This window comes from Lagenorhynchus albirostris, chromosome 11 (assembly GCF_949774975.1).
Source record: "Lagenorhynchus albirostris chromosome 11, mLagAlb1.1, whole genome shotgun sequence".
Lineage (NCBI taxonomy): Eukaryota > Metazoa > Chordata > Mammalia > Artiodactyla > Delphinidae > Lagenorhynchus > Lagenorhynchus albirostris.
The window spans coordinates 41,703,118-41,847,296 of NC_083105.1; the positions used below are offsets into that span (position 1 = coordinate 41,703,118).

General features: G+C 36.4%; 2 protein-coding genes and 1 pseudogene across 6 annotated transcripts in view; 2 read left to right on the forward strand and 1 right to left on the reverse strand.

Moving 5' to 3' along the window:
* Positions 1 to 6,341, forward strand: part of CSRP2 (cysteine and glycine rich protein 2) — an 18,338-nt gene extending 11,997 nt beyond the window's left edge. For all 4 annotated transcript variants that reach the window (XM_060165240.1, XM_060165239.1, XM_060165241.1 and 1 more), the window contains exons 3-6: positions 891 to 1,059; positions 4,546 to 4,675; positions 5,352 to 5,445; positions 6,035 to 6,341. In XM_060165240.1, coding sequence (XP_060021223.1) covers positions 891 to 1,059; positions 4,546 to 4,675; positions 5,352 to 5,445; positions 6,035 to 6,111 — 470 coding nt within the window. In that variant the 3' untranslated portion in view covers positions 6,112 to 6,341. The remainder of the gene's footprint in view (positions 1 to 890; positions 1,060 to 4,545; positions 4,676 to 5,351; positions 5,446 to 6,034) is intronic.
* Positions 6,342 to 11,218: 4,877 nt separating this feature from the next.
* ZDHHC17 (zinc finger DHHC-type palmitoyltransferase 17) lies at positions 11,219 to 110,367 on the reverse strand. Of its 2 annotated transcripts, XM_060165237.1 has the most exons (17): positions 110,195 to 110,367; positions 80,601 to 80,704; positions 74,905 to 75,027; positions 67,367 to 67,444; positions 66,639 to 66,783; positions 61,516 to 61,580; positions 60,705 to 60,867; positions 52,946 to 53,071; positions 33,526 to 33,668; positions 32,042 to 32,144; positions 24,865 to 24,987; positions 23,564 to 23,626; positions 19,860 to 19,953; positions 18,889 to 18,972; positions 17,511 to 17,668; positions 16,759 to 16,853; positions 11,219 to 14,069 (listed from the first exon to the last, which is right to left on the reverse strand). In XM_060165237.1, the coding sequence occupies exons 1-17, from the start codon at positions 110,285 to 110,287 to the stop codon at positions 13,931 to 13,933; spliced, it is 1,899 nt and encodes a 632-aa protein (XP_060021220.1). In that variant the 5' UTR covers positions 110,288 to 110,367; the 3' UTR covers positions 11,219 to 13,930. The 2 variants fall into 2 exon arrangements, with proteins under 2 accessions (XP_060021220.1, XP_060021221.1); XM_060165238.1 differs by lacking the exons at positions 11,219 to 14,069; positions 16,759 to 16,853 and having other exon boundaries at positions 17,530 to 17,668; positions 19,864 to 19,953.
* Positions 89,632 to 89,992, forward strand: LOC132529049 (small ribosomal subunit protein uS10-like; annotated as a pseudogene).
* Positions 110,368 to 144,179: the final 33,812 nt, after the last annotated feature.

Consider the following 144,179-nt stretch of genomic DNA (forward strand, 5'->3'; position numbering starts at 1 on the left):
TCTCCCTCTCTTTTAAATAAGGGGCGGGGGGAATCCCCTTTTCTATTGCACTAATCTTGGGTTTCCTGCTGCCCGATTGTGCTTCCAGTGAGCTCTCTCACAAGTCTTTTTTTTTCTCAAGCTTAATTGAAGTCTTAGAAAGTGAAATAATGTCTGGATAAAACATGATGACATTTGGCAGTTTTATGAAGTGGGATACGTGGAAATGTGGTAAGAAATCCATCAAGAAAGAATGTGCTCTCCTTTGGGACTGAAGGGAAAACAAATGCAGACTTTAAACCACTTGACGATTTTCAGACATACTTATCACTGCTGGAGAAGCCGGTGGCGAGATGAAAGAAGACTGCTTTTTCCCTTCTGGGCTAGTTATGAAGACTAGAATTCTGGATTTAAAACCGTTTTTATCCCTGGGGGTGCTTTTGGGGGAGGAGGGGCTGCAGAGGCAGCTTGCCCAAAGCGCTTCTACCCTTTTGTTCTTTAATACTTGGATGAAGGGGATGAAAAAGATTGAGCGTTGAAGGTTGGGAGCAAGGGTCTTGGGCGCAAAGTGCTAGTTTTGTTCTTTTGTTCGTGTAATTATAGACATCTTGGAAACTGCTCTCCCTCTTCTCTGGGGGGCAGATCCTACTAAAAAGTTTGAGGCTTCAGGATGTTAAAATTCTAACGTATTTCTGAAATGACCATCGTATCCATGGAGGAACGCAAATCGTCCTCACAGGTAGCGAGCCGTCCAGGTGCTCTCCAGTGGCTTTTGGGAACCAGAGAATAAACTAGGAATGTGAGAGCGCCTGTGCCTTTACCTTTTCTAGGCCCTGTGTCAGCGCCACCATTGTTCTAAGGAAAAAGGCAATCTTTGGCATATTTTTAAAGTCTAACTTTTTCCCCCTCAGTGGTTTGCAGGAAAAATTTAGATAGTACAACAGTGGCAATTCACGATGACGAGATCTACTGCAAATCCTGCTATGGAAAGAAGTACGGGCCGAAAGGCTACGGGTACGGCCAGGGCGCGGGCACACTCAACATGGACCGGGGTGAGAGGCTGGGCATCAAGCCCGAGAGGTGAGTCAAGACCACGTAACCTTCAGGAAGGCATGGTGGCAATTCATGTTGCTTGGTGAATGGGAATCTGGGAGTTTCCAGATTTTTAGCTTGAAAGAATCAAAGACAATGACTCAGATTTTCTAGTGTAAACTAATGACCCTTCTTTAAGCTTGAAATAATGGACAGTTTGGGACCTGGCAAAGTTCTTACTGATTATTCCAGTGATTTCCAGTCCCGATTTTTGGCATTATGAGGTGTATCAAGGAGTTGTGATGTTCTCAAAAGCAAGTGGTTTAAATTTACTTCTGTTTCACAGCACTTCAAAGACCAGACATCATGAAATCAAATGATGGAGAAATGTAGTATCGGAATCATGAGATGCATTTCTCATGTGTATTTAAGCAGTCAATGAAAATTCCTCAGTCAGCCCCTCCATGTAAGAATGTTTCCTCACCAAGAAATTACTTTTCTCTAGCTTACAATTCTTACTTAAAAATGGAAATTATTTCCTGTATTTGATTCTATGAGGTTAGTGTTACTAAATTTTAAAGGTTTCGGTACCAAAGTAAAGTGCTAAATCTGCCAAACTTCACTTAGTAATTCATGTTGAGACATAATTTCTTCATGTGGAATTTAATTCCTGTTCTTGACTAATTCCCTCATCTGAATTTCACATTTTCCACATCCATTTTATATTGAAGAGGCCAAAACTGTGTAATACTCCAATAAGATGGCCTTTCCTTGGACAAGGCCATTAATTGTGCCCTTATTGTAGACTGGACACCATGCAATAATATATGGTAACTCATGTAATCCTCACAACCCTATAAGGTAGGATTTCCTATCTTAATCAAGAACAAAGTGAGACAGTGAGAATTAAGTGATTTGCCTAAAGTCACACTGCTAGTTAATTGTAGAGCCTGGAACTTAACCCAGTGTAACTCCAAAGCTTATGATCTTAAGCACAGTGCATTATGGTATGCCTGAAATAACGTCTGCTGAACATTTATGTTCATTCTATATAATCCTCACAGTAACTCTGAGTTGAGTTACTTTGTCCCTACCTTATAGATAGGACACTAAGGCTCAGCTCACACAGGTAAGTGGCAGAGCCAGGATTTGAACTTTTGTCCTTTTGGCCCGCATACTTGTGCGCTGTCCTGCATCGAGGCCCACCTCTCTGTTCTCCTGTTTCTTCCACACTCACTTTCTGAGCTGTGGTGCCTTGCTGGGCATCGGTTGTATGAGGGCTGACGCATTCATTGCTGCATGCCATCACTTGCAGGACCCCAGCTTACCTCTGACTTTGTTAAAGTTCATTGTTCTTGTTCTGCTCTCCCTTTCCAACTTGTTAAAATCTATTCTTGTTTCCCAAGATTTTATTTCAAACACATAAACCTGTACACATTCCCCCCAAACAAAACTCATCCATGACCCCAAAAGTAAGTCAGCAATTGTGGCCATGGGTTAAAGTCACAAAGACCAATGGCCCCTTCTCTTTATCTACTCCTGCTTCTCCATATTCTCCAATAATTAGCCAACCTTCTATGCTGGCCTGTGTTGATCTGTGTCCTTGCCTCTTCCCCTTCTTAGCCTGGCCACATGTTACTCATCCTGCAGGACCAGGTGTAGGGATTTCCTTTTCCAGAAGCCCCTCTTAAAGACAACTCTGGGAGTACCTGCAGTCTGGACTGCCCTTATGGCACGTGGTCATTGTGAAAGTTACAGGGACCAAACAGCTTCGGGGGGATCTCTTGAAGAGGCACCACTGAGTGGGCAGAAACATCTTCATTGAGGCAGACCTGCATTTTTTAGTTCAGGCTCACCAATTTACTAATTCTCTAGGCCTTCAGCAAGTTATTTAAATGTAAGCCCCTATTTCCTCATCTGTCATATGAGGTAGCAATTAACCATGGCTTCTGAGGTTGCTGGAGATAATCCATATAAAGTTCTTCTTAATATGATTGGCAGATTTGGAAATTTTTCTTGGAAAACTCCTAACTGCAAGTGTTGGATATCATTGTGAATAGCTTTTAAAGATCACTTTTAAAAGTAAGTACAGGTGTCCCTTGGTATCCATGCGGGATTGGTTCCAGGACACCCCACGGATATAAAATCTGAGCATGCAAATGCTATGTAAATAGTTGCTGGCGTGTGGCAAATGCAGGTTTTGCTCTTTGGAACTTACCAGAATTTTTTTCTCGAATATTTTTGATCCGAGGTCGGGTGAATCTGTGGATGCACAACTTGTGGATAAAGAGGGCTGACTATATATACAGTGGGTTGTGGAGATTTTTAAAAAAATATGCCCATATTAGGGACAATGGAAAATTCGGTCCTGTGAATTAGTACTGGGAATTGGTATTTGTTGCTTAGAATAAAATTTCCAGTGGACACATCAAACATGATTCAAGAAATGCTGTATATTAAACAACTTAGGTAGAAGTGTAGAAAACCATTAAATGACTAAAAAATGGATATAGTGGAGATGAAGATATTAAAGATACAGGTAAAGTCTGAATAAACTGTTTTATGAAAAGGCAGTATTCCTAAATTAACACTTTATTTTAAATATGTATGTAACCTATTTAATAAAATATAACTAGGATAAAATTGTTTTCCTAGTAGGAAAAATTGACACTTAGCTACCCTTTGCAGAGTGCTAACTCTTGTTGTCACATCTTATCTGCTCAACCTACTTGTAAGGCTTTAGGAAAGCCTTTAAATCTTTTCAGAGCCCAGAATGGTGTTCTGCATGGTAGGTACATCTACATACTGAATGGAAAAAAATTACAGGAAGTGAGAGGAAAACAAGGTTTACCTAGTGACCTGTAAATACTGACAAAAACAGTATATTATACAGAGAAAAAGTAAAGATAAACAGATCACAGAGTAATAGGCAAACTTTCTAAAATATTTTCCCATGAAAAATGTAATTTATTCATACTTTCCCCTAATATATTGGGGAATTAAGTAATCTGTAAAACATACTTAATTTTCCTAGTTACTGCCTAAGTCAGCTGACCTATGTGCAGAACTTAACTGCTTAAGTTACTACTGATTTTTCCTATCTTCTGTGAAGTAAAAAGCTAGCTGTGATTCCAGTGGTAATATGAATAATAATAATGATGATATGAATGTGGGGTGAAAATATGTGCTATGGCAGGTTTTCATAAAACACAGCATAATTGTTTAGTGGAGAGGTTAGCACTGGGGATTCAATGAATTCTGATGAGTTTAGATTCAGAGGAACAGACATTTAAGTTTGGAGCCTTGTCTGTCTTTTTGTAACAATAATGAGCCCATAAATAGGTTAAAATAATAACTGGCCAGCCCCTGAGATTTATTTCTTCCTCCTTCTTTCCCCTGTACTGGCCTGTGGAGGCCTCCAGCCAAGGGACAGTATAGCAATTAAGTCCCAGAGTGCCATTGTGTCTGCCTTGTAAGGCTTATAAGGGCCCTTTGGAAAATCTTGCCTAATTCCTTTTCTCCCCTTTCCACAAGTGTTCAACCTCACAGGCCTACGACAAATCCAAACACTTCTAAATTTGCTCAGAAATACGGAGGTGCTGAGAAGTGTTCCAGATGTGGGGATTCTGTGTATGCTGCCGAGAAGATCATTGGAGCTGGAAAGGTAAAGTGCCGTCTTGAGCTAAGAGCAGCAGATGACTACTCTCCACTACCTTTCTCCCACAGGCCCCTCTGCAGCCCACTCAGGTGCTCTGCCTTATAAATAAATGCTTGAATTAAACTTTTTCTTAATCGAATTTCCATCTGAATCATTAATTTTTTGAAGTGATGCCGTTATTTGACGAATCACATGTGTTTAAAAGAACCTTGTTTTCATAGGGGGCGCTCCTGAAGGTGTTAACTAACAAGGGCAGACTTAACAAACCTGGATTCTGCAGGTTCTTCAGTGTAGTGAAAGGGAAAAAAACCCCAAAAAAGCAGTGACTTAGAGCACCTGATGCTAATTTGGTTTGAAGAAGTTGCTTAACCACTTCACCTCTTTGAGCTGCAGTGTTCTCAACCGTAAAGGAGGCGGTCTTCAAAGGAGCACACAGGGCTTGCGGCGAGGTTTCAGACAGCTCTTAGGGAAACGGCCCTTCCGTGGCACAGCTGCCGGTCCAGTCCGTGTCTTCTGTGGATGAAGTCTGAACTCAGCCCTTTTGCAGGCAACCAAGAATGTAGAGGGTGCAGTTTCAGCCTTCTGGTTGGGGCTGACCCACAGTAGTCAGGACCCTGTTTTGGGTTGATCTTCCTGAGCCACTGTGCCACAGCATCTAAACTTACTCATTCCTCTCTTCCAGCCCTGGCACAAAAACTGCTTCCGATGTGCCAAGTGTGGGAAGAGTCTTGAGTCAACGACTCTGACTGAGAAAGAAGGTGAAATCTATTGTAAAGGTAAAATTAACTTCAGTTATTGGTGTCCATATGGGTATCTCACACTGGCTGTTAGTGAAGGAAATGTCACTAGCAGGGGAAAAAAAAAAAAAGGACAAAAAGCACTCTGAAAATGGGGAAAAGCTGGGATAGTGCCACTGGGTATCTGAAAATAAAAGATCTAGAGATGCTTACAGATGACAGAAAAACCACAGAACATTTTTGATGATACAGTAAGTTAAGTTCCTGGTCATTTAAAACTCCCCTACAAATAAAAACAAACAATAGTCTTCTTTCGGCTTAATGTTTTAAGCAAAGCATATGAATATATGAAGGTCACAGACAAATATATAACTTGTCTGGCCCAATTTGCATACTTGTAACTCAGCTGGGACCACGAGCTGAACACCAGGGAACCAGAAGACTCGGACTCACCTTTGCAGCTTTAACGTAGTTACTACGTGGCACACTTTACACCTTAAATAAGTTGAACTCTTCTTGGCATAGCCAACAGCTTTTTCAATTTACAGATGTCTGTTGATACATCAGTCTTAAGCAATGCTAGCAAAGCTTAATGGACTTGCACTAACTCTTCCCTTTTCTTTTGTAGGATGCTATGCGAAAAACTTTGGGCCCAAGGGATTTGGCTATGGCCAAGGGGCAGGAGCCCTTGTTCATGCTCAGTAGAGGCGCAAACCCAGAACCCAGATCACACATTGAGAAACTCCACATAATCTAGGCACAGATAATCTAACACTAAACTGCTGTGAAATTCTACCGGTACTTAAGTACTGTATGTTGCCCTGTACTTGGCTAGGCCAGCTGACTAGGAGGAAGAGAGCACTATATCTTTTCACTTTATTCATCAGCATTTCAAGAACCATTTCTTTTACGTTTTAAATAAAACTTCAGCTTAATTTAGTGTTCAGTGTCTTTCAATTAACCTTTTGGAGGAGTGCTGTGATGTCGGTTAGTGGTAAATCATCTGGGTCCCCACCTTCATTTTTATTGGTTAAAGAGAGTCCGCCCCATTAAGCGGTTGACTCACCAGGTTAATGTTTGCATTACAGCTGTTGCAAAAGGTGGCTCTCTCTAAGCTGGCAAGTGTGCCTCCAGAGTGAGGGTTGCTAGGCAACAGGCCCCGCCATTCCAGCTCTTCAGAGCTGGCAATTAATTCAGCAGTGCAGAACTCCTGCCTGCCTGCCCCACTCTAGCTCAGTGGTTGCTCTTCTCTTGCTGGGAGCAGTTTCCTAAAGCATGGCTCCTGGACAACCTGCACTAGTCACCTGGGAGTATTACAAAGCAGATTCCTAGGCCCTAAAGAAGCAGAATCTCTAAGGGTGGAGCCATCGAAGCCTTCCTAACAAGCTTCTCAGAAAGGTACGCTGACCCAGGGTAGGCACACTGTTAAAACACTTAAAAATTCTTTTGATTTATCTCGATCTAAAGATCATTATAAACAGCTACCTACAGACAACTACAGAATCTGAGGCTCAGTGTGACTTTTTAAAGACTCCCCACTCTCATCTGATAGTGAATTACTAATCCTAGAAACTGGGTTGAGGATTTGTGTTTTTCTCACAAATCTCAATTCTGCAAAATTAGCAAATGCTGCATTGTCCTGGCATATTCAGCTGGCTCAGGGAGAAAAGGAATATCAGACTATATAAGGTATATTTTCATTATTTCTCCAGAAACTTTTAGTTCATTACCAGACTCAATCCAACCCTTTATTTTTCAGCGGCAGGGTGTGATATTAGTCTGTAATGTGTATATGTAAAGTTGAACCAGCCTAATCTGTGAATACATCTTAATCTTATATATATGACCTCAAAAGAAAAAAAAAAAAAAAGCAGAAACGTGGTAGGAAAAGGTCAGTTGAGGGTGTACCGGGTGAAAGAATTCATGGTTATTTATATCATAGCCTTGAACACTTCACATATTCCATAAGGCAAGTTTCACCGTGGGAGAGGGGAGGGTCTTTTTGGTAAGCAGGCTGGGGAAGTTAACAATAAAGGGACTGGGCTGAACTGAAGAAGATTTACGGAGTAACTTCTGATTTTTTTCTGTGGTTGTTTTAAACACATGCACAAATTATTTGACATTCCAACAAAAGATGGAGTCTAATTCCCCTTTCTCTGAATAAGGGTCAACCTTAGTGACTCATTTTCAACTAACAGAGTATAATGGACCAGGCTAGGTTAGAAAAGACAACACAGCTCTTGCCTGCCTCTTTCTCTTGAGATGCTTACTCTTGGAACTCAGCCACCATGTTTTGAGGAAGCCCAGACTACATGGGGAGGCCACATGTAAGTATTAGAGCCATAACCTCAGCTAAGATCTTCCCCATCAGCCAATATCAACTAACAGACATGTGAGTGAGTAAGCTTTCAGGCTATTCCAGTCCCCAGTTTTTGAACCATCCCAGCTGACACCCAGTGGAGCAAAGTGAGTTATGTTGAGTCCTAAATTGCAAATCTGTGAACAAAAATGCCTTTTTAACCACTAAATTTTTCAGTGCTGTAGATAACCAGAATGTTGTAACTGTTCCCACACAGAGCCAACATTTCCCATCCAACTATGTTTCCCAAATTGTACTGGAGATGCTAATAGATATCTGATAGGAAAATACTCTACATGAAGTTGCCAGGTACCTGGTAATTTGAAATTTCTGCCTGATAAAGTTTAGACCCCCCCTTTCAGAATTAAATTTATTCTTAAATTGGGAGCCATGGCAAAACAGCTACTCCAAAACTATAAAATTAGCTTCCAGTGGTTCTAGGAGTGGAAAAGGGAATTTGGCTTTGGGCAGGCTCTGTTCTCGGAGGAATCACTTTCATCATTTGGAGGTAAGTCAATAAGAGTAGCCCCAAAGTAATCCAAATGTGATATTAAAGTGCTGCATGCTGCATTTGTTTTAAAAATGACCCACTTGGGATATTTTCAGCCCCTTGTGGTGGTTTGGTATATTTAGGGAGGACTCCTGGCAACTCTAGTTCTAAAAAGTCTTCATGATCAATTAAGTTCAGGGAGCATTACAGCCATCTATCTATGTTCCTGTAGATTCACACTGCATGCTAGCAGATTGAAGGCCTTGAGATCTTGTAGTTGAGGAGTCTGTTTTAACTTGAAGAAAGGCTTGCACTGAATTAGTTGTCCATGGAACCACTAACATCTCAAGGAGCACTGGGAAATGATGGCCTGGACCACTGGTTCTCAAACTTTTTGATCTCGGGAACTCTTTACATTCTTCAAATTACTGAGGACCCCCAAAGAGCTTTTGTTTATGACAGTTACATCTATCATTACTCTCCATATTAGAAATTAAACAAAATTTTAAAAAAATGTATTAACTCAGACTTCCACTTACAGTCAAGTTGAAATAACAGGAACCCGATTTACCCTCTCACTTGAAACAATCAAAAACACAGACTAATTACATGAAAAAATATGGTTTTGAGAACGAATGACAATAGGCAACAAAGGAAAGTTATGGAGAAAATGAGGTCAGTCTTGGGATTTTCAGAGTTTCCAGGCTATAGTCTAAGGAGAGAGAATACAGAGGGAGCTGTAAGGCACCCCAAGTTGAGGAAACAGAGCTGAGGGTCCAGAGAAACCAGAGTAGCTAGCTTTGGAGGGACTGGAGAGAGCTGCACAGAGAAAGAATCCCAGGAATTCGTAGAGTGCCATCCAACCCCCCCCCCCCCCCGCAAATCTTCAGCTGTGTTCTGATTGCACATGCATGCGGGGTAACTACCCAAGATCCAAGACTATGGAAAAAAACACCTGAAAGATTTAGAGAGAATGGTGTCTGGTGCTCATATGGAGCTGGGGATAGTGCCTATTCTCACCAGTGAGATTGAGAAGTGTGACTCTTGGAGCTTTGGATGGAGACCTCAGTACATTACTGAGGTCTTGCCTCAGTAATGGGGAATAATTAACCCTGAACTGAACACTGCTCTGGTCCTGCCTAACAAATCTTGCTTAACAGCAAAACCTGAAAGGATCAAAGTTTCCAAATAATTGCATCCCAGAACAAAGCTCTGGAATTTTTATAAGAATAACAAAATACCCAGCACTCAATTCATAGTGTCTGGCATCTAATCAAAAATTACCAGGCATGCAAAGAAATAGGAAAATACAGTCCATAATGATGAATAAAAATCTATCAAAACCAACCCAGACTTGACATACATATGAAAATTAACAGGTAAGAATATTAAAACAGTCAATTATAACTGTACTCTCTATTTTCAGAGTTAAGTAGCGATACAGAAGATGTAAAAATGGTTCAAATAAAACATTGTAGGTGAAAACTATAATGTGGCAGATAAAAAATACTGAATAGTACTGATGACAGACAGCCTAGACAGTGCAGAAAAAAATGTAAGTGAACTTAAAGACATTAAAAACTATCCAAGATAAACACTGGGGAAAAAAAGAGAATTTTAAAAAATGAATTATCACTGAGCTATAGGACAATCTCAAGTGGCCTAATATACGTATAACTGGAGTTTGCTGAAAGGGGGGGAAGAAAAAAATTTGAAGAAACAATGACTGAAAAATTTCCAAATTTGATGACAACTGTAAACCTACAGATCCAAGAAACAGCAGCAGCAGCAATGAGGCTTTCTAATGCTTTGGATGGAAATAATCCCTCTTTCTTACTTAGTACTAGAAACACTGCTGTCTATTAAAAAGTATTTTCCAATCCAAGTAAATATCTGATGACAGAGATATTCTGGTAAAATTTATCTGAGCAAAACATTCATACTCCAATTCAAAGGCAAAAAGAGTTTTCTAAGAGGCACATTTGGTTTCCTTGAGTTTATGACTTAGCTGACCTAGATCAAGGGACATTCTGAAGTTTCCACTTGGAATTACAGATTTTTCTATTTTAACAGTCACAGAAAGATATTTAATAGAAAACTCTAATACCAAGAACTTTATGAAATTGAAGGTTTACTTTCTGACCTGAAGCTAATATTCCTTGTCCTGGTATGTACCACTTGTTTCCAATTATCTCTGTAAACTCTTAGAACCAGAAATCTACATCATAGGTACAATCTACCAATCTGGGAAGGACTGGGGAATCCAGACAAGACAAAGAGGAGAAAAGTACCTAAATGGAATGAAAAGGGAGGGCTTACAGTAGAATTTCCTTTATTATTTATATTTGTTCAAAATATTGTTACTTGAGGTCTACACAGCTCTGGAGGCATTACTTTCAATACTGTAAAATAATTATGAAATGAAAATTAGTCCAATCTGAAAATATTTAATACCACTGCATTCTCAATTAAACCATAAACAATCATGTGAACAACAGGAAAGGGTTCCTCCATAATTTTTGCTTTTTGAAGTCCCAAATAAAGCTTTCTTAGTCATTCAGGGTTTCTCAAGTAACTGAGATCAATGCTTGGTAGGTTTCCTTTTCCACTATTTTACTACAGAGTCTTTAGACATACTTACATTTAAATCTTACAGATTCATACAGTCCTTGAGGATCCTAAGTAACTCCATGGAATACAAAATTCTTAAAGAAAAACATATTCTCTTATTTAAAAAAAATGCATTACAAACACAAACATACACACACAGAATTAGAGGTTGCTGGTTTTTGTTTTTTTTAAAGAATACTACCACCACCTTCTATTTTTTGCCAATTTCTAGTCTTGCCACCTGATTCCTAGTTGACCCAGATATAAACATATAGAATAATCTTTTCATATCACAGGTACCACTACCCGTGTTTCATCAATTTCTTGAAGAGAACTGAGCAAAAAACCAAACACACATTTAAGAGTCAATATTTATTCTGATTAATATTTTACAAAATTTTGACAGATTTAATTTATGTAAGGAGAGCTAATTTATTAAACACTTTACAGGTTTTTCTTTCCACAGAGTAACACGTTAAGTAGCAAAATAATACTTGGCACAGTTATAAATAAAGAAAATATAAAATAAAAATATCCATAGCTTAAGTATAATAATGATGCTGTTTTATGCCTATTAATATTTCAAATAAATTCCTGGGAACAACAAAATACGGAAAAAATTCCAAAGAAGTAATTCATGTTTAGAGCTGAGAAATAAGTTCCTATTTGCTAAAAGTATGCAATGAAGCTGATACGAACTATTCCCCAAAGGGTCACCTTCATACACAACTTTAGAACGGGGTTAAACTGGTTCCACACACAGACCTACAAAATAATTAGACGGTACACAGAGGCATGGTTGGCTCCTGACCATCAGACCATTTCTGAGTTATAAATTTCACTGGTACTATGAGATGGCTAGTACTAAAGCATTAACATTGCTAATATTTTCCATGTATACATCTAGAGTTTTGTTTTTTTCTGTCTAACTGAAAGACATCTCCTTTGCACTGGAAAGAATATTGTACCATAAAGAAAGGACATGGTAACAACACTCTCATCCAAACTCTGAGAAAACCACCATTGTATTTGACTGTTAATAAAAATGTATTCGATAAAAACTGCAACTGAGTCTTCACGTGAAGTGGCTCAAAATACAAAAAATTAAAATGAATTCTAGCCTTTTATAAATAACTTTGAATTTAAAAATTATCTAAAATTTCCCCCAATTAGTAGTCAAAACTAGCAGAGACATTTGTAAAGTTAACCAATTTTGTACATTCTATGACAAAATGGCACAATGCTATTGCCACCCCACACCCATCTCTTCCCTTTTCAAAAATAAAGTACGTATGCCAATTTTCTAATATTAAAACACTCAAGTACACTAAGAGTAATTTTTTTGATGTATGACTTATGCTCAAAGAAACTACTATATAAAAATGGTACTTGGAAATACTGAACATCAACTATATACATTTTCACTGCTCCTCTTACTAAGGCAAGGGGCGGGTATACCACTAGACTGCTTTAATACCTGTAATCTGCATTTTACAGAGAATACTAATTTTACCAAGCATCAGACATGCAGTGAACTTGCAGGGTATAATGCTTATTAACAGCGATATTGAACATCACTAGAAGCTCATTAATTATCTCCCTTTTCTTTTTGGTTGGATAAAATGAAATGAGCAGCTTTAAATACACTAACACATAGAGACACAAAGAGAAAACTATTTGATAAATTATTTATATGCAGATACGCAATCTTTACACTGGTCTAGGATCTGTCATTGGTCGGACCACCATTTTCCCACCCTCCCCCAGCCCATTCCCTCTCACAGGTTTCCCACAGGTTGCTCGAACCACAGTTTGCTTCAGCGCTTAAGAGGACTAAACCTGTAAACAACAGTTATGGAAGCAGTGACCAACAGTTCACCATGAGAGTATGGAAATGCTGCAACAAAAATTGATCAGTGCATCATGTTTGACAATTCGAAAATCTGAAATTGTTTCAGACAGCATTAACAAATTTCAAAACATTCAATATTGGGAAAATTGAAACAATCTTAGGGATAAAATTCTTTCTGATAGGTCATTCTTTAAAAACCAGAATACACCATTAGCTTTTCTTTTATTCACATGTGCTATATGTACAGAGATCATGCTCCATCTTTAGCTAGACTCCATTATTTTGTCTACACTTTATTTTGCAGTATAGCCATTTATTTCTATTATTGAGAATTTTGCATTAACTTATTTGTTCTGCCTTTTCTTGAAAATAGCTCAACCCTTAAAAAACTGGACTATGTGCACATCAAATTAAATTCTAATTTATGCTTTACTGGATAGTGTGTGCCAGTATACATACTATGAGGTGTATCATGCACTTAGTAGGGCTTTTAAGTTGAACAAAATAACATGACTTACTATACTCATGCAAGTGCTTTATTATCAGACCATAAAACCTTAGAGCAAGGTTACTAAAAATTATTTCACTGAACTAGAAATATATCAGCATTGCCAACAGCTGATAGCAATAAAATATTGTTAGCACATTTTTTGGTGAACATTATTTTCTTGTGTCTTTGAAGACACATTACAGTAGATCCCTAATAAAACAACATGATTTTCATCACAGTATTTACATGTACATTCTAACACGTACATAATACTAGTCTGAAGCAATTTAAGACAACTTTCTTGGAATTAAATGCAATACTAGATTGCATCATAAAATTTAGCTGTATACCATAAATTTAGTTTTAGCTAGGATCAAGCATTTCTGATCAGTATACCATGTCTGTCAACAGAATAAGTTCACTCTTTTTTCATGAAAAATGTTATGAGAACAAAACCAAAAAGTTGAGTATTTTGTGAATTCCCATATTAAGAACCATTAACATTCATTTTAAGACCTTTATTCTTCCCAGAAGTGGCAGTGTGTTCTGTCCATGTTTACTTTTGTTAATAAAAGTGTTGGAAAAAAAGACTAAAATTCACAGTTAGCCCTACATATAGCATGCTGTTTGTTCAAAGGATGTGGATTCGAGTGTGAGAGAGACACGGACAGACACAATTTTCAGGCACCACTCAGCAATATGCTTCATAGGATAAAGATGCTGCTACACGAGCTGGTACCCAGATCCTGATATTTGGTCATATTCTATGGTATACTGCCTGGTCCAGTCCACAATAACAGGACGAAAGAGGCCACAGCATCGAAATTCAAAGAAGTCTATAATATTCCTTACACATCCATGGCTAAACACCACCCCCACCAAAAAAGAAAAAGAAAAAGAAAAAAAAGTCTATTAGTACAATAATTTAATATGAGTTTAATATCATTTTAATGTTAAATATATTTTTTTCGAAACTTAAGAACTCAGGCTTCCTGCCAGAAAGAACCTGCTTATAACTCTACAAAATATGTATGCATTCATGTTTCTTCACGGCTCTGATTTTTCTCTTTTGCTAATACAATGGGTTATACAATTATATATTAAAGTTATTCAAATTTGCATTTCTTTCATTCCTGTGTAATACGCAATTTTTGATAAAACCTTTCCTTGACTGGTGGCTCTTTGGCAAGGAGACAAACTATATCCAAAATTGAGAGAGTAAAAGACAAAATAATATCAATAGCATAAACTTGACAGTGTACCTAAGAATAGCAATTTAAAAAAAGAAATATCAAGGAAAGTTCCCCAAATTTTATAACTTCAAGAATACCTTTGGAAAAGCAGTCAGTTTTACACCTTATACAATTATTGTGCCTATGGGAGAATTCTCAAAACTACTCAACCGACTCTATTATTTTTGCTTTTATTTAAAGGTTTACATGCTTTCCACAAACATGCAACAATTAATAGCACCACAAAAGCTTGATGGCAGTAGACAAGCAGCTTGAGTAAAACTCAAAGTTTTAAATATTTCTATTATTAGGAAACTACTGTTTCTTAACTTTGAAGTGAATGCAAATTAAAAAATATATATATATAAATAAAAGAATAGAACAGTCTCTTCAATAAATGGGAAAACTCGACAGCCGCATGCGAAAGAATTAAACTGGACCACTATCTTACACCATACACAAAAATTAACTCAAAATGGATTAGACTTGAATGTAAGAACTGAAACCAGAAAACACAAGTGGTAAGCTCCTTGACCTCAGTCTTGGTGATGAATTTGTGAATCTGACACCAAAAGCAAAGGCAACAAAAGCAAAAATAAATAAATGAGACTACATTAGACTAAAAAGGTTCTGAACAGCAAAGGAAACCCATCAACAAAATGAAAAGGCAACCTACCGAATGGGAGAAAATATTTGCAAATCATACATCTGATAAGGGGTTAATATCCAAAATCTATAAAGAACTCACACAACTCAATAGCAAAAAAGCAAACAATCCAACTAAAAAATAGGCAGACGATCTGAATAGACATTTTTCTAAGGAAGCCATACAGATGGCCAACAGACACGAGAAGATGCTCAACGTCACTAATTTTTAGGTAAATGCAAATCAAAACCACAATGAGATATCACCTCATACCTGTTTGAATGGCTATTATCAAAAAGACAAGAAAAGCAAGTGTTGGTGAGGATGTGTAGAAAAGGGAATTCTTGTGCACTGTTGGTGGGAATGTAAATTGGTGCAGCCACTGTGGAAAACAGTATGGAGGTTCCTCAAAACATTAAAAATAGAACTACCATATGACCCAGCAATTCCACTTTTGGGTATTTATCCAAAGAAAATGAAAACACTAACTTGAAAAGATATCTGCACCCCATGTTCATTACCGCATTATTTACAACAGGCAAGATATGGAAACAACCTAAGTGTCCATCGACAGATGAATAGATTGAAATAATGCAACACACACACACACACACACAATGAAATAAAATTCAGCCATTGTAAAGAAGAAGGAAATATAGCCACTTGTGATGGATCGACCGTGAGGGCATTATAAGTGAAATAAGTCAGACAAAGAAAGACAAATACCACATAATCTCACTTACATGGAATCTGAACAACCAAACCCAAGCTCACAGATACAGAGAACAGACTGGTGGAGGGCAGAGGCTGGGGGTGGGGCTGGGCGAAATAGTCGAAGGGGGTTCAAAATGTACAAACTTCCGGTTCTAAAATAAGTAAGCCCTGGGGATGCAGTGTACAGCATGGTGACTATAGTTAATATTGTACTTCATATTTGAAAATGGCTAAGAGAATAGATCTTAAAAGTTCTCATGACAAGAAAAAAAAATTTGCAATTATGTATGGTGACAGACATTAACTAGATTTTAGCGGTGATCATTTTGCAGTGTATACAAGTATCAAACCATTATGTTGTATACCTGAGACTAATATAATGTCATATGTCAATTATACTTCAATTAAAAAAAAAAAAGAAAAGAAAACTAGGTGTGTGGAAATTTTTGTGTCATTCAGAGGGCAAATAAGGTAAGTAATTTGCACCAAAAAGTAGTTGCCCTAGAGTCTGGGAAATTTCCCTAAATAATGAATTTTAATCAACTCTATTTTTTAAAATCTTATTTCAATTTTCTGGATACATTCATTTTTGAATGAAAATTTATAAATTGATGGAAAGGTTAAAGAACAAATACTAAACGTTAGTAGGTCAATAAAGTTTGAATTGTATAATTAAGGAAAAAATGAATATCACAAATTTATATACAGTTAATGTGATAAATACTAAAGTTATGGTGAACTAACCAATGTTTCATCTGGCAGAAATCTTGGTATTTGGTATGTTTTATAAGCTATTTTACACATTGTTAAGTAAATTAAATATTCCCTGTTTCATATATTATTGCCATTCTTAAAGAAAATACTTCTCTTTGATGTACTCACTAGATATTTGCTGAGTTTAGTTAGTAAGGAACTTTATATGTCAAGAGAAAATATTAAATTCATAGATATGTACGTACTTGAATGGGCTTTCAATAGATGTTGTTGTGACTTTAAAGTGCTTGTATCTTCTGGCATTCATTCTTTCATTTGTAGTAATACCTAAACATGATATCTAAGAGGCAAGAGAAAGAAAACCATTAACTCTCTGAATATTTAATATAAAACAAGTTAATTCTCAAGAGGATCAGGATGGAGTCTGTTTCTGGCTTTCCATCAGGAGATCATCAAGCGGGTTTACACAGTACCATCTGACTCTGTGGGAAGTAGCTGGTTAAACAGGGAAAATATTAAAAAACAGGTCACCTGGCACTGTGTATGTGTAGGCATGGACATTATGTACATACTACCTCTCCATCAGCCCCTTTAAGAAGGAGCTTTTTTAAAAATCCTAATTAAAAAAACTCTTGAATAAATACTGATATTTGTAGGTAATAAAATATTAAAACACACACAAAATTAATGGAACCATCAGTCTAAGCTCACACTTATATCCAACTGGATGTATGTAAACCAGGAAAGAGAAATAAAAAGTTTTGATGACAGTAGTACTGAAAGTTAAAAGTTCATAATATAAGAAGAGGGAGGAGAGGTGGAGAGAAAGAGTGAAGAAGAAAGGAACAGCAAACTGAAAATTTTAACTCTTGAAAAAATTTTAATTACTGAAAAGTAGGAATGGTTATAAAGAGAATACATTGTTATTTTTTAAGCTAGGAGTGAATTTTTAAGAGTTCTCTGCACACTAAAGAACAAATAATGCACTTGCACATACCTGATACATCTGACACATGAGTAATACAGCCACCCACATGAAATGAAAAACACTGTTCAGAAACATCCAAAACATCCAGGGTGAACATGTGGCAATTTGAGTAATATATGTCCAAAATCCATCCTTGGTATAACTGGTCTCACAGTGGAGTCCCCAGTCTAAAATCAGAGCAGAAGAACGCAAATTTACTCATAACCATCCAAGCACCTCGTGTGGACATTTGTGGTAGGCACCACTTAGAAAACACGATCCAAGAATTTAACTGATGACTTTCAATGCAAGTATTTTCATACTCTTAAATAATCCCCTTGTACATTAGTGAAAAAACATATCAAAAGCAGAAATAGAAAAAGCAGCAGGCAATCCTAAAAACAAACAAACCTGTACTGTAACAATATACAGTTTTTATTTGATTGGTATTGCATACATACAATATGTAAAAAAACAATTCCTTTATACAAAGATAAGATGATACAGATATGTGAGACTTCTTTGGAGGGGAGGAACATAACACAAGATCACCTTGGTGAGGGGGACTTTTTCCAAAACAAAATCTACTCTTTGAGAGCTGCTGCCATAAAGAACTGATGTTATTAGTAGGACTATGCTCTCTCTCTCAGGTGTGTTGGGCTGCCAGAAATTAGGTAAAGATCTCTGACAAAATCGTTCTCTCTGTTAAGCCCTATTTGAGGAAGTAACCTCCTTTTTCATTAGGGCAATAACAGAGATTATTCTTAATATCTGTGGGAGTAGGAGGACTAGGAAATCATCCAAGACTTATTTTTATGTCAGTATCTAATACATCTTTGTGCTAAATACCACCAAGCCCTGAAGGACAGTAACTAATATTTTCATTTAAATTCTTTCCAAATTATGTTCTCAGTGCAATAAAACCCCATCATTTCTTCTAAGATACTATACCCATATGATCACTGAATGACAACTTATTCTTAACCTTTTAAATATTCTCTAATAGGCAATAATTATACCTTACTCTTCAAAACATTTCAAGTTCTGTGCAAACTTAACTATATTTTCCCAGCTGTTTGGTAAGAAAGAGCAACTAGCACAATCACAAAATCTATAAACTACTAGAGTAAAGCAAGCATGTGCTGTGAAAAATGTTGGTGTTTTTTACCCAGAAGCTTTTCAAAGCCTATTAAAAGATAATTAACTGATAATTCTGTTTCTTATACTCTATGTTGAACATGTTTGACAGTTCTATATCTATTTTTCTTTATGCTTCATTGTAATGAGGTGCCCCAAACCATGATTTTTAGTTAAAACACATTTGTCATTATCATATTTTTTGTTAATATGGTAAAGCATGAGTACGCAAACACGTGTTTTAAGAAGATAAAAAACTAATTGTACTCACAAGAAATACAACCATAAATCATCCAGCAGATCATAAAAAGCAAGAAGAATAGGTAGCCCATAAAGTATCTATGGTTGCCTGCACCTAAAGAACAAAACAGAAGCAATTTTTTTTAGCTAAGAAAAAACAACTGGAAATACACCTAGGGGTGAGGTAGGGGTGGCGAAATTCCATGAAAAGTGAGATACACCTTGGACAATAATCACATACATTATTTATTTTACAAAATGTTCTTCAAGAAAATAAATGTTTTAATAAAATTGTTAAAATAAAAGAATGCTTATAATGACACACAAAGATGTAGTGACTGCAGTGATATTCATTCAAAAGAGTCTTAATGAACCAAATAAATCACAAGTTTGAGCTTTAATTCTACTATTTGCCTTGAGGTTTAAATAATCCTATTTTATCTTTAGTTTTATAAACTTTAAAATCCTACTTTTTAAAGGCTTCTCCCCAACATAGTCATACAATCTTTGTAATGTTTCCCTGCTGTCCTCTCATAAAATCTCCAGGGCCACGTCTCAGACCACTTAGTTCATTTCCTCAGACTATGCCATTCTTGAACACTGAGATATGTAGAGTTCTTATCTGTCATTCTTCTCTGCCTCTGTACATAACAACCTTTAAATATTTTTTATTGCCTTACTTTAGTTTAACTAAAAAACAACACAATCTGCCCCCTTATTGATTTCACTGTTATCCAATGGAGAAAATAGGAAAGAGTAGGCACCAGAGAGAATTGATAGAGAAATTATATCAATCTTTTCTAGACACTGATTTTATGATGTCTTTTCCCCTCTCTCTTACAACTAAGTTGATGTTTTGGCACTCAGAAAATAATTGGGGGAACGAGGGGTATTGTAGGGTGCTAGAATGAACCTTCTACACCTACTTTAATATTGTACTTCATTAGTTACCTAGAGTAATTTAAATGAACAATATATTTAGAAATTACTCATAAAACTTACCTACACAATTGCCCACCCATGGGCAATGATGGTCGAATTTTGCAATACAGCGGTTGCACACACCACAATGTTTGGACCTCACTGGTTTCCGTATCTGTTAACAGGCATGTTAAAAGATTATGAAAGGCACTATACCTAAGAGAGGAAAGCCGAACATTTTATTTTCTCAAAATACAATATGAAAAAAACCCGGTATTTTTTGAAAAGGATTATACCAAGGTTTCCAAAGGAATAGAACCAAACAAAAATCACTTTTGTTTAATAAAATTTCAACTGCAACAACAAAGATGAAGAGGATAAGTCTACTCTAAAATATAAATTCCTAAGACGGGGCAGAACCATCAATTCACAAAAATAATTAAGAATCAAAGATCAATTTGCTGTTGCAATGAATGGTACTATATTTAATTCACAGCCCTCAAATTCCTCAAATATCACTCTTCAGGCTTCTTAATGAAAATGTATTGCAATTAATGGTCATAATACTGGTTGTTGCTTAATAAAATGCAATTGGTTCCTTAGTAAAAGGAAGGTCAATTTAGAAGTGAATAAAAGAGAGCTTTTAAAATTCGCATCATTAATAAAATGTCTTCCCAAAGTTTACAAATCCAGCAAAAAATCCCAGTAAGTGTACACGTCTTTCTTTTAGTGAAAGAAATGTGAGATCTCAGATTAAGGTACAGCACTTCCTCTGCTGAACTGCACGACCTTATCTAAGAAAGTACAACATGCTTAAGAAGTTTAGGCAGTCCCTGTTTGTTTTAAAAAACATAAAATACATTCTTCAGGTCTTCACAGGCAATAAAAAACTCATGTTTATGATGTTTTAAGTGTTATGAAATGTTTTTCTCTACATTACTCTAAAGCAACCAAGTGAATACAAGAACTCATTGGCGACCTTCAAAGAGCTGCTAGTCCCAATGCTGGATACATGACAAGAGCTACAGTTATTAACCCTTGCTAGAAACAAATTTTGTAATATCCTTTATTGGTGTTTCAATAAAAGCACTAACATTTCCCCAACAGTTTGCATAAATTACACACTATTCTGAGGTACTAAGAAAAAGGCATAGGTGCACTATGCGGTTCTTACATGTATTAAAAAATCTGTGGACCCAAGAAAAGGCTAAGTAATTTTCACCACAGATATGAGACTAAACCTATTAGCAGAAAGAAGTAGGATATATCAAACAAATTTTATCCTTACTTCCAACTCTCAGCTAAGTCTCCCCTCTGGGCAACAGCTGTCAATGAATTCTGCACAAAAACTGACACAAGGTTCCTAAACACAACAGTTGCCGTAGTTCACTTACAGAGCAATTCATTTTTAGAAAATTCTGATCTACATGTGTCTGTGTATTTTTCAAAGTAAAGATACCCATATAATGACAAATACCTCTGTCAATTTGAATCATTTTATAATAGAACAAGCTCTTTATTTTACAATAACAAATTATCTATCCAGAATTATGCAGCTTATGATAACATAATATATAATAAAATGTTTATGCTATGATGAGAGAAAGTCTTGTTCTTACCATCAGATATTTACTTAATAATGAAACTGTATTGAGCACCTCTATATAAAGAAACTGTTTGCTGACTGCAAGACTGATGCCCTCACAATGAGAAAAGAAATGGTTAGAAAATGTGTTTTCCACTTGGGATATTCTTTCTACAATCATAATTTGGCTATATCTGATAAAAATGGGGGTACTTTTAGACAGAAAAGATTATGTTTCAATAGATGTTAAATTCTAGTTTTGTTAATTGAGGTCAGTATTTACTGTCTAAAACTCTCTTCCCAAATGGCTCTTTGTTACTGTGTTATGTTATTGTAAAGCTTAACTGAGTTATTAAGAAGATATCCTAAGCTTGTTTCTGAAGCTGATCACTGTAATCTATCTTTGGATGAAGATCAGGTGCCCCATGATCTATAACCAAGGGGTTATGCATACTGGAATAAGTACCATTTAAAGGACTGTCTCCAACCTAGATGAAAGGCTTCTTATCAGGTATTCTCAAGTACCTCATGCACAAGGAAACTGAAGAGAATCAACTCTTAAATTCATATTTCCCAATTAAGAAGGGCCTCTGCATTGAACTGTCTATAGAAAAGACTGCTGACCCCAAATGACAACCACACCAGGATAAGAAAACAACAGCAGTGGTAGGCAGCTGACCCAAGAATCTGTATCAGTCCTGAAGAACCATCCAACTAATTTAATTGAACTGTTTACCAAATGTTTGTCTTCTTATCAAAATGGAAAGTTATTGTTTTACTTCTGACCATACTTTTAACCCCAATGTTCAGGATGGAAAGAAAATTCTCTAGTGAAGTTGTCTAACTATTCATGACATGTAACACTGCTTGCTTTGAGTGTACTGCTAAAAGCACATATACAATGTTTGAATGACAATTTGATATAATTGATTAAATGCATAGCCTATAAAGTGTTAAAAAAAAAAACAACCTGTTTACTATATGGCAAGGATATCAGCAATGTATACCTGACTTTGTGGAACAGAATTATATTTTCACAGAATAGTAGAGTATAAAAATGTCCTAAATGTTAAGAATACAATTCTGTAAATTACCTATTGTAAAGCACAGAAACAAAAGCCTTTTTAAAGCATGCTTGAAAATACAAAAGAATCAGTCAGTACCCTAAAGTTGTTACCAAGAGTAAAGCAGTATATATTTTGAACATCCAAAATCATAACTGTTAGGTCAAAGAAACAAACAGCCAAACAACTGTTTGGTTAAGTGAAACAACTTAAAAGAATCTGTAGAAGTAGAGCTTAGTTTCAAAAACTCATTCCAGAATCCTAAACTAAGTCAATTATTTTATTATTATTCAACTGTTAAGATATTAGTTCAGTTGTAGTGTATAACTTAAAAGTATAAAAGGGCATTTAGTTTCAAGCATGATTTGGGGATATTTCCATTTCCATGTAGAGAAATATGGTTTAACCACTGCGGCAGTCTGTATATTTTCCACAAGAACTAATTATAAAAATTAAGCAGAAAATCATTAAAACACAAAACAGTATTATTCTATAGAAATTAGATGTCTATAGTAATAAAACAATGTCAGTATCACTATATCTGATTCCATAAGTAAATGCCATTTAATTTCATATATAGCTTTATCTATGACCTGGTTGAATATGACAATGTTTAATATCAATGATAAAATAGTGCTCTAAGTTGAATAAACACTCTAATACAGATGGATAACTGCTCTAATTGAACCAGTTTAGAGGCCATGTTGTCTTAAAAGTTATCTAATAATTTCCCACTGTGACCTTTAAATATAAGAATAAATTTTCTTAAAATGTAATTAGGATAACAGTATATTAGGGAATCACAGTAAACTTTTGATTTTAAATACTTTTATTACTTAGTTTTTTATTTGTTGAATTACATTTTAAGAGAGAAAAAGAGAATAAGAATGAATACAAATGAATGGCACCACTGAATCAGAAGTGTAGTTAAGGTCTACCATCGGGGGAATAAGCACATTGGAAAGGAGACATCTTTTCACCATCTTTCCTCCTGTACCATGATCTAAAAGGCATTTTGCAGGGGTGGGTCAAGAAATGTGCTCAGTGAAAGAAACTGTCCTGGTTTCCCAAACTCTCTATGCTATGCCACTGGTAGGGGAAGAGGAGAGAGGGAAGAATAAAGAAAAAAATATTACCAAACAGGTACTGCAGAATATACTGAGGTCCAGACTTCCTGTCTCTGCAAGTTCAACTATTGTCTGTGAATTAAAAAAAAAAAAATTATTCAAAACAGAACAATACCAACTATTGTGCCATCAATATGAGTATCAATACACACTACTAAATATAAAATAGATAACCAACAAGGACCAGCTGAATAGCACAGGGAAACTATACTCAATATTTTGTAATAACCTATAAGGGAAAACAATATGAAACAGAAAAAAAATATATATGTATAACTGAATCACTGTGCTGTACACCTGAAACTAACACGACACTGAAAATCAACTATACTTCAATAAAAATAAATATATGAGTATCAGCAAACACAATGCTCATTTTTAATTAACCAATGTTTTCAGCTAAAGATAATAAAATCTCTTCGCTTACTTCTGCTATTCCATTATAATATGAATACAGGAATTTTATTTCTTGGATATATGAAAAAACAACCCTAAATTTAGTTATGGGAATATTTCTCTGAGAATAAAACTAAATGACCTATCCTAAGAACTAGTCTCTATAAGGTTTTGATGATTAAGGGATGAATGTAAACCTAAGTCCAATAAAGAACTGAATCTTCAGAACTGGATTATGACTAAGAAAACCTGGCAAATCAATAACCAGTAATGTCTAAAGAATACTGGAACATAAGGGTAGCACTCTTTATGCAGCCTAGAAAGGGGAAGATTAGACCGTAAGAAACTACTAGTGTTTTAATCCATGTGGATAGGAAATAATTCATCAGGATTTGTTCTGTTTTCAGAGACTGGATTAAACAGCTCTTAAAATGATCTAATTGCTTCTAATCCAATTCTCTACTTACCGTGACATCTTTGGATTATAAATTCAGTTTCCTACGTACCTCAGCTATAGATGAGGGGTGCCCTGGATCATATATACAAACATTTCAGTTATTAGAACAATATATCTACACTATCAACCAGTTTAGTGGCCTTCTAATTTACAGTCATTTAACAAACATTTACTGAATGCATATTTATTTGCTGAAGGTTTACAGAGATGTGTAAACTACTGTTATTTGTCCCTCAAAACAATCATAATCCTTATAAAGGAGAGAAAGATGAAATTTTAAAATGTCATGGAACTGTAAGGACTGGCATCACAAGAACACCAAAGGTGAGCGCCAACTACACATAATCTCAGTTTGGTTTGAAATTTCTAGTTTCCTTTTTTGTACTCTATTATCTGCTAAAAATACTGATAATCTGGCAATAAAACACAAGTGACTAGTTAGATTGTATCTTGCTACCTTTTTCTTTTGTTCCTCTGTAGCTTTAATAATCCCTGGATCTGATTTCCAAGATTTTCCAAAATTGTAGAAAAGTGCAATACTATTGACAAGGAATGGAAGATGGATAAATAAAAAGTTGAGATGTACCTAAAGTTAAGGAATCTAAAGAAGCAATGAAAACTAGTTATCATTATAGGTAAACTTATAATCTGTAAAATTTTATCACACATACACACAAAAACCTCCAAAAAAAATACAAGATGGTTTATTTATTACATCAAAATAGATTACATCTATACATGTTAGTCTATCTATTACATCAAAATAAATACATTTCCCATTCTGCTCATAAATAAGTATAAAAAAAATGTGAATTTTTTATAAACTTTAAATCATGTAGGGTTATCTGACACTTTTGAAAAGTCATATTTTTAAATATTTAAAATATGACTTTGAAAAGTCATATTTTTAAATGATCATTATTTCTTTTGACAAAAATGAAGGGACTTCTCATGTTCAAAGTAATTAGCATATTATCAATATTTTATCTATATGCATTAAAATCTACCAAACACTTAGATATCATACCCATATATTTAAAAGATTGTTTTTACATTCTCTCCGTTGCCATTTTTGCCCACATTCAAGGTGGCCTTAATTTTAGAAAAGGTACTTATAAACCTGCTGAAAACAGAAACAGTTTCTATGTTTACATTTTTCTACCTAATGAAAATATAAGAAATGTACTAGGCACTTATAAGTGAAGAATCAAAGACTATTTTCAATAACACTGAGAGAAATAAAGCAATGTTGCTAGAGCAACACATTTTTGGGACACAAAACATACCATTTTCAAGATTTTACGTAGGTACAAAAGCTATCCACAAAATTTCCCACGAGAATGGTGCCTTCCCTGTACCAGAGAAGAAAGGAAAGGCCTCATCACCAAAGCCTGGGAAGGACACTGACAGACAGGGACCTGTGTTCACATACTGACTGCACTAACCCTTCTCTTCCACTAGTCTCCCCACACAGCTCCTAGTCACATCCCCATAACTGACTGCCCCTAGCTCAAAACCTCTGGCTTGTCATTTCTTCACAAATGTATCGTTTCTTTGCTAAAAGGCATGAAGATTCCTACTCTGGTCACTTCTTCATTATTTATGAAGGCCCCCATGTACATGTAAAAAAAAAAAAAACCAAAAGATTTAATAAAATGTTAGGCTGGGAATTCCCTGGTGGTCCAGTGGTTAGGACTCCTCACTCTCACTGCCAAGGGCCTGGGTTCGATCCCTGGTCAGGAAACTAAGATCCCACAAGCCACAGGGTGCGGCCAAAAAAAAAAAAAAAAAAAAAGATTTTATGTAGTACAAGTATCATACAAACATTCTGTAAGACATTTGGACATTATCATATATACACACTCTACATTTCTTATGAAGCACAGGTAAGAAAGAACAGCTTCGGGCTTCCCTGATGGCGCAGTGGTTGAGAGTCTGCCTGCCAATGCAGGGGACACGAGTTCGTGCCCCGGTCCAGGAAGATCCCACATGCCGCAGAGCGGCTAGGCCCGTGAGCCATGGCCGCTGGGCCTGTGCGTCCCGAGCCTGTGCTCCGCAACGGGAGAGGCCACAACAGTGAAAGGCCCACGTACCGGAAAAAAAAAAAAAAAAGAAAGAAAGAAAGAACAGCTTCATGAATGAAACAATCCTATATTTGTTTGGTAAATATGAAAACACTAAACAACTACTTAAAATACAAGAGGAAAAAAAGGAAGAAGAAAGAGTAGTTAATATCACCTGCCATATATAAAAGTGATTTCTCTTTCTCCAGTCCCCTATTTATTCCCAACTTTCACCATCCTTATTCCCCAAAATCCATGGGTACAGCCAGAAGAGAATAAACAGAAAGTCAAATTTTCAGCTCTTCCAACAGCAAAATTCGCTTAAGAATAAAGCTGGATAAATGTATGTGCAACGAATGCTGAACCGTGGCATTTTTCAGGGCAGTATCTTATTGTAACAGTTTCAAAAAGTGCTAACATATAAGTATATATAGGTCAGGTTCTAACAGCCTGGATTAAATTTGCAGGGAGCTAACTAGCAGCTCAGTAAATGACTACAGGTTTGAAAGGGGTATTCAGGAATTAAATATCAGATGAACTTAAAGAATTTCTTTGCTTTTTTAAAGGGAAAGAGATTAGATATCTTCAAATGGTAGTTTAAACTTAGCTTTAGCAATAGATCAGTGCAGTTAATTTAAAACATTTAACAGAAATAATTTTTTGGTATGGCTGTTTTTTGTAAACCTTTTTTCCTAATGAAAGTTAGAAAACACTAAAAAGCATAAAGACAAAAACAATAACTCCACAACCCAGAGATAACTCCTTTTATTTTTGGTATTCTGCACTTTTAATCATAATTGAGATCATTGTGTATTTATTAACATTAATAAAATTTATCACTGACTACAAGCCATTTATTTAGGCTGCACAAAAACCCTATGATAAAGCCTGCTGCTATCCCCATGATAAAACTGAGGCAGAGGTTAATTAAGCAGTCTAAGATTAAAGAATGGATTAGAGGTGGAGCTGGCATTACAAGCTAGGCTCTTACTAGCTATGCTATTCTGCCTCTCCAAAGTGCTCTGCAGTATACCCTGGGTCATTAAATATTATGGGAACAATATCTTTGGGTATGAACATTTTTATTGCTTGATATATATTTTTATACCATCAGATTATTTACAGAAAGATACACCAATTTACAACCCCACTAGCAATACATATTTGTTGATCACTATGTTTGCACTAGCATTGAGTAAAGGAAAAGAGCTGCGAATTTAGAAGCAAGAGAAGCACTATTTTATACTTAATTTGTATTTGTTTTTATGCTTAAACATTCCTCCAATTAGAAATAAAACAAATACTTGTCATCAACGTTTTCATTTAAATGTTTATGGAATCTTCTTTTTCCATTTAACTCTTTAATCTACTTGGATGTTATTTTGATGCCTGCTGTGAACTACAGCTCTAACTTACCATAATACCCCCAAAATGAACCAAAAACAGTCAATCAAACCAACCAAGTGATCCACAAAATGCAAGCAACAACTTTGGAAAGAGGACAAGCCACACTATACCATAAAGTTCAAACTGGAGATCAAGGAAAGAAGATGATTCTGGTGAGACAGGCCGCCTGGGGTAGTTCTTAATCCCACCTCCATCTGTATTAGTAGTATGGGAAATGTGGATGAAAAGACAAAGTCAGAATTCTTATCAATCCCACCCTGGACTTCTGCTATGGACTGAATCATGTCTCCCCTCTTCCAAATTCATATGTTGAAGCCCAAACTTATAATGTGACTGTATCTGGAGATAGGCTCTTTAGGAGATAATTAGGTTAAATGAGGTCATAAGGGTGGGGCCCTAACCCAACAGGACTGTGGCTGTATAAGAAGAGGAAACAAGAGATCTCTCTCACTCTCTTCCTGCCATGTGAGGACACAGGGAGAAGGTGACTGTCTGTAAGTTGGGAAGAGAGCCCTCACCTGAACACAACTGTGCAGGCATCCTGATCCAGAACTGTGAGAAAATTAATTTTTGTTGTTTAAGCCACCCACTCTAGGATATTCTGAAATAGCAAAGATCTAAATATCAGAAAGAAGTCATTTTTCTCTAAATTATTCTATAGCTTAAATAGAATTTCAATCAAAATTGCATTAGGCTTCCCATGGAACTTAAGGAGCTGATTTTTAAAAATTTAAGTAGAAGTGCGAAGGGCTAAAAAGAGGTAAGATATTCCTGAGAAACAAAAAGTTGGGAAACTTGGCCTACCAGATATCATGAGTTAAGAATAAAGCTACAGTAATATGATAATACAGTACTGGTAAAGCACACAGATCAATAAACCAAATAGAGTACAGGAAACTTGATAAATATCGAGGTTGATACTGCAACTGAGTGAGGAAAGAGTGTGTTGGAGCAATGAGTTCTCTAAGGAGCAAAAAGGAAGACACTGACCTCTCCCGTCACATCATTCGTTATACACAGTAGTCAAACACATGTGAACTAAGAACTTTTGTAAGAGTATCTTTAATGACTTCACAGAAACCTGCACATGTGCACAAAAAAAAGATATACAAGAATACTTATAGCAGTATTATTGGAATTCACAGGTGATGACTGGATACCTAAAGATAGGGATTAAAAAGCTTAGAAAATATGAGAAGGAAACTAGCAGAGATACATGTAAAACTGAAGAAGTCCTAAGAGCAAACTACAGGAAAAAATGCTCAAGAGGAAAATGCATAGGAAAGAATGGTGAAAATGATAATTCTGCACTGTTTTCATTTTTACATATGTAATGATCCAGGTTCCATAAGTTTCTCACATCCACCTTTGGTTTAAGAAGCTTAAGACCTGATTGAAAAATAATTATTTTTAGATATAAAATTCCTAATAAGTTATTTCAAAAGTGTTGCCAACACAATAAACAGTAGACTCTACTGTTTGCCACAGTGAATTTTAGAGTTGTTTGATTATTATAAAAGAAGTATGGTCAATGAACAAAATTTTCAAATAAATAAAAGCACAAGAAAATCACTCACAAATCTCACACCCAGAAATAACCACAGCTAAAATTACGTGTACTCACTTCCGGCTCTTATCTTTTGCACGTTTTAAAATTAGAATCTCTCTGTAAATACAATTTAGTATTTTTTCATTTGTTATATTCTAAGTATGAGCCCATATCACTAAGTCTTAGAAAAGCATTTTAATGGCTATTTTATCCTGTACCATATGTCACATAACTGAAAAATCTTTCCTCCTATTCAGGTTGGACATTTAGGTTATTTCCATTTTTTCCCTATTATATTGTAAATGGTACTACGATAAATATCCTTGTAAATAAATCTTTGATCTTATCTCTTATTATTTACTTATAAATAATTAACAGATCAAAGGCCCTTTCTACAGGTTGCTAAATTGCTTTCTAAGAAGGTTTAGGAACTTAAAAATTATGTTCAGAGTAGAAAATAGGGCATTTGAAGACATACTGTATCAGGTCAAAGAGCTGGGTTCTATATCAGACTCTCGATAATTACCTAGCTATGTAATTCTGAGCAAGAGATACAACTTCTCTGAACCTCAATTTTTCCATCAGTTAGAAAATAGCATTACGATTTGTGTGATTTATTTTTTTAATCTCAAAGGATTGTTCTGAGAACCAAGTAAAACAACATATCTGAAAGAACTATAAACCAGAAAGTCACTAAACAAATATAACATGTATATGGGGTAATACTTATCTAATGAATAGTAAAAAAGAAAAATAATTTATTATAACAAATGGTTTACATCAATATAATACTCATTACCACCACAAAAACACTTAAGTTGGGTAACATATTATGAGAACTAAAATAACTTCTATACAGTTGATCCTCATGCCTACGAGCTAGAATTTATTTGTAACTCCAAAATCAATATTGACAGTGCTTTTGCAGTCATTTGTATGTGCAAAGCAGCAAGAAATATGAGTGGCCCTATGCACACATTCCCCGCTGAGTTACATGAGGCAATACTCTGCCTTCTTGTTTAGCATTTGTGTGCTTCTTTTGGTGATTTTGCTGTTTAAAATGGTCTCCAAGCGCTTAAGTGCCATCTGATGTTCCTAGGCACAAGTCTTTATACACAGACTATATAAAACTCTCTGGCATAAAGTTTTCATTATTTGGTACTTTACTAATTATCCTGTTTTTCTCTACTTACATCCAAACAGATTAATAAGAGTACAGCAACAGTCTAAAATTATTTTGAGATGTGAATCTGACTTTTTTTCTTGAACATAAAATTTACTGTCCAATTTAGGAAGCAAAGTTAGAAAATATGTCTGGAATACTGAAGTCATTTCAGAGGTCAGTGCTTTTTTATAAATTTAAAATAATGAGGTACTGAAAATGAGCAGATATGTTTTACGCATTAAATGTTCCAATAAGATAGTTCTAATGCTTAATAAATCCCTGAAGAACAATTTTTATATCAAAGTATAATACAAGCCTAGAATAAGCTAGTGAAAACTGCCACATGGAAAAATTTCAGTAGACACTATGCTAAGAAAGTATTTAAAGGTACTATACTTTCTAAAAGTAGTCCTACAATGCTGTGAAAATATAAGAATTAGAAGTGTAGTTACAATTCTGAGGCTCCATTTCACAAAGAAAATTAGCATATTTTGCTTTTGTCTAATACACAAGACAACTTAAAAAGAATGCAATATTAAAACATGTAACACTGTGAAGTGAAACCAGCTATTTATTAATATTGTTCAGAACAGTTAAAAGTCACTGAATAATTCATACCATTTAAAATCTTATATACTTTTTATAGCAATGTCTTGAAAAATGATTAAGACATTTATGAAACATGTACCTTTATTATAATAAAACAGACTGTCTTACTGGTTGATTTTTTCTATTAAAAATATCAAAAATTGACATTGTCCTTATTTCTTGAGATGTGAATCTGACTTCTTGAGATGTGAGATCTGAATCTCACACATACACACACATTTACAATTTCAAATTACATTACTTTTAAAAAGTATAGTACATTGAAATAATATGCTGAAGTTAGCAACATTTGAAGATACAGCATTACATGTTTTTCATGAAGCAAAAGAAAACTGTTACCTATCACAGCAAAATAGTAAGTTGTGATAATAAGAAAATATTTAGAGAAAATAATTTGACACTAAAACATGGAAATCACAGTTCAGTAGAAAGGTTCAGAGTAAGTGTTATAGAATAAGACAAATATGTGTTTCTACCCTGCTTTATTAGAGACTAGCTGTGTGACCTTGGGCAAGAATAACAGCTTACCCTATTTAAGCCTAAATTGTCTCATCTATAAAATGGAGACAACAGTACTAACGTATAGGATGTATACTAAATGGAGCACAAAGTATTTAAGAAAATGCCCTTTAAAAAAATCAATAAATGGTCACTATTATTATTATTACTGATGTTATTAAAAGCAGCTTTGAAAAGCAATTTATTAAATATGAAACATTTAAAAACAATACATTAGTTCATACTTATTTTTCTAGGAATACTGTTTTACTGTAGCACGTCGTGAGTAGTTCAGCTCTTATGTTAAATTATTATTAAACTAAGACCTCTATAACCAAAGGATATCATTCCAAAACCAGAAGAACCACGTCACATACATCCAGAATTTGGTTGCCAAATATATTCCAAGGGGCAATGCACTATGCATCGAATGATCAAAAAAGGATCTGTAAAACACAAGAAGTTTTATCGAATTTGAACTCCATATTTCATTGTAAAAAAGAATATTTATTTATTTAAATGAAAATCACATATATTCTGTATAGTATACTCTTAACAAAACCCAGAAATCCAGGATACTTAAGTATCCATACTGTTTTCATAATATTCAATAAGAAGTGAGTGCATAGCTGAATGACTCAGCAAGAGTCTTAAGCTACTTTTAATTCATCAGAATTAAAATTATATTCTATGTACTTTTCAACTTTAGAATTTCACTGTATTCCTATTCTCTTAAATCAATAACTCACTTTAGTATATATAGTAACTCTATCACCCAGCATATTACCCACCAAAGACATAATTTGAACAAATGAGCACAAAGCAATCCCCAAGTTTTTCTCTATGTTTCATCATTACTTCTCCTTACCTACACATTCCCACTAAGCTTTCAGCACATCTTCTCAAAGAGAATGAACTGGCTAACTTGGAGGAATTAAAGGTCATTGTTTACAGAATTCAGGAAAAATAAATACTGATAAATTTTATTAAACATAAGCAGGATCAACCATCCATGTACACTAAGTAGGGAGTATTGGTGAATTCCTACCTACACTACCCCTTGGAGTGCCTAGAAACACTAAAATGAGATTAATTACCTAGAATTAAGCCTCTTCCTGAGAGTTACCACATTAGTGCATTACCAGCCATTCTCATCTCTCTCTGAATTATTTTCAGAACTCTCTTTTGAAATTCTGGTGAAAACAAGGTACTAAAGGAATAGAAATTAGGTGGGAAGTTCTGGATCATAAATGCCTGCCTAGTTTGCTGGATGGGCCACTTTAGGGGAATAGGATCTAGGGATAAGAAGAAAAGGGCATGATCACAATGTTTAAATAAAAAAGGAGAAAGAGAAAATTTTAAAACAAAACAAAACTGAGCGTTACTTCATATGCTTAGACTCTACCTTGTGCTAAAATCAAACCTCTTTCTTGCACACTGCCTATGATCAAAGAAAATATAATTCCTATGGAAAGGTAAGCTCAAGCATTATAGTTACCCAGAAATAAGCAATGTATATTACATTTAGAGTTCAACAAACTTGAGTCTACTTCTATTGAAATGTCTTAAAGCTGCATTTTAGCCTTAAAAATTATATGTTAGACCTTGTCACTGGAAGTACCTTTAGAGTCATTTTTAACAACAATGTTAAAAATGTTAAAGATTTCAGATATAAATCTGCCAAAAATTCTTTAACATTAAATTAAGATCAAACAAGTTATATAAAGGCAGTGTTCTAAATATACAAAACATTAATTTTATATAGCCAGGTCCAAACTATATTCTTACATGTCCAGTTAAAAATATAGCTAAAAACAACACACTTACTTTGAAAGAAACTGTACTGTAGCCCAAACGCCACCATACATTAGCCCTTTAATGAGCCAAGAATCAATATTTAGGTCTGCTATAAACCCAACCAGCCAAATAACTAGGAAAGGAGTTCCCAGCATTACTTTCTGCCGAAATTCCTGTACAGAAAAAAAAAGAGAAACTTTTGCATGTTTCAAGTAACCTCAATGTGAATCACTGTTACCTGTGTGAAAACACAGAACAGGGGTGAAATTATTCATTCAAATGTATCTACTATGTACAGATACTATTTAAGGTGCTAGTCTCTGTTTTCTAGAAAGAGGTATTAAATAAACAATTTAAAAGTTCTTGGTTAAAACTGTAGAAAATGAGAATAGAAGTTATAGGACTGGGTCTAGATAGTCAGATACAGAAGACAGCAGTACCACCTGCCAACACGTGGACAGGCTAGAAAACAGTTCATGAAAATACCACCCCATTTTAACAAAAGCATTGATAACTAAGGAGACAAGGGCAACCAGAATGACTGAAGGTCCAACAGCTATATCAGATAAGGAAACCTGAGTATGCTTAGCCTGGAGAAGATATTAATAATACATATAAACAGTATATTAAAACCTTAAAGTAAAATAAAGAATAAAATCAATCTACAGGGTCCCAGAGACCACAGAATGGAGACGATGTGCCTCTGAACACATATCAAAGCAGAGTGCTTAATATTTCAGACATAGTACCATTTCACTTTTGTACTGGTCTGTTAGAAATACTCATAAGTATAAAACCTGCCTGCTTCCCTGGTATCTTCACAGCAACACAAAGTCTACTGCCACTCCTACATAACAGTCCTTCACAAACTTACAAGCAGCTGTTAAGTCTCTCGAGTTACCTTAAGTGACAAAACTATATAAGATATTCCAGCTGTGATCCAACAAAGTTCAGAGTGTAAATATTACTCTCATCGTTGAATATTTACCTTTCTGAAAGCCAAGAATATATTATATTATGCCTCTTTTATTTTTAGCACACCTTCCATACCATTGGCTTCTACTGAAATAAATACTTTTTCATATAAATGACCATGTCTTCCCCAATTCAGCCACTGTAATTCATTTTCTGAACTAATTGTGTAATTTTAACTTAGACTTATAATTAAACATATTGACTTCAGAGTTTAATTTTATGCTGTAGTGAAATAACACCCTTCCAGTTTGTTTCTTCATCTCTATTATGTGTGAATTCCATATCAAGACATTAGATAAAGTTTACAACTGGGAGGAGAGAGTGTATGACTAAGGGTGGGTATTGGTGGGAGAGAAGGTGGACATGTGTCATTTGAAAAAGTATTTTCTAAAATTATCTTCCACTTGGTTTGTTTTTAGTCAAGACACTTGTTCTCCCTTAGCGATGGACACATTTTTTCATTATTAATGGCCGCACTTTTTCATTATTAAAAATTAAGACAATTTACATACAGTGAAATTCACCCTGTTTTGTGTACAGTTCTCTGAGTTTTGATGAATATACACAGTTGTGTAACAAGCATGAATATCAAGACAGAACAGTCCCATCAAGCCCTGAAATACCCTCTGCCACCAGGCCCAAGCCCTGGCAACCACTAGTCTGATATCTGTCTTTTTACTTTTTCCTTTGCAGGAATGTCACATAAAAGGAGTCATACTGAATGCAGTCTTTTAAATCTGGCTTCTTTCACTTAGCAAATGCATTTGACATTCATCCATATTGTTACGTGTATTAGTAGTAAGTTCCTTTTTAATGCTGAGTAGTATTCCATTACAGGATGTGTCACAGTCTGGTTATCCATTCCCCAGCTGAGGGATTAAGCTTGTTTCCAGTTTCTGACTGTAAATAAAGACATCATAAGCTCTCACATATAATTTTTTGTGTGAATATAGGCTCATTTCACCCGGTTAAATACTGATGTGTGTGATTTCTGGATTTATTTCAAGCTGTCATTTAATATACGCACTATAATACTGTAAAGATGTAATGGTGATGCGCTGCATTTGTAGACATGAAAAATCTATTTTCTTGTATATTTCATTATAGAACGTTTCTAATATATAGTAAATTTGAAAGCATTTTATAGTGAATATCTGTATATCCACCACCCAGATTCTACAATTCAGTAATCTATTTTTTAATTAAACTTTTTATTTTGAAATAATTGTAGATTCACATGCAGTTTTTTTTTTGTTGGTTTTTTTTTGCGGTACGTGGGCTTCTCACTGTTGTGGCCTCTCCCGTTGCGGAGCACAGGCTCCGGACGCGCAGGCTCAGCGGCCATGGCTCACAGGCCTAGCCCCTCCACGGCATGTGGGATCTTCCCAGACCGGGGCACGAACCCGTGTCCCCTGCATCGGCAGGTGGACTCTCAACCACTGAGCCACCAGGGAGGCCCCACGTGCAGTTTTTAAATCCATTTTTTAAACTGATGTACAGTTAATTTACAATGTTGTGTTAGCTTCAGGTGTACAGCAAAGTGACTCAGTCATACATATAAAAGAATATATATACATATTCTTTTACAGATTCTTTTCAATTATAGGCTATTACAAGACATTGAATACAGTTCCCTGTGCTATATAGTAGGCCCTTGCTGTTTATCTGTTTTATACTTAGTAGTGTGTATATGTTAATCCCAAACTCCTAATTTATCTCCCCCTACCCCCTGTTATCCCTTCTGGTAACCATAAGTTTGTTTTCTATGTCTGTGAGTCTATTTCTGTTTTGCAAATACGTTCATTTATATCATTTTTTAAGATTCCACATATAAGTGATATCATATGATATTTGTCTCTGACTTACTTCACTTAATATGATTTCTAGGTCCATCCATGTTGCAGTAAATGGCATTATTTCATTCTTTTTTATGGCTGAGTAATATTCCATTGTGTATATATACCACATCTTCTTTAGGTTGCTTCCATGTCTTGGCTATTGTAAACAGTGCTGCTATGAAAATTGGGGTGCATGTATCTTTTCAGATTAGAGTTTTATCCAGATATATGTCCAGGAGTGGGCTTCTTGGATCATATGGTAATTCTATTTTCAGTTTTGTAAGGAACCTCCATACTGTTCTCCACAGTAGCTGCACCAATTTACATTCTCACCAACAGTGTAGGAGGGTTCCTTTTTCTCCATACCCTCTCCAGCATTTATTGTTTGTAGACTTTTTATGGATGGCCATTCTGGTGTGAGGTGATACCGCATTGTAGTTTTGATTTGCATTTCTCTAATAATTAGCTATGTTGAGCATCTTTTCACGTGCCTGATGGCCATGTGTATGTCTTATTTGGAGAAATGTCTATTTAGGTCTCTGCCCATATTTTCATTGGGTTGTTTGTTTTTTTGATATTAAGCTGTATGAGTTGTTTGTGTATTTTGGAAATTAATCGCTTGTCGGTAGCATCACTTGCAAATATTTTCTCCAATTCTGCAGGTTGTATTTTTTTGTTTATGGTTTCCTTTGCAAAAGCTTTTAAGCTTAATTAGGTCTCAATTGTTTATTTTTGTATTTCCACTACTCTAGGAGACAGAGCCAAAAAAATATTGCTATGATTTATGTCAAAGAGTGTTCGGCTTATGTTCTCCTCTAGGAGTACTATAGTATCCAGTTTTACATTTAGGTCTTTAATCCATTTTGAGTTTATTTTTTGATATGGTGTTAGAGAATGTTTGTTCTTTTTACCTGTAGGTATCCAGTTTTCCCAGCACCACTTACTGAAGAGACTGTCCTTTCTCCATTGTATATTCTTGCCTCCTTTGTCGTAGATTAATTGACCATAAGTGCATGGGTTTATTTCTGAGCTTTCTATCTTGTTCCATTGATCTATACAATCTGCTTTTGTGCCAATACCATACTGTTTTGATTACTGTAGCTGTTTTTCTTTTTTATACAGCAGGTTCTTATTAGTTATCCATATTTACATATTAGTGTATATATGTCAATCCCAATCTCCCAATTCATCACAGCACCAGCACCACCCGCCTCTGCCACTTTCCCCCTTGGTGTCCATACGTTTGTTCCCTACATGTGTGTCTCAATTTCTACCCTGCAAATCAGTTCATCCGTACTATTTCTCTAGGTTCCACATATATGTATTAATATACAATATCTGTTTTTCTCTTTCTGACTTACTTCACCCTGTATGACAGTCCCTAGATTCATGCATGTCTCTACAAATGACCCAATTCGTTCTTTTTTATGGCTGAGTAATATTCAATTGTATATATTTACCACATCTTCTTTATCCATTCGTCTCTTGTTGGGCATTTAGGTTGCTTCCACGAACTGGCTGCTGTAAATAGTGCTGCAATGAACAATGGGGTGCACGTGTCTTTTTGAATTATGGTTTTCTCTGGGTATACACTCAGTAGTGGGATTGCTGGGTCATATGGTAATTCTATTTTTAGTTTTTGAAGGAACCTCCATACTGTTCTCTATAGTGGTTCATCAATTTACATTCCCACCAACAGTGCAAGAGGGTTCCCTTTTCTCCACACCCTCTCCAGCATTTGTTGTTTGTAGATTTTCTGATGATGGCCATTCTAACTGGGGTGAGGTGATACCTCATTGTAGTTTTGATTTGCATTTCTCTAATAATTAGTAATGTTGAGCAGTTTTTCATGTGCTTCTTGGCCATCTGTATGTCTTCTTTGGAGAAATGTCTATTTAGTTCTTCTGCCCTTTTCTGATTGGGTTGTTTTTTAATATTGAGCTGCATGAGCTGTTTATATATTTTGGAGATTAATGCTTTGTCCGTTTGCAAATATTTTCTCCCATTCTGAGGGATTTTTCGTCTTGCTTGTAGTCTCCGTTGCTTTGCCAAAGCTTTTAAGTTTCATTAGGGCCCATTTGTTTATTTTTCTTTTTATTTCCATTACTCTAAGAGGTGGATCAACAAAGATCTTGCTGTGATTTATGTCAAAGAGTGTTCTTCCTATATTTTCCTCTAAGAGTTTTATAGTGTCCAGTCTTACATTTAGGTCTCTAATACATTTTGAGTTTATTTTTGTGTATGGTGTTAGAGAGTGTTCTAATTTCTTTCTTTTACATGTAGCTGTCCAGTTTTCCAAGTACCACTTCTTGAAGAGACTGTCTTTTCTCCATTGTATATCCTTGCCTCCTTTGTCATAGATTAGTTGACCATAGGTGTGTGGGTTTATCTCTGGGCTTTCTATCCTGTTCCATTGATCTATGTTTCTGTTTTTGTGCCAGTACCATACTGTCTTGATTACTGCAGCTTTGTAGTATAGTCTGAAGTCAGGGAGTCTGATTCCTCCAGCTCCGTTTTTTTCCCTCACGACTGCTTTCAGGGCCTTTTGTGTCTCCATACAAATTTTAAGATTTTTTCCTTCTAGTTCTGTAAAAGTGCCATTGGTAATCTGATAGGGATTGCATTGAATCTGTAGATTGCTTTGGGTAGTAGAGTCATTTTCACAATATTGATTCTTCCAATCCAAGAACACGGTATATCTGTCCATCTGTTTGTATCATCTTTAATTTCTTTCATAAGTGTCTTATAGTTTTCTGCATACAGGTCTTCTGTCTCCCTAGGTAGATTTATTCCTAGGTATTTTATTCTTTTTGTTGCAGTGGTAAATGGGAGCGTTTCCTTAATTTCTCTTTCAGATTTTCAACATTAGTGTATAGGAATGCAAGAGATTTCTGTGCATTAATTTTGTATCCTGCACCTTTACCTGATTCATTAATTAGCTCTAGTAGTTTTCTGGTGGCATCTTTAGGATTCTCTATTTATAGTATCATGTCATCTGCAAACAGTGACAGTTTTACTTCTTTTCCAATTTGGATTCCTTTTATTTCTTTTTCTTCTCTGATTGCCATGGCTAGGACTTCCAAAACTATGCTGAATAATAGCCGTGAGAGCAGACATCCTTGTCTTGTTCCTGATCTCAAAGGAAATGCTTACAGTTTTTCACCATTGAGACAGGTGTTTGATGTGGGTTTGTTGTATATGGCCTTTATTATGTTGAGGTTGTCTCCCTGTATGCCCACTTTCTGGAGAGTTTTTATCATAAATCGGTGTTGAATTTTGTCAAAAGCTTTTTCTGCATCTAGTGGGATAATCATATGGTTTTTATTCTTCAGTTTCTTAATATGGTGTGTCACATTGATTGATTTGCATATACTGAAGATTCCTTGCAATCCTGGGATAAACCCCACTTGATCATGGTGTATGATCCTTTTAATGTGTTGCTGGATTCTGTTTGCTAGTATTTTGTTGAGGACTTTTGCATCTATATTCATCAATGATATTGGTCTGTAATTTTCTTTTTTTGTAGTATCTTTATCTGGTCTTGGTATCAGGGTGATGATGGCCTCACAGAATGAGTTTGGGAGTGTTTCTTACTCTGCAAATTTTTGGAAGAGTTTGGGAAGGATGGATGTTAGCTCTTCTCTAAATGTTTCACAGAATTAACCTGTGAAGCCATCTGGTCCGGGCTTTTGTTTGTTGTAAGATTTTTAATCACAGTTTCAATTTCATTACTTGTGTTTGGTCTGTTCATATTTGTTTTTTCTTCCTGGTTCAGTCTTGGAAGGTTATACCTTTCTAAGAATTTGTCCATTTCTTCCAAGCTGTCCATTTTGTTGGCATAGAGCTCCTTGTAGTAGTCTCTTAGGATGCTTTGTATTTCTGTGGTGTCTGTTGTAAGTTCTCCTTTTTCCTTTCTAATTTTATTGATTTGAGTCCTCTCCCTCTTTTTCTTGATGAGTGTGGCTAATGGTTTATCAATTTTGCTTATCTTCTCAAAGAACAAGCTTTTAGTTTTATTGATCTTTGCTATTGTTTTCTTTGTTTCTATTCCATTTATTTCTGCTCTGATCTTTATGAATTCTTTCCTTCTGCTAACTTTGGGTTTTGTTTGTTCTTCTTTCTCTAGTTCCTTTAGGTGTAAGGTTAGATTGTTTATTTGAGATGTTTCTTGTTTCTTGAGTTAGGCTTGTATTGCTATTAACTTCCCTCTTAGAACTGCTTTTGCTGCATCCCAAGGGCTTTGGATCATCGTGTTTTCATTGTCATTTGTCTCTAGGTATTTTTTGATTTCCTCTTTGATTTCTTCAGTGATCTCTTGGTTATTTAGTAATGTATTGTTTAGCCTCCATGTGTTTGTGTTTTTTACGGTTTTTTTCCCCTCTAATTGACTTCTAATCTCATAGTGTTGTGGTCAGAAAAGATGCTTGATATGATTTCAATTTTCTTAAATTTACTGAGGCTTGATTTGTGACCCAAGATGTGATCTATCCTGGAGAATGTTCCGTGTGCACTTCAGAAGAAAGTGTAATCTGCTGTTTTTGAATGGAATGTCCTATAAATATCAATTAAATCTATCTGGTCTATTGTGTCATTTAAAGCTTCTATTTCCTTATTAATTTTCTGTTTGGATGATATGTCCATTGGTGTGAGGTGTTAAAGTCCCCCACTAGTGTTGTGTTACTGTTGATTCCCTCTTTTAGAGCTGTTAGTTACCTTATGTATTGAGGTGCTCCTATGTTGGGTGCATATAATTGTTATATCTTCTTCTTGGATTGATCCCTTGATCATTATGTAGTGTCCTTCTTTCCCTCTTGTAACATTCTTTATTTTAAAGTTTATTTTACCTGATATGAGTACTGGCACTCCAGCTTTCTTTTGATTTCCATTTGCATGGAGTAGCTTTTTCCATCCCCTCACTTTCAGTCTGTATGTGTCCCTAGGTCTGAAGTGGGTCTCTTGTAGACAGCATATATATGCGTCTTGTTTTTATATCCATTCAGTGACCCTGTGTCTTTTGGTTGGAGCATTTAATCCATTCATGTTTAAGGTAATTATCGATATTTATGTTCCTATGACCATATTCTTAATTGTTTTGGGTTTGTTTTTGTAGGTCCTTTTCTTCTCTTGTGTTTCCCACTTAGAGAAGTTCCTTTAACATTTGTTGTAGAGCTGGTTTGGTGGTGCTGAATTCTCTCAGCTTTTGCTTGTCTGTAAAGCTTTTGACTTCTCCATCGAATCTGAATGAGATCCTTGCCGGGTACAGTAATCTTGCTTGTAGGTTCTTCCCTTTCATCACTTTAAATATGTCATGCCACTCCCTTCTGGCTTGGAGAGTTTCTGCTGAGAAATCAGCTGTTAATCTTATGGGCCTTCCCTTGTATGTTATTTGCCATTTTTCCCTTGCTGCTTTCAATAATTTTTCTTTGTCTTTAATTTTTGCAAATTTGGTTACTATGTGTCTCAGCGTGTTTCTCCTTGGGTTTATCCTGTATGGGACTCTCTGTGCCTCCTGGACTTGGGTGGCTATTTCCTTTCTTATGTTAGGAAAGTTTTTGACTATAATCTTTTCAAATATTTTCTCCGGTCCTTTCTCTCTCTTCTCCTTCTGAGACCCCCATAATGTGAATTTGTTATGTTTAATGTTGTCCCAGAGGTCTGTTAGGCTGTCTTCGTTTCTTTTCATTCTTTGTTCTTTATTCTCTTCTGCAGCAGTGAATTCCACCATTCTGTCTTCCAGTTCACTTATCCGTTCTTCTGCCTCAGTTATTCTGCTATTGATTCCTTCTAGTGTAGTTTTCATTTCAGTTATTGTATTGTTCATCTCTGTTTGTTTGTTCTTTAATTCTTCTAGATCTTTGTTAAACATTTCTTGCATCTTCTCAATCTTTGCCTCCATTCTTTTTCCGAGGTCCTGGATCATCTTCACTATCATTATTCTGAATTTTTTTTCTGGAAGGTTGCCTATCTCCAATTTATTTAGTTTTTTTTCTGGGGTTTTATCTTGTTCCTTCAACTGGTACATAGCCCTCTGCCTTTTCATCTTGTCTCTCTTTCTGTGAATGTGGTTTTCCTTCCACAGGCTGCAGGATTGTAGTTCTTCTTGCTTCTGCTGTCTGTCCTCTAAGGCTTCTTGACTGGAATTTTCTTCTTTTGATTGTAATGGTGTAGTCATTGGAGAAAGGCAGAAGGCAGACTGGAACATCTAAGGCAGCAACACTAACATTTTTCTGGCCTTTTAAAAGTATTTACAAAGAGGTTTTCAGAAGATGCTTAGAACACATAACTGCAGTGCTGAAAAGACGAAGAAATCACAAAATTTTCTCTGCTTTTGCATCTGTTTTCTTAACTCCTGGGAATCACCAACGTTTGTCCAGTGTATTTCAGCTGTGATTTACTGAAGCCTCTCACCACAGCAATGGGTTAACCCCAAACTTTGTCTCAGAAGCTCTCTCTTTTCCCTTGTTGACGTTCCTGGCTTGGTTGGAATCTCCGATTACTGTAGCTTTGCAGTATAGTCTGAAGTCAGGGAGCATGATTCCTCCAGCTCCGTTTTTCTTTCTGAAGATTGTTTTGGCTATTCTGGGTCTTTTGTGGCTCCATACAAATTTAAAAATCTTTTGTTCTAGTTCTGTGAAAAATGCCATTGGTAATTTGATAGAGATTGTGTTGAAACTGTAAACTGCCTTGGATAGTATGGTCATTTTAACAATATTGTTTCTTCCAATCCAAGAACATGGTATACCTTTCCATCTGTTTGTGACGTCTTCAATTTCTTTCATTAGCATCTTATAGTTTTTAGAGTACAGGTGTTTTGCCTCCTTAGGTAGGTTTACTCCTAGGTATTTTATTCTTTTTTGATGTGATGGTAAATGCGATTGTTCCTTTAATTTCTCTTTTTGATATTTCGTTGATAGTGCATAGAAATGAAATAGATTTCTGTATATTAATTTTGTATCCAGTAATCTTATTGAATTCACTGATGAGTGCTAGTAGTTCTCTGGTAACGTCTTTAGGGTTTTCTATGTATAGCATAATGTCATCTGAAAACAGTGACAATTTTACTTCTTCTTTTCCAATTTGGGTTCATTTGATTTCTTCTTCTTCTCTGATTGCTGTGGCTAGGAATTCCAAAACCATGTTGAATTAAAGTGGCAAGAGTGGGCATCCTTGTCTTGTTCCCAACCTTAGAAGGTATGCTTTCAGCTTTTCACCATTGAGTATGATGTTAGCTGTGGGTCACGCAGTTTTAATAAAAAATGTGGACAGATCCCAAGTACTCATTACCCAAAGTTCCCAAAAGGCTAATATCTTGCAAAAGCATAGTATAATATCACAACCAGGATATTGACACTGACACAATTAAGATACAGAATATTTCCATCACTACAAGGAATATTTCCATCCTTTTATAGCAATTTCCCTCATACCCTGCTCCTCACTGCCATATTAACCTCTGCCAACTACTAATGTGTTCTACATTTCCATAATTTTGTCATTTCAAGAATTTTATATAAATGGAATTATACAGTATGTAACCTAATAGGATTGGCTTTTCACTCATAATAGAATTCTCCAAATATTCATTGGGTTATTGTACGTACCATTAGTTCATTCCTTTTTATTGCTGAGGAATACTCCACGGTATGAATGTGTCAGTTTGTTTAATCATTCACCCACTGAAGGACGTTGGGGTTGCTTCTATTTTGGGTTATTATGAACAAAGCTGCTATAAACATTCACATACAAATTTTTGTGTGAATATAAGGTTCCATTTCTCTGGGATAAATGCTTAAGAGTACAGTTTCTGGGTTGTATGGTATTGCATGTTAAGCTTTTTAAAAGAAAATTCCAAACTGTTCTCCAGGTTGCTGTACTTTTTTACATATCCTTCAGCAACAGATGAGTTTCTCGGCATCCTCATCAGCATTTGGTGTTGTTGCAACTTTTTATTTAGTTATTCTGACAGGTATAAAATAGTAAGTCACTGTGGTTTCAATTTGCATTTCCCTAATGACTAAAATGATGTTGAAGATCTTTTCACCTGCTTATCTGCCATTTTTATATCTTTTTTGGTGAAAATATCTCTTGTTTAGCCTATTTACTAATTGTATTGATTTTGCACTGCTGAGTTTTGAAAGTTCTTAATACATTTTGGAAACTAGTCCTTTGTTGGAAATGTGGCTTGTAAATACTTTCTCCCAGTCTGTAGTATGCCTTTTCATTCTAATCACAGGGTCATTCATAGAATGTAAGTTTAAAATTTTGATCCAAATCCAAATGATCAATTTTTACCTTTATGGATCATACTTTTTGTGTCAAATCTCTTTGCCTAGCCCTAGATTTTTACAGTTTTACATTTAAGTCTTGAACAGTTTTGAGTTAATTTTTTAATACAGTGTGAGGTTTGAGCAGAGGTTTATTTTTTTGCCTATGCATGTCCAAATGCTCCAATATCAATTGGTGAAAAGGCTGTCTTTCCTCCATTGAATTGCTTTTACACATCTGTCAAATGTCAGTGGGCATACCTCTGTGGTTCTACTTCTGGGCTATTTTGTTCCACTGATCACTTTATTCCTCCAGCAATACTACACAGTCTTGATTACTGAAGCTATATAGTAGGTCTTAAAACTGCAAAGAGTGATTCCTCTTTTTCAAAATAGTTTTAGCTATTCTAAGTCTACTGCCTTTCCATATAAATTTTGGAATAATCTTGTATATACTAATAAAAAATTTTGCTGGAATTATTTAACTACATTAAACCTGTATATTAATTTGGGGACAACTGACATATTTACTAAGTTGTCTTCCAGTTCATGAACACTGTATGTCTCTCCACTTATTTAGGTCATCCTTGATTTCCTTCATTGGCATTTAAAATGTTTCAGCATACAAGTACTTTACAACTATTTACAGAGCAACTCTCTAGGAAAATGACCTTTAGACTAGCAGAAAGGATTTTCCATAACTAAAGAAATAAAGATGGAACCACAATGAGATGGGTAGGAGGGGTGGAGACATGGTATAATCAGGGCTCACACCCCCAGGATCAGTGACCCACAAATGGAAGGAATATCACAATTGTGGAGGTCTTTCCTCTATGAGGGAGAAGGGGTCTGAGCCCCGTGTGGGACTCCTCAGTCAACGGGTCCTGCACCAGGAAGTAAAGCTCCCAGAATTCCTGGCTTTGGAAACCAGCAGCGCCCATGTTCAGGAGAGCTGGAGGGCTACAGGAAACAGAGACTCTGCTCTTAAAGGACCCTGGAAAAATCTGAGATGCTCCAAGTCTCAGCACAAAGAGGCAGCAGTTAGAAGCCTGGAACAGATCCACTTGCTGATCTTGGAGAGTCCTCTGGAGAGGCAGGAGGCAAATGAGAGACCCCTGCTGATACAAAAGCTGGTAGCAGCCATTCTGGGGAACTTCTTCTACCCTAATAACACTAGGGTGGGCAAGCACCCTTTTAGAATCCTCCCTCTAGCCTATTAGTACCCAGAAACTGGCCCACCCTCCAGCTGGGTGGCACCATCTCTGAGCACTGCCCCCCCCCATCTGGGGCCACCCAAACAGCCAATCAAGCAGCATGCTATACTACAGTAACAAACTGAAGAATAAAAACCATATGATTATCTCAGTAGATACATAAAAAGCTTTTGACAAAATTCAACATCCATTTATGATAAAAACTCTCAACAAAGTGGGTATAAAGGAAACATACCTCAACATAAAAAAGGCCATATATGACAAACCCACAGCTAACATCATACTCAGTGGTGAAAAGCTGAAAGCATTTCCTTTAAGATCAGGAACAAGACAAGGATGCACACTCTTCTACTTTTATTCAACACAGTATTAGAAGTCCTAGCCGCAGCAATGAGATAAGAAAAAGAAATAAAGGGAATCCAAATTGGAAAGGAAGAAGTAAAACTGTCACTGTTTGCAGATGACATGACACTAGATACAGAAAACCCAGAAGACACCACCAAAAAACTACTAGAACTAATAAGTGAATTCAGTAAAGTTGCAGGATACAAAATTAATAAACTAAACTCTGTTGTAATAACAAACCATTAAAAAGAGAAATTAAGAAAACAATCCCATTTACAAGTGCATCAAAAAAAATACAATACCTAGGAATAAATCTAACCAAAGAGGTAAAAGATTTGTACTCTGAAAACTATAAGACATTGATGAAAGAAACTGAAGACGACACAACAAATGGTAAAACATACCATTCTCAAAGACTGGAAGAATTAATATTGTTAAAATGACCACACTACCCAAGGCAATCTACAGATTCAGTGTGGTCCCTATCAAAATACCAATGGCATTTTTCACAGAACTAAAACAAGTAATTCTACAATTTGTATGGAAACACGAAAGACCCTGAATAGCCAAAGCAATCTTGAGAAAGAACAAACTGAAGTATCACAATCTGTGATTTCAAACTATACTGCAAAGTTAACAGTAATCAAAACAGTATGACACTGGCACAAAAACAGACACACAGATCAATGGAACAGAATGGAGAGCCCAAAAATAAACCCATGCTTATATGATCAATTAATCTACAACAAAGGAAGCAAGAATATAAAATGAGGGGAAAAAAACCTTTTCATTAAATAGTGTTGGGAAAACTGGACAGCTACATGTAAAAGAATCACACTGGACTAGTTTCTCATATCACACACAAAAATAAACTCAAAATGGATTAAAGACTTAAATGTAAAACCTGAAACATAAAACTCCTAGAAGAAAACAGGCAGCATGCTCTTTGACATCAGTCTCAGCAATATTTTTTTGGCTCTGTCTCCTCAATCAAGGGAAACAAAGCCAAAAGTAAACAAATGGGATTGCATGAAACTAAAAAGTTTTTCCACAGTAAAGGAAACTAACAACAACAACAAACCAAAAGGGCAGCTCACTGAATGGGAGAAGATATCTGCATATGATGCACCTGATAAGGGGTTAATATCCAAAATATACAAAGAACTCATATAACTCAACATCAAAAAAACAACTCAATTATAAAGTGGGCAGAGGACCTGGAATAGACATTTTTTCAAAGAAGATAACAAATAGCCAACAGACACATGAAAAAAAGATGCTCAACATCACTAATCAGGGAAATGCAAATCAAAACCAAAACAGGATACCACCTCAGACCTGTGAGAATGGCTATCATCGAAAAAGACAAGAAATAACAAATGTTGGCAAGGATGTGAAGAAAAGGGAATCCTTGTGCACTATTGGTAGAACTGTAAATTGGTACAGGCACTCTGGAAAACAGTATGGAGGGTCTTCAAAAAATTAAAAATAGAACTGACACATGACCCGGCAATTTCACTTCTGGGTATTTACCCAAAGAAACAAAAAGACTAATTAGAAAATATATATACACCTCAATGTTCACTGCAGTATCATTTACAATAACCATGATATGGTAGCAACTTAAATGCCCATTGATAGAGATGAATAGATACAGAAAATGTGATCTATATATATAATGGAATATTACTCAGCCATAAAAAAGAATGAAATCTTGCCATTTGTGACAACATGAATGGATTGAGAGGTATTATGCTAGATGAAATAAGTCAGAGAAAGACAAATACCATATGGTCTCACTTATATGGGGAATAAAAAAACAAACAAACAAACCAAAAACAGACTCAGAGATACAAAGAACAGGTGGTTGCCAGAGGGGAGGGGGTTGGGGGTGAAAGAGACGAAGGGGATTAAGAGGTATAAACCTCCAGTTATAAAATAAATAAGCCATGGGATGTAATATATAGCATAAGGAATATGGTCAATAATATTGTAATAAATTTGTATAGGGAAAAACGGTTACTAGACTCAATGTGGTGATCATTTCATAACGTATACAAATGTGAAATCACTGTATAGTACATCTGAAACTGACATAATATTGGACATCAACTACATTTCAATTTTAAAAAGTTATGTTTACACTATACTGTAGTCTATTAAGCATGCAATAGCATTATGTCTAAAAAATCACTGTACACACTTTAAGTAAAAAATACTTTATTGCTAAAAAATGCTAACCATCATCTGAGCATTCATCAAGTCATAATCTTTTTGCTGGTGGAGGGTTTGAAATATTGGGAGAATTACCAAAATGTGACATGGAGATACGAAGTAAGCAAATGCTGTTGGAAAGATGGCACCAACAAGACTTACTAGATGCAGATTGCCACAAACCTTCACTTTGCAAAAACAAACAAACAAAAACAAAATATCTGTGAAATGCAATAAAATGAGGTACGCCTATAGTTTTCCTTTTTGTACTGTCTTCACCTGCTTTTGGCATCATATGTCATTTCCATTCTGCTACTTGCCCATATAAGTAACTTGCCAATATTCTTGTATGTGAAGTGAGTTTCTTACAGACAGTATATAGTTGAGCCACACTTTGTAATCCACCCTGCCAATATCTGTCTTTTAATTGGTATATTTAGACCATTTACAGTTACTCTAATTATTGATATGTTAGGGTTGAAATCTATAATTTTATTTTTTGTTTTTTTGTTTGTTCTATGTCTTTGTTTCTGGTTTCTTTTTCCTGACTTCTTGTGGGTTACTGAAAAGCTTTTTAGAATTTTATTTTATCTATGGTGTTTTTGAGTATATCTCTCTGAATAGCTTTTTTAGTGGGTACTCTAAGTATTATATAAATATAACTTATCACAGTATACTGGTGTCATCATTTTACCAATTCAAGTGAGATGTGGAAATCTTACCTCCATTAATGTCCCTCTACCCTCCCCTGTTTACATTATAAATTGTCTCAAATATGTTTTCTACATACATTTAGATCCACATCAAACAGTATTATAATTTTGCTTCAACTGTCAAACATAATTTGGAAGACGTAGGATAAGAAGGAAAGTCTACTGTATTTACCCATAATTTTGCTTACCATGATCTTATGTTCCAAGGTTCTTTCTTTTATCATTTTCCTTCTCTCAGCCATTTTTTTAGGGCAGGTCTGCTGGCCACAAATTCTCTTACTCTTCCTTTATCTGAAAATGTGTTGACTTCTCCTTCATTGCTGAAAGATATTTTCACCGGATAAAGGATTCTGGATTGAAAGTTCTTTCCATCCAGCACGTGAAAAATGTGGCAGCTCCTTCTGCCTCTATGGTTTCTGATGAGAAATCCAGTGTTCTTGAATAGTTTTACCCCTACTGGTAAGGGGACTTCAAGATTTTTATTTTGTAGTCTTTAGTTTCCAGAAGTTTGACTATGAGTGTTTGGTTTGGATTTGAGTTTATTCTGTTTAGGGTTTGCTCCACTTTAAATCTGCAGGTCTGTCTTTTGCCAAATTTGGGGGGTTTTTGGCCATCATATGTTTGAGTACTTTTTCAGCTCCACCCGCTTTTCTGCTTCTGGTACTCCAATCATATCAGTGTTAGATATTCTGTTATAACCACAGGTCCCTAAAGTTTTGTTCTGTTTTGCTTGTTTTTCTCAGTTTATTTCCTTTTGTTGTTGAAAACAGGTAATTTTTATCGTCTATCTTCAAGGTCATTGATTCTTTCCTCTGTCTCCTCTCTTCTGCTGTTGAGCTCATCCACTGACTCTTTTTTATTTTGGCTATTATAATTTTCCGTTTTAAAATTTCCATTTGGTTCTTCTTTATTCTCTTTCTATAGTTCTATTTCTTTGCTGAGACTCTATTTTTCAGTTGTTTCAAGCATGTTCGTAAGTATTCACTAAAGGCTTTTTATGATGATTGTTAAATTCTTTTGTCAGATAATTCCAACATCTCTGTCATCACACTGGCATTTACTGATCCTCTTTTCATTCAGTTAGATCTTCTCGATTCTTGGTTTGATATGTGATTTTTGTTTGAAACCTAGACATTTTGGGTATTATGAGACACTGGATCTTATTTAAACCTTTTCTTTTATGTGGATTCCTCTGATGTAGGCAGGGGGAGGGAAGTGAGACACCTTCTCATTACTGGCAGGTGAGGTGAAAGTCCAGGATTCCAAGGGGGCCTTCACTGACACCTAAGGAGGGGTTTCCTCATTATGGACAGGCAAAGGTGGGACTTTCAGCTCTCCACTATACCTCTACTGGTATCTCCTTGACTGGGAGGGTTACAAGTGCCTCATTACTGTTTCCTATGTGGTCTCTACTGATAACAGCAGGGGATGGGACCTCATTAACAGCCAGTGGGGATGAAAGTCCCAACTCTCCACTCCACCTTCCCTGACACCACCCCAGGAGAGAAGTTGGGGCACATCATTATAGCCTGGTAAGGGCAAAGTCTAGGCCTTTGCTGTTGCGAGTCAGGGTGGAGCCATGTTTTTTCTGTTGTGTTTGGCTGTAGTAGAAAGTTATTTTCTAAAAGTTTCTATCGTGCTAAATAAGCTGCCTCTTTGGTGGTCCTGTGGCTAAAAAGCAGGTTTTTGGGGAGCATTTTTTTGTCTGTCCCATTCATGATTCTGGGTTGTTGGCTTTGTCAGTTCCTCTTCTGGGAAATATGAGGCAAAAAAAGAAAATGCAGGGAACTCACCACCATGTCATTCTTTGGATCCTTAGCTCCCTACCTGCTCTGCCACCTTGTCTCCATCTTCAGTCTTCCTATATTTGTTTTGTACATAATGTCCAGGTTTTTTAGTTGCACTTGGCAGGAAGGAATAGGGAAAAAATATATCTACTCCATCTTCCCAGATTTATTCTCACATAATCAATAAACAACATTAAAAAGTAATACATGTGAGATTTCCACTGTTAACAAAAGGGATCGTGGGTTTCTAAATTCTGAGAAACACTGATTTAGAGATTTCCTTCTAACTCATTAATAAGCAAGTAACACTTATTTAACCATAAATCTGCCTAAAATCTTCTAATCTTAAAAATCAAACAGCTTTTAAAATAGTTTTCTAAAATCAAGACTCCTTTCATATCTGTCTACTATCACTGTCCAAAAATATCTTTTTTTTCCTTTTGGGATGACTTATTTTTAGTAAAAAGCTATTGAGTCCTGAGTGTTTTCTTGTTTAGTTTTAAATACGGAACATACTTCACACATTAGCAAACCAAGTCATGTTCATAATTTAAATTTTTCTAATGTGAGATGGAAAGAGAACAGTCTACACAAATACTTAATTACACAAAGCCCCAATCCATCATATATTTTTATCTAGTGACCTTTTTAGAATGCATAATATATTTAAAGCTACTAATGCAAAAAAACAAAACCCAAAAAACCAGGAATACGCAATTTCTGATCACAATAATATACACAAATGTTAATAAAATTGTGCTAAACTTTTAATGAGGCAATCTTTTTAAAAGAAACCATATCCAAACACATAAGCCTGATATATAATTCATTACTGCTATAATAAATAACTTTATATATTAATAAACATCTTGAATTTACAAAGTCATTTTCATCTGACAATACATTAAAAAAATACCCTTTAGCATATTTACACTAAGCAAAATGAACATATAAAGACAATGGGATTTTCCAGAGTAATAAAAGACATTTTTACTAGTAGCCTAGTTATTATGAGAAATTAGCCACTTTTTACTCTGTTGAGCAAAACTGCTCTAAATTCTAGAGGACAGAGCAACATCAAAGTAAATAAATAACTATTTTTAATATATCTAATAGTGAAATGAAAAGTTGACATGACATGCAAAAACTGCTCCTTAGTCTCAAATATGGGACTGAAAATAGACATGTTTATAAACTATAAATATAATTCTTCTGAAGTCTAAGTAATGGACCAGTGAACTTTTCAGCTCATTAAGGAAGTCTGAACTCCTACAAATAAATGAGACATGCTTTCAATTCTATTTCCCTTTACCCAAAACTTATTTTGTTCCAGTAACAGATAGATCAATGTTAACTTTATACAAACAGTATTACCACTAGAGCAGCCTAAATAGGACATATATGATATCTAAGGCTTAATGCCATTCAAGTTGTGATTACTGACAAGTTAGCAAATACCTTGTCAATTATTTTGGTATACAAAAAAACTGTCAGCTAATTTTTCCTTTTAAGGAAATAAATTTTTAAGAAATACAGACCCGCCTTTCAGGAAAATGTTCTTAGTTTTGAAATCATACAATTAGGCAACTGAGCCAATAGTCATACAGTTAAAAACTGAAGGTTTTATGGAAGATCTAAAATGAACTTTCTAAAAAGAAGTGAATAATATGTTTCTCCCTCTCTAATAAAAGTTATGACATATTATAAAAGAATGAAAAGCTTAAATTAACTATAGCTAGAGTTGTGAGTAGTTTTTAAAAAGATATATATATATTAGGACTAAGATTTTTCACAATTTATTACTACACTAAAAAATACACTTAAACAGGAAAAACTTTTATTATCTCTCTATTACTTAACAAAGGCCAGCTGAATTAATGCATTAAAGCTTATGTTAGTAGCCTATGGAAATCTAAACAATTTCACATATACCACCTTTCTTAAACTTTGGTATCTACATTTATTTACTTGGGTGAAATAATGTTTTAAAAATTACACTGGCCAATGCCAAGATTAAAGGCTGTAAATGTAAATACTCATGCTAAGAAAATATGCTTATGAATCTTGCTATATATTGAAAATCTGTAGTCATGAATTTACCTTATCAGCTTTCAACTTTCTAAGGAAAGATGGATTGTCATATCCCTTTGCTTGCCTTGCCTCTTGCAAATGGTTGATCATCCACACATTTTTTCTCTGCTTTGCCAAATCAAGTGCTGATTCACCCTGATAATATAAGCAGAAGAAATTCACATTAAAAAAAATGAAAGGAAAAGCAGAATATTTTGGTTACTAACTTTTAAAGCACTTCCACAAAAATAAATTGACTGCAGTATTAGTTCATTAACATTGTTTTTACATTTGGTAAAGTCAATTACTAAAAGACTCTAAATCATATATTACTTATACCTTCCCATTCAAGGTACAATCAGAAAATGTATTTACACCTCTTATTCTATAGATTCTATATTTGCTTGCATTTTAACTTAGAGAGTAATCAAAAAGTAGGTATTTTAGCACCTGCTGGATCAGAGGCTACCATTAAGTTTATCCAGTTATTTCATATTCTTTAAGGGTTTCATTAGTAATAGTTATTGCTACAAACCATCCTGCTGTAATACCAAACTGCCAGAAATCTCTCAGTTTAATTTCAGTGATGAACGAAGTCTGAAGAAAAGAACAGGGAAGAAAAAGAAAAGTCAACTTCCACTTCTACTGTTATATTGGTATTCTTGATCATGTTAAATTCATTCACCCATCCAGAAATTTCCAAAGAGAACACGGGTAGTAACAAAAAATGGTTAATCTTACATTATAGACTTGTAGCTCCCTTTAACTGCAAGAAAAAGAATTCCAAAGAGTATAACAGAACTAAAATGTTTTAAAGGCAGTAAGAAACAAGAAATGAGTGTCCCCAATTCTAGATCTATGCTTCTTTTTGCCTTTATTAATTTAAAATCTTATTTCTCCTTTTGCAAGTTAGATACCTACATTTTTATTCTATTTAATATTCTCCACTCTTTATATCCTTCCTTAAACAGAAAAGTAAAATTAATAATTTTGTTTACCAAAATTTCAAGAATTATGGATGAATATTCAAAATTACTTAAAAAGAAGAAAAAAACATGTTAAAATTTTATTTTAAAAAACTGGATGAAAATAAAGAAATAAGGAGCCTTGGGTTCCTTCCTTATGAGGGATAATTATTAATCAAGTATGGAGTACAATTTAATTTTTAAAAAAAACACTGAAAAATAAAAAGAACCAAACAACAAAATAAACACACCACTACCACCAAGAGCAACAACAATAACAACACAACAATAAAAACAAAAAGCCTAACCAACCCTTTAATAAAAAGATCAATAGTATTTAATAAGAAATGGGCTAATCTAGGTGGGTCTTCCACAAATAGGGATATTTGTTTTAAAATATCTCCTTACCTATTCCAAAATTCTATGTCACCTAGGTTGTCAGAACCAGCTAATTAATCCAAACTAAAAGATTACCTGAATAAAAGCAATCCCTTGGGTAACAACTCCCAGAGAATATCCTGCAGTTGCCTCGGTCCAGCTGAGCATCCCTTCCACTAGAGGGCCATGTGACACCTAAGGATTGCCTAGATAAAAAGATGGAGGGAGCTTTAAGCAATCTTTCAACTACTCCTCTAGTCATCTGACTACTTTTATACAGTTCTCTTATTCAGCTGGTAAAATAAACAAGCAATTAATTTAAAGAATTATACTAAAACCAGGGTTCCAAGTCAAGTCTATATTTAAACACTCCATGTGTCAGCCAAAATAGTAAATTATAATAACAACAGCAGTAATAACAAGAATCATGGAGTATTTATAGACTATGTAACTAACTGGTAATAAAAGAAATTCTTCAGGGGTTTGGTGTGATAAACATTATGGAACGTGGCAGGTGGAAGATCACTTTTTGCCTAAGTGAGGTGGAAATTCATTATTAAAACTAAGGAAAATTATTCCTTGGAGACCATCTAGGTGGGGTACTTAAGAGATATTTTCTGAAAAGTTTCTTACCTCTTTTCAAGAAACCATATAAGCGTTTTTCAATATATTAATTAACAAAGCTCAGTAATTTTATATTTTGCACAAGCTAAAAGTTATGTCCTTTGATAACTTTAGAAAGAAAAATCATAAATGCGTAGGCAGCACTCGGATTAACTGCCCTTCCCAAACTCAATTCGTCTAAACTTATCAACCAAAAACATGTGCAAGGGGGTGAAATATTCTTTAAATTCACAAATGAGATGCTACCATGAAAAGGGATTACTGCATAGGTCATTTTTCTTAAAGTCTTAGTATCCCAAATCACTCCCCCTCCTCACTGTTATTACTTCAGAAGATATGAATTTATTCTATGTAACCAGTATCTGGGGCCATGGTTTTTGAACTAATTTAAGTCATGTCTGATGAAAAGCCATTGACTCTCTCCCCAGAAAAGTGCTGATACTTTATTTATAACAATTTCAGAAGTCCATGGACCCACCCCCTAACCAAAATCCATTGCTGGGTCCCAGATTAAGAAACTCTAATCAAGGGTTTATGGCCATTCCTAATCCTTCTAAGGATCAAAGTAGTCATTTTAAAGTCACCTATCATTTAATATTTATTGTCTGTAAGATAAGTTCTTATTTTGATAAAATAATCATTTGTTTATATATTAAAAGAATTGAATCCCTTACTCAAATAACTAATTTACAAGGATATCAAGACAGATTTCTAAGAAACTTAAGCTTAATTTTATTTAGGAAATAGCTATTTTAGAAGAAATAGGGCCAATTAATAAATATTATAACTAAATATAATTTTTCATATTCTTTAAAGAATGTAACTTTTACTAGCTATTAAAGCCATATCCAGATTTACAGGCTCCATCTTGGTACAATTTATGGTTATCAACCAGATTTTCTTTCTCAAGACTTAAAATGAAAAATGGAAAAATACACAGCTATGAATCGACTTTATCAAATTCTAGGACAAAAAATCTAGGTTGGTTGTTTTTTATTTATTTATGAATTTTTCACTTTCAAAATTAAGTTTACTTAATTAGCTTGACATTCCACATAGCTAAAACGCACCACCTCAAATTATATATGACTAAAACAGAACCAATTTCTATTGCCTTCACTCCCAAAAAAGTCTGTTTCCTTCCATCTTCACAACTTCAATACATATCACAAGACACTCAGTTATTCAAACCAAAACCTAAGTCATCGATGTTTTTTTCTTTCACCTTCATTTCTAATCTACCTTTTCTTTTCTACTCTAAACTATCATTTCCAAATCCATTCATTTCACTCCATCACTACTTCTACAATCATAGGCTAAACTAACATCATCACTTGCCTGATTTATTATGAGAGCCTAACTGATCTTCATCTATCCCTTCCATTTTCTTTTTCTTTTTTTTTTTTTTGCGGTACGCGGGCCTCTCACTGTTGTGGCCTCTCCCGTTGCTGAGCACAGGCTCCGGACGCGCAGGCTCTGCGGCCACGGCTCACGGCCCCAGCCGATCTGCGGCATGTGGGATCCTCCCGGACTGGGGCACAAACCCGTGTCCCCTGCATCGGCAGGCAGACTCTCAACCACTGCGCCACCAGGGAAGCCCCTTTCCATTTTCTTAATTCTTCAATACATTCTTCAAATACCAAAGTAATTTTAAAAAAATATTAAAAACACAAAGATTATATAACCATTCTACATAAATCCTTCCAACTATTTCTCATGACTGAGAATACAATTAAAGTTCCTTATCATGGCCTTGTACCTGTCTCTCTCTCTCTGTGTCTCACTGCTTGGTCAAAGCTGTCATTTCTACACCTCTAACATGGTAAGCTTATTCCTGGCCTTGGGCCTTGCATGTGTAGGTTCCTCTACATCAGGGGTCCCCAACCCCCGGACCAGTACTGGTCTGTGGCCTGTTAGGAACCGGGCCGCACAGCAGGTAGTGAGCGGCAGGCAAGCGAGTCAAGTTTCATCTGTATTTACAGCCGCTCTCCATCGCTTGCATTACCGCCTGAGCTCTGCCTCCTGTCAGCATTATGGTGAGCTGTAGAATTATTTCATTATATATTACAATGTAATAATAATAAAAATAAAGTGCACAATAAACATAATGCGCTTGAATTACATTTATTGCCCCCCACCCCAGTCCGTGGAAAAATTGTCTTCCACAAAACTGTTCGCTGGTGCCAAAAAGGTTGGGGACCACTGTTCTATGTGGAAAGGTTTTTCCCATGTATCTTTGCATAACTGATCCCTTATCAGACAAGTCTGAAAGCAAATGTCATCTCAGAGGCATTCACAAATCACTCTCACCTGATGTGGCCCCCTTACCCCTCGTCATGACCACATTTGCCTATGTGTATGTGTTTTTAATTTATTTATTGTCCATTTCCTCAATACAGTATAAGTTCTGAGAGAATAGGGACTTCATCTATCTTAAACACTGACTCCCCAGCATTAAACAAATATCTGTTGAATGAATGAATGGTTTCCACTAGAAGGTGATGACTAGACTTCAGTATATTAGGAATCAGCCAGATTCCAGTAGCAAAGGTATTTGATACTTATTTCGTCCTTTTAATTACATTAAAAGTACATTTTTAAACAAAAATCTACTTTTACACCAGTGTGGTTAAAAAAGATTATTTTTACTCTGAAAGTATAAATGTTCCCTGAGCAACTGAAGCAACTCCTTAGACTTTATTTCCTTTAAAAACAATGTCACTCTAAATAAGTCAAACAGAGAAAAACAAATACCATATGATATCACTTATATGTGGGATCAAAAAAAAAATAAACAAACAACAACAACAACAAAACTCGAGCTCATAAATACAGAGAACAGATTGGTGATTGCCAGAGGTAGGCAGTGCACTGTGGGGAGTGAGGAAGATTAGTGAAGGGGGTCAAAGGTACAAACTTCCAGTTCTAAAAGAAATAAGTCACGAGGATATAATGTACATAATGGCAACTATAGTTAATAATACTATAGTACTTCCCTGGTGGTCCAGTGGGTAAGACTCCATGCTCCCAATGCAGGGGGTCCCAGTTCGATCCCTGGTTGGGAAACTAAATGCCGCATGCATGCCGTAACTAGGAGTTCGCATGCCGCAATTAAGAGTCCGCATGCTGCAACTAAGAGTCCTCATGCCGCAACTAAGAAGCCTGCATGCTGCAACTAAGAGAGTCTGCATGCCGCAACTAAGAGGGTCTGTATGCCGCAACAAAGATCCCGCATGCCGTAACTAAGACCCGGTGCAGCCAAAATTTTAAAAAAATATTAAAAAAATAATACTATAGTGCATATTCAGAAGTTGCTAAGAGCAAAGCGTGAGGGTTTGCATCACAAGAAAAAAGAAAATTTTGTGACTGTGTATGATGATGGATGTTGACTAGACTTGTTGGTCATTTTGCAATGTGTACAGATGTCAAATCATTATGTTGTACACCTGAAAGTTGTATAATGTTATATACCAATTATACCTCATAAAAAGTTAAAAAAAATGTTACTCCAGAGCTAGCAAGGAATTATATTTAAAATAACTCCTTTTTGTTAATGGCCAACCTTGATGATACAGTCAGATAAAATTAAAACATTAATAAAAAGAAAGTTAACAAAAAAAATAGATGTATTTCAGTAAAAGTTCTATAGGTACAATAATTAGCTCAATTATTTGACACGATAGACTCTGGAAGGTCGTCACATGAACTGTACTAGTTAAGGAAGCTGCATTCCAGTTTATCCCATCTTGGTACCAAATAATTCATGTGCTGAGCCTATAAAACATTAAAAATACAAGGTTTGAACCATTTAAATCAGTTCAACTATCTCCATTCTTACCATTACCTTTCTGTTGAAATTCATTATAGATTATTTCTTTTACTAAGACTAATCAAAAGTTTATATAATGGTTAATGTGGAGTATAAGTTGAAAAGACATTAAACTTACAAACCACACCTCAAACACTTAAAGTTCATGAATGAAGAGAAGTTATCTAAAATTTTATATGGTAAGAAAAGATATTTTTAAATGCTCTGAAAATATACACTACTAGTGTATATTTGAAACTACTACTAGTTTCAAATTCCAAAACTGTGCAGTCATCTTGTCATAATTCTTTGGTACAAATGTAATTTCAATATATTTATATGACTTTTGGCAAACTCTATGGAGACTCACTATTTGCTGTAGTGAAAATTGGTTCTATTTTTTCAAAAATATAACACTAAATACTAGAAATGTATTCCTGGGGCATGACTCACTTTAGGAATGGCTACCTAGTAGCTAAGAGATGAAAAAATAACACTCTACAGCAATTCAGATAATAAAACATAAGGTCATCTCATTAATTTTTTCTCATGGGGATATTGGTCAGGTTTAGTCAAACTCCTCCTTTCTTATACTTTAGGCCTTGGGGTCAGCCTAATTTACCAATCACAGTGTTATGAACTTTTCAGAACTTCCTATTTAAAAATGTTTGGAAAAGCAAAAATTTCTCTCTATGATTTCAGAAGTGCCAGAGAGTTATGCTAGCATAGTCATGAAAACTAGCTTAGAGTTAAAGCTCAAGACTACACAAATCTTCAGTCAGTCAACAAATACTTAGAGCGCCCATCACACGTCAGGCACTATGGTAAGTTGACTTTCCTCTTTCCATACATTTACTAGCAGATACTAGACCATTCTGATCACTTTGGGTAAAAACACGAAGACTTGAAATTTTAAAAAAAGAAAATACATGGTTTTCTCAATTTCTTAGTTTCCAATAAGATATTTGATATTTACTTTTAACTAATTAGACTCATTTATAAAAATTGGTTATAATCGTAAATAAATTTAAACTATTTTATTTTAGTAATTTAACCTTCTCTTCTTAGAGTAATCAAATAGAGGAAGAACTATTCATTGCCACATAAAAAGATGCCCTGATCCAGCAGGAGATAACCTACTTTTTGATTGGCATTTTAGATTATTATATGACTCGAACTCCTTTCATATTTAATTAGCACATATTCCTTACAAATTTAAGAAGTATGACTCAGAAAATACTACGGTCTATAGTCAAAATGAAAGAAAATTTGTCAATGGGCACAAAGATATTTATGAATGCACATTATTAAAAGATGATGTTTAAAACTTTAAAGTCATTTCACAGAAAGAGTCTGATGCTGAAGACATGGTGGATTCTGAAGCTTTAAAAATGAGAATGGTTAACCAAAATTTAAGACTACCAATAGCATTTTCTTGCAGGTATTCATAAAATATTTATAAATTCCTAAATGCTCAGAGTGTAAATGTTAATTGTGCTTTGCTCTTAGATAATTTTGTATAATTTTTTGGTATATTTTTCCTGGATAGTCCAGCATTTGGGGGAGAGGAGTTCTCCTATAAACATCATGAAGGTGATTATCAAATTTAAAGGTCTTGAACTTTAAAAAAATGAGACAATCAATGACCAAGTCAAAAAATTACTAAAAGTTATTATGCATACTTGTGATATAAACTTGTGCTTCTCTGCAATGATCTTCTTAAAGAAACCAGAAAACTATTCAGCTATAAAAACAGATTACGTAATTTAATTTCCAAAAGTCAGTAAGAATTCACTAATGAAAGGGCCACCAAAATCTGAAAATTACTCCAATACTAAAAAGACGAAAGTAAATAAACCAGTCTTTCAAAACAAATTCTTGCATGGAAGGGTTGAGCTTAAATGAGAAGTTTCTTCCATCTCTGAAAGTCTGTTAAAAAACCTGTATTTTATTAAGGAATTCCCATCTTGGTAACCACATTTCACAAAGCACAATCAATACAGGCTAGTTTTACCTTGATATTCTGGGCATCGACATTAGCTCCAGCTTCCAGAAGAAGACTAATGACTGTGGTATTCCCTGCTAGTACTGCCCAATGCAGAGCAGTGTTTTTGTGATACTTGTCACCAAGGTTAACTGAAACATTGAATGTTAAAAGCAATCTAGTTGGATCCACACTGAAAAGGAAAAAAAAACACAACAACAACAACAACCCTAATTTCAATTATAGAAATCATTACAGATACTAAACTGATTGTGGTTGCATTCCATCTTGGAACACTTCTATTCTAACCTATTTTCAACAACTTTATAATGAGTAATGAGACAACATTCTTAATATGAAGTATTAAATACATGCAACACCATATAACCTAAACTACTTCGAAGAGAGAGCACACTTCGTCCTGACATTTATTATTTTTCACCTAGGGATTAATGCCATTAATATCTATATAATTAAACAATTAAAAATTTAAATCTAGATTGCTCCAAAAATGATTTAAGGCAACTTACTAATTAGTATGTTAAACTTGCCAATATGCAAATCACATAAAAATGAGTCACTTTTTAAAAAGAAGGTAACGTCTTCCATTCTTGGAAATTGTTAAAAGAAGAATACCTTAAGGATACTACAATTACCAACATAAAGGTAAACACAGAAACTCAAAACATCCAAAAAGGTAATTTATGTTATATACTATGTACTCATTATAAGAATTTTAAATATTAGTGAGTATAACATTAATTGCTTTTTCTCATCACTTATTTTACATTTTATTATGCTGAAAGTTATCTGAATAAGTATTTTATAAATGGTTACATACCTATGTGTTCTATAAGCTGCCCACATTAAAGGCGTCATCCCATTCTGATCCATCATATCTACATCCTGATAGAGTAAAAAGAAAGTCAGACAGTAAAAACTTTTAAGTTCCTGCCAAATTTACTGAGAAAAATATAATTTACACATCACAGGAGAAGCCAGCGTAATAACAGTACTCAATCGAGGGTGATTTATGAAACTTTTTCTTTCTTAACTTTAAAATAAAACTATTATCACTGAATATTTTAATTAATGTGGATATAAGTATCTAATTGACATATATTAAGTATATATTCAATATTTAATTAACTTCTATTTCTCGTTTTCCCTTTTAAGATGCTTCACTCAGCCTTTCAATGTTTTCATTTAAAGATCTTAACATACTCTTGATCTTTCACCCACAAAGGATCGATTAAATAAATGACTTATGTCTGAAAAACTTATTTATACTAATTCATGATAGGAGGGAATAATAAAACCCTGTTTATTCCTAGGCATTTTAAAACAAAGAATAAATTCAATAAACTTCAACAGATTCAAAAAAGTTTGTTTGCTTTTTATCACTATCACTACACATAAATATTTTTAGAATTAACTAATTCTACAAAGTTTATGGTGAAAAAGCAAGGTAATAAAGCAATCCTCTGTCTTACTCCCCACGATTTTCACTTTTTTTAGCTCATTATTTTGGTCTTTACCTCCACATGTTTAAAATAAGATACCTGAATTGCTACTTTTTGATTTTTCAGTTTTAGGCATTATCCTAAATATGCATATTTTACATATCCTCAATATGTAAAATAGCAAATCCTCTCTTTCTTCTCACTGCCCCATCACAAATATGCACCTTTCCTATTCTTTCCTCTGAAAAGATCTACTGTAATTCTGGTTCTATAAATATTTGATATTTACATTACTATAAATATATATGAATACTATTCCCAAAAAAGTATGTAGTAAACTATGATTACTTTCCTCTCCTACCCAACTTTTTTGCTTTCCTTGGTACTGCATTTTTTCTCCCTTTTGCTTAGTTTTCTTTTTCTTTCTTTTTAGCAAATTAGAATTAAAACTACTACCTGTTCAACCAAAACTCTTCTCAAGTTATCTAAATCTCCTTTCAAGACAGGCTGATGTATCAGGGATTCTATCAGTTTCACTTGCCTAAAATTCCTTCTCCTGATCCACTCCAATCTGCCTGAGGCACCTGTCTCATTAACTAGAACAGGACTTCTTTGAAGACAGAAATTATTTTAAATTCATCTTTGTATTCTCAGTGCCCAGAAGAGTAGATAATCAAAAAACATCTGTTAAATGAAAAGACATGTTTATCTATCTACTCTTCTAGACTTGGGAAAGGCATGGGCTTTAGAATAAGACAGACATGATTTTGAATTCCTAGCTCTACCACTTAATAACTATAAAACTGGCAAAATTACATTAATTCTCTGAAACTCAGCTTTCCCACCTACAAATGTGAATACAAATAATGGCTTCATAAGACCCCTGTGAGGATTAAATGGAATAATATGTGTAAAGCAAACTAATTCCATAGCCTGGAACATAACAGACATTCAATAAATATTAAGTTTCCTCTTCTTCCCTTCCCCATCTCCCATTCCTGGATTACATTAAACCAGCAGATCTTATCCAAGTTATGTTATCTAATTTACCAGTCAGTGGAAAGAGGGCAGAGTTATAGTGAGTACACTATAAAACACTTCATAACTCTGTGTAGCAGTTCTCTGTAAGCTACTATTACTGATGGGAGTATGTCTCAAATATCCAAATGTATTGAGGCAGAAAAAATGCTGAGAACCACCACACTGACAAGTGACAACACATATCCTTGGACATCATTAGTTTTAGTCTCTTTCATGAAAACTGTAGTCAAATGTTATGCCTTATCACTACACATCTATTTCTAAATTTATTTTACGTGTTGTTGGGAACATCTCATGTAACCTCACTCAATAGTTACATTATACATGTTGATTTTTTTCCACTAAAAATCTTAAAAAAAAATCTTCTCTGAAGAAATGACATACTTCCTTGTTTCTTAGACAAGAGTTAAGTTCTGTCACTTATTTTACTTCCTTCACTGCCCTGGTGTGAAGAAAGCTCAACTAAATTTGATGTCCAATTAAAGCAAACATGTAAATTCTTATGTTTAAGTTTCTTCTTCCTTTTTAGTTGTAAGTCTTTTCATATCCTTTTTAAAAAGTGACAGTATTTAAAATATTAATAAGTAAAATAAAAAATGTAAAATTATGCCACATCTGTAGAGTACTAAAAGAAAAATGAAATTCAACCTTTTCTTTCTTTGGGTCGGGATTTAAAACTTGGTACTTCTTTTCCAAGTTCAGCCTGGACGTATGAGTATTCTCTATTAGGAAGAATTAACAAGCCCAGATCAAAAGGTTATGGTAATTCCATGATCAACAGGGCTCCATTACTTAGCATTTTCCCCTTTTTTTTCCTGAAAATCATCCAAAAGAATTGGTAGTGAGCACTGAATATATTTAACAGTATAACTAACATGAAACAATTGTGAAGAATAGAATGACAAACTGAATGGAAATGTCACAAGCCCTAAGAATGTAAATTTGATAAAATTAACCAAAAATGGGGGGGAAATGGAAAAAGGCTGAAAAGAAAGTATAATGAGTACCTAATCTGTAATAGCTATGAGCCAAAGGATATTATTTAAAGCTGAAAAATCAAGTAATAGAAATTTATCAGAACAAGTTAACACTAAGAAAAACAGTATAATTGACTAATGTCAATGTAAGACAGGGAAGAGAATGAAGAAATTAGAAATAAACTAATTTTATTACTGCTTATAATTGGGAACTAATCAGAACTAATAAAAATTGAGCAAACATCTGATTAAAGTGAGGGAGAAAAAGAGAACTGTGTGACTGAGGAAAGAATTACCAAGCAGAAGAAAAGAGCAAGTACAAAGGCCCTAAGACAGAAGCTTATCAGAGCTGTTCAACGAACAGCAAGAAGACGGGTGTGGTTAAAGCAGTAGTGAGGGGGAGATGACAGAAGATGAAATCAGAGGTATCCAGGGCTAGACCACACATGGTTCAATAGGCCAGAGAAGGACTTTGGTATCCATTTCAAGTATAATGTAATGCACATTAGAGTCGTTTTCTTTTACAATATTTTAGCATATAGATTGAAAAACAGTCTGGAAAAATATAAACTAAACTGTTAAAGGAAGTGATCTCAGTGGGGAGAGGAGGTAAAGGAAGAGGTGGGATTTCATTCTCTAAGTCATACTCTTCTATTATGTTTGAATATTTTACAATAAGTATGTGTTACTTTTCTAAGCAGAAAAAAAAACTCTTACTCATGAAAAAGAAAACTACTTGTCAGACATTTATTAACATTATCATGCATTTACTGCACAAACGGTACTGTGACAAAAATCTCTGCCCTTGAAGAATTTTATAGCCTACATACTATGTCAGAGTTAAAATGATTACTGAAACATCCAAACTCCAAAATCAATAAGCTAACAAAAATAGTGAAAACTTTACACCACTTTTCCTACCCAGTTAAAAACTGGAAGAAAAAAAGTGAACATGTATTGTAAACTTATATCTGTAATACAGAAGGCCACTGAAGACAATGCCACGTGCAACAGCGCCATCTACTGCTTCAACTGCCAGTCTAGAAGGAACCGTAGGAGAACAAAGATGATCCCTTGTGGTAGCTGGTCTCCAAAGATGGCCCCTAATAAACCTCCCTTCCCAGTATTCACGCCCTTGTGCTCCCTCAATGAACATGCGCTGGCACTGTTACTTGCTTTAACTGACAGAATGGAGCAGAAATGCTGTTATGCCAGTTCAAAACGTCAGACAGCTTCTGCTCTTGCTCTTTTGGGCACTCTGAGCCACCATGTAGGAAGTCTGGCTTCCCTGCTAGAGAGACCACATGGAGGGGTATCTTGGAGAAGAAATTCTAAGACTGCATGGGGAAAAAGAGAGAGGCCTAGCTGTCAACTGAGCCCAGTCTTTTAGCCATTCCTATCAAGATATAAGGTATGCAAGTGAGCCATCCTCCAGCCCAGTTGAGCCCCCAGACGACTGCAGCCCCCTGCCATTATCACAAGAGGAACCATCCAGCCAAACCCAGTCAACCCACAGAATTGTGAAATACAATGGTTGGTTGTGTTCTAAAGCCATTATATTTAGGGGGTAGTCTGTTTACACAGTAATGGATAATAAACTCCCCCTTCCAGCAATTAATTTAACCAGTCTATGCCTCTTTTCCTTAGCAATAGTGTACAACACACAACCGTCACTGACTGGCACTGCCAACAGCAAATACCTTAAAGGATTCATAAAATAAATACTATTCAAATTCTAAATCTAATATTTTAAATTGAAATAACAAATATATGTTAATAGCACTGAATTAAAATCATTTGTCTTTCTCTTATGATAAGTTCCTTAGCTATAAAACTAATGTTTAAGTACAACGAGAGAAAACTCATGAAAGAAAAACTGAGTGACATTACTTTTAACAAAATACATGTTATTGAAACAAATGAAAATCATGGTACAAAGAAACTGATAATATTTAATATGATTATAGTCACTACATATTCAGAAGAAATCAGGAAGAATCACTTAAATCATGAGAATTTTTCTGACATGTAAGAAGCAGTATTTTATATAGCAGAAACAGAGAAAATGACTTAAGGAATGTATCCCCCTTGAGAGGGACTTAATACAGAAAATAACCAGTAATATGTTCAAAAAAGTTTAAATGAATTCAGATGATATATTCAAAAGACGTAATTAAGGGAAAAAAATAGATACTTAAAATTTCTCCCTTACTTTCTGGAATTCATCTCTGTCACTACTGGAAATTAAAAAAACCCACCTTAATGGATCATTATCTAGATCATAACTGGTTTTCATATTTTTATGTTAACTACATTAAACAGCTCAATATCAAACTAACTATATATTTATTTATTCTCTTCTTCCATCAGAAAGTACTATTTAAATATCATTAGACTGTTACACTTGTTAACACCAATAATATTAGGTATTTAAACCATGAAAAACGTTTGGTTAAAATCTACCCCATTGTGACTTTTTTTACCTGTCCTTTTGCTATGAGATAAGCAACAATTGAGGTATGTCCAAACTGGGCAGCCAGATGAATACAGCTACATCCTTCTCCGTCAATTAATGAAGGATCTGCACCATATTTCATTAGTTGCACGACCATAGATAGATGGCCTTGTCTAAAACGTAAAAGAATAAACACTTAAATATATAAAGTTATTTCAAACAAGAAACTCTGGAAAGATCTTTTTTTAAAAAATAGGGTAATGGTGGAAAAGATTACACAAATCTTATTTTAAAATAGGTATATGTCAAGACACATTTAGGATTTTATGTTCTTAAGTCTTAACTGGTATAAACGGTTTTTGAAAATTTATAGATACTCATAACTTCTTTAAATATGTAATAAATAGTTACTATATTCTATTAATCCTATTCCAATATGACCTTAATTGTCCCATGAACTAGATACTTCTTTCACTGTAAACATATGTAGGCTGCAAAAGTATTCCAAAGTTTAACACCATCTTATAATTAACTGGATTAATATCAGCATGGTTAATTCCTTAAGGACACTTTGGACAATAAACTTTGCTTCCAATGCAGGTAACACTGGACAGCAATACATTAGCACATTATTGATATTAATTACCGGCATAACAAGTTCTCCCATTCATTTCCTCATATTCTTTTTAAAGCTACTTAGTTATAGATTGCTAAAGGAACCAAAGGGAAAAAAAAAATCCAGAATTAAATTTAAACCTTGTGGCCCAGTGCAATGGAGTTGAATTTAGGTCTCCTCCAAGTTGATCCACAATAGCACCTTTCGAAATATAGTATCTATAAGACAAAATTTTAAATAATTAAGACAACTTTCATTTTCAATTTTAAGAAACTGTATGAAAAACAAAGAAATGTTTTTCATTTTAGATCTCATGCTAGTTTATGCCTTTGACAATAAACAATCTTTTGTGAGTTTTTAAAATACATTAGCAGAATTTTACATCAAACATATCACTCTCTTTTGTTCCACAAGTAAAAGAAAAGTAATTTTTTAAATTACAATAAAGAATAGCAAAGCCAAATAACAATCATATAAAAAAGAAGGCAGTCAGAGAACCACAAAGATTTGGATCCTACAGCAGCATCAGGTAGAATTTTGGAATTACAACAGCTGTAGAGCAGGCCAGACACATAGCCTACCATGGGTAGAAGCTCAGCTTTTTAAGCTCAGCTTTACTTTCCTCACAAGATTACTATAGATTAAATCAAACAACATATGTGAAAGAGTTTTATACACTGTAAAGTATAACATAAAGGTTCTTTATGATGCCTTATTTGTTATGCTTTTAAAGCTGTGTTGCTTTAAAAAGAAACAGCAACCTCATTTCTTACTATATTCATGTCATAACATCTTGATATTCTCTGAAATGAACAGGACCTAGCTGCTTATATAATGCTTGTTTTGGAACTGATCAATGCAATGAATCTTGAATACAAATGATTTCAAGGCATTTGATGGCAAATGTTTGACGTATGTATATTATTGAGGTTCTTAAACTGTTCTAAGTGATTACTGCTTTAGATCACTAATGCATTCACTCTTAATGCTCATAGTTCCAAACATTTAATATATTCAGTACTTACAAGCTTGATTCAGATATTTTCTGCTTTATACATTTAAGTTGGTGCTTTTAAAGCATTATGCAATGAAGGGCCCAATTCCACTCTATCATACAGTTTGAAGTAACTTAAAGTATTTCTAGACTAAAATATTTCCAGTCCAAAACATCAGACAGTCTGAACACAAATATTCAAATGCTCCTAAACTGTTTCTTAAGGTACCCAGTAGACATTAATGCAATAATTGAAAATGATTTTTTGAGCCCAAAGAGAAGTACAGCACAGCCAAAGAACAGCTTTGATAGGAAATATTTTCTTTAAAATTCCAACTAGAAAGGTTTTTTAAGCAATTTTATTACCTTCTCTATAGTTAATATATCTGTGTTCCTGAGACGTATTTTTACTCACATTTCAAATCCTTGCTAGGACTATGGCAATGAGTGATATCCAAACTAGTTCTAAAGTACAACTTTTTTTTAACAAGGATAGGGGAAATTTTTTTTCTGCATGATAAAGAAGAGTAACTTCTATCACCTTTTCATTGTAAACCTCTGGAAGAAAAATACTATATTTTTATAACACGTTATTTTTTTGTAGCTTTAAGACCCTAGTTCAAACTATAAAATTCTGAGAAGATTGTATAATTCTTATTTTTAACTCAAGCCTCCTTGCAATACTATAAGATGGTTATTATCAAGAAATGTACTTGCGGGTACTAATGATCCCTAGATTTTGAGAAGAGAATATCAATGAACAAGAGATAGCAACAAATACTTGAAAGATGAAAAGCAAAGAGCTAAAACCCAAATGTCTCCAGAGGAGAACACCAATGAGAAGCAAACCAGAATATGTTATAAAACCCTAGAAAGGCTAAGGGATTAAAGGCAATAGTCACCTCAAAAGAAAGTAATAAGAAGCTGGACTGTAAACAGAAACACTGGTTCAATGTCAATATAAGCTGCTGAAAAATTGTTGTTTTCTAACTTACATTCTCACTGAAAGTGAGTGTTTATTTAGCATCACAATAGGCATTTTAGTGACATGGAAGCAATCAAGCAGCTGACAAAGCTAGACTAGTTTTCTTTGTGCACTGTCATCTTAAAACGTGACTACTTAAATTTTTAATATTATTATAGTGATAATTCAAACTCTTCTATTAAAGTTCAGATTCATTCTAGTGTCTCTAAACTTCTCATGCTCCTGTTGATTTTAACATTCAGCCATTCAATATTTGCCAAAAGGTGTATTCAGTGCATCTTTCCAGAGAAATTTAAGACTCAAGGAATTACATCACAGAAACACATGGGACATGAAAACGTTGCAACGAAAGTTTACATGCTAAAGGGACATTTGGGAGGTTCCTAAGTCCCACAACTTCCAATCAGCTTTGTTATGTCTCTCCTAATATGAATGGTCAAACATGACCAGATAGTTGAGGAAAGCTTCAAACATGGAAGGAGACCAAAATAAACAGAAGAAGCCCAAAATAGACAATATATAGAGAAGAGCTTAAAAAACTAAAGTTATAATAAATAGCCTCCAAAAATTAAGAGAAGATAATATACTCATGACATAAGAACAAAACTTTTTTTTTAAGTGGGGTGGGGGGTAGAGATCAAGAGAGAATGCTTCAAATTGAAAATGCCATAGATAAAATTAGAAATTCAAAAGAAGGATTAGAAGATAAATTAAGAACATCTCCCTAAAGCACAATAGCTATAAAAGGACCATATCAATGCACAATAATGTAAACTTTCACAAAGTGGGGAATAAAGAATAAGAGCTTATATGTCTCCAGGGAAGAAGAATAAGCCACACACACACTGTGCTCTCAGAAATTATAAGCTACATATTTTTTAACAAAGCCCCATATTCATTAACAACACCTTGACTTGAAATCAAACTATCAGAACTACAAGTATTATTAGCTATTGTTAACAAAGAATCTTGAAGTAACAGGAGACTGCTGAAGACCAAAGCCTGCACTAATCCTTTTTATTTCATTATATCAGGGTAAAATCTAAGAAATAGTTAACAGACTTCCATTTGAAAACACTAGGAATATAAGAAATCCAGGCCAGGTGAAGGTCTCCTCCTTTCCAAATTATATTTACTTTAATATCTTACCAGCATGAAAAGTGACCCAACTAACTTTGCTTGAAGCAAGCTCCTACAATACGTCCTGATGGAACATAACTGTTACAAGGGACACTTTTCCATGGGTCTCTGGTGGCTCCCATATGTCTTGCTGAGTATATGAGAAGACTGCAAGGTCCTGACCACTCTTTACACAGGCCATTTCTGAGTTCTGTTTGCATCAAGCAACCTTGAGAGATGAGGCAACATCTCCCTCTGGGACAAAGAGCGACTTTGCTTCCCATGTACTATAAAAGCAATGAATATCCACTGTGTGTGTTGCATCGACCATATCAAGCCACTCCCATAGGACCTAGGGAGCTATGCAAATATGATGTTCATGCTATTTGCTGTGCTATGAATAATAAAGTCCTTGGTCTCTACCTGAGTCATGTATCTTCTGCCAGCATCCATGAAATAGTAATATGCTGTAGCTTCTAAGAAGGGTGTAATTCTAGACTGAAAAGTAAAAAATTAATCTTGAGGCTATAAATACCAGTTACTATAGAAAACTGCATTTACTCACCATTATGTTTGTTTTAGGAAAGTAACTTGCTAAACTATGAATTGTAAGAAATTAAGTTTATCCCCCGATTGGGAGATTGTGATTGACATATATACAGTACTACGTACAAAATAGATAACTAATGAGAACATGCTATATAGCACAGGGAACTCTACTCAGTGCTCTGTGGTGACCTAAATGGGAAGGAAATCCAAAAAAGAGGGGATGTATGTATACATAAGGCTGATTCACTTCGCTGTACAGCAGAAACTAACACAACGTTGTAAAGCAACTATGCCCCAATTAAAAAAAAAGAAATTAAGTTTACCCCTCTGAAGACATAATATACACAGACACTGTAGTTATTAACCCATTCTATAGTTAGTGACTTTATTCTGTAACCTCACTTGCCCATAAGTGGTGGAACAATCCATAAGGCAGGCAACATCAAGACTTTTTGTCTGTATTTCTCATTTTAGAGTTTCTTATTTATTTTTAAACACAAGACAAATGTGAATTTTTTGATCAACAGAATGAGATCAAATATATCTTAACTATAACACTTGAAGCAAAAAAATAATAAAGTAATGCTTTAAAATTCCGAGAAAACTAAGCTTAATCTAGAAGTCTACACTCAGCCAAACAACCAATAAGGTTTGAGGGCAGAAGAGATAGTAACTTCAAAAGATTTACCTCCCAAGCACTCTCTCTCAGAAAGTTTCTGAAAAACGAGCTCTACTAAAACCAGAGAGTAAACCAACAGAGAGAAAAACCTGAGATCCAGGAAACTGAAACCAACACTGGAGCAAAGGGATTTCCCAGAATGATTGCAAAGGGATTTCCCAGAATGACTGCAAAGGTAAGTCTCAAGACAATTGTTGTGCGTAGCTCTCAAGAGCAAACAGTCTGGGCTGGAACAGAAAGATGGAGAAATTCAGGAATGATTTCATCCTACCTACTCCACCAAAAAAGGAACCAATAAATTATTTGATACTGTTTGCATACACAGATGGGTTTTACAGTTCTGTCTATGAGTATGGGAACAATTAGTTCCAATATACATAAAGTTAAACAAATGAAAAAAGAAAGCAACTATTACTTCTGACAAAAATAAAAATTCTACAGGAAAAAAACAGATATCATAGAACACTTCTGGGCTCATCAGTGATAATTTACATATGCACAACAATTTAAACTTTGCATAGTAATTTAACTAAAACTATAAAGAGGACAGAGGAAGAAGTATTAGTGGTGAGGTGTTCTAGGACATCTAGTTATCCCAAAAGAGAAAGTCAAAATATAATAACTGATAAATCAAGAAACAGCACAAAAACTGGCAATATTTATTAAAATTCAAAATTCATCCTCCTTACTTTCCTTCTCCTAAGAATTCTACAGATATATAAGAACATAAGCAAAATGGTATGTGAACAAGGTATTATTTACAACACTGTACAAAATAGTAAAACCACTAGAATCAATCTAAATGTTCACCAATAGGTAAACCATTAAATAAACTAAGTCCATACAATTAAACATTATACAGCTTTTTAAAAAGAATGATGTAGCTCTAGTTGCACTGATATGAAAAAATTTGAAGATACATAAATTAAATGAAAAGAGCAGAAAAGCATTTGCTATCATTTGTGTAAAGAAAATTACTTTCTAGATAAAAGTAACAACATAAAAATGTAATATACAAGAGTAAGTACTGAAAGAAACAGCTAAAGTACTGAAGATAGTTACTTCTTAGGTACAGGACCCAGGGGGTGGGGGGGACTGCTGTTTCCATTGTAAGTCTTTAAGTACTATTTGATTTTTTAAAATTGTTTATGCACTATTTTGATTAAAGTAACAGTAATTTTAAAAAATACAGATACTACAGAAGGCTAGATAATTTGAACCAACCCTCCAATTAAAGAAAACTGAAAACAAGCTCAACAAAATAAAGAAATATTTCCTAAAAGCAAATATTTCCTAAGAAGATTATGAGCATTTACCTGGCTAAGATTCAGGAGATTAAAACTGGGAGAAATTAGAAAACTGCTTGGGCACCATCTACCCTAGAGACAATTTGCTGATACAGAAGAGTTGGCCAAGAGGCAAGCTAAGCAGACAAAAGCAAAATAAGGGCTGGGACCCCAAAAAGCTGCACTGTAGGAGTAATTAAGAAACAGAAGTAAACCTGGCTCTAGCATGGTCTTCAGCCACCTGAGTGATCCAGAAAATCTAAAGGCTTAAATTAAACTTGAGCTTAGCAGAAACAAATGGTATCTTCTCATCTTAGGCCTCAAATTATTCAACAAGTAAGTTTTTAAGCATAATGTCTATTATACATTCGAAGATAGTCAGGCACACAAAGGAATAATATAACAGATACAGACCCACACAGACTCCCAATGCTATCTTCTCAGACACAGATTATATAATAACTATATTTTCAAGTATAAGACAAGATGGAAAAGTACAGCAACAAATGAATCAAATAACGCAAGTTTAAAAAAAAAATTAAAATTCTAGAACTAAAAAATAAACAAAATTGGAACTCAATGAATAGATTTAACAGCAGAGTACACATAGAGAATAAATGAACTGGAAGATAAGTCAGAAGTTTCCAGAATGAAGCAGAGAAGAAAAGGACAGTACACACAGAAGAGAGGATAAGAGACACAGTATACAATGAAAAGGTCAAACATACATTTAACTGGTGTTCCAGGTGAGCAAAAAGAGAATGGGGCAGAAGCAATGTTTGAAGAAATAATGGCTGAGATTTTCCAGAACTGATGAAAACATTAATCCACAGAATCAAGAATTTCTTGCAATCTTATTCAGGATAAATAAAAGAAATCCACACCTAGAAACATCATCATGAAACTGCAGAAAACTAGAAACAAAGAAAAAAAATCTTAAAAGCAGCCAGAAAAAAGAAAGAAAGAAAAAAAAGCCTTTAAAAGTGTAATACTTAGACTGACTTCTCAATAGTAACAGAAGCCAGAAAACAGTGGGATGATATTCTCAATGGGTAAAAAACAAAAATAAAATTAAAAGAGCAGCCAACCTAGATTTCTATACCATGTGAAAATTTCCTTCACAAATGAAGATGAAATAAAAACATTTTCTGACAAACAAAAACAGAACTTAGACATCAAGAGACCTATACTGCAGGCAGAGGAAAGGTTAGAAATACAAGAAGGGAAAAAAGGAGCAAATAAAATGGAAATACGCTCTCCGGAAGAAAGTGATTCATGGATTTCAATGTGTTAGTTATTAATTGTTTAATCTTTCTTTAGTACTCTAAGGGCAAATTCTTTTACCTGATATTAACATCCTATTTGTCTCTAGACTCTGTATGCTGTACTTAAAAGGCACACCTGCAAGCAGTTCATTTCAGATTCATGTCTCTGTCTAAAAATCTTATATCCAAATTGCCAGAGACTATTTTAGCCAGATTTACTAACACTTCCTTATCATCCTGACTCCTGCTTATCTAACCACCTCTTATTATTACTGAACAAGCAGATGAACAGTAAGTAATAAAAATAATTTATACTGAGTATATAAAGTATTCTTCAGTTATGCTGGTGTGAAATTAGTTTATTATTACCTGCTATTATTAACTCCTCTCTTTCCTTTTGTAGCTTTTACCCGTAGAATTCATATTTAGAATGTAAGCTACAAGTTAGACTGCCTGAGTTAAAGTCCAGACTCCAATCTTTATCAGTTTTATGTCACTGGTAGCATATTTAACCTCTTTATGCTTCAGTTTCCACATCATTAGGACAGCAGTAAAAATTGTTATTTTTCACACAGGGTTACTTCAAGAATTAAGATTTAAGGAAATATACATGGAAAAGCACTCAGCATAGTATCTGTCACATAATAAGCATTCGATATATGTTAAAAACAATTTTTTTCAGGAAAAAAGGACACAGAATCTACATTTTAAAAGCTATGAATTTTAGAAATTATATATTTTATAATTATTTCTAATAATTTTATAGTAATAACTAATTACCTAAAATATAGAAATGCTTACTTGACTAAATCTATTCTGTTATTGATGGCAGCCCAATGGAGGAGTGTAACATTTTCTTTGTCTGGTTGCCGTACATCATAACCTGCTTCCACCAATTCTCGGCAGCGTTCATATATTCCATATCTTGAAAAGAAAGAAAACATGTGATTGTTACCACTATTTGACAAGAAATTTAAAGCTGAAAATAGCATTTCCAGAAGAAACTAATGCTCCATTTTGAAACCTGGAAATTAAAATGGCTTTCTCAATATAAAATGTTACTTTAAAGATATCAATATTCCAACAGTTTTTATTACTAACCCATTTTATAATTAAAAATTTTTCATCTATAAGAATGTAATAACTCATGAAGTGGAAGAGAAAAGGATAATGTAAATAAAATGTCTATCAGTTATTTATTTTTCTTAATATCACCACTTATTCTACAAAACACTTAAGGCAGCTTATAAAAATACATACAGCTATGTTAAAAAATATTAAATCATAAAGAAGCAGTAACAAAGAGTTTATCAGTGATTTAGAACAGCATTGAGAAAAGGATGTCTTACAACCTCAGGTTCTTTATTTACAAATTTAGCCTCAAAATTCGTAAGGCAAATAAGAAAGGAAGTGTAGGGGTGGGAGCAGGGCAGGTGCAGGAGTCCTGTGCGTTCAAGCCAATGAGACATAAGAGAAAGTCTACCGGGAGAATTCGAGGAAAGACGTTCACGCTTAATAAAGGAGAAAGGTGCATGCAAATAGCTTGACCTTTACCTCCCTTTCTGTTTTTGGTCATTCTGTGGCAGCATATATATTTTTTAAAACTTTGTATTATGGAAATTTTCAAGCATAAGCAAAAATAAAAAGAAAAGTATGACAAACCACCAAGAATCCATCATGGAGCCTCAAAAACCATCAACTTCATCCTAAACAAAATACTGGATCCTTGGAAATACGAGACACAAAAACAAATTAAATGAGCTTTGACTATATTTGTAATTTCTTAAAGTGGTCTCCAAAATGGGGAGGTATACCACAGGGTGAGGTTGGGGGAAAGGTGGCCTAATAAAGGAACATTAGAAGCCAATATTAAAACTGTATTCGTGTCTTAGCTAACAGAGAAGGAAATTAAGCTGCACTAATATTTAATACAGCCTTCAATGTTGCCCTACAATGGCTCTGTACTACATGTGTACACGTACACACACACACACACACACACACACACACACACACGCACGCACAAGGTAAATCAACCTAAGGGAAGAACAAGAGTTCCACAATTCACAGGAGATGACAGAAGTTCCTTCAGCTCTTTGTTCTTTGTCAGAAAATTGTTTACATGCGCCCAGTTAAGTGAACTAGGCATATTACCTTAAAGAGCAGAATCTACCTCACACTTTGAATGAGACAACTGATGATAAAAATCTTTTTAACTATACTGAGAATCGCTGGTTACTTTCCTAACATTTAAAAGTGAGTATGCATTTTCCTTTTAACAAAAAAGACAAGTGTTTCAAATCTGCTGGCTTTTTGGGGGAGCAGGGCACAGGTAGCGATGGCAAAGAACTGTGACTGGTATGCTATCAACCATATACAGTTGACCCTTGGACAACATGGGAGTTACGGGCGCCAACCCTCCCGCAGTCAAAAATCCACATATAACTTTACGGCTGGCCCTCCATATCTGCAGTTCCGCATCTGTGGATTAGACAACTGCAGACTGTTTAATACTGTAGTATGTATTTGTTGAAAAAAATTCGCATTTAAGTGTATCCAAGCTGTTCAAACTTGTGCTGTTCAGTGGTCCACTGTATTCTTAAGAAAGGTAAAGATAGTCAGTCTGTTCCCCTTCAAGGCAAAGAGGGTATTTCAGACACAGTGAGAAACTTAACTACTTTCATTTCAGAAAAACACCTACTATAAAGAGAATATTTTTTTAAAATTGTATGTTTGGGGCTTCCCTGGTGGCATAGTGGTTGAGAGTCCGCCTGCCGATGCAGGGGACACGGGTTCGTGCCCCGGTCCGGGAAGATCCCACATGCCGCGGAGCAACTGGGCCTGTGAGCCATGGCCGCTGAGCCTGCGCGTCCGGAGCCTGTGCTCCGCAACGGGAGAATGTTTCTATCATTATACAATATAGTTTCTGACAGATCTTATACAACAACTGTAAAAACATTCTTATGTGGGCACACTAAAAAATTCTGAAACAATTTTCTAACATGTGTGAACCCATTTGCTGTAATTACAAAAATGTCAAAACCTGATTAGTTTGCAAGAACTATCATCAGAAAATGTACATTTACAAGGTAAAGTTTAGTAAAATCTTTACTTAGTGAATAGTACTGAAAAGTAATTACTGTAACTTAATAAATGCAGCATATGTTGTAATTCTTCCATTAGGGAATCATGTATCTTTGTGAGATTTATCTTTTTTTCAGCCAAAAAATCATGAAAACAAAGTATCTAAATAAAATAAATTTAGGATCAGATTTCCATACCACTGTAACATAAAATATTAAACTATCTAAAATAATAATGAGGAAGCATATTTAATTATACTACTCTTACTGTAAATAAGGTTAATTAATGAAAGACGTTAAAGTAAGACCTAAAGAAATATATACCCTAATTTCCCCCAAAATTATCTGCAAATTTAATGAAATTCTAATTAAAACCCCAAATGAATATCTCATGAATGTCCCAAGTAGAACCCTAAAATTCATTTGTGAGAGTAAAAGACCAAGAATAGCTGAGACAATTTTGAAGACTAAGAAATAATTAAAACAATGTGGTACTATACAAGATTAAATGGAAGAAAAAAAGAGTATTTAGAAATGGACCGCAGAGTGACATCACCATCATGGTGGAAGAAGACATTCATCATTTTGTGCCCCCTCCAACAATAATAATTCAGCCTCTATCCATGGACCTCTGTGGGCACTATGGGATCCAGCACCAACGGCCAAGAGAGCTGGGAGAGTCTCACCCGCCCATGCATTGGGTACCAGGCATACAGACCTATTCCTAGCTGTGGACCCTGCAGTGGCCCACGAACTGGCTCCAGCCCCTCTCAGACACTATCTGGTAGCCCCAGTCACCACTGTCTTTCACAGTCACCACAGACGACATAGCCTTTCTGGAAGTGCAGGTTTCCAGAGAAGGTCCAGCACATTGTTACAGGAAAAAAATATGAGTTTGGATACACTGAAGAGGAGTACTTAATCATGAGCTGCATGACTAGGGGCGGGAAGGGGCTGGGAGAGTGGCAGATGGGACTCTTGGAGGACATTAAAGGGACACAGGTCTCACTAACTTCTTTGCAGACTCCATCAAAATACATAAAGAACTTTTACAAACTAATTATAGAAAGACAAAAGAACTCCAAATAGGTATATTTAAAATGGTTAATTCACACAGGAAGAAACCCAAATGGCCAATAAACATAGAAAATATATTCAATATCATTTGTAATCAGAGAAAGGCCAATCAAAAGAGAGAAAAACCATTTCACAGCTCTCAAACTGACAATGACTAGTAAGTGTGACAAAACTAGAACTCAGCAAAAATGCAGTGGAAAAAGAACTCATTTCCTGCAGATGGGGGTATAAATTGGCACAGCCACTTTGGAAAACCATTTGGCAAGAACTGGTAAAGCTGAAAAAGAACACACTGAACAAGCCAGAAGTTCCACTTGAGTTGTCTACCCTAGAAGAACTTCTGTTTATGTGCACAGGGGAACAGGTAGTGAGACATTCACTGATGCGATGCTTGAAATAATGAAATAGTAGAAACGATTTAAAGTATACCTCGATAAGGAATGATAGAATACTACAAAGCAGTTAAACAGGACAGATTAGGTCCTTATTTACCAACACTGATAAATCACAAAAGCTATATAGTTTTTTTGTTTGTTTTTAAAAAGCAAACTGCAAAAGGATATGTAGTGTAGAATACAACTTATGTAAATTTTAAGCATACATTATAAGAGCATATTTTGTTTACAGATGTTTGTAGACATGTACAAGAATGTTCATGAGAATGATTCACAGCAATTTCAAGAGAGGTTTCCTCGAGGAGATAAGGAAAAGAGCATGCTGAGCAACCTGCAGCAATTACAGCAAAATGTTAGCATCTGCTTAATCTGACAGTTATATTCTTCTCTATACTTATCTGTAGGATTGAAATGTTTTAAAATTTAAATAAATGTTTTAAAAGGTAGAAATTATAGACAGCACACAGATACTTTTCAAGAAAAAGCGTAATTAGAAGGGTATTTGAGGAATAAAGAAAGGTGGTTGTTTTTTTTCTTAACATGAAAGATGCTGCAGTGTATTTGCTGATGGAAATCATGCATTAGGGTGAGACACATTAATGACAAAGGAGAGAAAGAATATATTAATAGGAGCAAAGTCTCAAAAGGAAAAACGAATGTAGAGCAGTATAATTTGTTTGCTAAATACAGTTGGGACAATGTGCTTTGATTTTTGACTACATACAACATTCAGGAAAGTAGGGTGACAGTGGACTAAGGACTTCCAAAAATTTGCCTCTCCACAAAAGTAATGAAAAAACTGGCAGTATCAACGTTTTCAGAACTCTGGAAAAGTTAACAAAAGGCTTTCAGCAATCCAAGGGATCTTTAGTCAAGAAAAACAGCTGAATTTCAGGAAGAACAGAGGACTGTGGTGTTTTAAAATACCACAGTCCCATCCTCTGCTCCCCAGCAGCCTTGAAAAATAAGTTGTATTCCTGGTACTGATAGCAGAGTGAGCAGAATAGGAATGGAGTTCCTTCAAAGCCTCATTCTCAAAGAGGAGTCATTATTTCACCTATATGGTGGTTCCCTGGAAGAGTCTACTTGAAAGGCTTATCTATTAGACCTCACCCAAACTCATTAAAACCTCCTTTCTGGGATGTTTGTCAGATGTTTTAACGTAACAGTTGTTTGAGAGGATGGAAAGCAGTTGGGACAAACAACAGACAAATCAAAAAGCTTAAGCAAAAGCTGAGGAATGAGATATCCACATGGGCTTGAAAAGCTCAGACATATTCTTGGGAAGCTAGAAGGCCATGCACATGTTCAACAAAGACTGGAGAAGGCCCTAAGCTCTCACTTCTGATTGACCTTGAGGTTCTTTGCAAGCAGAAAGTGAAGGCTAAGGCAGAGCTGTAAGCTGCCTGGCTGAGTGCTGAGCGTCTCAACTTGCACTTGCACGAAGAGTTCCTCGACAAAGATCAAGACTTACTGGTTCTAGGGATTTAAGAAGTCTCTGACCACTAACTAACCAAGTAGAGACTTCACTGGGCACACATGACAAAGATACAGACTTTATAGAATTAGTTCAGAAATGTTACAAACAACAACAAACCCTGGAGAACCTGATACCCAGAACTGCCATGTTACATTATTTGAACAGTCCAGTTTTCAACAAAAAATTACAAGACATGCAGAAGAGCAAAAAAGTATAACCCATGGGGAGTGGGGGGAGCAATTAATAGAAACTGTCCCTGAAGAATCCCAGACATTGGACTTACTAGACAAAGACTTTAAATCAGCTATTTTAAATCTGTACAAAGAACTAAAGGGAAGTATGAAAACAATGTCTCACCAAGTACAGAATTATCAAATAGAGAATATCAAAAAGAGAAAGAAATGTATATTTCCCTTAAAATACAGATGTCAAAGAAGAAAACAACTGCAACAAAAAACTTACTGTGTAGCCTTAACTATGTCCCACGTGCTGTAATCATCAATATGAGTTTTCCGTCCAAGGGGTTCACCATATCCATGGCTATAATGGCTTTGAGGTTTGATTTCCTGTTGAAGAAAAAAAATTACATAGAGATAAGAATTGAGAAATGAAGTATGAAAATATTTCAGTATTTTACTATTGCTTTTGTGCTGTTTGAAGAATGTTTGTTATTTAAAAGATTAAGTTTAACCTTATGCTGAAGTCTGTACTCTTTGGAGAAAAAGCATGTTCAAACAGATCTACCCCTTACACACAGTCTCACAACAGAAAAGCTACAAAACTGTAAATCAGTGACAAATCAGTAACTGAAATTCATCTTTAGCTCCACAGAACTCTACTTCTTCATCAAATCAACTCTCATTCTCTCAGACCAATTTTTCTACTGTTCCAGCATAACCCCCTAGCTCTAACACTCTACTTCAAAACTTTCATCACATGCCAAATAAAGACTAAGGTCCTAAAAAAGGAACCCAGGTATATTATTCTATTATTCTCAGATATCACCTTTTCTTATACTCCTTCATGCTGAGGGCTTGTTAAGGCATCTACTATTAGGTGAATAAAGAACAATAGGGCATTCTAATAAAATGTAAATCTGCTTGAGTAGTTCTAAAAATGTCAACACCTTAAAGAAACTAATGTTTATATAAAAATTTAATTAAACAGCTTTATAGAATATTACATCCATTTAAAACTTATATGCTATGTGCAATTTTCTATTTAAAATACAAAATTTGTTATGCATAGTCAGCTTCCTCAATATAGCACTAATATACAATTACTTCTTTTATATGAAAACAGAAAAATTGAGCATGTTTGGTTCTACTACCATCCGTTCAAATTTCTATGATTTTGATATTTTTCTCTTACAGGCACACACATAAATGAAAGGATAAGGCATAAAAAGATATTTGGAGAGAATTAAATACTTACAACAATTCATTCTCTCTTGGCCACTGATATTTAATAATACAAATTTATGGTATTTCATTGGAGAAAAAAGTCTATTATCTTTAGCTCACTCTAGCCATTTAATCTATGTGGAAAATTCCGAAACTGATTGGTTTGAACCATACATTTAGAAGACTATCAACAATATTACTGAATATTTTCAACAATAGGGAATTTAAAAGTTTCACAAAAGCAAATTCAGCTTAGTATATAACCTTTCCTTATGAAAATGCCACCACCAATATTAAAATACTGCCGTAATAATCATAAATCCAGAAAGAAGAAAGAAAATAGACATCAGTCTTAAGCCGAGATTCACAACATATTACACATACTGCATATAATTTACTAAGTGATTTTTTTGAGAGATTGTTCTTGGACTCCATTAAAATAGAACTGGTTGGGCTTCCCTGGTGGCGCAGTGGTTGAGAGTCCGCCTAACGATGTAGGGGACATGGGTTCGTGCCCCGGTCCGGGAGGATCCCACATGCCGTGGGGCGGCTGGGCCCATGAGCCATGGCCGCTGAGCCTATGCTCCGCAGCGGGAGAGGCCACAGCAGTGAGAGGCCCGCGTACCGCAAAAAAAAAAAAAAAAAAATAGAACTGGTTAAATATGAACACAAGCAGGTATAGTATATTGGGTGTATACAACACTCTAAATAATTGATGAAGCTAACCAATACATAAGACTTACCCAATTTAATTTTTTAAAACTGTTCTATTTAATTTCTCCACTGAACTCCAGTTCTCAACTTCTCTATGCTCTATATTCAGTGGAGCAAGTTAAAAGAAAGACATTTCTCAGATCAGTAGCACTTCCTTTTTTTCTAAATTTTTTCTGATATTATTCTCCCCTACCATAAGGAAAATAACCTTTTAAACTTTCAATTCTGACTTTTTCTATAGGTCCATAAGACATCTGAAGTAAAATAAAAACCTGGCCATAGTTTACAAGCAGAATGGAATAAAATGTCCAACAAAACATGTACTGAAAGTTTGCTATAAACAAAGTCCTCTACAATGTACTGGGACCCCAAGCCAGGACAGGATAAAGCTAGTGCAAAGTTTAAGAGAGTGCCAAAAAACTCAATAATCAAGATTTTTTAAATCTTTTAAAAATCAAAACAAAACAACTCCTAAACATAAAGATTTTAAATATAGACAGCACTAGTATTGCTTGTTTTCCTTTTGTGTCAGGCTCCACTGTGGCTTGAAGCAGTACTGCAAACCAATATGCAAATACCAAATATGGTCTCTTGCCCTCAAGGCCTTTACAGTCCAAAATGGAAGGACAAAGTAGATAAGAAACGTAAGTCAACGATTAGAAGCAAGAGCTAAGTTAAAACTTAAATAAAGATAACATGAGGGCCAAAAAGTAATAATATAACTTTAAAAACTATTTCAATATGAAAATCTGCTAGGGCAAACTGCTATTATTTTTTACTAAGGACAAACAGGTTGCTTTTAGAGGCAAATAACAAATATTCATTAAATAAAAAAATAAATCCCTTTTTAAAGCTTACTACTGTAATGCTTTCATGTGATTTTAGTTTTATTTTTATCCCCAGAGACCTGTTATTATATATAATGATTAAATTGTATTCTCAGTTTATCTACCATCCATTTTGCCCCACTGACAGTGCCAAATGTGATCTTCCAATGTACTAGAAATCAGACTTTTTTTCCAATAACATTTAAAAATTAAATGCATTTGTTTTATCACAATTATATGGTTTTTATTTGTTTACTTCTACTTTTTAGTAAGGGAAATATGATTTTTTTTAAAGATGGCTTTACATATATCCTTAGAGTAATTTTCAAGAGGTACAGTTATTCCCACTAAAAAGGTAGAGGAAATGGTGTTTAAGCAAATCTCCAACCTGTTGTACTATTTTTTTTTTTTAATTAATAACACGGGGATTCCCTGGTAGCGCAGTGGTTGAGAGCCCGCCTGCCGATGCAGGGGACACGGGTTCGTGTCCCAGTCCGGGAAGATCCCACATGCCGTGGAGCGGCTGGGCCCGTGAGCCATGGCCGCTGAGCCTGTGCGTCCAGAGCCTGTGCTCCGCAACGGGAGAGGCCACAACAGTGAGAGGCCCGCGTACCGCAAAAAAAAAAAAAAATTAATAACACGGGCTTAAATTCTTTTTCTCACTTTTAATCACATTGGAAACTGATTCACCTCTAGAACTAGTACCCTGCCAATCTGACAAATGACAACACTCTCTATCAAGATAACCACCATTATCACTAGGCCTAGGAATGACAGTTGTGATTTTTAAACTTTAAAAACATAAAAAATACCGTGTTAATGTAAATAAATATATCCTATAAATGTACAGATTATATTAATTTTTTAATTATAAATTTGCTATTATACATCAGATAAATTTTCAACATATAAATATTTAATGACACTAAAATCCTATAATTTTTCCTTGATTTTAATGGGAACCAAGATGCAATTTAATTGATATCTCTGCCAAGGAAAGTAATACTAATTAAAAAATACATATGTAGGTCATTGTAACTTTTAAGAATGCAGTAATTCCATTAGAAGCAGCATGGTATAATAGAAAAAGTCCTTGACTGAGAGGCTAATGAATTGAAAGTCTGCCATTCTCTTACCTAGGCTACAACCCGGCAAGGCAATTAACTATGGTAGGATTCAGGTCCCTCATCTGTAAAAAGAGGGGGATGAATAAGATCAGCTTAGAGTTCTACCCAGGTGCCTCAAGGACAAACATCAGGGCATCAAAGAGCTTGATAGTTTTAGCTCCACTCAATTCACTCCCTTCTTAAACAAAGCACTTTGTTATTTAGCCTCTTTTTTAGATACTGGGGCTTTACATAATATTTCTTTAATAATAAAAAAAAGATTTAGCTCCTTTTTAAAAGTTTAAAAACCACTAGATTAGAAGTCCTCCAAGATCCCTTCTAAGGCTAACATACAATGATTTTATATATTGGAATAAAGAAATTACAGCCACTGGAAGGATCCTTAAGGTACCTAAATTGACAGCCAAAGGTTTTTATAGCCCTAGGAGCTGCTGAAGAGAACTAGAAGGAGAGAAAGCACCTCCAAAACCTGCTGCTCAAGTAGCAGACAGGAAGGAGAAGAGCTGGGACAAGCTCAGCTGCCATACACGGCTGCTAAGAGAAATCAATACGATAAAACTCAAACTTATACGGCAGATACAGGCAAACTCTGGATGGCATATCAAGATGATAGACTCCATAATACGTGTTTATTCACATGCCTGGATGGAATTATATAACCAATAAACTAGTGAGCAAGTGTCTGTGTGCAATCTAGTTAATACAATCTAGTTAACTTTTAAAAAATACTAGACCTATTAATCTTTAGTTTACATTCATTTAAAACAAAGAGGGGGCTTCCCTGGTGGCGCAGTGGTTGAGAGTCCGCCTGCCGATGCAGGGTACATGGGTTCGTGTCCCGGTCCGGGAAGATCCCACATGCCGCGGAGCGGCTGGGCCCGTGAGCCATGGCCGCTGAGCCTGCGCATCCGGAGCCTGTGCTCCTCAACGGGAGAGGCCACAACAGTGAGAGGCCCGCGTACCGCAAAAAAAAAAAAAAACAACAACAAAGAGGGAGGCAGCACTGATCAAAGAATCCTCTATGGCAGGGGTCTCCAAGCCCCGGGCTGCGGACTGCTACGGAACTGGGCCACACAGGAGGTGGAGAGTGGTGGGCGAGAGAGCGAAGCTCCATCTGCCGCCCCCATCGCTGCATTACTGCCTGAACCATCCCCCCACCAGGCCATGGAAAAACTGTCTTCCACAAAACCGGTCCCCGGTGCCAAAAAGGTTGGGGACTCCTGCTCTATGGCACAGTACTTTATTACCAACCAAATATAGATGTTTAATAAGAGCTCTATAAGAAAAGGTGCTCCAAGAATCGGTTCTATGGTAGAGTATATCTGAAAGAACAAACATGCAAGAGTAAGTTCAGGAATATTCAGAAAGAAGGGTAAGGGCAGGGACTTGCCCTGCCATTAATTACAATACATCAGAAAGCAAACTAAAGAAAAAATAGGAGTACTGCAGTGATAAATAGGGCAGTGGAATAGAGCTTGAAGAATGAGAATTAGAATCAGGAGGGAAAGACATATTATTCAGTAAATGGTATAAATGGACAACTGGCTAGCCATCTGGGATAAAAAAAAAAATTCAACAGGCTCCAACACAGAAGAGTGATGTGCTTGGTAGAAAGACGCTAACAAATACAGCCAAGGATATAGTTTCTTTAACGGCATATGATGCTGAAACTTGTCTGAAAAAGCAGGGCCACACAAAGCAGAACTCAGAGCAGCATGCTCCCAGGTGGAAGCTTCCCAGGTCAGCAACACATCGCATGAGAACATACAGGTAGACGCCTCTACTATTCTCCTGGTGAGAGAAGCATGCACCCTCCTGTTCTGGGGAGGCTTTGTGCCACTCTGGACTCTCCTGACTGTTCTGGAGACTCTGACCGTATGTCTGGTGCTCACCAGGTCTAAGTAACTTGTTCAAAACAGCTCTAGGACTTACCTGAATGTTTAATGAAAGACCAGTTAGAGTGAAGATCAATTTCCCAGGCTTCCTAGAGAAGTGACTACCCGGCAGGACCGGGCCTCAGTCAAGGACTCTTCCTATTAAGATTCCCATCTCACTCCTTATATTAGATAACCTCCAGTCAGGTCAAAGATTTAAATATAAGAATATCAGTAATAACAGTCCTAATGTTTAAAAAAAAAAAGCTCTGAGAAAAGCATGAGTAACAACACATTGAAAAATGGGCAAAGAATATGAAGATAATTCAAAGAGGGCAAAATACAATGGCAAATATAGGTATGAAAAGATGCCGTAATTCTCAATATAAATGCATTTCCAAACAGAGAGAGAGCACAAAGTCAATTCAATAAAATCCTAGGGCACATACATGTTACCTACAAGACACATGTTACCTGCCTGCCTTTGGTGCATTAACCCATAAATATACACAGGTGAATTAGCAAACCAGTAGGGCTTAACCATATGCCTGTAACTTGCACTGTGCAAATGTCTGCTGTCAGGTATCATTCTAACAGGTTGGACTCTAAATCAAGAAGCTAATTGTATTTAATTATATAATTTTGAGCTTCTCAAATTTAATTCCATTAAATGTATATGATGAAACTAAAACAATATAAAGTGTTGTTGACAAAAAGAAAGAAAAAAAGTCTCTATACATAACTGACTCATTTTTAAGTCCTAGCCAAAACTGATGAGCCAAATGTGAGACCTTCTTAAAACCTAGGTAGTAATGAACTAAATTCTAGGAATACCATAAGGATTTTTAAAAAGGAATATATAATGAGAGGACAGCATAAGCATTAAACATATAACTAAATGAACAAAGAAAGATAAGGAAAAGCAGTAGCCACTACAAAATTATAAAATAACTTTCTTTTAAAACGTATTTAATTAATAGTGTCAGCAAAGGGCACTACACTCAAGACAGAATTTCTTACTAATCTATTTGATGTACCCTCTTTAAGGGAAGATTGGACAAAAATGATTTGGTGATATAATGGAAAGATTTCAAATCAATTTTTTCAGTAAGTAAGAAGTCTCTGCTGTATTATATGCTCTGCTGTGGTCCCCAATCCCTGGCTAACAGTATGTGATTTTTGCTTTCAAAAAAGAGAGGCCAACTTGAGGCATAGGTAGGTTCTCTTTATGCTGTAGGACCACCACTGTCTCAATCCAAACTATCAAATTCACTTTGCTTGCTTCCAACAAATTTTAGACTAGGAAAATGTTCATCACCTTCCAGCTTCGCTAAAAACTGGTTTCACTTCATTTCCTTCTAGTATTAATCTATATGTATATACATACTTGTAACAATATACATAAATCTGGCACACTTTTTTTCCTTCCACAGACATTTGATGAACAAATGCCTATATGTATATTTTTCCCTCTCCTTAAAAAAAAAAAGAAAGAAAAGAAAAAAAAACTTTATTTTTAGGATTATTTTTATTTAGGATAGTTTAAGATTTACAAAACCAGTACACAGTTCCCATATTCCACACACCCAATTTTCACTATTATTAACATCTAACATTAGTATGGTACATTTGTTGTTATTCAATCAATATTAATACATTATTAACTGAGATCTATACTTTATTCAGATTGCCTTAGTTTTTAGGTAATGTCCTTTTTCTGTTCCAGGATTCCATCCAGGGTATCGCATTACATTTAAGTGGTCATGGCTCCCCAGGCTCTTCTTCGCTATGACAATTCCTCAAACTTATTTTTGATGACTTTGACAGTTTTGAGAACTAGTCAGATATTTTGTAGAATGACCCTCAACTGGGATTTGTCAAGGGTTTTTTTCACTATTAGACTAGAGTATGTGTTTTTAGGAAGAAGTGTTATTTTTTAATTTAACCTAATTTTGCAAATTTCCTTCAATACTGCTATACAATCTTTATTTGCCCAAATATTTATATATCTTTAGTCTGTAATCACAGTATTCATATATTTTATATTCTTCCCTTTTACATTTCCTCTTAGAATGGCTATTATTAAAACAAGATATAACAGATGTTGGAGAGGATGTGTACACTGTTGGTGGGACTGTAAATTGGAATAGTCACCATGGAAAATAGTATGGGGATTCCTCAAAAAATTAAGAATAGAACTACCATATGACCTAGCTATTTCACTTCTGGGTATTTATCCAAAGAACACAAAAACACTAATTCAAAAAGACATCTGCACTCTTATGTTCACTGCAGCATTATTTACAATAGCTGAGACATGGAAACAACCTAGGTGTCCATCGATGGATAAAGGGATGAAGAAGATGTGGTATATTCGTACACAATGGAATACTACTCAGCCATAAAAAAGAATGAAATCCTGACATTTGCAACAACATGTATAGACCTTGAGGGTATTATGCCAAGTAAAGTAAGTCAGAAGGAGAAAGACAAATACTGTATGATTTCACTCACGTGTGGAATCTAGAAAAATAAAACAAAATAAAACAAAAAAAAACTCATAGATACAGAGAACAGATTAGTGTTTACCGAAGAGAAGGGGACTGGGGGGAGGTGAGCAAGGGGTGAAGGGGGTCAACTGTATGGTGATAGATTATAACTAGATGCCTGGTTTGTAGTGTATACAGATGTTGAATTACAATGCTGTACACCTTAAACTTATATAATAATTTTAAAAAACAAACCAAGAAAAAGGATAACTTAAAAAAAAAAAGAATAAATGGATGGATTTTTCCTCACTACAACAAAATACTTCCTTTAACTCATTTAACATTTCTTCTTTTTAACCCATTATTGACCAGGGGATTTTTGTAGAAACTAACGTCTGTGGCCTTAATACATTTCTGGTCAAAAATGTGTGTTAACTGGAGTAAATTCCTAGAGAGAGATTCTTAAAGGGTATGAATATTCTTATGGTTCTTGATACAATATCTAAATTGTTTTTTGCAAAGGGACTATATTTATAATCCCACCACCAATATCTGATTAACCATTTCTCCATAAACTCACTGACTCTAGGTGTTGTTTTTAAATTATCCCTTAATTTAAATAGAGAGTAGATAATACTTGAACTCTCAACCTTAAATATATTTTCCTATTCTATTTCATCTTTTGAGAATTACCTGTTCCTATCCTTTGGCCATTTTATTCTATTTTGGTCCTGAAATTTGTTTGTTTAATGTATTTGAATCTGATTTTATGTATAGAGAAGATTAGATACTAACCTTTTCATACTGATCTAAACACTTCTGTTCCATTGTTAGAGCTGTTATCTATGCTTTTGATATATTTCAAGGATTATACTTTTATAATCACGTACATTTTTTTCCTTGGTCCTAACTTTTATATTTAAATACTACCATAGCACTTGGACAAAGACAGGGTCGCCGCTGCAGCGGAGCCTCGGGCCACCCACTCCTGCTCCTAACTTACCGCTGTTCGCTCTCGCCAAGGAACAAGTCAGTCAGGAAGCTGTGCCACAGCCATCCATGGCTTTTAAAGATACCGGAAAGACTCCAGTGGAGCCCGAGGTGGCGATTCACCGCATTAGAATCACCCTCACCAGCCACAACATGAAGTCTTTGGAGAAGGGATGTGCTGACCTGATCAGAGGTGTGAAGGAAAAGAATCTCAAAGCGAAAAGGACCAGTTCAGATGTCTACCAAGACTCTGAGAATAACTACAAGGAAAACTCCTTGTCGTGACGGTTCTAAGACTTGGGATTTTTTCCAGATGAGGATCCACAAGGGACTCATTGACCTGCACAGTCCTTCTGAGATTGTCAAGCAGATCACTTCCATCAGTATTGAGCCAGGAGTCGAGGCTGAAGTCACCAGTGCAGATGCTTAAATCAACATTTTTAATAAATTGATAATCAGTTGTTAAAAAAAAAATACTACCATAATCATTAGTGCTACCCATCAAATAGTTCCAGTTCTTTTCCCAAGCACATGGTAGTTTTGTACGTCCTTGGCCCCTGGAAAATTAAGTAAGTCCAAGTGATTGACTTTTTTCTTTTAACCAAGAGAATATGAATAAAAGAGACATGTTGCTGTCAGAGAATAGGTTTTAAGAGCCAGTATGCAATTCCTCACTCTCACTTCTCGTCGGCCATGGAAACTGGCAATGTTCCAGAGAGCAGATAATCAATCAGTCTGGGTCCCAGAGCAGCCATAATGCATGTGTAGCAAACCACTGACACATATGCCACTAAGATTTTAGGGTTGCTACTGCAGCAAAACCTAGCTTATCCTGACTACTATAACTCTGAGAGTTATTCTAGTAAGTAGTATGCAGACGGGGACCTATATAAATCATTTTCATTGCATTTTGGAGCTGGTTATAAGTAGTATATGGGAGTACTACTAATGTTCAGATTTACCTTGTATCTAGCCACATTGTTAAAATTATAATCTCTAATTTTTTATGATCTCTTTGAATAGTCTAAGAATACAATCAAATCTGAAAATAAGTGTTGTCTTTCCTTTCATGGCATTGGCAGAAACATCAAATGCAATTTTACAAAAAAATAATGACAGTACATCCTTATTTCCTTATTTTTTTTTCCATTTTAAACAGGCAATGCCCTTACTGTTTCTCCATTATTTATAAAGTTGTTAAGTCATCCTTATTCAAATCCATTCCAGAGAATGAATAACATTGCATTTAGATACAAATGTCCACTTGACCACCTTTTTCTGTCTTGCCTCTACAATATCCTCTTAAAAGGTCTGCCTACACTGCTGTTCCAATCACTCCCCTGCTTAAAATCCTTAAAATCATGCAAATAGAGTAAATGAAGAACATTTCAGCAGTCATACAAAATCGCATGGTCTGGCCCCACCTTACTTTTTCCAGCTTTAATATTCATCATTTCCTTCCAAGCATCATACATGTTTATTTATACCAGCCATTCCAAGTACAGTCATGTACTTTAAAAACCTCAGTACCATTTTGCTCATGTTAGCTATTCTACTCAGAAGGCACACCCCATCTCAGGTTTGAAAGACTTTTACTAATCCTTTAATTCACACTTCAAAAGTCACCATAGTCTTCCTTGTTTCCTTCAGGTAGAGTCAACTGTCCTGTTATCTGTGTTCTCACTACTATGCAAACAAATTATTATAGTACTGTGTAATGGTATATGTGTTAGTTCCCTATTGATCCTGTAATAGATTTCTACAAGCTTAGTGCCTTAAAAGGACACATATTTATTACATTATAGTTCTGGAGATCGGAAGATCAAAATCAAACATCAATATCACAAAGGGTCAGCAGAGCCATGCTCTCTAAAGAGGCTCTAGGGGAGAAGCCATTCCTTGCCTCTTCTAGCTCTGGTGGCTTCTGGCATACCTTGGCTTGTGGTGACATCAGTCCAATATTTGAGGCCAGCATCTTCAAATCTCCCTGGTCTGCTTCCTAAGGGCTATTCCTTCTGTATGTGTGTTCAAATCTCTGTCTGCCTCCCTCTTATAAGGATACGTGTAATTGCAATTAGGGTCCACCTGGATATCCAGAATGACCTCCACCATCACAAGACCCTTAATTTAATCATCCCTGTAAAGATTCTTTTTCCCTTATAAGGTAACACTTACAGGACAAGTTCCAGAGTTTAAGATTTGATATCTTTGGGAAGCCATTATTCTGCTTACCAGAAGATGGGAATAAAGGTGGAAAAGTGAGAAGTAAAGAGGCAAAGTTAATATTACATAGGCTAGGTGCTGTTTGTAGTTTTCTCTCAGCTATCAAACATCCTCAGTTATTGGCAGTATCTACTGTTGCCTCTCTCGTGTGGGGCATTTTGAGAATTCTGCAATACTCTCTCCTTGACCAAACTGCAGTCAGACTCCTCTGATCATTCTTCTCAAATGGGCCTTGACCTTGGCTCCCATCCTTACTGGGACTGCATAGTCCAGCTTTAGCAAGAATCCTGCTAAGTCAGTTTACAGAATTTCCTGTCCTTGCTATCTGATCACCCTGGCTTGCCCTCAGCAAGAATCCTGTTAAGTTGGTTTAGCAAGAATCTCCCTATCCTTGATGTCTCCTCTTAGTATTTTCCCTCCACTGATCACCCCCACCTCATTCTGCCTGTTGGCTATAAATTTCCAATTGCCCTTGCTGTACTCAGAACTGAGCCCAGTTGTATACTGAGGGCTCCTTTCCCCTATTGCAATGGTTCCTGGATGAAATCCATTTTTACCATTTTAACTACTGTCATCTCTGGTTTTCTTTGACAGAATCTGCCTCTGTAACATTCTCTGGTGCAGAAGAGACATTCTTCAGCTTACCTCTAAAAAGTCCTCAGCTCCTATGTCACTGGTATAACTTTGAGGTTGCTTCTGCCCAGCAGGCAATTCTCTTTGGTAGGTTTCTTTCAAGATGGCTGTAGCCTGTCTAGCCTCTAAAGTGTTTGGTTGGCCCAAAGGAAACACCTTTAATTCAACATCACTGGACACACAGAGGATGTTGTGTGTCCTGGCTCTTCCACTGTACGGCTATTTTATATATCGCTTACCTTTACACCTCCCCAGTAAAGCAGCAGCTGCCCCCAGTCTCTGGGCCATCAGTAATTCCAGGGGACCCAAATCACACTTTTCCAAGAATTCTCTAACACTCCACTCAGACAGCATCCTAGGGAGGCCTAACTATTTTCCACAACCCAGCAGACATTCAGCCAGAGAAGTATTTTTCCTCCTGAAAAGTTCTCCAATCTTTCAGAGAAATTGTTTGCAACCCACATGGAAGACAATATAAACACTACAGCACTCTCTCTTGGGTTGATAACTCTTCCAAGAATCCTTTGCTCCCACTTAAGTCTCTCTTTATCTTGTACAGACTAGAGGTAATAGAGTTCCAGTACAAATCACAGCCACTTTCCAGCAGGTTCAGCACCTCTGCTTATACTGCAGGGCTCCTTTGTCAACTACTGTCCTCAATTTTGAGCTCCAAGAAAAATGCTTAGGTGACAAGAAAAAAAATCCCACTTTACATCCTATTATACAAAACTGTATCTTAAAATACTTAGTATTTTTCACTTAACATTATGTTTTTTGGGATTTACCTGTGCTGAAACATGTAGTTCTTGTTTATTTAATGAAATTATTAGACAGTATTCCATTACATGAATAAACCACATACATTCCCCCACTAAGAGACTTTTTTGCTACTATAAATCATACTGCAATGAACAATCTTATACAGGTCTCATCTGTAAAAGTTCCTCTAGGGTAAGCACCTAGTATTGGAACTTCTGGATTAAGAGATTTTGAGTATCTTCTACTTTACCGTCATTAAAATACTTTCCAAGGTGGCAGTACCAACTTATACTCTCACTAGCAATGTATGAGTTTTTCACTATACTTAGATTTACCAGACGTAATTTTGGAGGAATCTGGTGGGTACTAAATTATATCTTGTTTTGACCTGCATTTCCCAGAGGCAAATTGAAAAAAGTTAATTTAGGTAATTGAAAAAAGTTAATTTAGTTAATTTATCAATGCTGCTGAAAAGTCAACAAGGATGAGGACCACAAGTTAACCACTGGATACAGCAATATAGATTTCGTGTTGCTTTGCCAAGGTAGAAGCACATGCCAGACTAGAACTGATTAAAGAAAAGATGGAAGGAGAGAAACTGGGAACAGCAAGTACAGGCAAATCTCTTGAGGAGTTTTGATACAAAGAGCAAAGAAATAGGGCAGTAGGCAGAAGAGAAGAAGTGCAATCGAGGAAAACATGCTGTGGGTTTTGAGATTTTTTTTTTCAGGATGGGAGAAATGACTGATAGTAGAAATGATCTGGTAGAGTCAAAAATTGATGAGGTAGAAGTGTGAGTAGAGAACTGCTGGAGAGATGCCTTCAGTGGGCATGAGAGGACAGAAATTAAGCATAACCAACATAAACAGTATTTTTATGCTAAAAAACACAGAACACTGATGAAAGAAATCAAAGAAGATCTAAATAAATAGACAGACATACCATATTCATGGATTAGAAGAATAAAAATGGTTAAGATGTCAATTCTCCCCACACTGACAAGATGAGTTTAATGCCATTCCTATCAAAATCCCAGCGAGACGTTTTCTGTATATAGACAAGGTTATTCTAAACTACATAATGATCAAGGGATCAAGCCAAGAAGATATAACAATTATAAGTATTTATGCACCCAACACAGGAGCACCTCAATACATAAGGCAAATGCTAACAACCATAAAAGGGGAAATTGACATTAACACAATAATAGTGGGGGACTTTAACACCCCACTTACACCAATGGACAGATCATCCAAACAGAAAATAAATGAAGAAACACAAGATTTAAATGACACAATGGACCAGATATATTTAATTGATATTTATAGGACATTCCACCTGAAAGTAGCAGAATACACTTCCTTCTCAAGTCCACACAGAACATTCTCCAGGATAGATCACATCTTGGGTCACAAATCAAGCCTCGGAAAATTCAAGAAGACTGAAATCATATCAAGCATCTTTTCTGAGATTATAATCGCTATGAGATTAGAAATCAATTACAGGGGGAAAAAACTGTAAAAAACACAAATACATGGAGGCTAAACAGGGTGCTACTAAATAATCAAGAGATCACTGAAGAAATCAAAAAATACACACAAAAATGACAAAAATACAAAATGACCCACAACCTATGGGATGCAGCAGAAGCAGTTTTAAGAGGGAAGTTTATAGCAATTTGATCCCACCTCAAGAAACAAGAAAAATCTCAAATTAACAATCTAATCTTACACCTAAAGCAAACAGAGAAAGAAGAACAAAGAAAACCCAAAGTCAGTAGTAGGAAAGAAATCATAAAGATCAGAGCAGAAGTAAATGAAATAGAAACGAAGAAAACAATAGCAAAGATCAATAAAAGTAAAAGTTGCTTCTTTGAGAAGATAAACAAAATTGATAAACCCTTAGCCAGAATTAACAAGAAAAAAAGGGAGAGGACGCAAATCAGTAAAATTAGAAATGAAAAAGGAGAGATCACAACTGACACAACAGAAATACAACGGATTATAAGAGACTACTACAAGCAACTATATGCCAATAAAATGGACAACCTCGAAGAAATGTGCAAATTCTTGGAAAGGTACAATTTTCCAAGAATTAGAATATATAAACACACCTGTCACAAGGAATGAAATTGAAACTGTAATTAAAAATTTTCCAACAAACAAAAGTCCAGGACCAGATGGCTTCACAGGCAAATTCTATCAAACATTTAGAGAAGAGCTAACACTATCCTCCTCAAACTCTTCCAAAAAATTACAGAGGAAGAAACACTCCCGAATTCGTTCTTCGAGGCCACCATCACCCTGATACCAAAACCAGACAAAGATATCACAAAAAAAGAAAATTACAGGGGACGGGCGGGGGCTGGGAGCTGAGGCTCGGGCTTTGGAGTTTAGATCCCAGGGAGAGGACTGGAGTTGGCGCGTAAACACAGCCTTAAGGGGTTAGTGCACCACGGCTGGCTAGCCGGGAGGGAGTCGGGAAACGTCTGGAGATGCCGAAGAGACAAGAGACTTTTTCTTGCCGCTTTGTTTCCTGGTGCGAGAGAAGAGGGGATTAAGAGCGCTGCTTAAAGGAGCTCCGGAGACCGGCTCGAGCCGCGGCTATCAGCGCTGACCCTAGAGACGGGCATGAGACGCTAAGGCTGCTGCTGCCGCCACCAAGAAGCCTGTGTGCGAGCACAGGTCACTCTCCACAAACCTCTTCTGGGGAGCCTGTGCAGCCGGCCACTGCCAGGGTCCCGGGACCCAGGGACAACTTCCCCGGGAGAACACACGGCGCGCCTCAGGCTGGTGCAACGTCATGGTGGCCTCTGCCGCCGCAGGCTCGCCCCGCACTCCGTGCCCCTCTCTCCCCCCGGCCCGAGTGAGCCAAAGTCCCCGAATCAGCGGCTCCTTTAACCCCGTCCTGTCTGAGTGAAGAACAGACGCCCTCCGGCGACCTACACGCAGAGGTGGGGCCAAATCCAAAGCTGAACCCCGGGAGCTGTGCGAACAAAGAAGAGAAAGGGAAATTTCTCCCAGCAGCCTCAGGACCAGCGGATTAAAGCTCCACAATCAACTTGAGGTACCCTGCATCTGTGGAATACCTGAATGGACAACAAATCATCCCAAGTTAAGGAGGTGGACTTTGGTAGCAAGATAGATTATTTTTTCCCCTTTTCCTCTTTTTGTGAGCGTGTATGTGTATGCTTCTGTGTGAGATTTTGTCTGTATAGCTTTGCTTTCACCATTTGTCCTAGGGTTCTGTCCGTCCGCTTTTTTTGGTTTGTTTTTTTTAACTTTTAAAAATTTTTTTCTTAATAATAATTTTTTATTTTAATAACTTTATTTTATTTTTATCCTTTTTCTTTCTTTCTTTTCCTTCTTCCTTCCTTTCCTTCCCTCCCTCCCTACCTGCCTCCCCCCGCCCCTCTCTCTCTTTCTTTCTTTCTTTATATATTTTCTCCCTTTTATTCTGAGCCATGTGGAGGACAGTCTCCTGGTCCTCCAGCCAGGCGTCAGGGCTGTGCAACTAAGGGGAGAGGCAACTTCAGGACGCTGGTCCACAAGAGACACCCCAGCTCCACGTAATATCAAACAGCAAAAATCTCCCAGAGATCTCCATCTCAACACCAAGACCCAGCTTCACTCAACAACCAGCAAGCTACAGTGCTAGATACCCTATACCAAACAACTAGCAAGACAGGTACACAGCCCCATCCATTAGCAGAGAGGCTGCCTAAACGATAATAAGGCCACAGACACCCCAAAACACACCACCATACGTACACCTGCCCACCAGAAAGACAAGATCCAGCCTCATTCACCAGAACACTAGTCCCCTCCACCAGGAAGCCTACACAACACACTGAACCAACCTTAGCCAGACACCAAAAACAACGGGAACTACGAACCTGCAGCCTGCAAAAAGGAGACCCCAAACACAGTAAGATAAGCAAAATGAAGAGACAGAAAAACACACAGCAGATGAAGGAGCAAGTTAAAACCCACCAGACCTAACAAATGAAGAGGAAACAGACAGTCTACCTGAAAGAGAATTCAGAATAATGATAGTAAAGATGATCCAAAATCTTGGAAATAGAATAAAGAAAATGCAAGAAACATTTAACAAGGACCTAGAAGAACTAAAGAGGAAAGAACAATGATGAACAACACAATAAATGAAATTAAAAATACTCTAGAAGGGATCAATAGCAGAATAACTGAGGCAGAAGAACGGATAAGTAACCTGGAAGATAAAATAGTGGAAATAATTACTGAACAGCAGAATAAAGAAAAAAGAATGAAAAGAACTAAGGACACTCTCAGAGACCTCTGGGACAACATTAAACACACCAACATTCGAATTATAGGGGTCCCAGAAGAAGAAGAGAAAAAGAAAGGGACTGAGAAAATATTTGAAGAGATTATAGTTGAAAACTTCCCTAATACGAGAAAGGAAATAGTTAATAAAGTCCAGGAAGCATAAGAGTTCCATACAGGATAAATCCAAGGAGAAACATGCCAAGACACATATTAATCAAACTATCAAAAATTAAATACAAAGAAAACATATAAAAAGCAGCAAGGGAAAAACAAAAAATAACACACAAGGGAATCCCCATAAGGTTAACAGCTGATTTTTCAGCAGAAACACTGCAAGCCAGAAGGCAGTGTCAGGACATATTTAAAGTGATGAAGGAGAAAAACCTACAACCAAGATTACTATACCCAGCAGGGATCTCATTCAGATTTGATGGAGAAATTAAAACCTTTACAAACAAGGAAAAGCTGGGAGTTCAGCACCACCAAACCAGCTTTACAATAAATGCTAAAGGAACTTCTCTAGGCAAGAAACACAAGAGAAGGAAAAGACCTACAATAACAAACCCCAGACAATTAAGAAAATGGGAATAGGAACATACATATCGATAATTACCTTAAATGCAAATGGATTAAACGCTCCCCCCAAAAGACACAGACTGGCTGAATGTATACAAAAACAAGACCCATATATATGCTGTCTACAAGAGACCCACTTCAGACCTAGGGACACATACAGACTGAAAGTGAGAGGATGGAAAAAGATATTCCATGCAAATGAAAATCAAAAGAAAGCTGGAGTAGCAATTCTCATATCAGACAAAATACACTTTAAAATAGAGAGGATTACAAGAGACAAAGAAGGACACTACATAATGATCGAGAGATTGATCCAAGAAGAAGATATAACAATTGTAAATATTTATGCACCCAACATAGGAGCACCTCAATACATAAGGCAAATGCTAACAGCCATAAAAGGGGAACCTGACAGTAACACGATCATAGTAGGGGACTTTAACACCCCACTTTCACCAATGGACAAATCATCCAAAATGAAAATAAATAAGGAAACACAAGCTTTAAATAATACATTAAACAAGATAAACTTAATTGATATTTATAGGATATTCCATCCAAAGACAACAGAATACACATTTTTCTCAAGTGCTCATGGAACATTCTCCAGGATAGATCATATCTTGGGTCACAAATCTTGCCTCGGTAAATTTAAGAAAATTGAAATTGTATCAAGTATCTTGATAAGCCAGAAAGAGAAAAACAAGTATCATATATTAACACATATATGTGGACTCTAGAAAAATGGTACAGATGAACCTATTTGCAGGGCAGGAATAGAGACACAGAGGTAGAGAACGTACATGTGGACACGGGGAGGAAAGGGAGTGTGGGACGAATTGGGAGATTAGGACTGCATATATACACTACCATGTGTTAAATAGATAGCTAGTGGGAACATGCTATAAAGCACAGGAAGCTCACCTCGGTGCTCGCTGACGACCTAGATGGGTGGGGTGGGGGGTGGGAGGGAGGTCCAAGAGGGAGGGGATATAGGTATACATACAGCTGATTCACTTTATTGTACAGCAAAAACTAACACAACATTGTAAAGCAGTTATACTCCAATAAAAATATTATTTTAAATAAACATTAAAAATAAATAAAATTTATATGCGAAAGCAACTAAAACAGGCAAAATAATTAAAAAAAAAAAAAAGAATTGTAGGAAGGAGTTTACTCAATTTCAAGACCTATTATATAGCTCCAACAATCAAGATTGTGTCGTACTGGCTGAGAGATAGACACACAGATCAATGAAACAGAAGACAGAACCCAGAAATAAAAACATACAAATACGCTCACCTGATTTTGACAACATGTAAAAGCAATTCAATGGAGGAACGATAGCTTTTCAACAAATAGTGCTGGAGTAGCTGGACATTTAAAGGGGGAGAAAAAATGAAGTTCAACCTAATTCTCACAATTTATACAAAAAGTAATTCAAAATTGATCCTGAACTTAAACTTAAATGTTACATGTAAAACCATAAACTGTATAAAAAAGAAAAAGGCAAAAAACTCTTGGATCTATAACTAGGCAAAGAGATCTTAAACTTGACATAAAAAGCACAATCCATAAAAGAAAAAATTTATAAACTGAAATTCATCAAAATTTAAATTTATGCTCTGAGAAAGACCCTGTTATGAGGATGAACAGACAAGCTACAGACTGGGAGAAAATATGTGCAAACCACAACAAAAGACTAGTGTCTAGGGTATTAAAAACAAAAATGAAAACAGAAACTTCTCAAAACTCAACAGTAAAATAAACAATCTATTTTTTTAAAGTTGGCAAAAGATACTGTTATGGGCTGAATTGTGTCCCCCCAAATCCATCTGTTGAAGCCCTAACTTCTAGTACCTCAGAATATGAACGTATTTGGAGCTAGGCCCTTTACAGAGGGAATCAAGTTAAAATGAAGTCATCAGGGTGGGCCCTAATCCAGTGTGACTGGTGTCCTTAGAGGAAGAGAAAATTTGGACGCACAGACACTAGAGATGCATATACACAATGGAAAAACCATGTTGAGGACACAGCAAGAGGGCTGCCATCTGTTAAGCAGAGTAAGACCTCAGAAGAAACCAAACCTGCCATCACGTTGTTCTTGGATTCCTAGCCTCCAGAACTGTGAGAAAATAAATTTCCATTATTTAAGCCACTCCATATGTGGTATTTTGTTATGGCAGCCCTGGCAAACTAATACAGACACAAAGAGACATTTAACCCAGGAGGATATATAGATGGCAAATAAACACATGAAAACAAAGTCAGCATCATTAGCCATTAGGGAAATGTAAATTAATAACACAATGACTTATCATCACATACCTATTAAAATGGGCTAAGGAGATGCAGAGAGATCAGATTACTCATATACAGCTGGTTGTAAAGTAAAATGTACAGCCACTCCAGAAAACAGCTTGATAGTTTCTTAAAAATATTAACACAGAACTATCATATGACCCACTAACTGCACTCCTGGGCATTTATCCTACAGAAACGAAAACTTATGTTTACATGAAGACCTTTACACAAATATTTAAAGCAGCTTTATTTATAATAACCAAGAATCGGAAACAACACAGATGTCCATCAATGGGTAAATAGTTAAATAAACTGTGGTACATCCAACGTACTACCTAGTAATAAAAAGGAATGAACTACTGATACATGCTAAAACCTGGATGAATCTCCAAAGTATTATGCTGAATGAAAAAAGCCAGTCCCACAGGGATACACTCAACATGATTCCAGTTAAATAACATTCTTAAAATTACAAAATTATAGAAATGGGAGAATAGATTGGTATGGGTATACAAAGGCAATATGAAAGATCTTTGTGGTGACAGAAATATTCTGTAACTTCACTGATTCAATATCAATCTCCTGGATGTGGTATTATAATTTTGCAAGGTGTTACCATTGGGAAAATATGGGTAAAGGGTACACAGGATCTCTCTGCATTTTTTCTTACAACTACATGAGAATCTACAATTATCTCCATATAAAAGATTTTAATTCAAAGAAAGTCATCAACTTAAACATTTAAAATATGTGCAACTTATAAATACAATATGTCTCAATAAAAATAGTTATGTAGTAAAAAATACTTTTAAAAGACATAAATTTTTTAAAAACTGTCCGGACCAGTGTTATCCCACAACTTTCTGCAATTACTGATATATTCTATATTTCTGTGCTGTCTAAAACAGTAGTCACTAGCCACACATGGCTAATAAACACTTAAAATGTGACTAATATGACTGAAAACTCAATTTTTTATTTTATTCATTTTAATTAATTTAAATTTAAATAGCCACATGTCATTGGTGGCTACCATATTGGACAAGGCAGGTCTAGACATTACAAAGAACGGGAAAGATCATCATACGCTAAGATGAAACTATGGCCAAAGTGTATTCAGAAAAAATGTAAATTGTATAACATTGTATGATACCATTTATGTGACAAAAACAAGGAAATAAATGTATATAAGCGTGTATATGAAATATACATTTATATATGCTTTTACCTTCTACTACATAGCCTTCTGTACTATTTAAATTTTTTTTGACAATAATTCCATGCTGCTTTCTTTTAAAAGCCAAAAGCCCATGCTGGAATTTAAATTTCTGATACCTTGAAAATTCATATACTATTCAACAATACAAAATAAATCACATGTTAGGATATTCCAGAAAGTTTAAGTTTTTATTTGGTCTGCTAGATTCTAGTTTGTCAATTTTTTTCCCCAAGTGTGGCCTTTTTTTGGACTTAGTAACATACAATTACCCACAGGAAAAAGGAGACAAATAAGGAAAAAACAAGTATAAATAATGGGAACTTATGAAATCAAGTTAATTAACTTCTTACATAAACAGCTGTAAGATCTGGATATTTATATCAAGTGTTCTATCAGAAAGCAAAATTTCCTTAGAAAATAATGTCTACAGTTTATTCATGATCATAGTTACAGAATTATAAATGAAGATTAATGAGTATTTATAATCACAGTGAAGGGAGATAAAATCTCCAAGGTAGAAACAGATTTAACAATCTGTTACAATTCTCTCTCATAACCTTGAATGGCAGAAAGAAAGGAAAGATTATAAAACAGATGATGGCTAACTCTATGTGTCAAGTGCCGTTCTAAACTTTATGTAGAGGCAGGATTCCTCAGAATCAAAGATGCTGTTGATTGTAAGATGCACATAGTACTGTAGTATTTACTACTGAAAAAAATCCGTGCATAAGTGGATCCACACAGTTCAAACATGTGTTGTTCAAGGATCAACTGTACCTGACATTATGGTAAAGGGAAAACTATGGAGACAGCAAAAAGATCAGTGGTTGCCAGAGTTACCAGAGAGGGAGGGATGAGTAGGCGGAACACAAAGGATTTTTAGGGTAGTGAAACTATTCTGTATGATACTGTAATAGTGGATACATGTCATTATATCTTTGTCAAAACCCATATTAAAACCCAAAAGTGAACCCTAAGGTAAAGTACAGACTTTGGGTGATAATGATGTGTCAACACAGGTTCATTAACTGTAACAAATGTGCCACCTCCGGGGCAAGTTGTTGACACAGGGTATATGGGAATTCTCTGTACTTTCTGCTCAATGTTGCTGTGAACCTCAAACTACTCTAAAAAATAGTCTATTAAAAATATTTTTTCCAATAAATGAGGACTTTTGCCATCACAGCTAACTATTCAATCAACTCTGTATCATCACTATCACAATACAAAATGGGCAACTGGATTCAAGCAGTTTGAACCTGGATTCTAATTCAGTTCTGCCACTTACCAAGCAAGTTACTTACCCTCTCTATGCCTCAATCCTCTCATTTGTAAAAAAGGTATTAAGAAAGGTGTGAGAATTAAATGAATGAATATATAAGCAGAACTGTTTAGGACAGTGGCTAGTTCAGTTATAATTCGGTAACTGTTAGCAATTACCATTGTGATTATCCATCAGATTGAGGAGATAACGTGAAAAGCACACAATACAATGCCTCATACCTTAAACGTAGAATTAGCTACTTTCCTCCTCCTTGTGTAAAAAAAAAAAAAGTAATAAAACTTTTCCCACACATCAAGTGCGTATCAGAGAGGGGAGGATGAAGTATGGGATTATCAGAATCACCTCTGAAAGTTTTTCAAAACATACATACCACAAACCCAAATACTAAATTAGAAACTGTGAGAGGTGTATATGGAAACACGTGTATTCTAACGAAGTTCTCCATAAGGTTCTAATACACACACACATACACACACACACACACACACACACACACACACACATTTTTACTTTACCCAACCCATCTACCATGCAAATCTAGTTCTGATGAAGTTATTGCACACCAGTGGTTAATGGGATTTAATGCACTGAAATATCATATATTTTAACATAAATTTCTTGGAGTTCCTATGTATTATCTAGATCAGGGCTGGCAAATAGAGTCCACAGTTCAAATCTGGCCCAGCACCTGATTTTACATACAAAGTTTTATTGAAACACAGCACACCCATTCATTTCCATATTGTCTACAGCTGCTTTCATACAACCACCACAGAGCTGAGTAGTTGCTACAGAGACTACATGGCCCACAAACTGGAAAATTCTTACTATCTGGCCTTTACAGAGGAAGTTTCCCAATCTTGGTCTAGATTATTCATGCAGCATGCTATTCAGTAGCTCAACTAGAACATTTACTGTTAACAATGAGTGCAGTGTAATTACAGCATCTCAAAGTACGTAAAAAACTAGAAGAGTGGAACAAAGCAAACAAACAGTTCTTCACACTAAGAGTACAGAGGACAGAAACAGTTTCCCTGCTAGCATTCCTGCTTTAAGGAAACTGTTCCTCCTCCAACTCCAAGCAAGATGGCTTGGCAAAGTTCAGACCCTCTCCCGTGGTCATAGGAGTGGACACACTGCCTCTTTCCAATGTGGAATAAGGAAAGACAAGCAGTCCCTCTCTAATGGTCAGCTGAGATTTGAGATATCAACGCTGGCATCCACGTCACCACTACACAGAGGAAAGAAGCTACTCTGCATTAGGAGAAAATGAAGCTGAAGGGCAGAGATGAGGAGAGAGAGAAGATTGTCTTGGTGACATTCTCAGCTCAGGTTCCAATTATCCTTGAGTCCAACTGCACTCCTGCCATCCTGAGTTTGGGTTATGTGAACCAGTAAATTCCCTTTTTTGCCCAAGTAGATTTTTAAAAGGTTGGTGACATCTGCAATCCAAGGATTCTAACTAACACGACAAGCAACTTCCTCAGCTCACAAAAGGGTTTGTTCGTTCATTCATTCGTTCATTTATTTTAATGATAATGGGAATAGTTTTGGTCACCAGTTTTGTTCATCCTTCATTAAATCCTTCATAAATTAACAGATGTTCATAATACACACACACACACACACACACACACACACTTTAAAAAACTGAATGAAGGTACAGTAACATCTCAATCAGTAATTAACAGTATTTTTCACTTGATTTTTCCTAGTATAAAACAACTGATAAAAAACACAGGTTATCTGACATATATACAAAGAAACCCCTTCAGGTACATTTAGCCCTATCATTTCCATCTCCTCAACAATAATTATCAGTAATCAGAAAGATAAGCCTAGGACACTATAATATTCTGAGTTATCAAAGAAAGATTCTATCATATTTAGTATGTATTAACCCTAGAAAGTAGAGTAATTCATTTGGAAAATTTTCAACACCATTTGAGACAAAAATCAAAAATATTCTGTTAGCCGTCTATAATTCAGGAAATTAAGTTCTTCATAATATCTCATTTAAAGAAGGCTCAAGTTTCACTCTACTTTTAAATTAGCTGCCTGTAGCTCTATTTTAAGGAGAATTTAACAGAAGATATCATCCTACAAATGGATAATTATTGCACTGGGTGAGAATTTTACTTGCATATTTTATAAATATAATACTGCCTTGAATCAACTTTGTAAATTCCAAAGCTTAAACTATTTGATATTTTATTCTTGAATTACCTATCTGTAATAGAATCTAATCATAAAATAATATTAGAAATAGATGATGCTTTGAAAGAGAATTTCACATAACCCTGATATTGAAATAACATCTTTCTGGATTATGTGGCTGTTGGGAGTTCTGTTAAAATCACACTACATCAAGACACTTTAAATGACTAACCAACCCTAACTACCCTAACACACCCTTAGGATACTCTCTAGAGGAAAGGAGGTCCACAATGCATTTTAAATTTTTAACAAAATAGACACACACGTTCATCTATCCTGAGGGAGCTGAAGGCCTCCAATTCACCTTTTGTTATTTTACAATGCCTTATTCTGTATTCCTCATTACTCTGTGGCCTATCAAAGCATCAAGGCCATACTGAGATGCTCAACAAACACTCCTCATATCAAAGCACACATCTTTAAGAACATTAAATAGTGCAAAAAAGGCTTATAATAAAGAGTACTCTGCCTGTCCTCTCCTCAAACCCCAATTTTCATTATCTTAGCTACCTAGACAGTTGCCTCAATATCTAATATATGTATACTACTATTGCTTGAGGTATTAATAACTAATCATAACATTAATAGCTAACATGTATTGTGTTACTAAGTGCCAGACACAGAACTTTATATATATTCTCTCATTTCATCTTCACGACAGCTTCATGAGGTAGGAGCTATTATATTCCCGTTTTAGTCTGGAAAATTGGAACACAGCTCAATAACTTGCCCAGAGTCACAAAGCTAGTAAGTACAAAACTAGGATCTGAACTCAAGCAGCCAAACACCAGCACTCTCACTTTTAACCTGCATCCTCTTATATTTACCCACTCCACAGTCCCCTCTTAATAAATACTTTTGGGATAGGTCTCACAAATTAAATAAAAATAGGGATCGAAACAAAACAAAGATGTCAAAACAGTAAAGTGGCATTTCTCACAGTCAAATATAATTTTTTGGTTCTACACATCAGTAATTTTCAACTTTGGCTTTGCCACAATCCACGAGGTCACCGATTAGTTGCATTTTCATTTTTATATATTGACTCAGTAGTTACTATGCTTAGGGTATAGTATTTTTAAATCTAAATTACAAGTATATGGCCTATAGCATTTTTGCTGAATAAAAAAGGCATCAGATCCTAAAGACTGACAGAAAGACATGTTTTGAAGGGAAAGAGTGTGCCAGCAATCTATCAGAAAAAGAAAAGTAATTTTCAAAGTAACTTTCCATCTGCTTTATGAAAACAAATGAGTTAATTTATATATCTGTACACATGTGTATCTCTATATAATCGGGCAAAAAAATTTAGTAATGGAAAAAGGCAAAATCACTTTCACTGAAGAAAAGTTTCAAAAAATAGATTCTGTAAAATCTGTAAAGACAGGAGATGTAGTAGTTCTTCAGTTTAATATTCTAAACAAAGAAAAAATGAGACATGAACATGGACAAATTTCATGTGAAGCAAAAAAGTTACCATTAAAAAAAAAAGAGACATTAGAGAAAAGGCAGTAGTTTGAAATTGAGAAAAAAAGGAAGCAAGCAAGAGATGAAAGCCCCAGGTAATCTAGGCAATCCAGTTCAAAGCTCTGAGTCAGACCTTGCTGAGACAGAGAGCCCTTATAATAATACTCTGGCTGAAGGGAGTATTGTGGCCTCATTCTATGAAAGAGCAGAGAAGGCTTACTGAGGACATACTAGTGAGTGAAACGGAAGGCTGGTGACAGCAAGCCAGCTGGACCTGTAGACCAACATATGGTCTTTATCTCTGCTGAAGTTTTACTTCTAACCATTCTAGATAACAGAAATCCAAACCTACTTACAGGCTACACTTCTCATTTCAGCACTTATTTGTATTCTGATGTCTTTCCAACTGGATCATTAACTTCTGGAGAGCAGAAGCTATTCTATTTATTCTATTTTCATCCATATAACCTAGTACAGTGCTATGCATCTAGCAGATAGATGCTCAAGCCTATCAATCTTGAAAAATCACAACATACAACAGAGCATTAGAGTTTAAAGAAATCTGAAGAGAGCGTCCAGTCTAGCCTCTTTATCTTAAAAGCAAAGAAACTAAGTGTAGTTTAAATGTCCGCTAGCCTAAAATGGAAGAGCTGGGATTAGCACCCTAATCCCCTGATAATCAGTTTATCTTTTTCCAAATAGCCTCTAATTTCTTCCATTAAAATAAAACAATCTTATTTCATCAGAAAACAGTCAACAGCATCAGTACTCACTATAGGTCAGAGCCCTTTACATTTGCTTGGCAGTCTACATGCCTAGGTCTGTGATGACTGCTTTACAAACATTATTCTAGTTAATACTCACAACGACTCTAAGAGGTAGGTACTATTATCCTAATTTCACAAAAGCGTAAAATGTAATTTGACCATGATGATAGTAAGTGGCAGAACCTAGATTCTCCATTTGTCACCAGAGTCTTGGCTCTTGACCAGTATCCTATACTGTTTCTCACTGTATTTACCACAAATATACTGAAGTCTCAAGATAAACAAATGTTTAAGTGACTGACTAAATGAATGGATTATTTAATTAATTGAAAAGTAAGGTTCTCTCATAGCAAATATCTCTAAAAAGAAGGGTTTGTTGTTAATCTAATTACATAATTCCCTAAGAAAGGTTTTAACAGTGAGCAGTCTGCATACTAACGGGAGATTTAAGGATAGCTAATTTCTTTATCCCACAAATAATTCATCTATTCAACAAATAGTGAGAAACTATTTTTGTGACACAATGTTAAATCTGAACATAAAAAGTAAAATAAACTTGTTCCTACAAGATCCTATTCCACTAAATTAAAACCCACACAAGTTTCTACACCAGTCATCAAAATCAAAATAAATATATAACACCGCCCTCCTTTTGGTGGAGAAAGGAGTAACATTAACTGAGCACCTACAATGTGCCAGTTCTTAAACCTCAACAAAGAGTCTCACCTAATCCCTTAAAGCCAAGTGAACTAGGCAGCATCTCCATTTTCTGATGAACAAATTGAGGCTTTAAGAGATTAAGAACCTGTCTCAGGTTACTTGGCTAATTACTACAAATCCAGAATTGGAACCCAAGTTTGACCAAAAGTCTATGTTCTCTCCAAAAACGAGTAAAAGGTACTATTATTTGCTCACCAACGCAAAAAAGGTTTGCTAGGTTTCTTTCCAAGGGAGTAGGAAGACACCACTTACTTTAACAACAAAAATGAATATATTACCTCACTTAATCCTTAGCTTATTAGTTATTATTATTTCATCCCATTATTATAAATCATGAAGCCAAAACTCAGGGAAGTAGCTTGCCCAAGAATGCACAGCAAGAAAGCAGCAGAACTATACCAGGTCTGTACCAGGTGTGAATGCAAAACTAACCACAGCAAAAATTCAGAAAGACCTTAGGCCTGGTAGTTATGAGCTTAAGACTCAAAACACCTAAACTAAGTGGACCTTGTGTTTGTCAAGCAAAAAGGAATGGTAGATATCATCTACTTCAACTTCCACTTTCAATGATGAGGAAGTTGATTTTCTAGTAATAGTCTATGAAATGGCAACCTGAAGACTGGTCTCTAAATTCCAAGCCTACAGGCCATTACATTATACCAAGCAATTTCTGGATTTGTTCCCTGTTGAAATTATTCCTAAAGTACCAAACAATGAACTATTTCACAAAGCAAAGGTTTACGAAGAGGAAGATTTATGTTACAGAATCAATATTTAAGTATTTAAAATACTTTCACAGGAGTAGATGAATAGAAATATTCCTTAGCAACATTTTCAATGCATCATCTGAAAACTTTGTCTATTTCTTGATATATTTTTAGGGCCTAAAGTGTGAACGAAAAGAGAGATGTCTCCGATGCCAATTCTGAGAATTTTTTTTTACCACTCTGGTCAGAAAAAAAAAGTTTAGTTTTACTGTAGAACTCTGTTTGTCAGAAATCCAAAGTAGCCTTTTCATTGAGAGTGGCCCAGGTATATTCCTAAGGAACTGTGCCACTGTTTTTGATAAGTCAAAGTGATGAATGAGAAGGTGATGAGTATTAACATATAACATGGGTAAGTGCTTGTATTTATATACTAAGTAATATAAGCATGCGATAATCCCAACTCCAGAAATAAACAGAATCATTCTAATGCAAGATAACCAGGTAGAGACTTCCATGTTTGTTCACCCTACAACACAAAGATTGTCTTCAACCCTTAAGCTCATAAAAACTACAGGAGTTCTTCAGCAAGCTTTGCTGCTGCCCTCCGCACATCACTGTGGATCATTAAAAACCGGAATGCATCAAGAATTGCTTCCAGGCCTGAACTAACACTAGCTCAGCTATAAACTAACAGAATGCTACTGATCTTGGAGAGGGGCACTGTTTACTTACAGGTGAAGATACTCATGTGATGGGAAACGTGTTGCACTGTCCTCCTCTGGCTCCCGCCCTCCCCCGAAAAAACACGGTACTTTGACAAGCTAATGTGAGCGTGGGTCTATTCCCAAAAGTTTTGACCTCTCTTTTTAATCGCTTAAGGACAAACGCTCAAAGAAGGACATCCGACACAAGGGGCCCCGAGGTGCTGCCTATTGCATCACGGGAAGGACATCACTTTGGCCAGAAAACTGTGTTCGTCCCCTACTCTCCCCCACAGTGAGCCAAATGGGAGAAATAGATAACCGTCATTCACTCTGGCGAAGGAAAAGAGAAGAAATCAAAACCAGACGCGCTTCCTTCTCGCCCCGAGAGGCTTGGAGCAGGACTAGAGCTTATCATGCGGTTCCAAACAAGCACCAGGCCCCCGCCGCCAGTGCACCCGCGAGTAGCGCGGCGACAGAGTAGAACCGTCAACATCTCCACCTCTGTCCTCCAGGCACAGCCAGGGACGGCGTCCCAGAGCCCGCCCCGGCCGGGCCCGCCCCGCTATCTCCTCCCCCGTTATCCGCTCACAGCCGCGCTCGGGCCTGGATTTGCCTCCCCGCCCTCCCCAACTTCCGCGCGTTCCACTACCCCGAACACGCAGGCCACCGCCCCCTGCGAGTCCGGGGGAGAAAGGTTGGAGGATCGAAGGTCTAGGATATGGGCTCGGCGCCGTTTCTCACCTCTGGATGGAGAAGGGGCACGCAGCCCGCTTCGGTCTCGTACTCATCCGGGCCGTCCGCCATCTTGGTATTAAATCCCTCCTCCCGCTGCATGCCGGGAGAAAGCGTTTCACCCTCGCAGGGTTCGGGCAAGGCGGAGGGCGAGCGCGAGGGCGAGCTCGAGCCCCGCCGGAGGCAACGCGGCCGCCTCCTCCTCCTCCTCCTCCTTCCCTTCCCCCCGTGACGCCCCCTCTGCCCCCTCCCCCCTCGGGGAGCACGGGTCCCTGCGCGCGTGCGCGCGTGCCGGGCCGGCCCGAGCGGGAGCGCGCTCTGCTGCACTGCGCCGGGGCAGGCGGGCGGAAGGCTCTGGGCGTGGGCGCTGCCACTCGCAAGCGGGCCCGCGCCCCAGGCAGCTGTGCGCCTCTGGCTACCCCGGGGAGGCAGCTGCTGGGCAACCGGGTAGTTAACGTGAGAAACCAAGCGGCGGCACGGGAACGAAAGCAGGGCTCCGGAGAGGCGCAGCCGAGATTCGGGATCTCCGGCAGTCGGGGCGGCCAAGCCCGCAAACCCCACTGTCCCGATACGAGACCCCCGGGACCGCTTCTCAGAGACCCGGAGTGGAACCATCACTTCGCTCCAGGTACTAGGTTTTGGGCTCTCAGGCTTGAATCCAGATGTGCATCGCTCCAGAAGACGAAACACCCACCCCTTTCTCCGCATTCAAAAAGGTCATCCCGCAATTTATGCCTCCGGGGGGCGCCCGGGAAAACACGGATAAAGCTTGGGATTTCCTCCTGGAGAAGCCTGTTAAAAATGATCGCAACCTGCCCTCATTGGTCTTGAATTAAGAGTAAGAATGTACGCCCTCAAAGCCCGCACGCCCCATCTGCTACATTTTAATGTAATCCAGGAATTCAGAACTGAAGTCATTTAAGCTGAATTCGCTGAAATGAGAACCAGATAAAATGACTAAAGCCATTATTAAACGGATATTAGGGCTGCATGGGGGGTGGAGGGGATTGCTTTCTAGAAATGTGCTGATGGGACTGTTATAGAAAGTATTTATCTTTGTTTTTAGCTATTAAAAATCGAAAATCCAAACTGCTCAGAGGACGATGTAGCAAAAATCGTGGAACATCTAGTAGAGATCCTGATACTAACCTGTCTCGTGTTAAAGCCAAACTGGAATAAGCCTGCAATCCGATAACATCAGATTTATTTGTAAATCAAGAGGAAGGGCACTCCAGAGGAAGCTTGGATACCACTGGAAAAGGGAGAAGAAAGAGTCTTTTGTAAAGTTTAGGTTCCCGCCAAAGGACTCTGTAGGTCTAGGGAGAGCGGGGATCAGTTCTGGATTGGATGCTGTTTCTGAGGCGGGATTAGGAAAAGAGGATTAACCAGGGATTGGATGCTGTCGTGAGGAGAGGGCCTGTTCAGTAATTGGGTAGTCTAGTAATAAACGAAAATAGTAAAGTGGGTCTGGGCATCACTGGCAAGAGAACAGTATCACTCAAAGAGGGGTGGGTATGGCATTTGACAGATGCTGCATCGCAGGGGGGAAAAAAATAGCTTCCCTGTTAATTTTGTGGCTGGCTATGTCTGTGTTCCAGCACTTTTGCTTTTTCTCAGACTGAAATGAGAAAAAGCATTTTTCTCAGACTGAAATGAGAAAAAGCAACATTTTCATTCTTTTGGTCCTGGCCCAAACCAAGAATTTTGGTTTTAACTCTTCCACCCAGTATGCAGAACTAGTCAGAATTAGGGTTCTGTCTTTGGAGCTCCAAACTGCTTTCAGACACCTTTTAACATGGACAGAAATAATTTTCACTTCAACAATTCAGTCTTCATCTTGCCCCTCCTTACCCTATGTCACTGGTGTAGATAAAATCAAATTAGAGAATTAAGGGGAATATGTGGAATTTGACATGTGTTTAATTTAGGGATGTGGTGCTGTCACCGACCCGTGTCCTTGGACCCTTTAATCAATAGAAATTGATAAGAGGCCAGATGAGAAATTCAGGTAAGGCTTTACTGGGACTTGTGCTGCATGCAGCACGAGGGAATGAAACCAAGTAACAGGCGCCCTTGCTTGCTCCAAGGAGGGCAGGCTGGTTCCTTCAATGGGATGACTGGTAGGGACCTATTGGTGGGTTGGGCTGGAGGTGGGGTGCTTAGGTGGTCTGGCCAGCCCCTTGGTGCTACTGTGTGCAGGGATTTGGGGAAATACCATGCCTTTGCTCCCCACACCTCCAAAACGGCAGCTAGTTTATGACCTTTTTGAATCTCATTGTTGATAATTGCCCTAACTGTGCATGCGTGTAGTTATTTTTAGTCCCTTATAGTTTCTTTGTCATCTGCCTTCTTTTAACCAGCTGTTGATTTTTGTGTGTGTGTGTGTGTGTGGTTGTACATATAGATCAAGTAACACCCTAGTGGATGCTCATTTAACTTGCCCTGAGACACACCATGGTCTATTAGTCATTATAACAGAGCCCTGTGGGTGAAGATATTCTGGTTGCCATTCTGGCCTTGCATTATCACAATTATGTACACTTCCTTCTGTTGGTCAAGTACTACCATCTGGCCTCTGCTATTTTGTGTTCTTATCAATCGAATTAATATTAAGGAGCCCAGTCCCATAGCAGCATCTCTTACTGTCACCTACAGTGGATAAATACCACTGAGCTTCTCAAAGATGCCAGTGGTACCCTCACCACTGTATTTCTTACTGCCTTGGAGATAGGTGTGTCCACTGGGCTCTTACAAGAGACATAGTCAGATGGTGGGTTCTCAGGTATAATATTATACGTTTGTTCTTACATTCTAACCTCCCAGAGCCTTCTGACACCTTCCTCAAGGAAGTCAAGGCACTTCTAGAATCTCTCCTTCATTTGCTATAGGCCTTCATCCTATCTAAGCTTTAAGGAGCCATCCCAGCAATATATTAGAACTAGCTCCATGTGTCCTTGCTATGTCATGAAACTCCAGGTGTTTTTCAGTGTTAGTTAATTCTCTCCTGTCCACATTTGCCTTCACTGGTCCAACACTTTCAGGATTCACTCCTCAGTTCCTTCAGGTAAATATATATTAACCAGGTCTTACAGATCTTTGTTTATGTGTCTGTTGCTTCATACAGGTTTTTGCAGGGGCTCCAGAAAAGGTAGGCTATTCTTAAGCAGAGCAGAGGAAGCTACTTGTACCAACACAGATTTCAGAAGACATTTTGACATTTCTCAGGCTTGTTCATCTAAATGCTACTGTTGCAAGTCTCAGGTTTCCATTTATTCCCTTTTAGGTCCCTGCCTTTGGCATAGAAGACTTGTCAAGACAGTATTTCAGTCTCCTTTGTAGCTATGCTACCTTACAACTCAATCCTGGGTCTGATTATGAGCACAGTTTGCTCTGTGGATACAAAAGATAAACACCTTTTTAAATACTGCCTTGGATGCTTTCTGATTTTCACAGCCTGCCTAGACTTGAAAGTTGGTAACTTGAGCCTGTCCCTTCTTTTTTTTTCTTTCTTTCTTTTTTCTTTTTCTTTTTTTTTTTAAGTTTTCATGAGCCCTTAACAAAAATAAGCCAATCCACAGGTCTTATAATTACCATTGCCTTCCAACTGTTCAAGGGCTATCCTTAGTTCATAAGCAAATGCTTGACCTTCTACCTATAATTCATCCCAGTCATCTACCAGTAAAAGTCTTAGTGATGCTGATTCAGGCCAGGGGTTATCACCACCCACACTTTCCACGAAAAGTGCAAGTGTCTGACTGGCGAGGGATTCAGTTCCAGAATTCTTTTCTGGGTGTCTGCTTTCTAGGTCTACTCCTGAGATCAAATGTCTTATCTTGGGTTCCCTCAAAAGGTAGAGTCTGAGACAAGGGTTTAGATGCAGTTGGTTTGCTTTGGAAGTAATTCCAAGAGACAGGAGTGTGAGTATGGAGAAGAATGGTAAATAGAAGGAAAGAAAGCCAATCCAAGCATGCATTTTTGAGCTGGTCACCACTGTGGGTACCAGGAGCTTTGTCCTGATGAGAGCCTTTGAAGAGCTGTGTAATTGTGCCTCAGAATTGTCAGAACTGACTGACACAGAATCAGTTGATGATTGATTCACTGGCTCTACCCCTCAGTGGTTTTTCCAGTGAGTGTCAGCTCCTTCCACTTCCCAGTCTGTGCCTGTGCCAGAATAGCTGGATGGGCTTCTGCAGGCATCCCAGGTGGTGGTGGCAGAGAATTCCTACTGCGAAGTAGGAGATGCTCCATGCAATTGAGGCAAGGCTGTGGCAGAGCATAGTTGGCTGCAACAGCAATGGTTGGAGCAAAAAGGTAAGCCAAGAAAATATGAAGAATGAATAAAAGATGTCTACGCACATGTACATCTGACTTGTGATAATCAGACTACGTCAAAGTTATTTCTCTACATGCCTGTCACCACTCCTAGATGCTAAGTACTTTAAAAATAGGGACATGGAATAAATTGGCATTATGTGTCTCCTGAAATGATGCATTGAGAAGAAGACAATGTCGCTTCTGTGGTATTCTTACCAAAAGTCATATCCTGAATCTAATTGTGAATAAACGTCTGACAAACCCAAACTGAGGGACATTCTACAAAATTTATGGCCTGTACTCCTAAAAGAATGTCAATGTCATGAAAGACAAAAGAAGAGTGAGGAATTATTCCAAATTAAATAAAAATTGAATGCAACATATGATCCAGAATTTTGTTTTCCTATAGCAGACACTTATTAGAACAATTGCCAAAATTTGAATACAATCCATATAGTAGACAGTCCTTTTGCATCAATGCTAATTTCCTTATTTTAATCATTGTTCTATGGTTATATAAAAGAATGTTCTTGTTTTTAGGAAATATATGCTGAAGTATCATTCTCCAAGAGAAATGATAATAAAATGTAAATATTTGAGGAATCTGAGTGAAGGATTTGTAGAAATTCTTTATTCACTTATTGCAACAAAGGTCTGAAATTATGTCAAAATAAAAAATTTTAATTTTAAAAAAATAAATGGATATATATTTATTCACATATATGTATATATGTGTATATATGTGCATGTGTAATTAATTAATTAATTATCAAGCACCTGGCACAATGCCTGCTGTCATATAGTAGGTTTTCAGTAAATGTTGTAGAAATCAGGAGAGGAGTGCTCTGAAACAAACCAAGGACAGGTTTCTAGGTGATCTAGCATTTCCTTTTCCCATGATGATAATTCAGGGCACTGTGCTTAGGATTTGGGCTCTTTCACCCTAAGCTATCATATAATTTCCAAATACAAACTGTACTTTAAAAGTGTACCTTGATTTAACATTTAAGGAGGAAGTTATACTGATTCTCTACAATCTTTTTAGAGGACAGAATCAGAAAGAATACTTCCTAACTCAACCAAGTGGGATTTATCCCAGCCACACAGGCTGATTCAATGGAAATCAATTAACATAATCCATCACATCAATAGGCTAAAAAAGAAAAATAAAATGATCATACCAATAGATGCGGAAGAAGCATTTGACAAAATCTAATACCCATTCATCATAAAAACTCTCAGTAAATTAGGAATAAATGGGAACATCCTCAACTTGATTTTAAAAACGAAAAATATCTACAGCTAACATCACACTTAGTGGTGAGAAACTAGAAGCTTTCCCACTAAAATCAGGAATAAGGCAAGGATATTCCCTCTCATTGCTCCTTTTCAGCACCACACTGGAAGTACTAGTTAATGCCATAAGAGAAGAAAATTTAATAAAAGGTATACAGATTGAGAAGGAAGAAATTAAACTGTCTTTGTTTGCAGATGGCGTGATCATCTATGTAGAAAATCTAAGAGATGTGACAAAAAAAATCCTGGAGCTAATAATTGATTATAGCAAGTTTGCAGGATACAAGGTTAATACACATAAGTCAATTGCTTTCCTGTATACTAGCAGTGAACAAGTGGAATTTGAAATTAAGAACACAATGCAATTTACAAAAATGAAATAACTGGTACAAATCTAACAAAATATGTACAGGATCTGTATGAGGAAAACTGCAAAACTCTTAAGAACCAAATTAAAGAACTAAATAAATGGAGAGGTATTCCATGTTCATAAAGAGGAAGAGTCAATATTGTTCTTCCCAGCTTGATATATAAATCCAATGCAATCCCAATCAAAATCCCAGAAAGTTATTTTGTGGATATTGACAAAATGATTCTAAAGTATATATGGAGAGGCAAAAAATAGAATAGTCAACACAATATTGAAAGAAAATAACAAAGGTCAAGGATGACACTACCCAATTTAAGACTAACTATACAGCTATAGTAATCAGGACAGTGTGTTATTGGTGAAAGACTAGACAAATAGATCAATGGAACAAAATAGAAAGCCCAGAAATAGACCCTGGTATAGATAGTGAACTTATCTGACAAATGAGATAAGGCATTACAATACAACAAAGATAGTGTTTTCAACAAATGGTGCTGGAACAACTGGACATCCACATGCACACAAAAAAAGTGACTCTAGACATAGACCTTAAACCCTTCACAAAGATTAACTCAAAATGGATGACAGATCTAAATGCAAACTATAAAAACTTCTAGAAGATACTATAGGAAAAAACCTAGATGACCTTGCTTATGGTGATGACTTTCTAGATACAATACCAAAGGGATGATCCATGAAAGAAATAATGGATAAGCTAGCCTTATTAAAACTTAAAAACTTCTGCTCTGCAAAAAACAATGTCACAAGCATGAGAGTACAATCCACAGACTGGGAGAAAATATTTGCAAAAGACACATCTGTTAAAGGACTGTTATCCAAATTATACAAAGAACGCTTAAAATTCAACAATAAGAAAACAAACAACCTGATTAAAAATAGGCCACAGTCTGAACAGACACATTACCAGAGAAGATACACAGATGACAAATAAGCTTATGAAAAGCTGCTCCACAACACATGTCATCAGGGAAATGCAAATTAAAACAACGAGACTCCACTATATACCTATTAAAAAGGTCAAAATCTGGAACACTGACAACACCTAATGCTGGCCATGATGTGGAGGAGCAGCAGGAACTCTCATGCATTGCTGGTGGGAATGCAAAATGGGACAGCCACTTTGGAAGGCAGTTTGGCAGCTTCATCCGAAATGAACTATACTCATACCATAAGATCCAGCAATCATGCTTGTTGGTAGTTACCCAAAGGAGTTGAAAATTTATGTCCACACATAAAAACCTGCACATGGATGTTTATAGAAGCTTTATTCTTTACTGCCCAAACTTGGAAGGAACCAAGGTGTCCTTCAGTAGGTGAATGGACAAACTGTGGTACATACAGACAATGGAGTATTATTCAGGGTTAAAAAAAAATGAGCCAACAAGCCATTAAACAACATGGAGGAAACTTAAATGCATATTACTCAGTGAAAGAAGCCTTTTTTTTTTTTTTTTTGCGGTACGCGGGCCTCTAAACTGTTGTGGCCTCTCCCGTTGCGGAGCACAGGCTCCCGACGCGCAGGCTCAGCGGCCATGGCTCACGGGCCCAGCCGCTCCGTAGCATGTGGGATCTTCCCAGACCGGGGCACGAACCCGTGTCCCCCGCATCGGCAGGCGGACTCCCAACCACCACGCTACCAGGGAAGCCCAAAGAAGCCTATTTTAAAAGGCTACTTATTGGCAACTATACTCCAATTAAAATTAATTTTAAAATAACAAAATAAAATAAAAAATAAAGGCTACATATTGTATGATTCTAACTATATGACATTCTGGAAAAGGCAAAACTACGGAGACAATAAAAAGATCGGTGGTTGTCCAGGGTTGGGGGGTGGGTACAGGTGAGGAAAGAGTAGGCAAAGCCCAGGGAATGTTTAGGGCATTGAAAATTCTCTATGATACTATAATGGAGGATACATGTCATTAACATTTGTCCAAACCCATAGAATGTACAACGCCAACAATGAACTGTACTGTAAACTATGGACTTTGGCTGATAATGATGTGTCAATGTAGGTTCATTAATTGTAACAAATGTACCACTCTAATGGGGAATGTTGGTAATGGGGGAGGCTACGCATGTGTGAAGGCAGGGGGTACATGAGAAATCTGTGTACCTTTCCCTCAATTTTGCTGTGAACCTAAAATTGCTCTTTAAATATGAAAAAAAATGTGCATTGAGTCAAGGAACAATTAGGATTAGGTAGCCATTAATAAAAATATAAAGATTACATTCTTGGGCAAGTACAAATGAAATAAATGAAATATGAAATGTGACTTTGTGAAAAGGTAAAAAATTACATATATTCCGGAATTTACTCTAGTGGTTATATGTAGAAAGAGAACAAAAATAGTCCAAGAAAAGAAGGAATTAGTTTAAGTAAAGGGGATAAAGATGAATTCTCTGGAAATGACCTTAATAATAAATTTTTATAAAATGAAAAGAAGGGCTTCCCTGGTGGCGCAGTGGTTGAGAGTCCGCCTGCCGATGCAGGGGACACGGGTTCGTGCCCCGGTCCGGGAGGATCCCACATGCTGCGGAGCAGCTGGGCCCGTGAGCCATGGCCGCTGAGCCTGTGCATCCGGAGCCTGGGCTCCGCAACGGGAGAGGCCACAACAGTGAGAGGCCCGCGTACCGCAAAAAAAAAAAGAAAAAAATAGGGATGATGTCTTATCCATCTTTATATTCTCAGCCATCTCTTCTACCTTGTAGGGAGAGCCCGCCTGAGAAGGAGCCCAAGCAGAGAAAAGCAGGCACGTGCTGGAGGATAAGGCACAGCCCTTTAGAATCAGCCGTGAACTCACTGACACTAGAACATTGTTAATCTCTCAACTTTCTTTTACATAAACCGGTGAATTCTCCTTTAGCCTGAACTAGTTTGAGTCAGGCTCCTGCACTTGCAACCAAAAACCACCACCACCAAACAAACTAAAACTAAAGCAGTTGGTTTGTCCTACTCAGGGGCTTCCCTATGTTGGAGATCTACTTACCTTGAATTGAAACAAAGATAAATAGGTCCTTTGCTTAATCTTTGTGTGGCAAACAGTATTCGAATTCACACCAGTGCTGGTGATTTTCTCCTTTGCATTTGACTACTGCTCCTGTTTCTTTCCTAGCTGCACTTGAGATCTGGGCCAACCCCAGCTTTTTAATTTCACACATGGCATAATCATGTAGTTTCTTACCTCCTTCTTACATAACCTCTGAAAAGCTGTTTTCTGTGCTGTTGGCACTGAGCCAGCCCATCCTCTATGACTTTTATATTTTTGAGCCTCATGGTTACAATAAAACATGTCATTGTGCAGCTTTTTAAAGAGTATGTGAATGTCTGAGACTATTATTCCCGGGTATGGCGAATGCAAGTAGACACAGATGGACTGCAGATCTTTTCCCCAAAGTAAAAACCATTATTTCATTATACATGACCCTGGTACCAATATAATTCTAATTTTAATTATAAGCTTTAAAATTTTCAGAGTTTCTTAATATGAAACGCAAAGACATGTACTCTTTCTTAGAAATTATCTGCAATATAAAAATCCAGTCACAAAAAGAATATAACTCAGAGAAGAAGAAATATGAATGGTTAATAAATGTATGAGAAGTGCTAGATCTCATCCATGATTAAAGAAATGCATATCAAAATAACAATGCTATACCATGTTTCACTAACAGATTGGCAAAGATTTAAAACAGATGCTCTCAGACACATGCTGTTGGTAAGAACACAGGCTGGCATAACCTTTTTGGATGGCATTTTTGTGGTATCTATGTAAATATCAAGTACATCTAATCTTTGGCCCAGCAATTCCATTTCTAGAAAGTTGCCTTCCAGATACATCACATAAGCATGCAAAAATATACATTACAAAGTCACTTATTGTAACAATGTTTGTAATAGTGAACATCTAAAATCATTTAAATTGTATTTCAACAGATAAACAGTTAAATGCATTACAGTACATCTGTACTGTGAAATATCTGGATGACATGGACAGATTGTTACATGGAAAAAGCTAAATATAAGAGTGTGTGTGCGTGTGTGTGTGTGTATGCATGTGTGTATACACAGTCATAAGCTCATTTGTGGGGAACAACTGTACATGGTTAAAAATCTGGAATGACACATATCAAACGGTGTGACTTCTGGGAAGTGGAATTTGAGAGCAAAAAATAGGATAATTTCTTTTTATTTCTTAACTCTATTTGCACAACAAGCATACACTACTTTTTATAATAAAATATATTTTTAAATCCAGTCACAATTTTGCATTACTACACAATCCAAAAAACAACAAAAAATACAGTTAAACTCTGGTATAAAATTAAACAGTAATTAAACCATGCCTCTGTGCCAGTCATAGTAGGTGGTATTTTAGGATGATAAGCAATTGAAGTATGAGAGGAAAGTAAATAAAAGTGTGTAAAACTGAAATTTAAAGGTTAGTCACTTTTTAATCTACACAGATAATATAAGTACTAATACAAATGAACTACTGAATTCAATTTTATGAGAGCAAGTTTATTGCATGCAATTATATTTTCAGTAGCCAACAGTGAAGTTACTGCTATCGCTTGTCCTCAAGTTCATGTGTCCTCCTACTGCCCTGCCATTGCCATGTCCGGTAGGGCAGTAGGAATTATTTTGCAGGATCAGGGTTGTGGAATTTTCCCTACTTCCTATCCCTGCCCTAGAGAAAGCCAAGTGTTTTGGAATTATGGCCAGGGGCTCTGATATTTTGGTATGCCTATAGAGGAAGGCACCAAGTGTTATAGTTGGGGGCAGTTGTTCTTCCCCTGCTTTGTAAGCAGAGATATGAGAAGTTTAGGAGTTGCTAGAATTTGCCTATGAATAGAAGATTGAACTAAGTGTCCCCACCTACACCCCTGGGAGGAAACTGGGTAGATAACACAGGAAAGAAAAGGAAGGAAACACTGAGATACTGAGACAAGGTTGCTAGACCAACCATATCATGGCCTTGCTAAATGGGGCTGGATTTAACAATTTTGTGTTAAAGTGTTTCCGTATCTGTTTTCCTATCATGCTAAAAGCACCTGGGTACAACTGGAACAATGATTGGCACATAGTAGGTACTTACTAAATATAGATTTGAATAAATAAATGAATCAATGAATAAACATCCAAGACAGAAGAAAGACTCATTAGAGAGTGGCTTCATTAGAGAGCTCCCTAAAGGTAAGGGAGGAAAAAACAGGTGACGAATGAGAGGGAATGGCATAAAAGCATGCCGGGAAGAATTAGAAGGGAATCTTGAGCTCTCTCAATAGTGCGGTATACTTGGGAGGCCCTATTATCCTTGCGTAACATAGGATAACCCAGAGAAATACACAAGCCAACTTAATAGCTTAAAGCTAAGATAGAATGCCCAGATTTTCGCCAAATAAGAAGGGTCCCAGTGTTTGCAGTAAAGGAGAAATTTGGAGAGTTCCACCCTTGGTAAAACTCCCTTAGAGTTTGTGTAAAATAACTCATGTGATTTGTCTGCTCAGATTCTATTATTCCATACCAATTATGGATTCTATATCATCTACTATCGCAAACCACCGAGCCCCACCTCAACTCCAGAGGCAAATCATATCTAGGAAACTTCAGGACATCCAGGCACTTCCTGGCACACCCAGGAGCAGTATTACTGCAGTGCTACTACTAAAAATATTAATACTCTTATTACCACCATACCATCCCCACCATGATCACCATCATTATCTGAGTGAAATCATCCAATAATAAATCATAACCCTAAAACATGTCTGGGATCCTAACCAATCAAAATGGCATCTCTTCCTTTCCTCCTCTGGGTGGGGTAACCAGGAGAGAGGTGGGCAGAGAAAGGGGAAATATTCCCTATAGTTATATCTCTATCTCTGTAGCTATGTCTGTATGATAAGAAATATACTAGGAAAACTTTGAGATTTGAGAGGAGACCTTCAGGAACCAGATAGGTTCTGGAGCTTCAGAAATTCAAACTGGGACTCAGTACCTTCAGGATTTTTTTTCTTGTTCACTCCATCTCTCATGTTTACTTACTTCTGCTTGGATTCGTTCTCTCATTTAACAGATGGGCTATTTCCACTGGCAGAAAAACATATCTGCCAGCAGTCTTGGGCTAATATCATCCCAGTTATCTTTCCCAGAAGAGGATATCTCTTTTCAGCTTCATTTTGAATATTTCCAGGGAAAACTCTGAGTGACTTGAGCCATTTACGTATCCCTGGACCAATCATTTTGGTCAAGAGGATAGTTTACTCTGATTGGTCCTGCCTGTGTTGCATGTCCACCTTTAGGCCAGGGAACAGGATCCTGTGATTGGCAGCTTCCCAAAACCATATGGGATACATAGTTGGGGGGTGATGCCTTGGACATGAAGAAGGGGAAGACATTATTGAAAGAAGGGAAAAGAGATGCTTCAGAGGTCCACAAAAGATAGATAAAAAAATAACTAGTTAGCTAGATGGGAAACTAGCTAGTTAGATGACTATATAGATGACAGTTACATGTATTAGTGATCATTATAGGATCTAATATTTGTTCTCACTTTTTTCCAAAAGACGTATTTCTTTACTATTTTCTCCTGTTCAATTATTCAAATGTATTATAAAATCGTTGTCATATAACAAAAAAGAAAAGAAAAACCTGCTGATATCTTAATTAGAACTGATGACACCTAGACATTTTTCCATTAGACTTGCCATCCAAGTGTATAGCATAGTTTTCCACTTATTCAATCTTCTAAAAAAAATTTGTAGATCATTTATATAATGTAGGTGGGAGATTATTAGCATAATAGCTGACACCAGAACAGTCTTTGATTAGGAAAATACCTTAATAAAGTGAAGGTAGCGTCGCCACGCTCTGTCCCTGAACTGCACATCTCCAGGGAACCCCATTTACACGAACTACAATGTAAGCAACCCTGGAGTTATGCAATGAAGCAGATCTGGGATGAATGTGAGAGTGGACAGGAGCCAAAGCAATGAGAAGAGTGTTTAAACTTCTCTGCATGAGAACATTTTGATTTAGCTCAAATTTTGATTGAGAGAGAGAACAGAAAAGAAGAGAAAAAAGGATGAGAAAGGTGGCAGGACAAAGAGAGAAGCTTATGTGATGGTGGAAGGATGAGTGGTACATGAGTGAGAAAGCCAGTGAGAAAACCTTGACAGCAGTATAAAGAAGGGCCATTTCAGAACAGGAATGGTCTAAAAACAATTTTCAGTTGTTTGAAGTGGGATATGCAGGCTGCTGTCTTCAGTAAAATTTCTGCTACTTGATACGATCTTTTTCTACAAGATAATTTTGGAATGGGTAAGGGGAACAGAAAGCATGGGCTATGACCCAGCTTGTGTCACTGTCACAGCAGAGATTAAAAAAAATACACACAAACATGCAGAGAACAGAGGAATTAAAGGTATGGAAATGGGGGGTTTGAGTAAATCATATCTGGAACTCAGGATTATAGAGTGACTGCCCTCCTGCTGACACCTAAATTGCATTCATAGTGGCTCTGTACCACTCATTAGCGTCTGTAAAGTACTCTGTGGTTATTTCTTGCCTTTAGAAATGGGACCCTATATTCCATAATATTTTCCTGCCAGTTTTTGCAGTTTACTATAATCTATCTGTATCTATGTATGTATGTATCTATCTATCTATCTAAGAATATATGAAATAGGGGCTTCCCTGGTGGCGCAGTGGTTGAGAGTCCGCCTGCCGATGCAGGGGTACATGGGTTCGTGCCCCAGTCCAGGAAGATCCCACATGCTGCAGAGCGGCTGGGCCCGTGAGCCATGGCCGCTGAGCCTGCGCGTCCGGAGCCTGTGCTCCGCAACGGGAGAGGCCACAGCAGTGAGAGGCCCGCGTACCGCAAAAAAAAAAAAAAAATATATATATATATGAAATATGTGTAACATATATATATATATATATATATATATGAACTAAAGTAAAATTTTTTAAATATGTTAGGCCTTTCCTGCTAATCTGGCTTTTATCTGATATAATTTCCCTTTAGACCAAAGAATTTCTTTTACAATTTCTGGTAGTTTAGGTCAGCTGTCAACAAACTCTCTCATCTTTGATCTATCTAAAAATGTCTTCATTTTGTATTTCTTTTTAAGGAATCATTTGGGTATATTGTAGGTTGACTTTTTTCTTTCAGCACTTTAAAGATGTTGTAGTTTGACTATAATATACATATGTGTGTTTTCTTTGTGTTTATCTTGCTTATAGTTTGATGTGCTTCTTGGTTCTTTGAGTTGATAACTTTAAAAATTTTTGGAGAAGTGTTAGAAAATCCCCCACTATCTCAGCTCTCCTTCTTGGGCTCCAATTACATGTTTTAAATAATTGGTAATATTCCAAAGGGCTCGGTTGTTGTAATTTTTTTTAACATCTTTATTGGAGTATAATTGCTTTACATTGTTGTGTTACTTTCTGCTGTATAACAAAGTGAAGCAGCTATGTGCATACATATATCCCCATATCCCCTCCCTCTTGTGTCTCCCTCCACCCTCCTTATCCCACCTCTCTAGGTGGTCGTAAAGCACCCAGCTGATTTCCCTGTGCTATGCGGTTGCTTCCCACTAGCTATCTATTTTACATTTCGTAGTGTATATATGTCAATGTTACTCTCTCACTTCGTCCCAGCTTACCCCTCCACCTCCCTGTGTCCTCAAGTCCATTCTCTATGTCTGTGTCTTTATTCCTGTCCTGCCCCTAGGTTCATCAAAACCACTTTTTTTTTAGATTCCATATATATGTGTTAGCATACAGCACTTCTTTTTCTCGTTCTGACTTACTTCACTTTCTATGACAGATTCTAGGTCCATCCACCTCACTACAAATAAGTCAATTTTGTTTCTTTTTATGGCTGAGTAATATTCCATTGTATATATGTGCCACATCTTCTTTATCCATTCATCTGTCAATGGACACTTAGGTTGCTTCCAAGTCCTGGCTATTGTAAATAGTGCTGCAATGAATATTGTCGTACATGACTGTTTTTGAATTATGGTTTTCTCAGGGTATATGCCCAGGAGTGGGATTGCTGGGTCACATGGTAGTTCTATTCTTAGTTTTTTAAGGAACCTCCATACTGTTCTCCAGGGCGGCTTATCAATTTGCATTCACACCAACAGTGCAAGAGGGTTCCCTTTTCTCCATACCATCTCCAGCATTTATTGTTTGTGGATTTTTTGATAATGGCCATTCTGACAGGTGTGAGGTTATACCTCATTGTAGTTCTGATTTGCATTTCTCTAATGATTAGTGATGTTGAGCATCTTTTCATATGTTTGTTGGCAATCTGTATATCTTCTTTGGAGAAATGTCTATTTAGGTCTTCTGCCCATTTTTGGATTGGGTTGTTTTTTTTTTGATATTGAGCTGCATGAGCTACTTGTATATTTTGGAGATTAATCCTTTGTCAGTTGCTTTGTTTGTAAACATTTTCTCCCATTCTGAGGGTTGTCTGTTCATCTTATTTATGGTTTCCTTTGCTGGTTAAAGCTTTGAAGTTTCATTAGGTCCCATTTGTTTATTTTTGTTTTTATTTCCATTTCTCTAGGAGGTGGGTCAAAAAGGATCTTGCTGTGATTGATGTCAAAGAGTGTTCTTCCTATGTTTTCCTCTAAGAGTTTTACAGTGTCTGACCTTACATTTAGGTCTTTAATCCATTTTCAGTTTATTTTTGTGTACGGTGTTAGGAAGCATTCTAATTTCATTCTTTTACATGTAGCTTTCCAGTGTTCCCAGCACCACTTATTGAAGAGGCAGTGTTTTCTCCATTGTATGTTCTTGCCACCTGTGTCATAGATTAGTTGGCCATAGGTGCATGGGTTTATCTCTGGGCTTTCTATCCTGTTCCATCGATCTATATTTCTGTTTTTGTGCCAGTACCATACTGTCTTGATTACTGTAGCTTTGTAGTATAGTCTGAAGTCAGGGAGCCTGATTCCTCCAGCTCCATTTCTCTCTCTCAAGATTGTTTTGGCTATTCGGGGTCTTTGTGTTTCCATACAAATTGTAAAATTTTTTGTTCTAGTCCTGTTAAAAACGCCATTGGTAGTTGGATAGGGATTGCACTGAACCTGTACATTGCTTTGGGTAGTATAGTCATTTTCACAATATTGATTCTTCCAATCCAAGAACATGGTATATCTCTCTGTCTGTTTGTGTCATCTTTAATTTCTTTCATCAGTGTCTTATAGTTTTCTGCATACAGGTCTTCTGTCTCCCTAGGTAGATTTATTCCTAGGTATTTTATTCTTTTTGTTGCAGTGGTAAATGGGAGTGTTTCCTTAATTTGTCTTTCAGATTTTTCGTCATTAGTATATAGGAATGCAAGAGATTTCTGTGCATTAATTTGTGTCCTGTTACTTTACCAAACTCATTGATTAGCTCTAGTATTTTTCTGGTAGCATCTTTAAGATTCTCTATGTATAGTATTATGTCATCTGCAAATAGTGGCAGTTTTACTTCTTTTCCAATTTGGATTCCTTTTATTTCTTTTTCTTCTCTGATTGCTGTGGCTAAAACTTCCAAAACTATGTGGAATAATAGTTGTAAGAGTGGGCAATCTTGCCTTCTTCCTGATCTTAGAGGAAATCTTTTCTGTTTTTCAACATTGAGAATGATGTTTGCTGTGAGTTTGTCATATATGGCCTCTATTATGTTGAAGTAGGTTCCCTCTATGCGTACTTTCTGGAGAGTTTTTTATCATAAATGGGTGTTGAATTTTGTCAGAAGCTTTTTCTGCATCTATTGAGATGATCATATGGTTTTTCTCCTTCAGTTTGTTAATATAGTGTATCACATTGATTGATTTGCATATACTGAAGAAACCTTGCATTCCTTGGATAAACCTCACTTGGTCGTGGTGTATGATCCTTTTAGTGTGCTGTTGGATTCTGTTTGCTAGTATTTTGTTGAGAATTTTTGCATCTATGTTCATCAGTGATATTGGTCTGTAGTTTTCTTTCTTTGTGACATCTTTGTCTGATTTTGGTATTAGGGTGATAGTGGCTTCGTAGAATGAGTTTGGGAGTGTTCTTCCCTCTGCTATATTTTGGAAGAGTTTGAGAAGGATAGGCATTCGTTGTTCTCTAAATGTTTGATAGAATTTGCCTGTGAAGCCATCTGGTCCTGGACTTTTGTTTGTTGGAAAATTTTTAATCACAGTCTCAATTTCAGTGCTTGTGTTTGGTCTGTTTATATTTTCTATTTGTTCCTGGGTCAGTCTAGGAAGGTTGTGCTTTTCTAAGAATTTGTCCATTTCTTCCAGGTTGTCCATTTTATTGGCATAGAGTTGCTTATAATAATCTCTAATGATCCTTTGTATTTCTGCAGTGTCAGTTCTTACTTCTCCTTTTTCATTTCTAATTCTATTGATTTGAGTCCTCTCTCCTTTTTTCTTGATAAGTCTGGCTAACAGTTTATCAATTTTGTTTATCTTCTCAAAGAACCAGCTTTTAGTTTTATTGATCTTTGCTATCATTTCCTTCATTTCTTTTTCACTTATTTCTGTTCTGATCTGTATGATTTCTTTCCTTCTGCTAACTTTGGGGTTTTTTTGTTCTTCTTTCTCTAATTGCTTTAGGTGTAAGGTTAGGTTGTTTATCTGAGATGTTTCTTGTTTCTTGAGGTAGGATTGTATTGCTATAAACTTCCCTCTTAGAACTGCTTTTGCTGCATCCGATAGGTTTTGGGTCGTCGTGTTTTCATTGTCATTTGTTTCTAGGTATTTTTTGATTTCCTCTTTGATTTCTTCAATGACCTCTTGGTTATTAAGTAATGTATTGTTTAGCCTACATGTTTTTGTATTTTTTACAGATTTTTTTCCTGTAATTGATATCTAGTCTCATAGCGGTGTGGTCAGAAAAGATACTTGATACGATTTCAATTTTTTTAATTTACCAAGGCTCGATTTGGGACCCAAGATATGATCTATCCTGGAGAATGTTCCATGAGCCCTTTAAAAGAAAGTGTATTCTGTTGTTTTAGGATGGAATGCCCTATAAATATCAGTTGAGTCCATCTTGTTTAATGTGTCATTTAAAGCTTGTGTTTCCTTATTTATTTTCACTTTCGATGATCTGTCCATTGGTGAAAGTGGGGTGTTAAAGTCCCCTACTATGATTGTGTTACTGTCAATTTCCCCTTTTATGGCTGTTAGCATTTGCCTTATGTATTGATGTGTCTCTATGTTGGGTGCATAAATATTTACAATTGTTATATCACCTTCTCGGATTGATCCCTTGATCATTATGTAATGTCCTTCTTTGTGTCTTATAATAGTCTTTGTTTTAAAGTCTGTTTTGTCTGATATAAGAATTGCCGCTCCAGCTTTCTTTTGATTTCCGTTTGTGTGGAATATCTTTTTCCATCCCCTCACTTTCAGTCTGTATGTTTCCCTAGGTCTGAAGTGGGTCCATTTTACAGCATATGTATGGGTCTTGCTTTTGTATCCATTCAGCCAGTCTATGTCTTTTGCTTGGAGCATTTAGTCCATTTTCATTTAAGGTAATTATTGATATGTATCTTCCTATTACCATTTTCTTAATTGTTTTGGGTTTGTTTTTGTAGGCCTTTTCCTTCTCTTGTGTTCCCTACCTATAGAAGTTCCTTTAGCATTTGTCGTAAAGCTGGTTTGGTGGTGCTGAATTCTCTTAACTTTTGCTTGTCTGTAAAGGTTTTAATTTCTCCATCAAATCTGAATGAGATTCTTGCTGGGTTGTGTAATCTTGGTTGTACGTTTTTCCTTTTATCACTTTAAATATGTCCTGCCACTCCCTTCTGGCTTGCAGAGTTTCTGCTGAAAAATCAGCTGTTAACCTTATGGGGATTCCTTTGTATGTTATTTGTTGTGTTTCCCTTGCTGCTTTTCATAATTTTTCTTTGTCCTTAATTTTTGATAGTTTGATTAATATGTGTCTCTGTGTGTTTCTCTTTGGGTTTATCCTGTATGGTACTCTCTGTGCTTCCTGGACTTGATTGAGGAAGTTTCCCATGTTAGGGAAGTTTTCGACTATAATCTCTTCAAATATTTTCTCAGACCCTTTCTTTTTCTCTTCTTCTTCTGGGACCCCTATAATTCGAATGTTGGTGCATTTAATGTTGTCCCAGAGGTCTCTGAAACTGTCCTCAATTCTTTTCATTCTTTTATCTTTATTCTGCTCCCTGGCAGTTATTTCCACCATTTTATGTTGCAGCTCACTTATCTGTTGTTCTGCCTCAGTTAATCTGCTTTTGATTCCTTCTAGAGTATTTTTAATTTCAGTACTTGTGTTGTTCATCACTCTTTGTTTGCTCTTTAGTTCTGCTAGATCCTTGTTAAATGTTTCTTGTATTTTCTCCATTCTGTTTCTGAGATTTTGGATATCTTTACTATCATTACTCTGAATTCTTTTTCAGGTAGGTTGCCTATTTCGTCTTCATTTATTTGGTCTTGTTGGTTTTTACCTTGCTCCTTTGTCTGTAACATATTTGTTTGTTGTTTTCACCTCTTTGCTGAAATTCTCCTTTTGTTCACACATGCTGTTGACTTTTTCCATTTTATATATATAATTACACACACACACTATATGTGTGTGTATAATCTTGTATGTATGTATCTAATCTGTGTACCAGAGGCCTCTCTGGTTGGCTTATTTTAAGATGACAACCCACTTGCTATCAGTGAGAAAGAATAGCACTTAAGCCTAAAGACATCCAATTGGGTCACCACATGTCTAGAGAAAGTGCTTTGACTCAAATATGAGGGAAATATCTTATTTTCAAATAAGAAAAAAACAAAGTCTGTTTTCTTTTATTGGTAGATATCATCATGAGATTATAGAGAGGCATTCTGACATAATGTTTAAGTGGAAGAGTTTGAATTCAGGCAAACTGGGGTTAAATTCCTAGCTCTGTTGTTTATAAGCTCTTCAGTCTTATGCAGGTTAGGAACTCCTCTAAGTCCCAGTTCCTTATCTGTAAAACGTGCATAATTTTAAAAATACCTTCTGCATAGAGTTTCTGTGAGGTTTAAATGTGATCTAACATGGACAGTAATCAGTACAGGAGCTAGCACGTAGAGGCCCTCAGTTAACACAAGCCATTTTCTTTCCCTTACACATTGCCTCACCCCTACCTCCTCCCCTCCAGGCTGAAATGCAGAAGAACAGAGAACCAGTTTTGTCCTGGTCATTGATATATCTCTAGCATCCATCCTATCTCAGGCACTCAATAAATATTTGTTGAAAGAACAAATTAATAAAGCTCTTCTCTGAGTTAGGTAATCCAAAACATGGGGCTCACCAGGGATCAGACTTGCCTTAAACAATATTTTCATAAGCCATCCAGAAAAGGGAGTGTTTTGTCAAATCTATTAGGCTTCAGTAGACTCTAAAAATGGTAGTGAAATTCCTGGCTCATACATACGTGCTTCAGAGAAAATTTTCAAGGCTATCATGGGGGCAAAGGAGTGGCAAAGTAACATTATTGACCCATAGAAGTGGTAGTTTTTGAACATTTTCTTCATTCCATGAATGAGGACTGAGAATCACTAAGTTCTTGCTTAAAGATATGAGATCAATGTACTGCTTTAGCCAAAAATGGCAATGAAAATGTCATCAGGAAAATCAACAAAGTGTACATTAGTTTATCTCTGTGCGTAGCAAGGTTCATCCTTGTCTGAAAAGCAAGTCTAATTCTGCGATAACAAACGCTAAAGAATCAGGGAGACACTATTTCTTGAAACTAACCCACCAACGTAGAATAATTAGAAGTATGTCTCTGTTTCATAAGGGTTTCTTGGAAGCATTTGAAGGAATGTAGAGCATATGCTCACTGGTAAAGGAGTTAGTCATTTTATAAAATGCTTAAAAATCACTTTATTTTTAGAATGTTCCCTTTTGTCATTGACATCTTAATGTACTGTAATTTGAAATGTTTGCATGTCGAGTGAGCAGAGCACAAGCACTTCACAGCAGTGAGAATAATTGCTACTTAAATGTGTTATAAATCAATATATAATGCAAGGATGCACAATAATGGCTCACACCATTTACTGTACTTTAATGGTAATAAAACACAGTTTAAAAAACACTAGAGGTGCTGAATGGAATACTCATTTTAAGTATATTCTCTAGATCTTGTATTCATTAACTATTTGCTAATGAATTAACTAATTTTTTAACTCACACCAGTGAAATTCATGATTTTAAAGATGTATATGTATAAACTTCACACTTTTTAGAGAATTTCAGGGAGAATATAATTTGCTCTGTAGAAATATGAATCAAAATTTGTGATCAAAAAGGAATCAAAAGAAAGACTGAACCATATTGTTTCTAAATGTAAACATCTCTGTATATCCTTAAAAGCAACAATTTTACACACAGTTGAAATCTTTCTAATACAATGATCAAGTACAAAAATTCTATAAGTAAAAGAGTTTCTTTAATATCTGAGACCTGATCAGAACAAGAAAGTTCCAAAATTAGAGGAGAAAAGAAGACAGAATGTTAGGTGAAGTGATTTTTCTTGATTTCTAAGTCCAAAGCTTACTAGTTTATAGAAAAAATTTAGAAAATGTTTGAAATAGGGACTTCTATGGTAGCGCAGTTGTTAAGACTCCATGCTCCCAATGCAGGGGGCCTGGGTTCCATCCCTGCCCAAGGAACTATATCCCCCATGCATTCTGCAACTAAGGAGCCCACCTGCCACAACTAAGATCCAGCGCAACCAAATAAATACATAAATATTTAAAAAAGAAAGAAAGAAAATGTTTGAAATAAATAAACCTTTTCTCAGGATGGACTTTTCTTTCTTTTCCCTGTCTCCTCCTGGAGTCCGGCACATTAGACTGTGAAAAGCTAAAAAGACAAATACCCTTTTATAAATAACGTGGAAGGTGTTAATCTAGATAAGGCAGTTTGATTATTCTGCAGATAACCTCTAAAGGCACCCAGCATGCAGTGTTCTCTGCCCTCCATCCAGCACCTTTGGTCCAACTGCTCAATGATGTCACTAAGGAAGGCTCCAGCTCTTTTCACCTTTTTGCTCTCATGTTTGATATGTCATAATGTCTTCCTCATGGTAACAAAATAGCTGCCTCAGTTCCAAACATCCCAGTCTCAAACAACAAAGTAAAAAAGCAAGCAAGAAAGAAGAGCTGAGCACTTCTCCTATGTATCTCTCTTTTTATGAAGAAGGAAAATCTTTTCTAGAAGCACCCTAACTAACTTTTCTTCTTTTTTCTCAATGACCACAACTGTGTCACATGCCTCCCTTAAACCAATCACAACAAAAAGGAATGGATATTCCCACTGAGTTAGAACACTCACAAGTTGTCCCCTGGGACTAAGGAGGGACCCACTTTCCCTGAGTATACTGCTACCAAATCTCTGAACAAAACTGGATTTCTGTTAGGAAGGAATAAAGGCAAGATGGTTGTTTAGTCAGTAACCAATAGTGCCCATCACAACACAAAGACAGGTATTTACAACTGAATGCTGATTTATTCATTTACACTTAGAAGTATTATTGTCAAGAGAACTGAGCCCTTGAGTTCTCTGGCCAATGTATTCTTTCCTTACAGAAAACAAAAATTTCAAGTGAAGTTAAGTTATAATGAGACAGCTACTAGGTGAGTATAGAATCAGAGGAATAGTTATTTCTCTATGCTCAGGTTAACTCCTCTGCCTGCAGTGTCTTTTCCCTTTTTTAACTCCCCCGTACTTTTAAAAGTTCAACTTAAGCATCATCCCCTTTAGAAAGATTTCTTTGTTACCCCCACTTTCTCCACCTGCACTTCCCACCCCCAAGCTGAAATGCATGCCTCTCTTCTGTATCACCATGGCATACTGTGCATAGCTGTATCATTACTCCTACTCTATTGTATTGTACTTACCAATTTATGTGGCCTCTTCTCTAAATGTGAGTTTAGAGAAGCAGAAACTGGGCTGGCTTGTTTTTAGAGATGTAGTGGTTAGCACAGAGCTTAGAATGTGGATATCGAGAGAGAGATTTGTGGTAGGCAGAATAATCGCCACCCCACAAAGATGTCCAAATCCTAATCCCTGAAACTTGTTGTGATGGTTAATTTTATGTGTCAAATTCAAGAGTATTTTTGAATGATTTTAACATTTACATGCATGAATACAGATTGCCTTCCATAATGTGTGTGCGTCTCATCCAATCAGCTGAAGGTTTGAATAGAGCAAAAAGACTAGACTTCCCGAGCAAGAGAAAATTCTCCAACAGACTGCCTTCAGACTTTATCTGCACCATCCACTCTCCTGGGTCTTGAGCCTGTTGGCCCATACTGCAGATTTTGGACATGCCAGCCTCCAAAATCACATGAGCCAACTCCTTATCATAAGGTATATATCCCTATCTATCTATCTATGTATCATCTATCTATCTCTATAGATAGATATATAGGTATATATCTCCTATTGGTCTGTTTCTCTGGAGAACCCTGACTAATACACCTGTGAATATATTATCTTACATGGCAAAAGGGAGTTTGCACATGTGATTAAATGAAGGATCTTGAGATGGGAATATTATAAGATTATCTGGGATTGTCCAGTAGGCCCAATGTAATCACAGGGTCTTTATAAGAAAGAGGCAGAAGTGTTACAGTCAGAGAAGATGTACTGACAGAAGCAGAGGTCCAACTGATGTAATTGCTAGCTGGAGGCCACAAACCAAGGACAGTTTCTAGAAGCTGGGAAAAAAACAATCTTCCCCTAGAGCTTCAGAAGGAATTCAGCTCTGTCAACACCTTGATTTTAGCCCAGTGAGTTCCATTTTGGACCTCTGACCTTCATAACTATAAGATAATAAATTTATATTGTTTTAAGTCAGTGAGTCTGTGGTAATTTGTTAACAGCAGCATAGGAAACTAATACAGTGATAAAGAAATTGGGGGGGTGTTGAAAAAAATGACTTAAGTATTTAATGCATTAAGCTATTATAATAATAACTAGCATTTAATCATTGCTTGCTATAGCCTAGGCATTTTTACACATTCAATCTTGATCCAAATAATCAAACCAAGATCAAGATATTATTATACTTATTTACAGATAAGAAAACCAAAGTTCAGAAAGATTGAATAATTTTACGAAAGTACCATGCCGATAACTGATATAAATGTATTGGAAATCAAGGCACATCCCTCTAAATCCCAGGGCTCCCAAGGTATCCTGAAACATGCAACTGTACAATAGACTAAGAGAGCACCAAAGATGGCTTCAGAGCCTTTTAGCCTCCCCCAATCTGCTTCAGAACCCCTAAAGCAACTTAAATAACAGTAAAATTGAAGTGAAAACAGTGTGCTTCTTTGCAAATGGAGTTTCAAGACAGGTGTCTGCCTTCTCACAGTGGAGGGAGTACTCTCTGTAAGTCTCTCCCACAGGGAACGTTGGAGCCGCTTGCAGTCAGTCCACAGTTGAGTCCTGTATGTAGGCTCCCACTCTCCACGGACTGAGACAGACTAAGTACTGGGGACCTGGCTTGCTTTATCATCATATTTTTGTCTGCTTATTAATTCCTCTCTTTTGAAAATATTGATGCAATCAGTTAGACCCTAAACAGGGTTCCCTAGGCAATAAATCTGTCTTTTATGATTTTGCACATCTGTAAGAGCATTCATTTCTTATAGATTTTATGTTTATGATTAACTGAAACTCTATTTCCAAGTTTATGAGTTTTACCTCACCATTGCCCCAATGTGTTGCTAATAATAGTGCTAATAATAGTGAACATTTATGTCAGTGCACACTTATTTAGAAAATCTTTTTAATGAGCAAACACTTATAAAGTCCTTGCATTGTAAAATACCAATTGAAATAATTCATAAACTTTAGAAAATGTTCTAAAAATGTAAATAGATTCATCCCCAGGTTTATTTTGAGTTGTGTCTTAATATAGAAAAGCCACTGGGAAATATTTAACACAATAATAATGATTACTTTTCTATACTTACAGATAAAATTGAAGACTCTGTTTCCTTCCTTTGCTTTTGTTTTTTAAAGAAAAGTCAAACTTTCATTATTTTTTAATTTTGGAGAATATTAAAAATTTTTATAGCTGACATTTAAAAGAATTGACTGAATGTAATTATTTGTATAATTGATGGGTACTTTTTTGGAACATGTTAATTAGAAAAGATTTCTAATATGGAGAGAACATTTCTAATACGGATAATTTGGAGTTTGTATAAACCAGTGTTCATGGTCTCATTGCTACTACCTATGACTTCACGTTCAGAGCATTTTTTTTTAATTTGAGAATTAAATATAAAGCCACACAAAGAGTTTAGTGTACATGCATAAAATATAGGTATCTTTGCCAGTCTTTTTGTAAGTATGTTAATTAATTTACTCCAAAATCTCAAGTAGAATCATAAGGAAGACTGTAATTAAGAAAAGTTCCCAGGGCTTCCCTGGTGGTGCAGTGGTTGAGAGTCCGCTTGCCGATGCAGGGGACACGGGTTCGTGCCCCGGTCCGGGAGGATCCCACATGCCGTGGAGCGGCTGGGCCTGTGAGCCATGGCCGCTGAGCCTGCGCATCCGGAGCCTGTGCTCCGCAACGGGAGAGGCCACAACAGTGAGAGGCCCGCGTACCGCAAAAAAAAAAAAAAAGAAAGAAAAGTTCCCTTCTTACTATTTGCTGACTTCTAATCACAAATACAATTTACAGTAGTAAATTTTTTGGAAGAAATTAATACAGTCGAGATTTCTTTAAAATGCCCGTTTGGAATAAATGTCACATCAAAAACCTACCGTGTGTAAAACTTCAAAAAAAAACAAATAAAAGCTGAAATCCTTTTGATGAGCTTTTAATTTTCTCTCTGCCAAGCCTGTCTTCAACCCTGACTCCTCCCTTTCCTTGATTTTGCACTTCCTTTTTTATTTCATAAATTTATTTATTTTTGGCTGCGTTGGGTCTTCGTTGCTGCGCGGGCTTTCTCTAGTTGCGGCGAGTGGGGGCTACTCTTCGTTGTGGTGCACGGGCTTCTCATTGTGGTGGCTTCTCATTGTGGTGGCTTCCCTTTGTTGTGGAGCACAGGCTCTGGGCGCACGGGCTTCAGTAGTTGTGGCACATGGGCTCAGTAGTTGTGGCGCACGGGCTTAGGTGCTCCGCGGCATGTGGGAATCTTCCCAGACCAGGGCTCGAACCCGTGTCCCCTACATTGGCAGGCGGATTCTTAACCACTGTGCCACCAGGGAAGCCCTGCACTTCCTTTTATGAAACCAATCACTGGGTCATTTTGTCACCCATCCCAGCCCCTGAGAGCTAAAGGATCCTTGCCTTGATTTATCTCTGTGTCTGTTTCAAAAGCACATGGTATCTGACAGAGATGTTCCACAGCTGTGCTTTAAGAGATAAGCAGTGTTCAACCACCCTGAAGTGGCTCTGACTTGACCACAGGAACACATGCAAGGATGAGACCTGGAGGTGTTGAAAGTCACCTTTGCTTCATCACCATGCTAAGATCTCTGCCAAAGGCAAAGATCTATGTACTCTGGTAGGTGCAGTTCCTGCCGTGTGCAGAGATGCATGGAAGACTGAACACACCCCAGCTGCCCTCAGCTGCCCCTGGAAATCTCTGCCCCTTTCCTAGAGCCCTGATAACTTGTCAGCCTCCTACCTCTTAAAATTCCCTTACTCCACTCCCCTCAGGGAAAAAGTGTTTTTATAGCATGAGCTCTCTCTTCTTCATTCCTTGATGAATGAATAAAGTTTATGCTCTGATATACTGAAACAGTTTCCTTCGATTGGCATTTTCGACTCCAATCAAAGGACCCACTGAGGGGTCACCGACGCGCTGGTGATCGGTAACGCTGTTAATTCCATATCCTTAGTACTGAATGTTTCTACCTATAGGTCTCCATCTCTAGTGCAGCTCTCTTAGTTTTGGCCACCTTCATCTCTTTGCTTGGCTTACTGCTGCAGCCTCCTAACCACAGTCATCCTCTACAATTTCGACAGACCAATTATTCTTTGTAAAATGAAAAGCTAGTTGTGCCACTCTGCTGTATAATCCTTCAACAGCTTTTCGTTGTTCTCAGAATAGAGTTCAAACCTCAAAGGTTGGGACATGAGGCCTTAGGTGACTTGGACCCTGCTTAGGTCTTCATCTCTATAGTCACTTAACAATAAGAACTTGAAGAGCAAAGAATGCAGCTTTTTTTTTTTTTCCTTAATCTTTATGTTCCCATTGCCAGCTCAGTGCCTGGTAGAGAGTAGATGCTCAATTAATATTTGTTAAGGAGTTTCTGGCCGGTTCTGTAGTTTGAAACATATGTTCTCAATCTATTGACGCTTATACGAAATGGACAAGTTTCCTGAATTCTCCATCAGCTCTTTCAGACCCATCTTTATTCTTGTTTCCCAAACTTTCACTAGCATTTGCTTTCTCACACTATGTCACAATGCTTTCTTGACTTTTGTACTTAATAATATTAGACCATAATCAAGGGTTACTTCCCAGAGTACTGCCTAAGGAAACCCCTCCCCATCATCAACTGAAAAACCAACTTTCCTTATGTTGCATGAGTAGAGTGTATATAAAAATTAGTATATTTTTCTAATAATTAGTGATGTTGAACATTTTTTCATGTGCCTCTTGGCCATCTGTATGTTTTCTTTGGAGAAATGTCTATTTAGGTTTTCTGCTCATTTTTTGATTGGGTTGCTTGTTTTGATGATATTAAGCCGCACGAGCTGTTTGTAAATTTTGGAGACTAATCCGTTGTCGGTCAAATCATTTGCAAATATTTTATTCCATTCTGTGAGTTGTCTTTCATTTTGTTTATGGTTTCCTTTGCTGTGCAAAAGCTTTTGAGTTTAATTAGGTCCCATTTATTTTTGTTTTTATTTCCATTACTCTGGGAGATGGATCACTAATTATTAGAGAAATGCCAATCAAAACTACCATGAGATATCACCTCACACCGGTAAGAATGGCTACCATCAAAAAATCCACAAACAATAAAGTGTGGGGGCAGGGATAGTTAGGGAGTTTGGGATTGACATGTACACACTGCTATATTTCAAATGGACAACCAACAAGGACCTACTGTATACCACAGGGAACGCTGCTCAGTAGTATTCTGTAATGACTTAGTTGGGAAAAGAATCTGAAAAGGGATAGATAAATGTATATGTATAACTGAATCACTTCTTTGTACACCTGAAACTAACACAGCATTGTTAATCAACTATACTCCAATATACAATAAAAAGTTTTAAAAAATTAGTATATTTTATTTTCAATCAACTTTGCTATTTAATTCAATTTTGCTATCCTGATATAAAGAAATAGCATTTTAAGTATATTTGCAAAACCCCAGAAAGTTATTTTAACATTTAGCTTCTGCATAAATAAGCTCATAAATACTATTAAATCAGGGAGCATTTTTAGTTTTAAGTCAAGCTTTCCTAGTCATTTTGGTTTTAGCTCTGAGCTACTTAGTTAACCATTCAGCTGTTCCCTAAACCTCTCATCACTAACCATTCTCCTTTTCCTACTTCTATAAGTAGTCCAAGAAATATACCAATTATGAATCTGATAGTACTCAATTTTATCATGCAACAAATTTCATTACTTAACATTGGGATTCACTGGATGAAAGGTGGAGATTAACATAATTTAAGTGATGAGATAAACATGTTAAGCCATTAATGTAGAGAAATTATATAATTAGCATCTTTGACTATATTATCATTAAATGATTATTACATTTTAAATAATTAATACATACTTCTATCCATCTACTCATCTGTTTTTTGCTGAAAATTTCTTCTTGAATCATTTCAAATTATTTCTTGAGAATCTACTATGTGCCAGGTTCTGTTCAAGGCAGTGGAGATACAGGGCCTGGTTCCTAGTAGGCAGGATCTCTACCCTGATGGAGTTTATATTCAATGGGTAGAGACAGACAGGGAACAAGGAAACAAAGTGTACAAAAATATAGTTTCAGAAGTTGCTAGCTACTATAAAATAAATACAATATGATAATGTGATAGAAAGGTAGAGGGGGAGAGGCCAACTTTAGCTAGGGTGATTCAGGAAATAAAGGCTGTCAATGTTGAGATCTCAAAAATGAGAAAGAGCTATAGAAAGATCTGGAGGAACAGTGGTCTGCACAGGAGAGACAAGTACAAGGGCCCTGACATGGGAATAAACATGCATATTTCAGAAAAAGAAAAGACCAGTATGACATTTTATTTATTGAATCTGTGCCTGGGCAAGGGATAATGATGGCTTGAACTAGAGTTTTCACATTGAAGGTATTAAGTGGTTGAATTTGGTATGTATTCTGGAGTTCCAACCAACAAGACTTATGTGGTGGTATGAGGACAGGAGAGGTGCTTAGGTTTTCGACTTAAATAACTGAGTAAATGGTAATGCCATTTCCTGAAATGGAGAATATCAAAGGGAGTTCTCTTTGGAATTTATTTGTTCTATTTGGAATTCAAGAACTATATAATACATTCAAGAAGAATTCTCAAGTAGGAAGTTGAATATATGAATATGGAACTCAAGAGAGGCCAGGGGTAGAGTTTACACCAAACATTTCTCTGCTGCCAGCTATTTTGTTCTGTACCAACTTAAAGTTCATGAGAACTGTGGCCAACTGCATCAATATGATATAGCTGGAAGGCCTAAGAACTGAGACCACCTGTGTCAACATGACTTAGTTATTTGTTCCAGGAAACTTTGCCCAGAGAAGATAAAACCACAAGTCAATCAACAACTTCACTGTTCGCTTCAGGAAATCACTGCAAATCAGTTTATCTGAGACAACAGTCTCCCTTATCAAACCATGGTTTGTTTATCAAGACTCACTTCAAGACTCTCACCGCACTATGTCCACCAACCCTAAAGTGTTATTTCACAAACTTGCCCAATCTCAATCTCCCCCCACTTTGAAATACCTGCCATAATACCCTTGAGCCCAGACCTCCCAAATTCTATATAATTTTTCTCTGATTCCTCCCTCTTGATTCTGCTAAGACACTGTTCTCCCTGACTGCAGTGACTTCAAATGAACTGAGTTTTGTTTTGTTAACAGTTTGATTGTATTTTGGAGCTCAAGATTCTTTACTGTTTTTGCTCTCCTGCCTTTAGAGTAAGTGTTAGTCCTATAAATAACTGTTTACCCACCTGCTCTGAGACTCACAATTAGTAAAATGAGATTTTTAAAGTTAGGAGGACGCTTAGACATTTATTCTAATCAATTTATTTTACAAACAGGAAAACTGAAGCCCGAGCAATTGGGACTTATCTAGTGACACAAAATGTAGCTAATAGATCTAAGACTTATAACTCCCAGCCTGGCAGTCTTCATGGAAGAACACACAAGCTCATGTTGAGCAAGATGAAATAAACTTTTTATTTTTTAAATTTTATTATGTACAAACTTCCTATCAGGGGAGAGAGCAATTTGGCTGCTTTGTTTTCTTTTTTTATTATTAATTTTTATTGGAGTATGGTTGCTTTACAATGTTGTGTTAGACTCCATTGCACACCAAAATGAATCAGCCATACATAATGCTTTTGTACCACTTGCCTAGCTGGCTTAGACACCAAGTGCACGCACTAATAAAGATATTAGTAAATCTTAATTTACATTTACCAAAAATTCAGATTTTGAAAGTTTATTAATTAGCAAAAAGATATGGAAACATCAGCTTCCAAATCATACAATTACAGATGTAGCTACAGTTTTCTTCTAATCTAAATATAGAAGAAAAGAACAAAGACAAAAACAAACATACACACACGCACACACACACACACACACAAACCCAACTCACCTAGTCAACTATATATCCTTCTCAAAGGGCAGGATTTGACAGGTAAAACATTCAAGAAATTAGTGTCTTTGAAGAAGCTGAAATATACAAATTTGTTATGGGTACACCTTCCCAATTTTGACTGAAATCTGGTAAACACTGTGGAAACTCTCAAACATTTTCCATCATAATATTGTATCAATGCAATGGATACTGATGGCATTCTCTTCTCCTTATCCCTTTATTTCAGAAATTGTCTCTGCCCACTTCATCCATGTTATGTCAGTAGGAGCTGCCCCATAATGACTCCATGCCTCTATGGCTTCATGACTCCATGCCTTTGCCATAATTGATTGGACACCTGGACTGTGTAGGCCCAATGGACCAGTGGACTGGAGACTAAGAGAGTTAAGTTCACCTCTTAGTGCCTCAGGAGTTAAAACTTAAACTTAAACTTAAAACTCAGGAGTTGCTGTTAGCTGTGTTCTGCCATTTGCCCCAAAGAGCAAAGGAGACCACATTTCTGCTTGGATGTCCTGTAGTGTCTCTGAGCCCAAGTATTAAGTGTGGGTAAAGATATTCAAGCTAATATTCACTTATCCACCCTAATTACAAAATTAATACCAGACACTTAAAAAGAATTTAAAAAAAGAAGGAAATGAGACAGAAACACTGCCAAATACCTGCCCCATCCTTCATGCCCTGGAACCAAGGCAGTAAATTATCATTTGTACATTTTCCATGTGCCAGGCACTATTCTAAGCACTTTATACGCATTGTCCTATTTAGTCCTTACTACAAAGCTGTGAGAAAAGTACTTTTACTATCCTCATTTTATAGGTAAGAAAAGGGAGGTACAGAATGTTGAGTGATAGGACCAGTGCTCAAACCGAAGCAGTCTGACTCTAGAACCTGGAATCATAAACATGAGGTTATGCTGCCCTTCCATAAGAAAAACATGGTCAACTTTGTATTGTAAATAGCTTTCCCTGGGGAGATAGACAATAAATAAATAAAGTAAAATGTATGGAATGTCAGGTGATGTTGACAAGTACTATGGAGAAATGAAAAGCAAAGGATAGGACAGGGAGGGCCAGAGAGTAGGGCTTGCGGGCAGTTGTAATTTACATAAGGGGGTCAGGGAAGGCTTCAGTGAGAAATGATGTTTGAACAAAGGCCTGAAAGAAGGCAGAGAGCAAGCCCTGCAGGTGTGTGAGCACAGAGCCTCCAGGCAGAGAGATCAGGAGTGCAAAGATCTCTAAGTGAGAGTGTGCTTAGCATATTCAAAGACGAGCAAGGAGGTAGGAGTGGTCAGGAAGTGGAAGTGGGCCAAGAGGTCCAGATTCTGCTGGGTGGTCAGGGGCAGATTACATATGGCCTGAGAGCCCCTCTAAAGGCTCTGACTTTAACTCTGAAAGAGATGGACAGTCATTGCAGGGTTTTGAGCAAAGGAGTCACATGATCTGACTTGTGTTTTATAAAGATTGTCCTTTGTTGAGAATAGAGTGTAGAGGGTAAGTGCAATAGTAAAGAGCTTAGTTGGGAAGACATAATCCAGGCAAGAGACAATGGCAGCTTGAAACAGGGTGGTGGCAGTGGCAGTGTTGAGACAGGTTGGGAGTCTTGACACACTTTGAAATTAGAGCCAATAAGATTTGCTGATGGACTGAATGTAAGAGAAAGGGGTGAGGGTGAGGATGAAGGATGACTCTAGATTTGACCTGAGCAATGTGAAAGATGAAGTTTCTGAAATGGAGCAGGACCCTGTGGGGCTCCCGGGCACAGAAGACTTTCTGTGTCCCCTGTTTCTTGTTTTTAGGGAATAGGCTTCAGCCTCCATGACCTTCCCTGAGTTCCAAAGGGCAGGTTCAAACAGTTGCTAATCAGGGAAGGGAGGGGATGCAGAGACAAGGGAGGAGGAGCCAGGAAACAATCGTGCAGCCTGATCCTAACCAGCAACCCAGCCCTTGAACCGTTGCTGTAAAACCCCTCACCAAATCCCCTGGGGTGGGGACACACAGTTTTGAGGGCATGAACTCTCTGTGTCCCTCTTTGCCTGGCAAAGCAATAAAGCTATTCTTTTCTACTTCACCCAAAACTCTGTCTCTGAGATCTGATTCAGCACCGGTGCAGAGAGTTTTTGGCATCGTTTCCTTCTGCCAAGATTGGTAAATCTGTGGGAGGAATAGGTTTAGAAGGTGGCAGGAGATCAGAATCTCAGTTTTGGACATTTAGATTTCCAAGGCGAGATATGGAGGAGGCAGTTAGATATGCAAATCTGGAGTTCAAGGGAGTAGCCTAGGTTGGAGAAATAAGTTTAGGAGTCTTCAGTGAAGGGACTCTACATAAAGCCTTGAGACTAGGTGAAATCACCCAATGTTACCCGAAAACTGGGTTTGCCTCTTGGTGGGTGTTGAGCCAAAAGACACAACCAAGCCAAAGATTGGTAGAAGGAAGGATTTATTACTTGCAGCAAGTAAGGAGAAGGATCCTTCCCAAAGTGTCTCCCTAAACAGTAAAATTTGGGAAGTTTTAAGCCAACGTTACAAGCATATTCATGAAAGTGCTTGAGCAGAGGAGAATTCAGCATAGAATTGGGGCAAAGGTCAACAGAGTTGTAGTTGATTGATGCCAGGAGAGTCAGAAAAGTTTAACATCATAATCCCTTGGGTTCCAGTTGACCTGGTGGTTGAGTGCCTGCGGGGTTTTAAATTCTGCAGAACAGCTTAAAAAAGTGCTTCAGGCTAATCTTTACCATTGAAACAGAACTGGGAGTTTACAACTGATTTTTCATTTTTGCTATTGTTATTTCTCTTGCCTGATAACAGTCATTTTTTCGTTCATTCCCTTAAAATGATTATTATTGAGACCTGTTTAAGGGCAAGCACTGTAGCCAGTCTTAGATCACAAAACGGTTTAGGTCAAAAGTGGCTTCACTTATGTCAAGAAATACATGCTAGGTTCTCTTTCTTCAGGGACCCCCTACCTTATCTGCTTACACTAAGAGTGAGTATAGATAGAGAAGAAATCTGAGAACTGATGGAATCTGGGATATTCCATCTGAAAGAGGGCATTAAAACTAAGAAAGTTAAAAAAAATTGCAAGAGATTATAGGGAGAGACCACATTATTTTTCAAAGGTATAGAGCTTCAAGGTTGACACCTGCATAGCTGGGG

Coding starts and splice junctions, on each gene's coding strand:
- ZDHHC17 (XM_060165237.1), bottom strand. CDS start 110,287: ATGCAGCGGGAGGAGGGATTTAATACCAAGATGGCGGACGGCCCGGAT. Junction 33,669..52,945: donor GAAAGTTGAAAGCTGATAAG/GTAAATTCATGA, acceptor TTTTCTGTACAG/GAATTTCGGCAGAAAGTAAT. Junction 17,669..18,888: donor GATTTATGGTTGTATTTCTT/GTGAGTACAATT, acceptor CTCTGATTTTAG/ACTGGGGACTCCACTGTGAG.